The 138,341-nt window shown below is 40.4% G+C and overlaps 4 protein-coding genes and 1 long non-coding RNA gene across 11 annotated transcripts in view; 4 read left to right on the forward strand and 1 right to left on the reverse strand.

Moving 5' to 3' along the window:
- mxra5a (matrix-remodelling associated 5a) overlaps nt 1-12,280 on the forward strand; it is a 15,756-nt gene extending 3,476 nt beyond the window's left edge. For both annotated transcript variants that reach the window (XM_072700592.1, XM_072700593.1), the window contains exons 4-7: nt 1,337-1,727; nt 2,123-6,337; nt 7,679-8,579; nt 9,350-12,280. In XM_072700592.1, coding sequence (XP_072556693.1) covers nt 1,337-1,727; nt 2,123-6,337; nt 7,679-8,579; nt 9,350-11,264 — 7,422 coding nt within the window. In that variant the 3' untranslated portion in view covers nt 11,265-12,280. The remainder of the gene's footprint in view (nt 1-1,336; nt 1,728-2,122; nt 6,338-7,678; nt 8,580-9,349) is intronic.
- Nucleotides 12,281-46,393: 34,113 nt separating this feature from the next.
- On the reverse strand, nt 46,394-62,442 carry cd99 (CD99 molecule). 5 transcript variants are annotated; one of them, XM_023821601.2, is made up of 11 exons: nt 62,256-62,442; nt 58,008-58,040; nt 54,010-54,063; nt 53,874-53,906; nt 53,084-53,134; nt 52,893-52,982; nt 52,497-52,520; nt 52,359-52,382; nt 47,914-48,027; nt 47,729-47,782; nt 46,394-47,573 (listed from the first exon to the last, which is right to left on the reverse strand). In XM_023821601.2, the coding sequence occupies exons 1-11, from the start codon at nt 62,314-62,316 to the stop codon at nt 47,545-47,547; spliced, it is 567 nt and encodes a 188-aa protein (XP_023677369.1). In that variant the 5' UTR covers nt 62,317-62,442; the 3' UTR covers nt 46,394-47,544. The 5 variants fall into 5 exon arrangements, with proteins under 5 accessions (XP_023677369.1, XP_023677368.1, XP_072556280.1 ...); XM_023821600.2 differs by having other exon boundaries at nt 53,084-53,137; nt 62,256-62,439; XM_072700179.1 differs by lacking the exon at nt 53,874-53,906 and having other exon boundaries at nt 62,256-62,441.
- A 6,227-nt stretch (nt 62,443-68,669) lies between these two features.
- On the forward strand, nt 68,670-69,407 carry LOC111849074 (uncharacterized). Its single transcript, XR_002839452.2, has 3 exons — nt 68,670-69,043; nt 69,135-69,239; nt 69,332-69,407. It is a non-coding gene; the product is annotated as an uncharacterized lncRNA (long non-coding RNA).
- Nucleotides 69,408-72,657: 3,250 nt separating this feature from the next.
- On the forward strand, nt 72,658-116,608 carry dhrsx (dehydrogenase/reductase (SDR family) X-linked). Of its 2 annotated transcripts, none has more exons than XM_023821615.2 (7): nt 72,658-73,165; nt 93,157-93,264; nt 94,824-94,892; nt 104,875-104,976; nt 107,739-107,946; nt 113,533-113,740; nt 115,180-116,608. In XM_023821615.2, the coding sequence occupies exons 2-7, from the start codon at nt 93,210-93,212 to the stop codon at nt 115,375-115,377; spliced, it is 840 nt and encodes a 279-aa protein (XP_023677383.2). In that variant the 5' UTR covers nt 72,658-73,165; nt 93,157-93,209; the 3' UTR covers nt 115,378-116,608. The 2 variants fall into 2 exon arrangements, with proteins under 2 accessions (XP_023677383.2, XP_023677382.2); XM_023821614.2 differs by lacking the exon at nt 72,658-73,165 and adding an exon at nt 85,271-85,407.
- On the forward strand, nt 85,276-92,181 carry LOC111849072 (E3 SUMO-protein ligase ZBED1). Its single transcript, XM_023821613.2, has 2 exons — nt 85,276-85,407; nt 87,268-92,181. The coding sequence occupies exon 2, from the start codon at nt 87,305-87,307 to the stop codon at nt 89,345-89,347; it is 2,043 nt and encodes a 680-aa protein (XP_023677381.1). The 5' UTR covers nt 85,276-85,407; nt 87,268-87,304; the 3' UTR covers nt 89,348-92,181.
- Nucleotides 116,609-138,341: the final 21,733 nt, after the last annotated feature.

A 138,341-nucleotide genomic window follows, 5' to 3' on the forward strand; every position in this document is an offset into this window, starting at 1 on the left:
GGCAGTCCACATGCATGCAATCCCCGTACAGGCAGTCGCCATACATGCAGTCCCCATGCATGCAGTCTTCATACAGGCAGTCCACATGCATGCAGTCTCCATACATGCAGTCCCCATGCATGCAATCCCCATACATGCAGTCCCCATACAGGCAGTCCCTGTTTCATAAGTGTCACAAAGAAGTGCATGCATTCGTTAATACAAATCATTGTATTTAACCTGAATTTTTTATATAGTGTGCTTTTTGGCAGTCAGTTCCTAGGTACAAGTTGTCCATAAGTCAGCCGGTCTTAACCCAGCTACTGATTATAGTTGTTACATTTCATATCAAGAGTATAACACCAAGGCCCTTTTGGGGACAGTCTTGAAGCTACAGTCCTTAAACTGTGCTTCTCTTCCACTGTGGTGGCTATACTAACTAGATTTGCTGATCTGTTAAATACAGTTTTATGTATAATAACATATATTATATGACATGTTTTTCTATGATCCCTCTGAGTAATTTTATTATGTCATGTTTTTAAATTAAATTTAACCAAAGTAAATATTAGACTTTAAATGAAGAGAAAAAAAATTGACGACAAAATAAATATAAATTAATGTAGACAGCCTATGTCTATGCAAATTATATTCAGTAAAATGGCGTTCCTGTCTCTTATATGCTGCCAGTCACCACATTTGCATTTACATTTAAGGCTGCCCAGGCCACACAGTGGCTCAGTGTGTGCTGCTGTTGCTCTGCATCTGAAGGGTTAGGGGTTCCAATCCCACCTCTCATGGCATGAAGTTTTCTGTCAAACTTTCTGCCAAAGCATGAAATTAGGTTAATTTATATGTATGTGTGTATATATATATAAACATTCCATAGGCTTTGTGTCCTGCATGGACATTCTGTTCTGTGTCCACCCCTGCCTTGTGCCCTATGCTTGCTGCCTATGATAGGTTCCAGCCCCCTGCCCCCCCTTGATGCTGCAGGCCAGGCTGCCATAAGGGTTTGTTATTGGACGGATAAAAAGAAACAGTTGCAAGTTGGCAAAAACCATTACCTGGTAGAGAACTGTTATGATTACAAGAGTATTGTTTATTTGCACTGGAAAAGCTTCTTTCCGTAACAATTTTGATTGTTTTTGCAAATTTTACATGGATGAGGTACATGCTGAGCACTTAAGTTCTTTGATGGCTTTAGAAGAGGGGAAGTCAGTTTCAGCAGTTCTGAGGTTTTTTTTTCTTACTTTAAGGAAAAGAGCTGATGATCCAGAACAAGCATGGAACACTTAACTGTGAAGGAAAAAATGACTGAAATACTGCCATTCTGTTCCTGTCCATTATGTTCTAGGTCCTGAAGATGAGTTTCAACAAACTGAGAGTCATCAAAAGAAACACTTTTCTAGGGTTATCGAGCTTGATTCGAATACACTTAGATCACAACAAAATTGAATTCATCCACCCTGATGCCTTCCAAGGCCTGACAGCTCTTCGCCTGGTCAATCTGGAAGGGAACCACCTACAGCGGCTCCACCCTGCTACCTTTGCGACGTTCTCCCTCCTAGAGCACTTCCATATCTCCACCTTGAAGCATCTATACCTTTCAAACAACAGCCTTGCCACTTTGCCCAGGCAGATGCTGGAGAAGATGACACAGCTGGAGAGTCTGTTCCTGCATGGGAACCCGTGGGTCTGTGACTGCGGGTTAAAATGGTTCATTGACTGGAGCACACTTTCTTCAGGTAAAAAGACGGACATAATAAATAATTTGCAATAATCCCTTTAATTTTCAAACACTAATATCCAGAATGACCTAAAAGAGAAACAGAAAACTATGCAATAAAAATGTGCATATGTTTTTGATTTTCATATTCTGGCAGTTTGGGTTTAGTGTATTTTTATATGATCTTTAAATATGGGACACAATACTATAATATTTAATAAAGTAGGTCACAGCAAGAACCTTCCAGTTTTAAGGAAGTGCTTAACTGGAATTTCCTAAATATAAAATTGTGATTTATGCAAGTCACACTGGGGTGAAACATCTGTTAAAACAGGATAATAACAAAATGCCAGTTTATACTGACTCATTGAAAAATAGATTATTTTACATTAAATATTGTGCCTTACTTCGCAGATGTGCTGAAGTGCAAGAAAGATAAAGCTTATCCAAATGGTGAGCTGTGTCCAGCGTGTTCTTCACCAAAGCATTTGAGAAGTAAAGATATCATGGAACAAGAAGAATTCACTTGCGCAGGTCCAGTCATTAACTCACATCGAGTCAGTCCTATTCCCCAAGATGTGGAGGGTGAAATTCTCTCTTTGGAGCATTTTAAAGGAACTTTCGGAAATGTCACACTCAATCTGTCCGATGAGCATGGGAACAAAGTCGATCTTGACTGCATTATTAATGAACCTCAGGAGTCTACAAAAATCAGTTGGAACCACACAAACAGCCAACAGATTACTGCAAACGTGACCATCTTTGTGGATTTTGAATGTCCAATAGATCGGGCAAACTATGAGAAATTGTGGAAGCTCATCGCCTACTACAGTGAAGTTCCTGTACATCTACAGAGAGAAATCCTGCTCACCAAAGAGCCAAATTTAAGTTATAGATACAGACAGGATATGGAAAAAGATGCCTATTACTACACAGGGGTGAGAGCTGCCATTATGGCGCAGCCCTCATGGCTGATGCAGTCATTTGTCAGCCTACAGCTGAATAGACCTCATTCGACTGGAAAACATGTCAAGTTAATCTTCAGCACTCGCTTTTCACAAGCGGTCGAAACAGAAATGATCAGAAGGGAAGAAAGGACATGGGTTATGATAGAATCAAAAAATGACACCAGGACCATGCTCAGTGCTGTTGTTGGAGGTACAAGTGAAATGGATTGCAATGTACTCAGTTCTGGTCATCCAGATATTACTTGGATTCTTCCAGATGGCTCAAAAGTGGTTGCACCTTATACTAGTGCTAACAATAGGGTTTCTGTCTCCAGTACAGGAAGACTGATTATTAAATCAGTAGACCACTCAGATTCTGGTGTGTACTACTGCACTGCTCAGGTGAGGGGTGACCTTGATGTTCTTCCTTTTCGCCTTTCTGTTGATGATTCCTCAAGGCCTTCCCCAGGAAATGAAGAAAGCTCCAAAGTGACTAAATTAAGTGGGGAAACTCTCTCTCTGCCCTGTAGTGCTTCTGGTACCCCCAATGCAGAGTTAAACTGGATCCTTCCTGACAGCAGTGTGATTAACTTTAAAGGCAGCTCATCCAGGGCTTTTGTTTATGCAAATGGGACATTACTTATACCAGAGAGTCGTTTGACTGACAGTGGATATTACAAATGTGTGGCATTAAACTTGCATGGCATAGATTCTGTGGCAACAAATGTAAGTATTATACGGCGACAAGGGATAAAGCCTTTGAGGAGGATCCCCATGCGACCCCAGCCTGCCTCAGGTATTTCAACCAAAGTAAAAGCTTTGGTGGAAGAAGATGAGGAGTCGTCTGGGGATGGTGTTCCAGAAAGAGCATCTTCTGTTCATTCACATTTGCAAAATCAAAGGAGGGGTCAGAAGAGCAATGTTCAAGGGCATCCATCAAGAAATTCTTGGAGAAGACCAATTCCACGGAGAAAACCAAATGAGAAAGGTCCCCACATGGACAATGGAAAGAATACAGTAGACCCAAGAAGAAGAATTAATACATTAAATAAAAAAATAGACCCACAGCAATGGGCTAACATTTTAGCAAAAATCCGTGACAGAAATAATCCGGGGAGCGAGAAATTCAAGTCTGTTCCAACTAGTTTACCAACAACGACAGAGCAGATTATCAAAGTATCTGAACCTAATAATGACTCTGAAGGATCTTCCATTGGTTATACAAACTTACAGGAAGACAGAGATTTTATAGTCTCCACAATACAGCCTCCAACTGAAAATGTCAAGTACAACCTAATCACAAAAGCCTCAATAGCTGAAGACCAGAGCAGCCATATATATCAAATATCTGCCCCACAAACAAATGTTAACTCAGATGTTGTCACCACTAGTAGTTATATTTTACATTCCACATCTGATCCACAAGTACCCAATGATATTGTCACAAAAAATTATAACGAAGGGAAATACAACACAGATGTTATACATGTGACAGAACCTGTCCCAACATGGAAAATGCATAGTAGCACGCTGGCCAGTAGTTCATCTATGGCAGCTCCCAAAGATTTTATAAGATCTGGCAGCAATATTGAATCAGATGGAAGTAATGAACCTACTATGACACAAAGTTCAAAAGATGATGATGAACTGTATCATGGCCAAGATAAACAAGCAGAGATATTATCACCTAAAGATAATTCCAATGCCGTAACAAGTACAGATAATTATGTAAAAACAAATATATTAACATTCCCTACAACAGCTCTACCTGATTCCAAATTAAAGGATATGATCAACAAAAACAATAGTTCTCTTCAACTGCTAATACAAACTGCTGCCCCAAATAAAAAACAGACAAGGCAGAGGTCTCATTCCAACTTGGTCCCATCACGCACAAGAAACCCATTGAATTCAAGGAGGGTTGGTGGTCGGAAAAGACCCAACAGACTAAAATCAAGGCTAAATAAGTCTAACTCATCTCCACAGCTGCCCACTGCCAGAGTATGGTTAACCTCAGTATCTTTTCCAACAGTTATGGCCATTACTCCAACTCCCAGACCAGAAACACCAGACACCAAATCTACATTACTAAAAGCACCAATCATGGTTTCCATAACTGGCCATCAAGTGTCACCAAATAGAATGAGTCAGACTGAACAGACAGTCTCTTTAAATCATGACAGAATTAACGCAATATCAAAAACCTCAGCAGAGCACAATATCTTATCCAAAAGCCAGGCCATTAGTAAGTCAAGCACCGAACCTCAGTATAATTTCAGAAGTTCCACAATTACAGCAGTGACTCAAGAAGCTTCTATTAGTCTGGTAAATGGACCTAATGAACAGAATAAAAACAAAGAGGCCTCTGAAGCATCTCCGACTTCGTTGGCAGGCCCCACAGTCCTTACATTGGCAGCAGGTCAGGAAGATTTTACGAGCAATGGTCTTTCAGCACTTAATGCTTTTGAAGAGACTTACAGTAAAAAGCCAGCTGAAGACGCGCATTTGATGCCAAGCTCTAGCAATTCCACACAGAATTTCCATGTACAACCAGAAACTCCACCAAAACAAGGCCTCATCAAAACAAACGATAAGCATAAATACTTAAATTCTGGAGGAATGACAAATAATAATAAAGACATTGAAAAGATGCCATTCCTACCAGCTTCAATGTCCACATTATTCCCTCCCACAATAAGCACTATGGAGATATATAATACAGCTGTCTCTTCAGATTCACAAAGCCTCCACATTCCCACAATTTCAAACATTTTTGAAGAAAACCAAACACAGAAGGAAATTCGGCCAAACCAACAAAACCATGACCAAGTACTAACAAAAATCCAAACAATAGCTCAGTCAAGACCAATTATCACAAGACCAAAACCAAAAATAAATGGTGACGGTCCTACACCAACAAACCCACCAGCAAGAGAAAAGGATAAATTATTGCCCAAGAAAGACGTCATACCTAGAACAACTGCTACAGCTAATGAATTTAAGAGTGCAGCAACGTTTGCATCAGTAATCCAGGCGACTGAATCAAGTGTCACTGAGGCAACTACCATATCAAAAGTGACACATCCACCAGAAGTCATCTTTACAGCATCTTCTAAATCTAAGCTTCTACCAGATTCCCACTTAAACAGAATGAATAATGGATTATTTAATAGCTCAGGGAATGATGGTGTAAAGTATGTTTCTGACAGACACTATGGAACAACACTCAGCACAAACCCATATTATCTCTCAGGGATGCCTGATCTTAACAGGACACAGGGTAGGACCCAACTACTTAGTAACTCCAGATTAACTATTCCAAAATCAGGAATCCTGACAACCCCTGCCACTGTACTAACAACCAGAAAGACTATCACGACTGCTCCCACAAGTATCTCCAGGACAATAACATTACCGACAAGGATAACAGTTCAGCCGCATGTTGGTCTGGGTGGTGACACCAAACTTACAAACACTCCATCTATCCCATTTATGTACATAACTCAGCGTGTGTCCCAACACCCACATCAAGAACCTTCAAGGCCAGTCCAACGTGGAAAGCCAAGAATCACCACCACTAACCTCCCTATGGTATCTGTGCATGCTGAGGTGGATGCAGTCTTGCCCTGTGAAACCACTGGGGAGCCGAAACCTTTCCTCTCCTGGACTAAAGTCTCTACGGGTATGTGTGTTAACATTGCATCTTAGTGAACGTTGCATCTTAGTGAAGTTTTTCTCTACCCGGTCCTCGGTGACCCCCAGACGGTCCACATTTTTGCTCCTTCCCTGCTCCCAGTAGGTTGAAGGTGATTCCTCTTTAGCAGGAACAAAAATGTGGACTGTCTGAAGGGTCCGTTAGGACCGGATTGAGAAACACTGCTTTAGTGGATTACCCAAGGGATTGAACATTGGGGGGTTGAAAGTCTTCATCCATTAATCATGACGGTATAATTATTTGGGAGGGGGTTGTATTGCCACACCCCCCGCCCCCCATTTTTTACCCATGACGCCATTATTTATCATAAATATTACAGAAAGTCTGACTCTTTTTGCAATATTTTAGGTACTCCATTAATGCAAAAAGAAATTAAAGTAAATCACAGTATTGTGAATTTGATGTGATGTATCTGAGAAACATTAATTTATTATAAACAGAACCACATTTAAAGACTACTAAGTCCCATAACTGAAATGTTGAAAAAAAAAATTCCTCTTATTATTCATACAAATTGAAGCTGATTCATAATATGGGGGTAGACATTTATCATTGCAATGTTGATGTTATAATGTTAGAAAACTGATTAATCATAATTTCTCCTGGATGTGAAACTCAGTGTGACAGTAGCTGGAATTTGTAGGATTGTGGCCCCACACAGAGTTGGAAAAAAAACACTGGGCTGAAACTCTAAGATGAATGAATGAACCAAACAGAAGCCTTCAATGACAAACACATGCAGAGAGAGTACATACATGTCCCTGCTGTGCTGTGTGTCATTGAGCAGTTCTGCTAGATCACATCTGACACCATTAACTAAATAAAAATATCTCACGGCTGCCAACCCTTTTAAATATGTCACATATGGAACATTTCTATATCACTTGAAATGTACAAAAGGAAGAATAAGAAAAAGAAAAATATATAATGTGTGTCTATAATCTGGCGTAAGTTTTGTTTCCTTTGTTGAATTTCTGCAAATTAATGATTAGGAGTATTTGTCTAAATTAAATCTATTATAGTCTGTGTAAAAAGAAAAAAAGGTTTGATTGCTCAAATGATCCTTTAAAATGAATTAAGTAACAAGGGAAATTGTTATAACAGTCATCACATTGACTTTATTATTGTGATATAAGTGCTTGATTTTATTCATAATGAAAATATTTGAATACTAAGAGCTTTTCAATTTGGAAAGATCATTGTGGTGTAAAATTTACATTACACAATAAAGTTTATTGAAAATACTGATATTTAGTTAATTTTAAGTTTAAAAGTTCTGTTTGTGGTATGTTATTGATTTTTATACAGGGACCATGCTTGCACTGAACACCAGGATCCAGAGGTTCGAGGTGCATCCGAATGGGAGCCTCATCATCCGAAATACACAACTGCTGGACCGTGGTCAATACCTATGTACTGTACAGAATCAGTATGGAGTGGATAAGATGATGGTCACGCTGATTGTTCTGGCACAGAAGCCCCAGATGCTGCAGCCACATGACCGTGACGTGACGGCGTACCTCGGGGACAGCATCAAAATACCATGCCAGGCACACGGCTTCCCCACCCCCCGCATCTCCTGGATCATGCCCGACAGGGCCGCCCTACAATCGGCTGGCAGTGAAGATCAGAGGGTTGCGCTCCTGGGCAATGGCTCCCTTCACATTAGGTCTGTAAGCTTCACGGATCGCGGGATTTACAAATGCACAGCGGGCAACACGGCCGGCACAGATTCTCTCTCTGTGCGGCTGCAAGTCCTCGCCCTGCCTCCCGTCATCCAGCAGCAAAGTCGTGAGAACATCACGCTCACTGAAGGCAGGGCGGCCTATGTGCACTGCTCAGCAAAGGCGGCCCCCCCGCCCACCGTTCGCTGGCTCACGTTCAACGGCACACAGATCCGCCCCTCTCAGTTTCTCAGCGGCAACCTATTTGTGTTCCCGAATGGCACGCTGTACATCCAGAATCTCTCACCCCGGCACACCGGCAGCTACGAGTGCGTGGCCAGCAATGCCGTGGGCGTGTCCAGGAGGAGCGTGAGCCTGACAGTGACCAGGGTCTCCTCCACAGCCAAAATCACCTCTGCGTCTCCACTGAACAATGACGTCACATATGGAGGGAAGCTACGCCTCCACTGTACTGCTGCTGGAGATCCAGGTCCAAAAATCATATGGAGAACCCCATCCAAGAAGCTAGTTGATGAACATTATAGGTATGTGTTATATCTGCTGAACCCCTGCTTCATTTTTCTTCTCATGCAATTATTTTATTCATCATCAGAAATTAGTTCATTAGTGGTGAAATAGATATTTTACTCTGGGTATTATTAATCTACTTCTACTGTACCTTTGCTCAGCATTTTCATCATTAATTTAGGCTTGTCATGTTGTCTGAAAACATAATAGCAGTAATGTCATGTACAGGACATAGTAGGGGCATCAGATGCATGTTGTGAGAGACTCGCTCCAAGAAGGACAGTGAGCAGAGACGTGTGATAGAGGAATGGCAGGAAGAACAAGGGATTTTGGAGACGGGTGTAATGAAGGAAGCAGGATGGAATGAAGACAAGACAGCCATTTCAGCACTAACATATCGGAGGACAGAAACACCAGTGGGGGGTGGGTCACTGCAGGGTTACAGCTGAGTAGGGTCAGGCATTATGATCTGGGAATGTTTACCAGTGGGGGAGAAAGGAAACACTCATATATATGCTGGGGGGTGACAAAGGTCAGGTTGGCACTGCAAAGAAAATACATGCTAAATGTTAAAGTGGCCCTATCCTCCCACACCCAGTAATGCACTGCTTTGGGATGCTTTTTTTTAAATCTGTTGTTTACTTATTTAAATACATTCCTTATTTTTCATGTTCACTTTTTAAGTTTTGTTAGGAATAAACTATCAAAGATACTGCTACGAAAATGCATTATCAAAAGCCTGCAAGCATTTTAAACATTATACTAATCTTTTTATGCTTATCTCTAGTTTTGATCCTAGGATCAAAGTCTTCAATAACGGGACACTGACAGTCGAGGCAGTAACCGAAAAGGACGAGGGTGACTATTTGTGTGTTGCCAGAAACAAAATGGGACATGATTATGTGCTTCTCAAGGTTAGTGTAATGATGAAACCGGCTAAGATTGAGTACAAACAGCTGACCAATCAGAAGGTGTCATATGGCGGAGCCTTAAAGGTTGACTGCATCACATCCGGCCTTCCCAACCCGGAGATCAAGTGGAGTCTGCCAGATGGTACCATGGTAAACAGCATCATGCAGTCTGATGACAGTGGAATTCGCACCAGTAAGTATGTGGTCTTTGACAATGGGACCCTTTACTTTAACGATGCAGGAATGAAGGAGGAGGGAGATTATACCTGTTACGCTGAGAATCAGATTGGGAAGGATGAGATGAAAGTCCATGTTAAAGTGGTGACAGCAGCTCCCGTCATCAAAAACAAAACCTATAATACCGTAAGAGTTCCGTATGGCGAGTCAGTGTCTCTAAGCTGCAGTGCTAAAGGGGAACCGATTCCAACTGTTACGTGGTTTTCTCCCACAAACCGCGTTATCGCACATGTCTCAGAAAAGTACAAGGTGCATAATGACGGGACATTGGTGATCCAGAAAGCCCAGAGGTCTGACAATGGCAACTACACCTGTACGGCACGCAACACTGCAGGGCAGGATCGAAAGGTCAGCAGAGTAGAAGTGCTAGTCTCTCCGCCTACTATTAATGGCCTGAAGAATGTGGTGAACATAGTCCGCCAGACGGCCTTTAAGGATCGGCCTACACTGTTGGACTGCAGTGCAGAGGGCATGCCCGTGCCCAGGGTTTTGTGGATTTTGCCGGAGAATGTTGTCCTCCCCTCTCCATACTCTGGGAGTAGAATAACAGTCCATCGTAATGGAACTCTGGAGATCCGGTTCCTCAGGAAAACAGACTCGGTTGAGCTGATCTGTATTGCCCGTAACGAGGGAGGGGAGGCAAGGTTAGTGGTCCACCTGGATGTGAAAGAGGTTGTAGAGCTGCAGAAACCACAGCTGAAGAATCCTAGAGCTGAGACCATGTTGCTCATTATTGGGAAAGCCATGAGTCTCAACTGCACTTTTGAGGGTACTCCAACTCCAGAGATTACCTGGATTCTCCCCAATGGTTCCCCGCTTCAGCGTGGGACCCAGTCCTCCAGGTTGTTCCATTCAATAGATGGATCTCTGCACATCCAGAATCCCACGGTGTCGGAGGCTGGGACGTATCGTTGCATGGGCCGAAATCCAGCAGGATACAGTGAACGAACCATCACCCTGGAACTTGTGAGAAATCCAGAAATCAGCAACAAGTACAACACCATAATGAACACTGTCTATGGTGAGAACATTCTGCTTCATTGCCTTTCCAATGGTAACCCACCTCCTAAGCTGTCCTGGACCCTACCCAGTGGTGTGGTCTTAACCAGGCCACAGAGGATGGGCCGTTACATGGTTATGCAGAACGGAACCCTTATGGTACAGCAGGCCACTGTGTACGACAGGGGAACTTACACCTGTAGGTCAAGCAACGAGTATGGTGCTTCATTGCTTTCAGTACCCGTGATGGTGGTTGCCTACCCACCCCGCATCACCAGTGGGCCCAGCCCCGTTACCTATGCCCGGTTTGGTGTCGCAATTCAGCTCAACTGCATGACCATGGGAATCCCAAAAGCTGACGTGATCTGGGAGCTGCCCAATAAGACGCAGATAATGGCCAGCAGCCAGCCACGTCTTTTTGGGAACAAGTACCTGCACCCCCAGGGGTCGCTGATCATCCAAAACCCATCGAGGAGCGACATGGGCTCCTACAAATGTACCGCTAAAAATGTAGTGGGAAGTGACTCTAAAACAACCTACTTACAGGTGTTCTGATTAACAGACCTATTCAGGTGCCCATGAAACTGCAGATGTGCATGCAGTATATTCTGGTAAAGGAGACTTCTTGAAGACAAACATTAAAGTACATTATGAGCTAAAAGCCGAATCGTGTCAAAGCAATTATCTGCTCCATTAGGTTTTTTTTTCTTGGAAGACAATAAGATGGTGCATGAAAAATTGGCTGTTTATCTGGAGTATTTCAGGGATTAAAATAAAAACTGCTGTTGAGGTGTCCATCACCAGCCCTAAAACATAATTCAGTGTCAATTAGGAAAAGTTTATTATGGCATTTTAATGAAATGAAACTTTCTATGAATTTTTGTGAATAATATAAAGTAATTCAGAAATCTCTTCAAACAGTGGACTTACGGGCTAATGTGTATTGGCATTTTGTATTTATGTATTCAGATTTTTCTTTTTGTTTTGATTGATTGCCTTATTTCTGGTTATTTTATTATTTTTCAGAGGAAAATCAGCCCCATCATTTGCTTATATTTGTGTGCTACATCTAGGACTGTCCAAAAAGAGTATTTTTAAATGTAGAAATGATCAGCATGCCCTGTCCATCCATTTTGAATCCAATTTAGCAAGCTCTTTATAATTCATAGCACGGTCTATTCTGTTTTCCTCACTTTCACTTTCACAATTCATGAACGGCCATAAAACAGAAGATGTCCTTATAAACATGAAATAATAAAGTACAGAGCTTCACAGTCCCTTATTAATGTTAACTGACAATGAAAAACAGTTCTTGTTTTACAGAATAGAGTAGTAATGACATTGTACAGTAATTTATGTATGACTTTATGGTGGTTTTAGCACATAAAACAACTTAATATTCCTATCTTCAACATACTGTACTGTTTCTGTTTTTAAATTATTTGTCTTTGGAAGACTTTTGCATTTAAATATGTTTAAGGTAAGTGAAGATCATCTTGAAGTCCACTGTAAAGTAACCGTCATGTTTTATATATTTTAATTGTTTTTAATAAAGCAGAAAATGGTATGTACTCACTATGTATTTTTCATTATTGGGCTTATATCATTTTTGTCTGTAGTTCATGGATTGTGAATGGAAACCATTGAAAATGTTGGATCACTTAAATGAAAGAAATGAAAAGGACTTACTGTGATAAAATCCAAAGAGCAAAGCACAGCACTGAGAAGCATACGTAGTTTTCACTAATGGCATTGCCATTGTGTCAGGAAGGCTTATTCTGATTAAAAGCACCAATATTTCCTTGATACATGGGTGATGTGCAGCTTGTATATGGTGAGTTTTCAGTTTGAGTGAGTGTCTTCACATGAAACCAATTACTAGTCCATGGGCAGATTCATGCAGATAGGAGAGACATTTTAATCCACGGAGTGGTGGCTCTGAGGCGAGGGATCTGTACCAGCAACTGGAAGGTTGGTGGTTCAAATCCTGTGAATGTCCAGAGTGATTCTACTCTGTTGGGTCATGGAGTTAAGCCTGGGTATGATGTTAATCTACATCCAGCCCTATAAGGAGGCCCTCCAACTTACAGGGGAAAAACTTGGGGGTTGGTGGCAGGATTGGTGCTCCAGCCACCAGAAGGACACCTCCCACTGGCATTCACTCAGACTAGTATGGTGCTGAGGTATCACCTGCCACATGGCTGCACTCAGGTTCTCATCCCTGAGGTGGTTTGTCATGTGGTGGGTGTGGCAAAGCACTGTATCAGTGCGTGCTGCTTACCTCTCTCTCTTCTACAGATGCACATCTGTCCTTTAGTTATGGAACATTTCTAGAACATTTGAGCTGAGAGTCTAAATGATGACTTATGACCCGCCAGGAACATGAAGCGAATGAGTTTGCAAAAATGTTTCAGTGAGAATAAAAAATTCCACAAGAATTAGTGTTTGAAAGAATACCGTGATTTTGCAGGAAACCTTCTAATAAAATAGGGACTTGGAAGACACAGATGGAACTGTCAGTTTTAAACCTCATGTGGAACTTTCAGTCACCCAAGCAAAGCTTCCATCTGCATGTAATGATGTTCCTAAATCTCTCTGTTGAGATACGTCTCAATGGCACGGACTGATCACCGTGGGTTTGTTGGTTTATTTATTTGTTTTCCCTGTTCCTGCCAAAAAGTGGTTTGTTCCTATTCTGTCCTACACTCAGCTGACTAAAGCCCATGTGTGACGTCCGCCGCGCAGACGGACAGGGAAAAAGATGCGTGGAGCCGGTAATACGGGCAAACGGGGTTTATTGAGGACAGACGAGCAAACACGGCACACAACATCAACGACCGATCTGGGAAACAGAGGAAGACGCGGACTGATATACACAAGACTAGCCGAAATAACAGGACACAGGTGATCACAATCGGGAATTCACACGAGGTAAATGAGGGGGCGTGTCACACACGAGGATCGTACGAGTCGTGCGTGACACCATGTGGGTGCACTGATGCATACATTGGCCCAGCGATGGGAAGCTCACATGGAACGAGGTCAATATCTCAGACAAGTTATACGGCCTCGTACCGGTAATCCTGAGCTGCTGTGGAGCTTCCCTGTCAGAGGATGATGGAGCCCCAGCGCAAAGTGCAACATGGGTGCAATCTCCAGGCCTGAGGCAGCCCTGGGGACTCATATATTCTCCAGTACGGGACACTGAGGAACTCCGCACAGGCATATTTTAACTGCCATTACCTTATTTTCCCATGATTAATGCTCCATGGTTAAACAAGCAATATTGCACAGTTCAGCACAAAACAAATACTGGCTCAAGCTATTGATTACTCGCACTGTGAACATACATAATTTACAACTTTAATATTTAGGCGAAAGTCCATATTTCCACAATATTTTTGCACTATTAAAGTATCACCGATTAGACGTATAAAATAACATAAACTTGATTTTACAAATGTCTGTTCAGATAAGACTGTTATAATTGACTTCTTGTGAAGTGGTGCATTCATTTAAAACTGAGCTTCTTTAATAGTGTTATGATTTTGTGCTTTGATAAGCACATTAAGGCACCTTGAAAGGTACAGATGCAGAAGCGTGGTCTTTGTGTAGCCCAGAGCCAGCATGATTTCCACACTGCAGCCCCCCAGGATTACTTTGGAAGCCAGCTGTTCTGAGCTGTAGGAAGACAGTACAGCACCAATAAACTAAAATAGATAAATGGGACCATTGAGAAGTGTAACTGACATCAGGAGCGGGAATTCTTTTTGGCAGGAAAAAACAAAAACGTAAATTACGACCTCTGCACAGAAACATCTGTGAAGGGCCATAGCATCGGAAACAGGTTGAAGGGGGGTGTGGAGTCTATTCCAGGCTGCACAGGGGACAAAGCTGGGGACAGAATGCCAGCCCATCACAGGTCACCTAACCACACAATCATAGACTACAGGCAATTTAGAGATGCCAATTACAATTTACAATTTAGAGATACCAATTACAATTTACAATTTAGAGATGCCAAGTACAAAAACACTATTACAGAAGACAGTTGCAAAAAATGATTGGGGTTGAAAAGTTACCATCTGCATAAATATAGCTGCATTGACTGTAAAGCATCCTAAAGTATTGGCAGGTGATTCAATGTAGCTGATGTGTGTAGAAAAATGTCTAGAACACCAGTATCCTTCTCAATCATGAGTTTAGATGTGCGTGAAATTCAATCAAGATAAATCAACTCCAACTATAATGTCTTGTATTTCTTACTGAATAAATCATTGTACATCGAGTAAGTTTTTGCAGTCAAGCAGAAGGTTTCCAATAAGTGACATTAAAATGAGCTGGAAGTTGATATCAGAGAGCTGAGAATGACCATGTGCTGTTTCGATTTGTTCAAGCATTGTGTTAGCAGAACCTGGAGATAATAAACTGTAGTACTAGGTAGGCATTAAGCACTATCTATTAGCTGTCCAAAGGCCATGTCTGTATCCTATTAATGATAATGACAAGTAAATAGAGTTACCACTTAACTAATACAAAGTTTATTCAGGACATTTTAGTAGATTTTAATGAAGAGATAAATTTCTACTACTAAGGACACTGACATTAAACAATTTAACTATAAGCACAGACAGTGCTGAACCAATTTAGACCATTGTCAATAGCATTAATTGGAGAATTAATTTATTGTATCACAATTTCTGACTCATGTAGTCAATTTGTGTGATTATTAATACCAGCTCAGTGCTAGATATTAGTGGTATACTTTACTGTAAGGGCACAAGCAGTGTTCACTGGAAGGAGGTGGAGACAATACACTTTGAAAGGTTCTGGGAAATATTAGTGTCATATTATCTTATTCCAAGCCTCAGAAATATCTGGAGTGAGGGACGATTTCCCATTGGCTAAGCTGAATCACTCCTATTGGAGCAGAGTGTCTGACCTCTTTGCCGGAGCCTCTGCGGTGGGACCCAGACGTGTGTATTTCTCAGATTACTCCCAGAAAAAGATGGTAGATAAGCTGCTGTAAGGTGTAACAACGCTGAAGGCCAAAGCAATGTAAGCATACGGAGAGTCAAGGAAGTACAAAATTACTGTTATGTCCGCCATAAAATTCCAAGCATGTGGGCCTGGTACCCTGTACCATTGTCAGCGAAGACCTTTAACAAATCGAAATGTAGGCTGCTGATACTTTGTATCCAAAGCCATTGCCAAATATGCATAACAGATGCATGATCTGGTGCAAGGATGCCTGTTAACCCAAGATACTTTTGGCTAAAAGAGTGTGCGATCCGCAATGGCATGCACAGCCATCTTGTGGAAATCACTAGGTCTAATGCTCTCTCTGCATGCAATGGCCAAGGTGTATGAGGCCATTTTACAGGGGCAAGTGCATCCTATTGTGCAAATACTCTTCCCTCGTGTTCTTTCTATATTCCAAGACAACAATTCCCTCATAGCGATTCAAGTGGTTATATAAGCACCATAATGAAGTCAAATGACTTTCACTGCCTGTCCAGTCGCCAGATCAAAACATCTTTGAACATTTGTGAGAGGTTCTGGAGCGCAGAAGTATATCTGTAAAGTATATTTCCATCTTCTTTATCCCTCAAAGAACTTTTCTTCTGGATGAATATCCCATTAAAGACAGTTCTGACCCAGATCCAATTTCATATTGAATTTATAAAAAGGATTTAGTAAAGACTTTTATTTAACATTTTTCTGTGAACTCACAAAAGGGAGGCATCAAAACTCTAAGAGTACTGAATGGCCTGTTTAGCTTCCCAAGTGCAGTTATTCAAACAAAACTTTGGTAGCACGGGGAAGAACAGTAAGAAAATGCCTTGTGTTAATGCACAGTGGGTCACAGAGGAGGTGCTCCATCAGTTGAAGTTGCAGGGGATGAGAAACAGTCGAAAAATGAGTTTACTGCTGTAATTTATCACAGTTGCCAGGAAACCATTCCATAACAAGGCTTATGTCATCCTCCAGATTTTTTCCCCAAAACTGTTCTTGAGGAATAGTTAATATTACTCAATAGCCGTTAATTAAAAGCCAGGTCCAGGAATCAAATTGATATAAATCCTTTAAAGTGGCAATCCAATTTCCTTGACAAGTTATGCTGTCCTTGCGTATTTTCTTCATCTTTTTCCCTCCTTGCATGAACTGTGATTCATTAGCATAAGTCACATCATTGACATTTTTATGTTAGTTACTGGCTTGTCTTCTGTAACCTAAAGACAGAGTGATAGGTCTTGAAGAATTTTAGTCTGCTTGACCAGACGCACGAAATGAACGGGTCCATTTAGGATCTCCATACCGATGGTATCCTTATAAAATATGAATTGATTGACTTGATGATGGCAATGATTTAAGCATAAATCAGGAGGTGAAGTTGTTCTGAGCTGTCATAAATGTGTTCACAAGGCAAACTGCTTCATCACATGCTGTTTCCAAAAAATCACATGTTCCAGCAATGCAGTCAGGATGGTCACAACTCTAGAAAGTCAAAAATGAGAAGATTGGACACAGGTTAGAATTGACGTGCATTTGTCTAGGCTCTTTTCGTTTGCGGCTCCTCTCGTTGAACTGGTAGCTATTCTCTCTCTTGCTGAGCTCATAGTCCATGACCCCTAAGCTCTCTTTAATAGAATCCCACCCTGGAGTCAAGGCCCTTGCGAATCCTTCTCAGCTGCACAGATGAGGCAACTTTTACTGTTTTCCCACAGAATATGGCAACTCTGCCAAGTTAAATTATTTGACTGGCGTTGAATCAATGCAAAAATAATCTATTTTGCAGGGGTTTTTACTTCTGGGATTTTCTCAAATTCAGTATTACGTTATGCAATTGTATAACAAACTGGAAGCAACTTGTGGTAGTCAATACTAATTTTGTCACTGCTGTAATTACCCCCTGGTCAGGATGTGGAACAGATTAACACGACATGGACAGATAATCACAGTTTATTAAAGTACAGGGTTACAAATAAGGACAAAACCAGATTCAAAACCGCACACATGGAAATATCAAAGTAAAGAGAAGCATTTTCAGTGTATGAGAAAATGAATGAAAAGCAGTAACAGATAAAGGAGGCAAGGATCAAAATCGCAAGTGATAGCACAGGTATGGGCATCCGAAACCGGTCAGGGTTACTGAGGCCAAAACAGAACACAACACACCACTGTATACCTCTTGTGGGAACAGACTTGTACATCGCTTTTGACAAATCCGTCAACTAAAACTAAAACCCAGCGTTAACTGTCCCAAAATGGCCATACTCCCTTCTCACAGCCTGCATGAAACGATATTTTTTTTTTGCCATTTGGACCAGAACATAGGAATTCCTTAGTTTTTGTATATCCCATCTTACTCTCCTTTGAGAACAAGCACAGGGTCAGCCATTTTTACCCAGCCCCCCAGAACATTTTTCATGGATTAAGGTCTTTGCTCAAGAGCTCAAAGGTAATACAACTTTACTGCTATCATGGGATTTGATCCTACAGCCTTCTGGTTACAGTCAGAAAGGCTTAACCCACAGAGTCACGCACCAACCCAGTTATGGATTATGGCTTCAGAATGTTGTGGAATGAATTAAAGCATGCATTCTGCAATGTCCTATGCTGACTTTGTAGTATGCATCATACGTATCAACTTTTGGCAGTTTTCAGATAATGATTAACTGCACCTTCATAATGCCTTTACAATGCATTCATAGAACATTCATTGCACCTTCATATTGCATTCATAGAACATAAGAGGTAGGTAACTACCTTAACATGCTAACATACCTCAACATATTTAATATACATTAATAGCAAACATTATACGATAATAAAAAAAAACATTATAATTGTATAGTGTTTGTTATTAAAGTATATTACAGTTCTTAAGGTATGTTAGGGTGTTAAGGTATACTTGAATGCTGCTTATGAATGTTCTATGAATGCATTATGAAGGTGCACTGAATGTTCTATTAATCCATAATGAATGCATTATGAAGGTGCGGTTAATATAAAGCTTTACTCCATTTCATCTTGGAATAAATTTCTAAGTATCATGTTTTCCAATATATAAAGACATTAAAATGGCATGTTGGCTCAGTGGTTGGTACTGTGGCCTCAGACCTTCAGTGTCACAGGTTGGGTTGCAACACCACTGAATATAGAATTTGAATGTTCTTCCTGTAGTTATGTGAGATATTTCCAAACTTAATATTGAGTCAGAGTATTTAGTATTTATTTAATACTAAGGTGACACATTGTTTTTTTTCCCAAACAAACCCAAGAATTATGTTACAGCTAGACATGCATACATTTATATAGGTAAATATGCTGTATATAAAACAACAAATGAAATTTTCTGTGACCCTGCACTGGATCCACTTTGACAAATTCACTTCATCTAATAAATGAAAATAAAGGCAAATCAAAACTAAGCCTTTGCTGGAATGTACAGTATGGTTCTGCCATTTACAAAGTCTACTTTTCTTTGTTTCTATGTTGGTAGGTTGCTACATGAGGGACATAATACCTCCTGTAGATGAACTGTAGGTCCTGAATGCAGCTGAGAAATCAATCACCAGCCCTGCTAAGCAGCCTAACCCTCCCCTATGGACATGCACACACACACACACACACATACACTCGCACACACACATACCTCCATAGGATGTTGCTGTCCCTGGCCGGCGAGCAGCAGGGAGGTCTCAGCTCACTGTGTCAGGGAGTGTAAACACCACAGTGAATGTCTCTCCTCAGCCCTGTCAGCACTACCATTCTGTTTATTAATATAACTCCCGAATGGGAAGGTGGAGAGGACACAAGAAGGGCCTGCAAACAGCACAGATGCCTTGACTGCCCTGTGTGGTCCACTGCTTCTTCAGCTGCTGACCTGTTAGACACAGACACGCATTCAGGTCAAATATAACGAAGCAAAGGTCAGCCTTTGTTTGTTTTGTACTTAAATCACTGTTGCAGTAGTTCTGCAGTAGCTCATTTCCCACAGTTTTTGTAGAAGTGTAGAGTTATCTTGGTTGTTTATCATCACATATCAGGGTGCTTTACCTTGGTAGACTGAGATTAGGCAAAAACCACAATAAAACACAGCATGAACTGAACTAAATTTCCACCCAGAAACCTCGGGGTTACAAAATAATTTTAGTAACAGTGTGACCACACAAGATGGTTTCAATAGTGAAATTGTGTAGTGTGAAATTGGGCAGACGAAATGAAATAAACTTGCCAATTTTTCGTAAAATAAATTGTTCTGCTGGACTGAAAATCAATCTCTAATGCTCAAAGCTCTACTGTCAACATTCTGCTTTGTATGTCTATAGATAGCTGTTTAGTTTCCCTTGCTGCAGCTATTCACATTGGACTTAAATTACCAAAAGAAAACAAATATCCTTGTGGTAAAACTATGTATCTCAAAAGAAACAGATAATATATATATATATACACACACACACACACACAAACACACACTTGCATTATGGTATCCAGACGTGACAATAATGTAATTTTTTTATTGTAAATGGGAATTTGGTTGTAAGTTATGATGCCAATTCATGTGGCTGCATTAATTTGTCAGTAAGCATTGTGGTGCAGTGGCCTGCATTTTTGTTTCCTTTCACTGTTGAAAGGCGTGCAGTTATGCTAGCTGGTATCTATACATTGCCCACAGTCTGTATGATTATATGTACCCTGAAATGGACTGGCATCTCACCCAGGATGTGCCTCTGCACTGTGCCATATGCTACCGGGGAAAGGCTACCAGAAGAAACAACTGGTGGATGGATGCATATTAATATAAAATCTTATTGGCAAGTAACTGATGTGTCATAAACATCAGTTCACACATCATTAACACAAAACATAGATGCAAAATATAGTTCTCTAGGCAAAAACATTGTTATGATGTTGTGAGAAGGCTCTTTAAACATGAAAATGAACCTAATACTACTCTAAACTTCTCAATAAAACTTTATGATTGTTCTGTTTATTAGGAAATGCATGCAGTGTTAACACAATAATGTCGCAATAATATAAACTGGACATTAAAACTGATTTCAGTTAAACTTTTGTTTAATTTGAAGAAGCACATAAAGCACCTTTGCATATGTGATCTGAGAGTTTTTGTTGGATTCTTACATACAATACACTTGTTTTCACAGTTTGCAGAATCGATAATTCAATTCATTTTTATACAGGGTCTTTATATAGTGTGATACATTGCAACATTAAGAGAGAACAATACAAAAACAGGGAAAAGGGACCACAAAGAAATTAAATAAAGGAAGCCAGATGACAATGGAGGAGAGGAACCAAAAACTCCCAAGAAGGGAGAAACAAAACCTCTGGGGGTCCAAGGTCAACTGGCTGCCCCCCCCACCCCCAGCCTGGGCACCATCCAGACATGTAGGAAGGAAGGCAGAGAGCATGGGTGGTGAGAACATGCATAGACACATTAATGGACAAGCATAATAGATAAAACAATACCATGTACAGCAGCATCAGCAGTCATAGTTACGGTGGTTATGTGTTGAGTTGCAGATAAGGTAAAACTCAAGTAATAGGTCTTCAGTGGAGATTTAAAGATTAAGACCAATTTGGCATCACAAAAATAGGCTAGCAAACCATTCCACAATATATGGGCTCTGTAACAGAATGCCTTACCACCAAGTGTCACTTTATTAATATGTGGAATGACAAAGAAACATGTATTCTGTGATCTGAATGGACAATGCGGCTTGTAGACTTGAAGTAATTCTGTTAGATGCAGGTGCTAGAACATCAAGTGCCTTATAAGTAGTAGGGGAACTTTGACGTCAGTCCTGAACCTAACAGGGAGCCAGTGCAGGGAACAATGAGCAGAGCCTATGTGTTCAAACTCCCTGGTGATAATGTCACTGGTGTTGAGTGAGCACAGCGTACATGAGATGACCCAAAAAGGAGCCATTCTCCTGTTCAATATAGCACTGAGTTGGACTAGTCACTAGTCAGTGATGTCATATCTAGCCAGAGACATGAGAACTCCCAAGATCTTCTTAGCCGATGTGTCAGGACTAACAGTTAACACATGGCTGCTAGACTTAAAAACATCCTTTTGATCCTTGGAAACTAGTACCTATGGGTCTAGTAATTCAAATTATTTGCTAGTACAGCTGACCATATCTGTAAAAGAAATGGTCATTGGAAACGTTCCATTGATACTGGAATATGACACCATATGTAAGGCTCTGGAGAAATGTGTACCACGAGAAAGTGATGAGATTCCCATATTTAAGCATTTCATTTTTCGCCACTGTCCAGTATTCATCGAATCATCGGGTTTTAAACAACCTGTCTGTCTTATGTGTGGTATTATTATGATTCGATCTGCACATGTTCCTACACTTGGACTTCGAAATCAATGGATGAAAGCCTTTCTGTGCCCCCAGGCTCAAAGATCCAGATGGTGTGACGTGTTCCTGGTAATATACCGGAACTCTGGTGTTCATTTGTTCACAAATATAGCTTGCAATTGTGTTAATTCAAAGTATTTAGGTAGACATGAGTATATTAAACCATCTATGAAGACTATATACACAGATTTGTGCATAATATATGTGATAATCTTGGGATTTGTAACATTAACCCTCAGTATATTTACAATATTACAACCACATAAACCTCAACTGGAGACATGAAGCTTTTATTCAGAAAACATATAAAGGTGCCGGTAGTTATTTTCATTTGTTGTCTTACTGCATAACTATGCATCGAGACATTTAACATTTATTATATGCATATCACTGTATGATTACATATTAAAGTCCCAAGTGAATCTAAGAATCATTCTAAACCATTAAGGTTAATATCCATTACATGTGTCTTCCCCAGGTCACCTAAATTGTTCTGGTAACTACAGATCAGATCAGATCAGATAACTACAGATCAGAAAATGTTAAGGGAAATCTCTACAATACTGAACACATTTATACCAGGGCTGCCCAACCCTGCTCTAGGAGATCTACCGCCCTGCAGGGCTTAGGTGCAGCTCTACTTTAACACACCTGATGCAGATAATCAGGTCTTTCCATAGCATGTCAGAATAAAGGCCTATTTGTACTTCTGCATAGAATCAACACTGTCGGTAACCACATACCCACATACTGTACCCTAAACTGTAGCTTGATGCCTGTAGATACGTTTCTAAGATGGGGGCATAGGATACATATGGCACAGATTTTACACAGAAGTATAAATCACTCTTTAGAACTAGCTATGTTGAAGCTAAGCTGGCTCTAAAACCGAGATGCTGTTGAAGGTCCTGATTATCTGTATCAGGTGTGTTAAATTAGGACCACAGCTAAGCTCTGGAGGGTGGTAGATCTTCAGCAGCAGGGCTGGGCTGTCCTAATTTATGACAAAGCTGATACATTAATCTTAAAAGATAAGGATGTATCTTCTTAGTTGTGAGTCGTTTTCTGCATTTGTCTCAGTCGCCATCCAAATAACAGAGAAGCACTGTATGTGTATGTGTCCTCTCCTGGAGCCGACACCTTATCGTGGTGCAGGAGTTCGCGTGTTCCAGTGATCCCAGGAGCTAAGTTGCCCGGGGTTTATGCAGATGCTAACTCTAGGGACATGGAATGTCACCTCTTTGGCAGGGAAGGAGCCTGGAGTTGCTCACAGGGGGAGGCGCCAAGCAGGGGTGGGCATACTTATTGCCCCCTGGCTGGGCGCCTGTACATTGGGGTTTACCGCGGTGGACGAGAGGGTAGCCTCCCTTCACCTTCGGGTGGGGGGATGGGTCCTGACTGTTGTTTGCGCTTATGCACCAAACGGCAGTTCAGAATACCCACCCTTTCTGGAGTCCTTGGAAGGGGTGTTGGAGAGCGCTCCTCCCGGGGACTCTCTTGTTCTGCTGGGGGACTTCAGTGCTCACATGGGCAATGACAGTGAGGCCTGGAGGGGCGTGATTGGGAGGAATGGCCCCCCTGTTCTGAACCCGAGCAATGTTTTGTAATTGGACTTCTGTGCTCATCACAGATTGTCCATAATGAACACCATGTCCAAATGTCACATGGGCGTTACGGGCATGGCCTATTTGAGGGGTATGTTTTTTGTAGGCAGAGAGCTGCTGAGACGGGGAGGGCCTTTGCCTTGCGGTTGCGGGAATTACATCAACGCTTACAGCAACGGGACCCGGTCATGATGGGGAATGCAGATCAAGTGTTGAGGGACCAGTTTGTGACAGGGCTGCAGGATGCAGATTTAAGGCAGAATTTGAACCGCTTGATCCACCATAGGGAACTCAAGACGTTCAATCAGGTGCGAACTGAGGTCCTCTGGGCAGAGGAGGATCGTCAGGCAACGGTCTGGCAACCATCAGCTTGTGCAAAGGTTTCAGTTAACAGGGCTCCGGACGTGAGAGAAGATGATTGGAAGGCAAAGTTGCAGGAGGAACTGCTGCAGGAAGTTCATGGGCAGTTTGAAGAGCTGCAGAACAAGGAGATGTTAGAGCTGCGGGACCTAAGGGCTGGAGTGGGCTCCAGGAGGCAGGGGATTGAACCAATGCCCCAAGGGATTTTATCGGGACAACCAGTTGGTGTACAGGATCGTATTGGACATGCTCAACTCACGCAGGTGCTGGGCCCTCGAACAGCTGCCCAGAACCCTAGGACCCAGCCACCACGTCATCCTCGATTCCAATGGGATGAGCAGGGGCGCCCCATTTGTGGCCAACGGGACACGGGACGGGAGATCGGGATCAGCGCACACCGGAGGGCGGACAGCGGAGCACACCGGAAGGAGATCACGGACGCCGAGGACTGGGAGCGAGAGAACCCGGAAGAGACACCCAGGAGACACACGGGAGAGGGGTGCCTGAGAGAAAAACAGCGCTGGGACGGAAGGGACGCAGCGATCGCGTCTCGAGGTGCTTTTTCGGAAAGGGAGCCGCCTGGACGCCGGAGCGGGGGAGAGTAACTGGGCACTCCCCCCGCAGTGAGTTAAGTGGAAACCTTGTTTGCCTGGATAGATCCATACATTGGGTCGGCGCCCGGTCTGGGCTCCGTCTTAGGGTTACGTAGTAAAGGGGTGTTAGAGATTAGGATATCAATTCTCCCTGTAGTGGATACCGCGATATGGTGTTTTGTAGTGGGTGTGCACGGGTGTTTCGATTCGCGTGTGCGATTGTTATTGCGGTGCCCTGTGGGGGTGGTGAGTGTGTGGTAGCGTGCCTTTGCTGTGATAGTCTCGGTATCCCTATAAGGTGATTATGGGTCGTGCCTTGGCGGAATCTGTTTTTGCTCGGCCTGTTTGTGTGACGTGTGGTGCCCACAGACGCCCCTTTTAGGCTCAGGCGGACAGAACCGGGCTAGTGGGGACCATTTATTGCACGGACATCACCTGGCCCCGCTGATTCGATAGTGGATCCTGAACGGACTTTTATATGTAGTTTTATTATGTCCTTGTATGCCATTGGCTAGCCCTGGCATCTTTTTAAAAGTGTGTATTTTTATTTCCCAGTAAAATAAATTGGTAAAACATAAACCGTCAGGTGTTGGGGTGTGTGTGGAGCGACTCATACCAGCACAACCAGTCTGAACCAAATTGGAGGGTCCTGGTGCCCTATTGTAACATCAGGTGGCGTAGTCGAGGCTTTCAAGGGTTACTGGGGGCTTTGTGATTAGGCTACCCATTGGGTTAAAGCAGTGTTGCTTTATAACTGCCCCCATTTCCTTAAGCGTGGCATTTGGGCTGCGTGACGTAGCCGTGACACATACATAAGGGTGTCCATATGTGCACTTGGCAACAGGACACCCTAGGCCGTAGTTCAACAATTGACTTTGTGGTCATGTCATCGGATTTGCGGCCGCATGTATTGGACCCTTAAGTGAGGAGGGTGAGAAGCTCGGTCATTCAGGAGGGACTGCTCCTCCGCATGGAGAGGACCCGGATAAGGTGGCTCGGGAATCTGATCAGCATGCCCCCTGGACGCCTCCCTGGTGAGGTGTTCCGGGCATGTCTCACTGGGAGGAGGCCCCGGGGAAGACCCAGGACACACTGGAGAGACTATGTCTCTCGGCTGGCCTGGAAACGCTTTGAGATTCCCCCGGAGGAGCTGGATGAAGTGGCCGGGGAGAGAGAAGTCTGGGATTCCCTGCTTAGACTGCTGCCCCCGCGACCCAACCCGGAGAAGCGGTTGATGATGGATGGATGGATGGATGGATGTGGCTGAATTATGCAAGATAGAAAAGCCATTATTTTGACTTCTTCATGAACATCTGCTGGAGAAGACCAAAGTCCAAAGGAATGAAGCATTAATGACAAAACTGTTTGCTATGGGACGTTTTCCTCTGCCAAGAACGACTGCATCTGTGGTGCCGTAAGAAGCACAGCTTTTCCGTCGAGCATCCTTCTGATGATCACATAAAACAGGTGTGCTCCAGCAGGCAGGGCGGGCAGATCAAGGACCAAGATTCAATGCTCCGTTAGAAGAAATAGAAGAAATGTTATTTGCTTTCCATGCTTATATAACTCTTGTGGAAATTTTGTTTGTAATTATGTATGAAAAGTAAATGAAACCTGCTATTCTTGGTATATTGTATTTCATATTACCATATATACTTAAATGATTTCTGCGTAACAGTAATGGTTACTTGTAGTATTCCATCAGGGTTGGTGCCCTCTGATCCTTCCTCCTGTGTCCTTTACCCTTTGACCAGCAGCGACTGCTGGCCATGCTGCCTTTCCTCTACCCTTAGTTCCCAGTCTTCCCTAATGCGCTTCCCGTGTTCCCCACACAGCGTAGTAGGCTAAGCATGCAGTTCAGTCTGTAAACCCAGGGGTTGTGGGTTTGAGGCTGGTACATCCCACCCTCACCTGTTATGGATTTTGTTTGACTTGTTTCCTCCAGTGTTTTAGGTTTTGGTTTTCCTGGTGCTTATTTTCTGTCATAGTTCTCCCATGGTTCACTCTTTGTGTTAGGATTTGGTTTTTTGTACTTGTATTTTGTATCAGTCTTGTATTTCCAGTGTTTGATTAGTGTCTTCTAGTTTAACCTCCCTAGTTCTGTGATTTCTCCCTGTTCATTAGTTTCACCTGTTGCTTGTATTGTGTTCTGTTTTGATTGGTTGTTAGGTTAATACTTCTCTCCTGCATCCTTGTTAGCTCAGTCTGGTTTGTGTATTTAAGTTCTTGCCTTAATTCATTTCCCCAGTTGGTCATTGTGTATGGTCAGTTACTGTGAGTTTGGTATTCTGTTCCTGTGACTTTTTCGACTCCCCACTGGTGCTATCCTACAGTTTCTTGTAGTTAGTTTTTGTTTTCTCCATCTGCTCTTGACCCCTTGTGGTTCTTTACTCTGTGCTTTCTCCAGTGTTCAGTTCCCTAATATAGCCCTGTTGTCTTGTGAGCCACTGTCAGTGGATTGTCACCTTTTCCTGCCTGCACCATGCCATACTGTTGTGACAGTATACACAATTAATTATTTTATAGGATTAAAAGAGAAAGCTACAACATACATTTAATATTATGGAGATAGAGGGAGGCATGGTAGTGCAATGGTTAGTACTGTTGTCTCGCACGTCTGGGACCTGGGCTCAAGTTTCTGGCATGGCTCCATGTGTGGAGTTTGCGAGTTCTCCCCATATCATCATGGGGTTTCCACACAGTACTCCAGTTTCTGCCCTCAGTCCAAAAACATGCTAAAGTTAATTGGAATAATCAATTCACCCACAGGCATGCAGGTGTGAGTGAACTGTGTGTGAAAGTGCCTTGCGATGGGTTGGCGTAGAGTCCAGGACACCTACTGTACTTATAGCTTCCTTGCTGTCCTCTGAACGACAGAACCATCATTCTGAGAACTCTTTGGCAAAGAAATTGCTATTTACATTTAGTTGCTAGACTAAATGTAAATAGCATTTACATTTAGTTGCCAGATTTTAACTGTGAAGTACTCCACTGTGAAACATCTATAAATACCTCAAAGTTATTGGTGTTCTAGGGAGCCCAAAGGGCAATTTTGGATATGGTGATAAAATGCTATTGAGAAACATGACATACAGTACAGTATGCGTCAATTCCATGGATCATTTACATGACCTGTGTGATGTATTGAAAAACTACTGAACTTATTGAACTTATGTCTTATAAAGACAAAAATAAATCCATGTAGTTAAATGGAACATTCATAGGAGTCAGTTATCTATCCTACAATCTATTTTCCATAACCGCTTATCCCATGCAGCGTGACATAGCCCATGACACAAAGCGGCAGCCAGCCTGGATAGGAGGTCCATCCATCGCAGGGCTCACACTCCACAGTCAGACTTCACCTGCACCTTAAGTCTTAGAGCCATTGGAAAGCAACAACAGAAATACAGGAAGAATATTTTTTACATTCTTATTTATTTAGCAGGCACCTTCATCCAAAGCAGTATAAAGCAGGATCAGCCAATCCCTGGAGCAATCAGGCTTAAGGTCTTCGCTCTTCCTGGTGAACATCTATCATTATAACTAAATGTACTCAACATCTCTCAGGTGACGACGATATCTTGTAGATAGCAGTTTCCATTTTCCTTCAGTTTTTTTCCCTAAAAATTCTCTTGTTGTCTGGCCCCAGATATAACATTGTTATTTTCTTTAATTTTAGCATCTTTACAGGATTTTCATCTCCTGTGGTTTTGTGTTTGTTTAGCAAGTTTTGAGTGCTTATTTCTGCTCATTATGATAACAGTGCTATCTTTCTGCCTTATTAGCAATTTCAGGGATTAATATGTATTATTATTATTATCATGTTTTATAGTTTGTGCTGCTATATAATTACAGTTAAATGAATGAAATTAAAACCAGCATGAAAATTGCAAAACAATCCAAAAGTAAAGGTCTACCAAATTACCGCGTACATGTCAGTTAGACTTAACAAATGGAATGGAAAGTGCTGATACCCTGAATGACATTTCATAAAGTTATATATTTAAATAATTTAGAACATCAATCTTAGAAAACATTTAAATTGAAATCTGAAATAAAATAATTTAGATGAAACATAATCCTTAAGCACCATAGCAGAAAACCAACTGAATGGGAAGTGAAATGAGTAAAAGCTGGAGAAGCCAGGAATTTATTATGAGCAAACCAGTGTCATCAACCAAGAGGAACTGAAGAAACAATTCTAGCATTTTTGCCTGGTTTCAAAAACCCATGACAGCGTTAAATTCTCATTGGTCCTGAATGGGATGCATCACACAGCTTTTATTGTGCATGCAATTCGGCTTTTGTCCAATTAAAAGTAAATAATTTAAGTTGATTTAGTTCCAATGGCATGAGTATAATTAATATAACAGCATGCTGCTGGTCCTGATGAGCGTCACATTGCAATAACCCTGAGCAGGCCAGCTCAGACCTCCTATTCTCCAGCCAAGGGCTGTAAGACATATAGGGGTCCACTGAACTGAGCAATGGGCTAGTTTTACAACAGAATGTAGCCATGCGCTATTATCATTCAGTCTCTCATTCAATTAAGATCTGGAGATTTATGACTAGCCTATGATGCCATTACAGGGGAAGAGCTTGGGGGGGGGGGGGGGGGGTTACCATTTCATTGGGATAGGACCTGCTTCACCACCACTTCTGAAGCATATGCATCTGGAGTAAATGGCAGAATCAGATGAGGTTGGTTAAGCACAGGTGCGGGGATGAACAGAGTCTTGCCATTTACTCCACAATGCTAGATACTGGATCTGTCACCATAACAGGCTGTGTGCGTCTTTCCATGTAATCATTTTTGTAGGCATCTTTAGATATTCATGATAGCATCTACGCCCTAAACTTGAGAGACCAGAAGAGGATGTTGGGGTATTTGGAAAGGACCAGAACTATGGTTATTTTAAAATAACTTGTAAAATTCTGCAGGCTCAGCTGATCGCTGTTCTACAACCCCGTTTCCAAAAATGTCGGGATGCTTTGTAAAAAGTAAATAAAAACAGAATGCAATGATTTGAAATCATTTAAACTCATATTTAGTTGAGAATAGAACGAAGACAACATATCAAATGTCAAAACTGAAAAGTGTTATTGTTTTATGACAAATATATGATCAGTTTGAATTGGATGCCAGGAATAGGTTTCAAAAGATTTGGGACAGGGGCAAGTAAAAAAGCTGTATAATACTACAACAAAATACCTGTTTCAATATCTCTCAACTAGTTAGGTTAATCGGCAACAGGTCAGAAAAGAGGACTGGGTATAAAAAGAGCCTGCTGAAGAGGCAGGGTCTCTGGGCAGTGAAGATGGGGAGAGGTTCATCACTTTGTGAGAGATTGCATGGGCAAATAGTTCAACAATTTAAGAATAATTTTCCTCAATGTAATATTGCAAAGAATTTGGGAATTTCATGATCTACAGTACATAATATCATTAAATGAATAAGAAAATATGGAGAAATCTCTATATACCATGGACAAGGCTGAAAACCAATATTGGATAACTATGATCTTTTGGTCCTCAGGCGGCACTGCATTAAAAACAGACACAATTCTATTGAAATTACTGCATGGGCTCAGGAACACTTACAAGAACCATTGTCTGTGAAAACAGTTTGTCACTGTATCCACAAATGCAGGACAAACTGTACCATGCAAACAAGAAACCATATCTAACAGAGCATGTGAGCGGAGCGGAGCGGTGAGAATTTCCGCTCCTCGCTCACGAGGCTGTTGGCTCCGCCCGCTCCTCCGCTCTAATTCGCACTAAGCCGCTCCGCTCAACACCGCTCCTCGCTCCACTAAAATGTCCTCCCGCTCCAGTCAAATCGCTCCACGCTCGCTCCAATTTAAAAGAGGAACAAATAATCTGCATGCCTAACAAATGTCACCTTAAACCGAAGCCTTATGTCATAAAGAAATATGAGCAACGGCAACATATTGCCAGTCAGAACAGAAAATATTTATTTTTAAGCAACCAATCGGCAACAACGGACAGGTTTGGAAATGGCATTCCACACAAAAATAGGCTTAAAAATAAAGGAATCAGTGGGTTTAATAGCGTAAAGAATATACAGACACGTTTTAAATTCCTCAATTTTTTCTGTTGATGCAGCACGTCTCTAAAATAAAATTTTACGTTACGTGAAATTAAAAAAAAATCTTATTAGACCTACTTTGAATGACAAAACGAATTTATTTGATTACCAATATTTACTTTATAGTCTTTTATACTTTAATTTACTTTATAGACTTGATATGCTACAACCATATAAAACTTGCACGCGTTTTACTCTGGCTTCCGCTTGTTCGCGTAGCACACTCATGTTTCTGAGAAAAGTGATTCCAAAGTGAATCTTTACTCACTGAAACAGTTTCACCAAATTGTTGTTCTTGCTGTACATTCTTGTCATCTATACGTTTGATAAGAATAGTACACTTGTATGATTTATCAGTTTCCTTTGTGAAATACTTAGCGAATTCCATCTCGGCCAATTTGTGTAACAGTCTTCATAATTGTACAGATGAATTCTGGGTAGATTTGGGCACGCCTCAGAATTGTAGCGTGAGCGGTATCGGAGCGAAATTGGAGCGAGACAAAGCGACCGCTCCAGCTTTAATTAGAAAACCCGCTCCGCGCTCTGACCAAATTCCGCCCGCTCCGCTCCTCGCTCACGCTCCGCTCACATGCTCTGATATCTAACCATGATCCAGAAATGCCGCCGACTTCTCTGGGCCCGAGCTCATTTAAGATGGACTGTGGTACGTAATGTGGGAAAGTGTCCTGTGGTCTGACAAATCATCTGATTGTTTTTGGAAATCATGGGCACCGTGTCATCCAGGTCTTTTTCAGAGAAGACCTCAGCCAGGTTTCAACAAACGACATTTTGCGCATATTACAACAGCATGGCTCCATTTCAGAAGAGTCCAGGTGTTCGACTGGCCTGCCTGCAGTCCATACCTGTCACCCACTGAACACATTTCATGTATCATGAAATGAAAAATGCAACAAATTTCATAAAACAATAGCATTTCTCTGTTTCAACATTTCATATGTTGTCTTTGTACTATTTTCAATTAAATATGGGTTTATATGATTTGTAAATCATTGCATTTTATTTTTATTTACATAGTTTCCCAGTATTTTTGGAAAAAAGGTTAGAAGATGATAGAAGAAGCTGAATTGCTTCTTACAGAAGACAATGTGTATTTTGACAGTTATTAATGATACATTTGGATTTTATAGTATAATTGTGCAGAGTTCTCAGAAAAGTTTGGACTGGGATATATCTTCATCTGACTCCGCTGAATTGTGAGAGTATCTGACAGACCTCAGATTCAGTATACAGGAATAAGGCTTCCAGGTACTAGGAGGAAGAACCTCTCTACTCACTCACTACACCATCTGTTACTAAAATGAATGCAATTTCTGTATTCCTGCCTTATCAAAAGCATCATGAAAATGTATGAATATGACTTAAATATAGATGCCATGTTTAAATTTATTCACCTGAACATAAGTTCATATACCAACGATGGGTAAAAAATTGTCTAGGTTTATATGACTACACAGAAAGAAGCATTATCTTCATTTGTTTCTTGATTATTGCTTTTTTTCTACTAAGCCCCACTCATGACACAACGATAAAAATTATGTATATCGTGGCCATGTTTTAATACATCATGGGAACAAATGAATAAATCGTGGCCACAATTTAACTGAAACGAGGGAACAAATTAGTAAAATTTGGCCACAATTTAACTAAAAGAACGTAATGAGTTAGTAAAACATGTCCACGATTTAATATATTGTGGGACTGAATTAGTAAAACACGGCCACAACATGTGTATATAATTTTATCGTAAACAGGCTATGTAGTAAAATATGACCATATTTAAATATATTATGGGAAAGAATGAATAAAATTAATAAAACATTGCTACCATTTGTCTAAAACGAGAAAATGAATAAGTAAAATGTGGCCACAACGTAACTAAAGCGAGGGAACAAGTTAGTGAAACATCCCCACAATTTAATACATCGTGGGAACAACTTTGTAAATTGTGGCCAAAATATATATACATTTTATCGTTATGTCAGGAGCGAAGGTACACATATTTCTGTCTAGTTTCAGCTACTAGAATGAGGTACATGGAAAGCAACCTCTCAGTGTTCCACAGATGATGCATAGTGGAGATGTTCATACTGCAATAGGCAAACATTCATCATGCTCTCTATTATAATCCTAAATAGATGGACAGTTTTACAGTAGATTCTAATTATGAAAATATTAGAAACGGGGATAATTTTTCAGGACAGAGATCATTTTGCTTCCATATTGTCATGGTTATTATCAACCATTAAGCCCAAGCATACATACTCAAATAACTATAAACTAAACCAAACCAAAAAAATGTTGGAAAAGCAAACATGGAACCATTATCTGCCTTGTAAAAGTGTTTTTATTTTTAGTAATTTGAACAATGTCCTATGCAAAGTCACATTTCAGCAGGAAATTGTCTTTTATCCTCATATTGATCTCTACAATATTGCATAAACGACACAAGGACATAGCGAGAAACTGTTATGGCTCTTAATCCTTGTTTATGCTGGTAGGTGCTCACAGCCATATGACAGCAGTTATTTGTTCCCTGCCCCTGGGTAATAATTATTTACTGCTGAGCAGTAGAGAACACAGCAGACTGAATGAAATGCAAACTCCAGGTTTATCTGCGGGCCAACCAAGGCGTTATGAACCATGGGAGGAAAACGACACAACAAACAGAAGAATGCAAATAGCGCTTTATCGCTGTGACTTTGTACTCTCATCCACGCCACGCGCCTCTCACTCTCATCCACGCCGCGCCTCTCACTCTCATCCACGCCGCGCACCTCTCACTCTCATCCACGGTGGTTTAAGTGTGCTGGGAATCTGTGTAGGTGCGGGATATAATGGTGAATATGTCTTTGTTAGCTGCTGGAATGTTTGGGTTCATGATGTGCTAAAGTCAAATAAACATATTGTTGGAAGAGTAGAAGTTTATCTAGTAAGTAAAGCAAATGTGCAAACTCTTCTTATGTGTACAAGGACTTGAGGAGTCCCATTGAAATGTAAAGAACAGCATGGGTTTCCCCAGGTGAAAAAATTAAAAGCAGGGGGGTGTCTCCTGCTGTATATGAGAAAAGTTAAGCACTCTGCTCTGGTTTTGCGAAAATGACACAATAATTTTGTAATGAAAGAGATGCAAGTTTTCCCAGCATCATCCTCTAACTAACCATATAGTTGCTTAGCAAACATTTTTACTGAAAGGAACCTCTGCTAATTGGGATCATTTATAACAGCTGGATGTTTTACTGGACCACTTTGGGTTAAACAAATTACAGCAGCAGGACACCTTGTGGAAGGAATGTATAACTACTTAGAAGCCCATGTCCTTTCATGTGGGTTCCTGCTTCCTGCTAGGTTGGAATTTAATTATGTTATATCCAAGGAACCCAGATTTTACTGTACCGTTCATTAATAGAACATATATTGGAAGTTCTTGGTTGGCTTCAAGTGGGGGCACTTAAAGTATCATTACATTTAAAGGGTAATACTGCCTTTGCCTTTAAGTGCTCTCAGATGGAAGCAATTTGGTTTCATATGTGGTAGCAGACTGTAATTCCCATAACCCACGAGGTGGGAGACGATCACCACTGAGCAAAAATGACAACATGTAACACAAAATATTTAATATTCGGAAGGGTTGGTCCATTTCAATATAGAAGCAGAAATATAAGAAGTTCAGAAGGACCTTACAATGACTGAAGAGCACCCTTTGTTGTGTTTTGCCTTTGATCATACCTTGTTAGGTAATTTTGTTTGATATAAAAAGATGAATGATTGACTTCTCTATAGCAAAAGAGAACACGGGAGCAGCCATAGCAAAGATCGCATAGCATCCACCTGTAAATAATGAATAATGACATGCAAAATCTAACCACATGTGAAGGCCGGATCTTTCTGCAACATTTCAGTCTTCGACCTGGATAGAGAGTACCGAAGATGGGACCACGAGTTTTACAATCTTCCCTTTCCTTACACTGTGGTTCAATGCAGAAACTGACTTCACAGGGAACCCTACCAGCATTTTTGAGTAAAGGCAGTTAGAAGTAATAAAGCACTAAAAAACTGTAAAATGTTATTTACCATGATGGATGACCGAACATTAATATCAGTAAACTACTAAACTGTTATAGACCACGCGGTGCAAGTACAGTCATTCATTTGAACTATAAGAAGAAATAAAAGAAATCTAATAGCCTGCAAGCCACTCTTGTCAAGCGAGTTGGGGTCTGGATACATCAGGGGGTGCAGTATTAACACAAGTATCACTCTTAGCAAAATAAATTCTCCTGAAATTACCACTGGAGAAATAAACTAGCATGATGCAAAGTTTATAGGTTATTTAAGGCTGTATGAGAGAAGGAAAAAAAAAAAAAGGAACAAAGTTCTATGATTGGGTTTATTGCCCGTGGGAGTTATTCGCTTCTTATAATGAAATGACTTCCTTTGGCCTTTTATTGCTTTTAAAGTTAAAGCTGAAAGCTACTTTTGTTCGTTTGGTTGCTTCCAACCCCTTATTTCAGCCTCTGATATGTCCTGTCCCCCCATACAGATGGATCCACCCAAGCCCCCCGTGTGCCGCGCGTTCCTTCTTCTTCTTCGCTGAAGGCTACTACTGTGAGTTTTTCTCATTCTCCAGACAGGTTTCCCATCTGTGATAATTACGCAGAGAGTGAGGAGAAAGATGGAAGGATCATTTTCCCAGAGCCGCTCAGATTCTCCCACCCCTTTCTCTCTCGAGCCCCGCTAACCTTTTAGGTTAGTCTGCGCTATGTGTTTAGATTTTGCACAGGATACTGAGAGTCATGCGTCAGCCTGGAGGATTATTATTCAGTGAGGTCAGTGGAGAATTGATTCACACCTCCGCTGGTGAAAACACACGACTCACACATGAAACAGCCATTGTAATTCAGCAGGGAACTGCCTAGGATACCAGCAGTGTCCCCCTGCATAGCTGCAAATGCAGATGGCGATCAACAGTGGGTTTTCAAAATAGCACCTCATGGAGAAGCACATCAGTCAGTGGGAATTTGACAAAAGGCAATAATAATGATCTCCAGGCGTTACGCTGAACATAACTAGTTCCACCATTAGCTTCAGATCGTGGCATTTAAGTCGGTCTCTGCTCTGGTGTATAGTGATGCACAAAGTTCATCCTTAATGACAAGACTGACATTCACTGTGTCCGTTTCTCTTTTCAGTTTGATGGGCCGTTATAAACCCTTTACACCCTTTGTAACACCCTCAAGGTTGTCAATCTCCCTGATCTTCCAAGTCTGGTCTAGCTGGTCCACAGGTCCAATGCAAAATGAAAAACGTAGTCCATTCATTCCATTGTAGTATACAAAATCCCGTTTTTTGGTGGGGTGGGGGGTAGGGAGGTGACTGGCCATGGTTTGTCTATGAATTAAATTTCTGTGTTTGTAAGTTGAACTTTGCCCAGTGAAATTATGTTAAACTGGCCTGCAGCTCCAATACTAAGGGTTGGCATTGGATTTATTCTTTATAATGCAAGCATATGAGGTATTCATTTGTAATGCAGCAAAATTTTATAGAACATGTAACAGCTTTTAAATGAGAGAAAAATTTTGCAGAGGCCATTGGCTGTATACGGTCCCAGTTTACACTTCAGCAGTGATGTGATTTCAAAGCTGAAGGCCACAAACAGCCCTTCTGATGCAGCGAGGAGAAGCCCGCTTGTTATGGAGAAACACTGCCACCATGCTGCAACTGGGCTGCAAAACCAAACGCAGAGGCATACAGATATATTCCTGTGGGGGAGTCGCGGGAACGTGTGAGAGGGGAATTGGGGTGGGAAAGATGTATGATGAGCTGGTGTACTGGGGAGTTTACATGTTCATTAGGTAGGATCAGGAAAAGAAACTGGGATATGGGATGGATATTCCACTGACCAGTGTGATTAATAAGTGGAAATTACAGGTCCAGGGCTGGGATGAATGTAGACACCCAGGTTACAAAGTGTGAAACAAAAGAAAACAGTGATATATAGAAATTTACAGTTAGCAGGAGCAACCAATCAGTGTAGAAGAATTTCATCACCTGACTCCCCCTGCGTAGAACATGCCCCTCCCTCCCTGACAGTCCCTTGACAGGAATTACTCTGAAAAAAGGATGATTCACAAGTATGGATAGCATTTCATCCTATATTGTAATATGAAACATACAATGAGTCATGTGTGTCATAGTTTTAACCGTAATTTTAATTTATCCTCAGCGTAGGTGAACACCTGAGCAAATTATAATTCACTTGCAAGGGCCCTTTCACTCCTGTCCTTAAGGAATGAGCCCCCAGCCTGCTCTGATTAGTGTTTGTGGCATACCCTGAAGTGACAGAGGGTCCTCCATCACTGCTCAGCGTAGCCTGGCTGCCAGTACCTATGTCCTTGTCTTCTGTGGAGCAGGTAGAACAGTGGTGGTTTCCAAGGAAAACATCCCAGCAATGGTAAAAATACTCTGACAGCCAGTACAGCCCCCATCCCAGTAACCTGAAACCTTTTTGGAAACTCTATTCTATTCTATTCTATTCTAGATCTACATATGTCTGTGCCCCCTTTTTACCTGATTGTGTCCCACCTACACAGTCCCTGGAAGAGCACTCCAGAAAAAGAGATCTGTGCTGCAGCAACCACACTGTGACAAACCATCCCGGAGCAGCACATGTCTTACTATAATGGTGTAATGTTTTCATACAGACATCGGTATGGTGTCATTAATATCTGTGTCCCTTGTATAAACATCACTTCAGAGTTATTTGCTTCTAGAATAAGAAGTTGTGCCCTTGTTTGTTGATACAAACATTGGTTTCCACCAAACATATAGACTTTGTGTCTTCCCTTGCTCCCCTGTTCGAATCCTGCCTCCTCTGTTTTTGTAGATTTTGTTCCCTAGTGTTTCATTGTATGAGTTTTTATAGTTTCTGTGTCTTCTGATTTGTATTTGGTTTTGGTTAAATTCTTTGTGCCCATGCTTGTGTTTCTACCAGTCTGTTATTCCCCAGTGATAGTTTGTTTCCCTGTTTCCTTGGTTAGTTCCTAGTTTCCCTGTTCAGTTCCCTGAGTTAATTAGTTTCACCAGTTGCCCATTCTTGTGTCTGCCCTTGTGTGTTTTCCTGATTGCTCGTTGTCCTGCACCTTCCCCGATTAGTTAATTGTGTGTTTCACTCCTGCTAGTCATTACCCTGTTCAATTTTTGTATTTAAGTTCCTGTCTGAGTTTTAGTCCCTAGTGGTTCCTTGTTTGTGATGGTTTGTGTTTGTTGCCTACCTGGACCCTTTTGTAAATTTAGTCTTTGTTTATCCCCTTTAGTTTTTAACCCCTTGTGATCCTTTTGTTTGTTTTTTTTGTAGTGTTCTTAGTGTTTTCTGTTTTGTTTAATAAATCCCCATTTGTCCCGTGAGCTGCTAGTGGGTCGTCCACCTTTTCTGCCTGCATCATGCCTCGTCCCCGCTCCAAACCCGCCTGGATCCATGACAAAAACATTCTGAGGTTAACTGGAGTTACTGAATTATCTGTAAGTGCGAATGGTGTGTGAGTGAATGATGTGTGAGTGAATGGTGTGTGAGTGAATGATGTGTGAGTGTGCCCTGCCATGGGTTGGTGCCCCATCCTGGGTTGTTCCCTGCCTTGTGCCCGTAACCTCCGGGAGAGGCTCCGGACCACCTGTGACCCTGAATAGGACAAGTGGTTTCAGAAAATGGATGGATGCATGGATGTTCTGGGCAGAATATTGCCCAGAGCATCACACTGCCCCTGCCAGTTTGCTTTCATCCTGTAAAGCAGGGGTGTCAAACTCCTGTCCTGGGGGGCCAGAGCCCTGCACATTTTTAGGTTCCCCCTCATTTAACACACCTGATTCATCTCCTCGTGCTAATTACCACACAGCTCTTCAGCTGAATCATTTGTGGTGGAACTAAGCTACACAGGGCTCTGACCCCCCAGGACTTGAGTTCAAAACTACTGTAGAGCGTCCTGGTGTCTTTCCCCTGTAAAGAACATTCACACACCTGGCTGTCCATTGTAACGAGCTATTCAGTATTTCTCATTTCACTTGTCATTGGTTTTAATGTTATGACTGATTGGTGTATGTGGGTGTTTGTTTTGGTGGGAAGTGCCCTAAATCTGTACAGATATTCCAGACCCAGAGTGAGAATATCACACACTGTGGTTTTATGGACTGGTGTGACTCAGTGAACATCTGATACTAGATCAAATCAAATTCAGAAACCTCTAATGAAATAAAGCCTTTAATTTACTTAGCTATTTGAAAATAGTGTTGCCCAAATGACTGTTGGGTGTATTTGTGCGTTTGTGCCTCCTCTCCCGTTTTGCCTGACGCAGTGATTGGTATCTTCGCTGAAACCTCCTGGAGCTGAATGATGAAACACTGACTTGAAAGAATGACAGGAAAAAAAAACATGACATCTCCACACTAACCTGAAACGAAAATGACTGAGATATTAATTTTCAGAAACTAACAAGAATTACCTTCTCCAGACCACATTTTGTTACATATGACTTAGCCAGTACACTTTAAATTTTCAATTAAATAACAGTATAGTACCTAGGGATGAAGATACATTTTTTATTTCTGATATTTTCTGTTCAAAATTCATTAACACCAAGAAAAACTCATTCAAAATGAATGTATTTATTAATTAAACTTATTTGAAAAGTCCAGCACCATGAATTTGGTAAAAAATAAAGTGTCAGACAGTTTATTATTAAAGCAATACAGTATATTACTCATATATATTTTTTATTTAATTAAATGCATGTGGAATATGAAAAACTTGGATTTAAATCAAATGGAAAGCAAGCTTCCTTTAAAAACTGAATGGGGAAAAAAATGCTGAATAATTAAAAACTTAAGAAACTGACCATTTTGAATATGAAAGCTAAAGTAATGAAAACCCAATGCTCTGAAGTATCTGTGGGACTGATATACATCTCAGCTGACATATATACTCATCATGTCCTCCACTATACTGTCTAGGACCTAATTATTGATGGATCTACATGTTTCACTTGCGGGTATTTACAATCATTTTAGAAAGCAATGTAAAGGCAATTTCACTTAGACCACTGTGCATGTATAAATGATTACAAAGATGGATTACAGCTGCCTGACAACGAAATATTTCACATCATGCATGGATGTCAAAAACTAAAAAAATATGCTGGTCAAGATGTTTTTTTCTAACACTGTGTGTGTGTGTGTGTGTGTGTGTGTGTGTATATATATATATATATATATAGTCAGTGCTTTTTACTATTATATGCTATAAATATGTAAGATATATAAAATATATAAAAGTAACCCTGTACAGAGTAAGTAAAGAACTGCTGTGACCAACTTTCACCAGAAGAGGGCACACCTGTTCAGGGAAATAAACCATATGCAACACTGTAAAAGTAATACGAGGTAATCGCGATGAACCTAAATCTCATCCTGTCCATTACATTATGTTATTAACAAACAAGTAAAACACTTAGTAGGTGTGTTAATGAGAGCTCACTGATGATGACTTGGCCTCCATACATGTGAAATCTCCCATATACTTTGGTGAGTATACAGTGTGCGCATGCAGGTATGCTGCAATTCTCAGAGAAATCGTTATTGGAATCTACTTGATTATTTGATTGTTTAGTTTTTCTGGCCATTCGTTGGTAAATACTAGGGCTGCCTGCAGGGTTTGAATGGGTGGAAAAAACGGCTTCTGAGCGTGTTGAAATTAAAGTGGCAGGTTAGAGCATTTCACTGTCACACCCACTGCTTACAAGCTGCAGTTGAGTGAATCTGCAAGAGCCAACTGAGCAGGTAGCCGGCGCTCCTAATGTCTCCAGGGCCACATTTTAAAATCAGTTTCAGTCTTTTTTGCGTCATGAATTATGTGTAACAATATTTTTGGCTGAGTGTTAGCAGTCCGCTAATAACGAATAACGAAAGAGGCCGCTGCACTGGCACCTGTGTGCTCACTGTGTGATACTGCAGGAATATCTGACACTGCACCTCACTCTCTTCATTTGATGCACCCTGTCATGCATTAGCCACACAAATAGAGCACACATACTGTACACCATGTAGATACATTTGTAGCATTTTTAGTCTTTTAAAGCTAAATTTGAATTTCGCTTCTAACAAGTTTGACAAAGGCTTGTTTCTACCTTTGCCAGAGGTGGTGTGTGGCTCAGTGGATTAGCATGCAATACCTCTGATCAGAAGGTGGATGGTTCAAATCCCAGAGTTGGCAGAATAAGCTTAGAAGCTGTCTATTCTGCCTTTTATTTGCTCAAAGCAGCCCTGCAGGCAGCCCCAGTGTTTACCAAAAAATAACCTGAAAAACTAAACAGTCACATCACTGCGTCCCTGAGCAAGGCCCTTAACCCCCCAGCCACTTCAGGGAATGACTGACCCTGCTTCCTCAAAAAAAAACCCTTTTGGATGAAAACATTTGCTGAATACGTATAATATAAATGAGCAAAGTGCACATGCTGTACAGTATATATGATGCGGTGGCCAAGTGGTTAATGAGATGAACTGCTGACCTGTTATGATCTGCCTGCATGGGTTCAGATCCCATCCCTATGAAAGATTTGTGCTTGTTGTGAAAGCATGCATAATGAAATGACAAACAATGATCAGTATGCCCCCCCATGACATGTTTTGCAAAGCAATCTTTTTTTTGTAGGTTAGTATGATGTGCCTGTGATTGGAAGGTCACCAGTTCAAATCCTCTGGCAGACGGACCGATTTCACCATCAGACCCCTGAGCGAGGCTCTTAATCCCCATTTACTCCAGGGACTGACTGACCCTGGTTTCTCAATTATATGCCATGTTGGATAGAAGTGTCTGCAAAGTGCACGGGATATGCTCTGCACTCCCGTGACCCTGCTTGGGACAAAGGGGTATGGAGAATGGATGGAATATATGTTTCCAGGTGTCTTCCAGCTACTCCTGTTTGTTTATTTATTTTTTCAAATTTTCAGACATATGATTCAGGTTAATTTGTGTCTTGAAATAGCCTGCAGTATCTATATGTGTGTCCCCTGCTTTGTGACTTGGGTTTCTGTGTTTCCTGGAAACGAATAATAAGAATTAAACAATAGAGCCGCAGATGAACTGGGTGGGGGACGAAGTCCGAGTACTCATCAATGTTTTGGCAGATGCCGCTGCCTGTGTAGATCTGGAGCCAAAAAGCTACAAAAGAGACACTGGGTGAACAGAAAAACAATGCAGTGAACAAATGAGTAAATGAGACAGAATAACTAAAGGACAGAAATGACACCAATCACAAGAAAAAGCTAATCATATATAACATTGCGAAAGAAGATGATGCATGTACTAGCTTTATGTTGTACCGCTGTACCCGTGTCTGTGTTCTTTAACTACAGTGCAATAGTCCACACCTGGCTCCAGCTTCCTGAGATGAATCCAACCTTGATGAGAAGGGTCTGGCTGCAGAGCACTGGGCGACTCCCCTAGGGGGACCTCCGCTGTGGGGCCGGAAATCACATGATTTCCACGTCATACCTTGAGCTACATAAAGGTGGATTATCAAGGTGATTATCAAGTCCATTCCCGAAGTTGCACTATTATCCCCAAAATAACAAATATATATTTTAAAAATGATGATCAGGCTACTGATTAGGATAATGGGAAAGCCACTAAATAAAACAGAACACCGTCTGGATAAAGTGGAATGGGAGATTAGCAGCATGAATGTGCAGCTACACATCTGCACGTGATGCAACCATGTTAAAGTGGACTACAACCAATAAGGAATATTTCTGAGTTTGAAGGGGGGGGGCTACCCAGGGGTATAGTGAAGGGTAAATGCACCTAAACGCTGTTTACACACCTTTTTATGATCATTTACTCTCTTATCATAATGTAATTTTAAAAATTTGAGTCAAAAATATATTGCATTGTTCACTGCCTTACCCTACAACTGCATACCATACTCACCCTTTCAGCACACTGGCACACGCTCCCTCCCTCTCCCTCCCTCTTCCTCCCTCTTCATTCCTTAACAACATAGTCAGTACTTATGAGCAATCAAATCAATGACAGATCCTGCAGTGTGCTTGCCGGAGCAATGGACATCAGACATTTCACAAGAATTGCAAAGTCATCCAAGAAAATCACAGATAAAGTTTGAAAATGGTAAATAGGCCAGGTTTTTCTTTATTTTTTAGTTAACGGGGTAACATTAGTTATCATTGAGTACTGAAGCCTACAGGTTTATGCGATTTGCAACATTGCGAAACTAGTGAGCTGGCTAATAGACGTAACATTAAACAGGCAACCTATCTGAATCACTGCAAATGTATTTCTATTTGTGCTGGCTGGACACAAACTTCTGCATTTCCACACTGAATGCACTCATTGAGAAGGAGGCAAACAAACAGGAAGAGAAACAGGAAGAGCTGGAGGTCAGCAGCGCAGTGAAGGCACACAATGTGCCAGCTTACATGACGAAATTTTAATGTAGCCTTAAAACAGCTCCATCTGTACGTAAAAAACAACATGTGCTTCTATCAATATCCAAAACATTCAATATTCGTTGAATATTCAATTATAGCATTGGCCCAGTTTTAGATTAAAAAAGCAGTGTTTTCATTACAATCATTGCAGTGATGCCAAGTGTGCAAGTACAACTATAAAAGTAGGCAAAGGGAGTGTGACTGTGCAACTGCGTAGGATCATGCTACGGCTTGGTCAGCTAAAGGTGATTATGATTTGGTTTCAGTGGTAGTGCAGTCCAGCTTGGATCTTAGGTAGCTCATCCAGCTGTTATATTGGCATGTAAAGGTGTGTCCACAGACATGTATAGTTTACCCACCTTTTTTTGTTTTTAACCACTACACCGTTGGTCCTACCCAGTATTATAAAAGTCCTCCTAATAAAGTGGTAGTTATTGTAAATACTGCAGCAAAAACTTTTCCAGCAAGAGACAACATAATCCATCTATTCAGACTAAAGCAATGTTACTTAGCAAAGAGACTTTTAAGGAGTTAAGTCACAGGTATTGATTAACTGCCAATAAATTTTTCTTTTTCTCAAATGGGAGAGATTTAGACAGCCTAAGGCACATCACAGTATTATCCGTCTAACCTTTTGAAGTGCTGGTAAGATGTAATTTGTTGGTGTGGAATGTCTTTAATTATATGGTTAAAAAATAATGTGTAATTCATCCATACATCAGCCGTCTCTCTTCTGTTTACTTATCTAGTACAGGGTCTATATGACTTTTGCAATTGAAACTGTTGAAATTCAACCTTTAAGTGAAAATATTGCTTCTCCCACTTTCTGTCACTTTCTGCTACTAATCAACAGCTTTTAATAATTCTTTTGTTTTTCCTAAATCAACTGACAATGTGAATTATGCTTCTTATCTATAGACATGGGCATCATTTTAAGCCCTGATTATTTTACCCCGATGCTCCCTTAAAAAAATAAATAAAACTGTACCCCCAGGTAAACTTAGCCCGATTTTTTTTCCCCAATATCTAGAAACGCTCCTGTCTACAGCTGACACAGATGCTTCAAGGTCAGTTAGGATTAAGTCCCCAGAGGTGCCCTGGTGCTGAAAAAAAACACTTAACCAGCTCTGTGGTTGTAAAAGTGTAAAAACACTGTATGAAAATGTAAATCTAATCTTCCTGTGTGTCAGCTTGCAGGAGCCAGAACACAGTTACCCTGGCCTTCACCTGGTCAAACTAACAGGAAAAAGTGATCAAAAGCCATATGTCCAGTTTCATGAATCTTCATATTCAAGCATATTCAAGATATAATACACGGCACGACCACCCAAATAAGGTGTTCCTAGAGAGCATGATTAAATTAAAGGTGAAACACTGTAAAACGAAAAAAATTAAATAAAAATAGCACAAAATTTGACTAGTATAGCATCACACTTCCAGTTACCATAGTTTATTAGTCCAAATCGTACCGTGAGTCTGGACTGTTGTTTTTTTTCTTCTTTTTTTGTCTGATGGATTTAAAGATTCTATGCTGAGCAATACCAGTGGAGAACGAGTGAGAGATTGTGTGAATGAGACTTGGAAGCTGCACTGCTGCAGGGCTTAGGTCAGCACTTCTAATGGGATCCTGTGATTTGTTACTTTAATAAGGCTTGTTCTTCTTTGCAGGTGTCACTAGGTGTCCCACAGTTATTGGTTACATTCCTCAGATATGAATCCTACGATAGGTTTTCTCAAACTTTCCAACCACAGCGCCTGGCTGTTCATGATTCATCATGTTGGGATGGGGGGTTATGGTGCATTACACACTGAACCACATTTTCGTGTCACAGTTCCACAGCCCACTAGTGGCTATCCATCCATTTTCTATATCCATTAGTCCTATGCTAGGACACAGGGGTCTGGAAACTGTCCTAGAATTAGTTACTGGTATAAGGCAGGGAATCACCCAGGACAGGGTGGTGACCCACTGCAGAGCACACTCACACCATTGATGCACACATGCTTTTGGACTGCGGGGGGAAATCCCCACAAGAGGGAGGATATGCAAACTCCATACACGTGGAGCCAGGGTGGAAAATCAAAGCCCAGTCCCAGAGGTGTGAGCGCTACACCACCATGCTGGGCCGTGCACCAGTGCCTGAGGAATCTTGTCCTATGACATTAGTCATCACCCATTGGCCCATTACTCAGAAATTCAGGAGATTCTTGCACCACAGCCCAAACAAACAGCAGTTGTTAGGTGTTAGCACTCTGGCTGTGGTATCCACTGCTGTAAATATCACTGTAGTGAACCTCGCCAAGCACACACCAGCGCTTAGCAACAGTGACATCACTAACAAAGAATTCATTCAGTTCTCTGAAATCCTCGTGCCAGATTAACCTTCTTGTCTTTTGCAGTCACTTTGAAACATTAATATAAAGTACAGATTTTAACAGTGAAACCCACCCATCTTCCAACCACTTATCCTAGACAGGGTCACTGGAGTGGCCTGAATGTGGGTCCAAAACAGGACCTGGACAGGGTCACTGGAGTGGCCTGAATGTGGGTCCAAAACAGGACCTGGACAGGGTCACTGGAGTGGCCTGAATGTGGCCCAAAACAGGACCTGGACAGGGTCACTGGAGTGGCCTGAATGTGGCCCAAAACAGGATCTGGACAGGGTCACTGGAGTGGCCTCAATGTGGCCCAAAACAGGACCTGGACAGGGTCACTGGAGTGGCCTGAATGTGGCTCCAAAACAGGATCTGGACAGGGTCACTGGAGTGGCCTGAATGTGGCCCAAAACAGGACCTGGACAGGGTCACTGGAGTGGCCTGAATGTGGCCCAAAACAGGACCTGGACAGGGTCACTGGGGTGGCCTGAATGTGGCCCAAAACAGGGCACAGTTTTCATATGGCAATTGACCTCCCTAGTTCACTTAGCTGCTTCGACTACAGGAACCAGGCAACTTGGTTGAAACTTGGATAACAGCAGAGAACATGCAAACTGCACACACAGCAAGGGCAGGATTCACACCCCTGACCCCACAGGTACAAGTCAACAGGAATACAGGAACCCCGAGTCACTGTCATTGTTTAAAATAATTGAAAACACAGTTTAGGTTTGTAATAATCCTTTAATATTTTGGACTAAGTTGATGATTGCACAAATTGAAGTTACAATTTCAATACTGTAACACTGATACATGCCTGGTTTCATTCTTACACATGGTTCTACCCTGGAAAAGAACATGACCGTAAACAAACATTTATTTGGTCTGTAGAGAAGAGCTGAACAAACCACTGTGTCCACAATGTGAGGGGACAGAATATATTAGTAAACATGTACCAACCAATATTCATTTAGTATTAATTATATTGTCACTGCTTAAAATAGTTGTTTATTAGAATTTCATTATCCTTTAGTCTGTTTTTTGTTTTGGACAATAGAAGATATGTCTTATTGGAATGCCAAGTGTGATATCTACCACTATAACCTTTAAAGAAAATGCAGAATGTAAAATTTAGCATTTAAAAGGTAAATAAGATGATTATTCCAAACTGAAATATAAGCTCTATGCAGAAGATGAATAAATCTGACATAATTTCAGCTTTATACCTTTGCTGGTCTGTCTTTGGTTCTTGATTTAAATGTAAATGTTGTTAATAAAAATTCAGGCATTTTTTGCATCACACATACAAATCAATGAATTAGAATGATGCATTTTTTTCTGACACATAACTGTTATTATACATAGAGAATAAAAATATTTACAGCACACAGACTGCTAACCTAGGGTACCAAGATAAAGGCATGGGAGAAAAAAAATAATATGAATGTGCACGTTGTAATAGTGTAATGGTCACCATTTTAAAAACAAACCTGAAGTACATCATGAAAGTGCAATTATACAAAATATACATTTTTAAAATTATTATTAGCCTAACTTCATTTCCAAAGTATCATCATTGGACAACATACTTAAATTAATTTTGATGACCTTTCAGTTTGCAAATAAACATTCAAAACATTCCATAACTACTGCTTGTGTCAATTCTTTGAGGAAAAATAAGCACCTGTCTTTTTCCATAACAACTCTTAAAACACATGACAACTTTAAACAAACTAGTTGTTGTTTAGGACATTTAGAATCATATAGTCAAAAAACAAAACAATAACAAATAAAAAAATGACCTAGTATTTGGTTTCACTTCTAGAGCACGTGAAGTTTTGTATGTTGCTTCCAGTAGTCTTACCAGGAAAGAAATTAAGATATTCTGAGAAGATTGCTGAGAACTGTAATGACAAAAGGCAGGGGAGATATTTCCATAATGAATTTTATGGAAGCATCAAAACAGTTGTCAATACTACATAGAGAACATTAAGGCTAGTAATTTTGAGGCAGTTTCTGGGATTCTATGGAAATTTACACATGTAACATTATGACCTACCATTGCTTTCAGACTGATTCCCACGCTGGGTGTTAACACCCCTCTCTGGGTCACCTAGGGGGTGGGGTGGGGGGGAATTATCATTATTATTTCAGAAAGAAACCAGCAGCACATAAAAAAATATTTTTACATATGACTGCAGTGGCCCAAAATTCATGAGGAGGATGAATTCATAAGGAACTTACCACCTTGCATTTTGAAACAAAGTTTCTTTTTCTGATATGCAATGTAACCGGATGCTGCACCGATCAGTGCCACCCCGATTGCACTCACAATACCAGCAATTTGACCAGGTTTTTCTGAAAAAAAAAAAAAAAATACATAAATAGTTAAAAATTTTATCACAGCATTACAAGACACTCCACTAGGGGGCGCAAACTTTAAAAAATAATCTTGTTCAGCAGTCAGTTACAATAGTGAATAATATGGGAGAAAAAAAAGATCAAAAAGTGATCTGGGCTGAAAGAGGCCATAAAAACATGAAAATAAAAAATTCTGAAAGGCAGAAAACAACTACAATGAAAACAATGCTTATACATTGATGACTGAAGCAAAGCAGAGTAGCTAAATGAAAAAGACAAAGACTTCATGATTTTAAAATATTTTATTTCATCGTGGTGCTTTTAAACCAAGGGGAAAAAATCTAGGTGCTAGAATTTAAAAACCAGAAAAAAAAAGTTCTAAATCAAAGATGTCAGATTATGAAACACTTCAAAGAGAAACATGCAATCTTCATTCTCACACGCTCAATACCTCAATACTTTCTAGGGAGATACCAGGTAAAACATAAAGGGTGTGTTGGTGAACAGAGCACTGTCCAGTCCTGGTTTAAACCATACACATACAGTTGAGAGTACAATACATGATTACACATAAGTACTTGATTTTTAAGTACCGAACACCTTAATCTTTAAGACACTGAATAGTCATTTGAAAATTTATTAAAGGAGAAAAAAAAGTCTTAATTACAACATTGATATGAATGCAGGTAAATTTATAATAAAATGTGTCTATTAAAAGTGAAATTCCATAAACATATGTATTTTTGCAATACACACAAATTCTTGTTTACTTAATTGGATTTCCCTTAGAAATTCTAAATTTGTCAATTGTAAAATTACCCGTACTTAGATGTGGGTGGGATACCAGACAAATACTAACCCCAACATATAAACTACATTTTTGTGGTCTATTCTGTTATGGTCCTTGACTTCACATTAGGCCTCTCTATCAATATATAACATTAAGCCATCCAAGAGAGACAGGAATATTTATTTTTCCCTTTACCTGCAGAAAGGCTGTCACATTAACCCTCATATTAGGATTTTATCACTTGGCTTCCATGTGAAGAAACCCCAAGTTTAATGACTAGCAAATAAATTCCGAATTAAAAGAAAGTCCAGTAATAATATAGTTAGTCCCCTCCCCCAAATAAGTGACCTACTGTCAACAAATAACTCCAGACAATGCAGAACCAAAGACGACTGATATCACAAGATACAATCTTGATCACTGGCTCATATCAAGGAGTTCCTTGATTCGTTCTAACAAAGGCGCAACTGTTTGTTTAAAGTTGTCTATCCAAATAAGAAGGGACTCTGGCATGCTATGGCTTAGCTGCTTCAGGATCTGGTCCCACAGAAGTTCTAAATCTGCAATGAAAGAATTGCAGAAGTTTTAGAAGAGCGACCACCTGAGTGGTTGTAAACGCACAAGTGTAGTGCATTTTGCAACCCATTACCTAACAAATGTCTATGAAATATAATATTAAAATCCAACTCTGGTTATCAAAGTCAGCACAAGGGGTTTAGCCATCTAAGATGTGGAACTAAGGTATCAATTAGCCATTCATCTTTTTCTATATTTTATAAATATACACCTTTAGAACACAGAATTACATGTGTCACTTCCAGTTAAAAGGATCAGTTAAGCCATGTATCGTCGTGAAGGTTAAAGACTAAAAATCTGAGTATCAAATTAACTAAATTACTACAATACTTGTAATAATCCGAAATATCAGAGCACACATAAAAATCAACAGGAAAAGGTGTCTTTTTCCAGGCAGCGCTGTAACCTGTGAATATCATTAAAGAAAAACCTTCCTCCAGAACAATCAGAAAACTTCCCAATTACAAGGTTTCCTGGTTTCCATTAGGTCGGAAACAAAAATGTACTCTAACAAAGAATATCACATAAGCCATCTGTTTCCCTATAATAAAAAGAGCACAAAGCAGATTTTAAATCTGTCAATGCAGTCTGTCCATATTAAAAGAGAAAAACACATTGACAATTTACTATCTTGAGTTTAAAATGAAACATTAAATGATGCAATTAAGCATACTTAAACCAAAACAAGAATGATAAAAAATAAGTGAGAGAGAACATAAAGTTCTTTTCCCTCCTCAAGTGGGAACTTCAGCAGTGTGTGTGTATATGTGTGTGTCCCCACAATGTGATAAATACCCGTTTTTTTCCCTTAAACTCAATTTAATAAAAATCGGTGACTGCTATAAAAAAACTAAAAATGCAAAAACTCTTGTATTTTGTTTGGTTACTTATGGTTATGGTTAGGGCTGGGTAGGGGTTAAGGTTGTCATAGTTAGCGTTAGCATTTTTCCCATTGAAATGAATGAGCGGTCCCCATAAGGATATGTTTACCCTACACGTGCGTGTGTGTGTGTGTGTGTGTGTGTGTGTGTGTGAGCATGCATACATGACTAAGGGGGTGTTACTCAATACCAAGAATGCAAAGACCGTACTTATCGTCTCGGCAAGAGCAGTCCTGCCTCCCAAGAACAAACTTGGGGCGCAATGAATCATGGGATTGGTTTCGTTTGGTGAGGATGCAACCAAAGTACCCTTGATATTTGAGGTGGGGCAAGAACAATTTCCGTGGATTTATACCATCCTCTGTACTTTGGTTCTTAACATTAAAACTGGTCTTCAGCAATGGACGACAACGTAAAGCAGGTACGCGAGAACAAAAATACGATCCAGTACGTATATTGAGAAACACTCCAGTGCATGACCTAAAAGGAACAAATCTAGAGGATAACTAAGACAACTAGGCCTGCATTAGTATCGACATTGCAGTTGTCACATCACAAGGACTGCAACAGTCATCTGGGTCGAGATTAGTTCATGTCAAGATTAACTAGCATATAAAAAAGATTAAATAATACATATTAAAGAAAAAAAAAACAGTATAAAATTTAGCGGTGTTACTTTTGCATGAGCTCTGCATGCACTCTCTCAGCCAATTATAATCATTCTAGCCACTGCTGTTGAACTCACTCATTGACAGTGTGGTATTTTTTGTGAGAATTTTTACATACGCAAGCGGAGAGGGGAAGAACGAATAAGACATGATCAACAAAAGACATTTGCCTTCTTCTGTATGGAAATATTTTGCATTCCATAGAGATAACTGAGTAAAAGCAAGTAACTTGTTGGCACTGATTATCTTATGTTGGTTCTACTCTCGGCAACATCTTATTTGACAGACTATTGGTAGAGAAGTTCTATTTGGTTTTACTTTGTGTAATTTTTTAAATAATTTTTGCTCACAAAAATTGCAATTTTTCTGATATTATGCATGCCTAAAGGAACCATCTGAAAAAAACCATGCAAATTCCATAAGAAGATGCAATTATCCATTCAGCACACTATAAATACAATGCAATGTTATGATCATTGCAACAAGTGATCTGATTTGCATTAGAAAATTGTTACTGCAGGAATTCCGTTTTGCAAAAGACAACAGTTTACAATGTAGAATCAGTGGTCTACGTGTCAGTATTCCTAGTTTGCATTACATCCCAATGGGATTTTCGAAGCAGGATCGAAGTTTCTGATCCAAACACAGACACAGTTACCTTTGCTTGTTACGACTGAGGTGTTTGCTATTTATTTGTAATTGGCACATGTCCAGATCACAATAGTTTTAGTTCTTATAACATAAATCTTAGAAGTTCCATAAACCTAAAATAATAGTAAATAGCAACAGAATACCAGTGCAACTTCCTGCTACTCCCCCACTGCCTTCCCCCATAAAACAATTTTTATAATGCCCCCCAATCAGTGGTCTACGTGTCAGTATTCCCAGCTTGCACTACATGCCAATGGGATTTTCAGAGCAGGGTAGAGAGTTCTGAAGGGTCACTTATATACCACGCATTCTTAACACAGTGTGCGGTCACAACACAACAAACCGGTCAAAAAAGCCCAAGCCATCATTACTGCAGAAGAAGATCTGCATACTACATCACATTACATTTCTTTAGCAGACACTTCATGACAAAGGAGCACACTTTTTAAGCAAAAAAAAAGGAAGGGCCAGAGAATCCTTGGATTGGGGTTAAGGGCCTTGCTCAAGGGCTCAGAAGTGAAATCACTTTGCTGGCTCTGGGATTTGAACCAGCAACCTTCCGTTTCTCAGGCCCAGCATCCTAACACACTGGGCCCACAAACCATTTCAAAAGGTTGAAATAAACAAAAATATAACCAAACAAGCAAAAAAAAAAAACAGAACATGAAGGAAAGATTTTTTTCTGTTCACTTCAAAATGAAATATACAATTTTCCACTGATCCAAATCCAAAGAATTAAATAAATGGCATAACTATACTTACCCTGAGGCTGGGAAGCTCCACCCCCTAAAATAAGGGGAAAACAGGGAAGTCAAAACCACAAGGAATGACGGCAGTTTAGAGTCTATCAAGGCACAAAAGGGATGCCAAGCAAATCAAAGAAGCTGAAATGATATGTACCTCCGGAGGGGTCGGCAATACGACCTGGAAGCAAATTAGAGAAGACATGGAGCAAATGAGTACCAAGCACATACTAGCCATGCACAAAAACAGACCAAGAACTCAGCTCTACAGATGGTTCGTTTCAATTTCCAGAAATGCACATTTGTTTTTAATTCTGGGTTTTAAGCTTCTGGGCTTCTCAACTCCATTCAGATTCTCTTAGACCGGTGTTTCTGAATTCAGTCCTGAGGGACCCGCAGACAGTCCGCGTTTTTGCTCCCTTCCTGCTCCCGGTCACATGACCTATCTGGGAGTCCCCAAGGACCGCGTTGGGAAACACTGCCTTAGACCTACATTTCAGCTGCATCAGCATCATTCATTAAAACAGTGAAGCAAAGAGCAACAGGGCCTTACCTCCACCTTGACCTCCTTTGCCTGCATCAGGCTTATAGCCTTCATTTTGACTCAAATCAAACAGGTCATCATCCCCAAAGGTACCACCTCCTGTATATCACAAAGAAATTCACTGATCTCTGTTCAGCATAAGTAGAAAAAAAGTAGGTATTGCTGGGAAGGGAACAAGACGTTACACAACACTGTCTTACCAGTTCCTCCATCATTGGGACGGACTATTTTTGGTTTTTCAGTCTTTGGGTCTGCTGAAGAGAGAAATAAGAAGTGAATGACATATATCAAAAGCAGGAACTTTAGCCCTGGACTGTAGCCAGTAGCAAGACCTTCTTCAAGGTTTACTCACTCCCCTTACCATCCCTCCCCTAAACTGGTGTTTCTTGATCCTGGTCCTGACAACCATTCTGGTTCCTGTCCATCTGAAAACTACTTTTCATGTGACTTAAGAATAACTTTATCGGTATGAATGACCAGATCAAGAAACACAGGTTTGTTAATTGTATCTCTTTTAATTGACAACCAAAAAAGCATTGAATAAATAATTAGTACTGTCTAATTTCACAAGTTTCAAGAGTTTTATATTTTTTCTATTACAAATATGCATTTTTTTCTTTAGCCTGGACTTTTTCTTTCATGTAACATATTCCATAAATCACCTGAAATTATACAATGAATTAAGTAAATGTATTGAATGCATACAAGTCATTAAAATTGAACAGGTCACAATAAAAACTCTAAAAACTTGCACACAATATATATGTTTGCCGACACATTTAGAAACACAGTAGCAGTTAAAGAGGAAAAATTGAATATTTTGAACTATGGAATTGGGAAAGCAAGCAGAATGATCCCAGCATATTGAATCCATGAGAAAGACCCATTTTATGCAGCTTAGCAAAAACAATTCCAAGGCTGTGTCACACCAAAAGACAGACAGACATAAATACCCCCAACCAATTATACATGTGGGACCCACAACTTTACCAGGACCAAGTGCGTCACTTAGATCCAATTCATCTAAATTGAAAAAAATATCATAGTCAAGTTCAATCATATTCAGTGTGTTTAGCTTACAGGTGATAAGGGATTTTGAAGAAATGCTTTGGAATAAAACACTTACCTTCGGGAGTTTTTTTGGGGGGCTTGGCGGGAGGTTTTGGTGTAGGGGTGACATCTGTAGGAGAAGATTTTAAGAGAACATTTAACAAGTACATCAAAAGGTCAGAGACTTTGCCATTACTCAATTTTAAAATGTATATAGAAGAAATATACCCATGGAAAAAAATATCAATACCTGGCTTAATTGCTTTAACTCTCCTACCTATTGCAGAACCACCCAAAATTCCCTGCTTATTAACTTGTGAAGTGAGCATTCTGTTGCATTCCAAATTGTAATGGAATGTCAATTTCTGGCTAAGTGACATAAATGAGAACAGTTTTGTACTGCGCTGCTTGTCCTCTCCTTTCGTGTGCCACGCCCCCTCGTTAACCCCGTGTGGATTCCCCGTATTTACCAACTGTTTCTGATTGTTGTCATTAGTCCAATGTATTTAAGTCTGTGTTAGGTATGTTTTCCCCAGTCAGGTCACTGAAGTCTTACGTACGTCATTATGTTTTGCCTTGTGTATCCCTACAATAAATCCCTCGTTCCCTACTTCCTCGCTTCCCTGTTCCTGCTTCTCCGGTCGGCGTGCACAACAAGTTTAAGAAATTGATAAGGAATGTGGAAAAATTAATACTACATAATAAATCAGAAAATGAAAAATGACTGACATGTGTGAAAATGTGTCCAGAAATATACATGTCATATACTTGGAAACTGCAATTTTGTACTGGAGAGGAGGGTGAGACCGATAGTCGAATCTCGGATTCAGGAGGAACAATGCGGTTTTCGTCCTGGTCGTGGAACACTGGACCAGCTTTATACCCTTGCAGGGGTACTGGAGGGGGCCTGGGAGTTTGCCTATCCAGTCTACATGTGTTTTGTAGATTTGGAAAAGGCTTACGACCGGGTTCCCCGAGGTGCTCTGTGGGGGGTGCTTCGAGAGTATGGGGTCCGGGGTCCACTGTTGTGGGCGATCCGGTCCCTGTACGAACGGAGCAGAAGCTTGGTCCGCATTGCCGGCAATAAGTCGGACGAGTTCCAGGTGCGTGTTGGGCTCCGCCAGGGCTGCCCTTTGTCATCGGTCCTGTTTATCATATTTATGGACAGGATTTCTAGGCGCAGCCAAGGCGTTGAGGGTGTCCAGTTTGGTGACCTCAGGATTGCCTCGCTGCTTTTTGCAGACGATGTCGTCCTGTTGGCTTCATCTGCTGGGGATCTCCAGCAGGCACTGGGGCGGTTCGCAGCCGAGTGCGAAGCGGCTGGGATGAGGATTAGCACCTCCAAGTCCGAGACCATGGTTCTCAGCCGGAAACGGGTGGTTTGCCCTCTTCGGGTTGGGGAAGACGTACTGCCTCAAGTGGAGGAGTTTAAGTATCTCGGGGTCTTGTTCACGAGTGAGGGTAGGCGGGATCGGGAGTTGGATAGACGGATCGGAGCGGCGTCTGCAGTTCTGCAGGCGCTTAACCGGTCCGTCGTGGCTAAGAAAGAACTGAGCCAAAAAGCCAAACTCTCGATCTATTGGTCCATCTTTGTCCCTACCCTCACCTATGGTCATGAGCTATGGGTAATGACCGAAAGAACGAGATCGCGAATACAAGCGGCCGAAATGAGGTTTCTCCGCGGGGTGTCTGGGCTCTCCCTTAGGGATAGGGTGAGAAGTTCGGATATCCGGGAGGGCCTCGGAGTAGAACCGCTGCTTCTTCACGTCGAAAGGAGCCAGTTGAGGTGGTTTGGACATCTGGTGCGGATGCCTCCTGGGCGGGTACCCAGGGAGGTTTTCCATGCCTGTCCTACAGGGAGGAGGCCCCGAGGCAGGCCCAGGACTCGCTGGAGGGATTATATCTCTCGGCTGGCCTGGGAACGCCTCGGTGTCCCCCCCGAGGAGCTGGTGGGGTTAGCTGGGGAGAGGGAGGCCTGGGTGCCTCTACTGAAGCTGCTACCCCCGCGACCCGAACCCCGGACAAGCGGAAGATGATGGATGGATGGATGGATGGATGGATCAAAAATACTGTGTAGACATTGTTAATGTTGCAAATTAACATCATAGCTGGAAACAGCTGTTTTTTAATGGAATATCTACATATGTGTACAGAGGCCCATTTTCACCAACAATTAGTCCTGTGTTCCAGTGAAAAGTTGTTTTTGCTAATGCAAGTTTATCATTTAAAGGTTAATTGATCATTAGAAAACCCTTTTGCAATTATGTTAGCACAGATGAAAATTGTTATGCTGCTTAAAGAAACATGGCATGGTGGCACAGTGGTTAGCACTGCTGTCTCACAGTGAGAAGGTCCTGGGTTTGATCCTGAGGTCAGGTGTAGGTTCTTTCTGCGTGGAGTTTGCATGCTCTTCCTGTGTTTGTGGCGGTTTCTGCTGGGGGCTCTGTTTTCCTCCCACGGTCTAAAAGCGTGCAGGGCAGGTTGATTGGTGAGCCTGAATTGGCCGCGTGTGTTCCTGCCTGTGCCCCTTGTTCCCGGGATAGGCTCCAGTCCCCCCTGTGACCCCAGTTGGGATTAAGTGGTTACAGTGATCGAAGGATTAAAGAAGCAATAAAACTGGCGTTCATTGGACTAGTTGAGTATCTGGAGCATCAGCAAGCGTGGGTTCGATTACAAGCTCAAAAGGGTCAGAAACAAAGAACTTTCTTCTGAAACTCATCAGTCTATTCTTGTTCTGAGAAATGAAGGCTATTCCATGCGAGAAATTGCCAGGAAAATGAAGATCTCATGTAATGTTGTGTGCTACTCCCTTCACAGAGCAACACAAACTGGCTCTAACCACAGCAGAAAGAGGAGAGGGAGACCCCGGGGCACAACTGAGTGAGAGGGTAAATATATTAGAGTGTGCAGTTTGAGAAACAGACGCCTTATACTGTAGGTCTTCAACTGGCAGCTTCATGAAATAGTACCCGCAATAGACCAGTCTTAATGTCAACAGTGAAGAGGCAACTCCGGGATGCTGACCTTCTAGGCAGAATCGCAAAGAAAAAGCCGTATCTCAGAATGGCCAATAAATAGAAAACACTGAGATGGGCAAATGAACTCAGACACTGGACAGAAGAAGATTGAAAAAAATGCTATGGATAGACATATCTAAGTTTGAGGTGTTTGGATCACAAAGAACGTTCATGAGATGCAGATCAAATGAAAAGAAAATGGAGGAGGGTTTGACGACATCTGTCAAGCAGGGTGGAGGCGATGTGATGGTCTGGGGCTGCTTTGGTGATGGTAAAGTGGGAGATTTGTACAGGGTAAAGGGATCTTGAAGAAGGAAGGCTGTCACTCCATTTTGCAACACCATGCCGTACCATGTGGACGGCGCTTAATTGGAGCCAATTTTGTCCTACAGGACAAAATGACCCAAACAGAGCTCCAAACTATGCAAGGACTATTTAGGAGAGAAGCAGTCAGCTGGTATTCTGTGTATAATGGAGTGACCAGCACAGTCACCGGATGTCAACTCTGTTGAGCTGTTTTGGGAGCAGCTTGACCAAATGGTATGTAAGAAGTGCCCATCAAGACATTCCAACTTGTGGGAGATGCTCAATGAAGTCCGGGGTGAAATATCATCAGATTTAACTTTGATAAAAGCAAAGTTTGGAGAACACAATTATTATATTAATTTGAAAAATGATTGTTTCTAACTTTGTCAATGACTACTTCCTATTTACTGAGCTATATTTCCTATTCAAACTCATTTCATGTCTGTTTTCATGGAAAATAAGGAAATTTCTAAGTGACCCCAAACTTTTGAATGGGAGTGTAGTTATTGAATTTAGTTGAGTTGTCCAAAACAATGCAAATACTAAAAGGTAGATATTCAAACAAACTCAAATATGAAAGTGAAATAAATTATTCACCGTTTGTCCATACTATTCCTGTCAAAATCTGCACACATACCACATTAATTAAAAACAATGATCATGACAAGCCTCATGATAAGTACTAACCTGGGTGTTATTTACAAGCAACAATAAAGAGGAACCAAAGCAGGGAAACATTTCTAATACTTACCATCTTCACCGAAGGCATCCAAAAGATTCAATTCTATAAATAAAAAAATAATAATATAAAAGTACATGCTATCAAATTATTTCATGTGACAGAGGCCAGAGAAACATAAGTTACTTCCAAGTGTAAACGTATTTGTTACAATATATGATATACCAAAAAAGTATTGAAATTCAGTACAATTTTTGATACAGTATATAATGAAACTCAGTTTCAATTGCACTTGTTTTCAGTAAAGACTTTACAATCTTTTATAAATTTGTGTCACTTTAAAAAAAAAAACCTTCATATTGCATTGACAGTCAAAACAAATTACAGCATTAGCCATTGTAATCACGCTGTAATTGGATTAAGAGATTCATGAAAAGTAAGTAAATAAACGTTATTAAAAATCAGACGTTACTTTATTATTACGATGCGTAATAAAAAAGTGTTCATCACATTAACATGCCTTTTTTATCTTGTATCTCAAAGCACAAACAGTTCTAACAATTGCACGACTATGAAAGTTTGTATCAGAAAGATCATACTAATTAATACAAGGCCCATAAAGGTTAATATTTCAGTAATTCAGAAATAAGACACCTCTCTCAAAACACTATGCATTGCATTGCGTGTCGGTCCTTTACATGTTTAGCTAAATTTGTGTTTGCCCCCTTTGTTAGTATGCAGTGGTACAACTTGCACACAGACTTATGTGCCCCATGGTTTATCATCTTCATTTGGCACAAATCCTAAATATTTCCAGGCTCCACTCCATGTGCATTCTTTATCGATTAAGTGCAGTGGAAAAAGCTCTAACACATGAGACTGCGGTCAGGTCTAGGCATGCATATTGGTAGCCCACGAACCTCAGTGGTGAGAGGGAACTGGAAGTGCAGGCTGTAGAATCGATACCATGAAAAAAAAAAAAGTTTTGAAACTGTTTTGTACACGATAGAATCGGTATTTTCGATCATTTTAAACTTCCAGGCAGTCAGATCCAGAAGGGAGCCGATCCCTTCTAGGTTTTCCTTAATGTGTCTGTCCATAAAGTCTGGGCCTGATGTCACACAAATTATAGATTCAAAATTCTTCAGCTGAAAAGCTGCGGAGGGAACTGCCTCAGGCTGCCCCCAGGCGTCAAAGCTTGCCTCTGCCACAGTCTCCCTAGGAATGCATCGCTTAGCTAAGCAATTGTCTAAGAACTGCTATTGCCAAAAATGAGATAAGAATACAGCAATGTTTCTCAACCCATTTCTTGGGGAACCCCAAACCCTCCATATCTTTGCTCCCTCCCAGCTCCCAACGGAGCTATACCAGGTATTTTGTTTTCTTAATTGCCTGATTATTTGGTTCAGGTGGTTCAGAGAGATAGGAGGGAACAAAAATGTGGACTGTCTGGGAGTCTCCAAGGACTGGATTGAGAAATACTACAACAGGTCAGTCTAAACCAGGTTTAAGCTGTAGTGAACCCCTCTACTATCCTAGGCACAAAGTTAAAATTGGCATCCAGTTTCTGTCCCTCTTTGATTGTTCAGGCTGACATTTCTGCCCATTCAATGTCATTTTTCACTCAAAGCAACTACAAAAAGTACATAATCCATGGAACAAGGATTCAAGTGTCACCAGTTACTTGTCTCCGAGTCAAAAATCCACAGACAAATACGCAAAAGTAGGTTTTGCATATTTCACAAAATGGCGGGGAAATTTCAGAGGCGGAAGTGGGCGTGGCCAGCGCCATGTGGTGCAGCCCCCCCCCTGGCTGAACATGCTCCTGCCCATTCAGTGTCATTTTCCCCTCAAAGCCGCTTTAAAAAGTGCATAATCCTCTGATTTATGCTAACTGTACTGTGTTCGTATGAGTAATATTCATAAATTAGAGGTGCATTTAAAAATACAATATAAGAAAAATTTCCCAAACAAGACTTGTTATAAGTGTACTTTCTTTGGACTTTAAGTGTTTGGATCTGCGCACTTTATATAGCTGTACACAAAATAAAGTATTATCTTATTTCATCATTAATTACTGTTTGTTATGAAAATGAATGAGGAAACACAATTCAATGTTTCAATACAGTATGTCAGATGATCAGAAACATTTGTCCAAAGCCAATGCTGAGAAATATTTATAACTTTCCTACAAACTAAGCTCAGATTGCTGAATTTCATTTCCAGCTGATGGGCTATTTCAAGCCATGTGCTGAACATGTAATTGTACAAGTTTTATTTGCATGTATGTATGAGTTGTTCTTGTCCAACAAAGTTTGTCAGTGAAAATACCATGCCATACCTGAAATACCAAGCACTGACATACTGACATTAACATATGAAGTTAAGATGCAGCTCTCAAAATGAAGTAACCAGACAATTACCACAAATAAGTTTAAATTTGTCAGCTGATCAACAGACAGAAAAAGGAAACATGTTAATCTGGGTACCTCTACAACAATTTAAAATGCAAATTATGTTGTGTTACATTACTAGAGATGATAACAATGTCCATGTATTAGGTAAGGGCTAAAGGTAAGGATTTCACTAGCTTTTTATAAATGACTTAGCAAAACATGTAACTCCTGTTTTGCACATGATTATGTCCATGCCCTGCCACCACAATGACAATTAACACTTCATGCAAACATCATTGGAATTCGGTGGCATAACAACAGTGTTAGGAATTTTATATTTTAATTGTAAGCATATACAATGATCCATTAATATAATATTAATGCTGCATGTCTGTGTGTGTCTACAATGCTTTCAAGCCTTTACTAAGAAGTGAACTGAGAGCTGTCACACTGGCACTTCCAGACCAGTCTGACTGACACATCAGACCTCCAGAACCAATCCTTCCCCCCACTTCCGGGTTTTCTTTGCGATCATGAATAAGGGTTTAACCTCATCTTGTGGTTCTTGTCTGTTCCAACAACGGGGAAAAATAAGGAATCTACCTCAGTATACTTTTTTCTCCATTTTCACTGTAGCGTGGTTTATTACCATGTTAAGAAATTCGGATGGCCCTATTAAGTTTGAGCATAACGTATCACCTCACATTAAAAAAATACTTAATATACGTAGTCGTACAGAACAACTGCAGATACACTATCATGGTGGAACTATAGAAATTTCCACGTGTTCAAATACTTCTATTGACTTTTAACGCAGCATCAGGTTCTACCCCCCGCAAGGTACAGTGCTAGACAGCCACTTTACATTTGGTGGTTTCCTGCCACTGAGCGCTGAATCCATCCAGATTCCCCAGCCACGCAGCAGAAATTGCCGGTGTTCTGTCGAGTTGAGCTACCTATCGAGCCTTTCTGCGCATGTGCAGTTCCACCGTTTTAGGATTGGGGTTAGGTTTTAGGGGTTTGGGTTAGGGTTAGGGCTGTCGATTAGCACTACGGTAGCCTAACTCGACAAAGTAGCTCAACTCAACAGAACACCGGCATTGCCGGAGGGGGTTTAACCACACCTCACTGCACGATCATGCCCAGCGAAGTGCCGGAGGGGGTTTAAACCACACCTCACTGCACGGTCATGCCCAGCGATGACTCACAAACATCGCATGAGAGTTTGCAGAACTACGGTGAACCTCCCGGACGGGTGGAGTCCTCTTACGGCCTGGATTTAATTACTGAAACTTCTTCTTGGGCCTAAATGTTTCAATCTTTCCATGCACTAATTCCGTGTTTTTTTAATCATTATTCCATACCCTTAAGAAATCGACAAAAGCGATAAGCGGTGTCAGTCTGCATGTTTAGAATTAGTTTATGATTTTCGAAATACAATTAAATATTTGTCTCAGAGAATTAGGTTGGACAGCAGGAATATTTCGTATCCTATTTGAACATTAAAATACCATCTAAACCCCACTCTTCATAACAGTGGAGCCTTGAAAATTTCAGAGAAAGAAACTAATTGCAACAAATAGAAATAACTTCTGTCCCGTTCTTTGCTTTTTATTACAGCGCTTTATCATTTTTACTCCACATTTTTTCATATTTACTGCTTAGAAAATTGTATGCAACGATTCTAAGGTTGTATGTAAGGGACTATTCGCGATGACCATCTGCGCGAGCGAACCGCCCACATCCACGTTTGAAAACTCCGTAAACAGCAACAGGACATCATCACATACGTAAACCCACAAAACCTTTTATCACCTTTGCATACGTCTAGATTAGTTAGTTGGGGCAAATCCTGAGTACGAATCAGTATATTTTGGGCTGATTACATAAAAAGAGAAAATATTATCTAAACTCGAGTTCTTACCTTGTGCACTGGCTCTAAATGCAAAACCTGCAAGCAAAAAGATCCACACATATAACTTCATTGCGATCGGCCAAATAGTGAATAATCCTACCGCGAAAACTTTACTATGAAAACCTCAACCAACTTCACTTTAACTACATGTAGCGCTCGGGTGTGGCATTTATTTCCAAAACCAATGTCGAACTGACATCTGCGTGAGCCAATGGCGAAAAGGCGGGGACGGGAGTGGTACACATTGGTTGGTTAAAAATGTAAGGTCCGCCCCTGTTTGAAAGTACGATTTCGATTACTTAGCTTTGCTGTAGCTACTGTACAGTGTTTGACGTATTAGTTGTTACTGACTCGTTGTCGAGCCCCAAAGTTTGGTACATTGTGCCAGCCTGTGTTAAAATGGCGTCTTTTGCTGGCTTACTCAGCTTCTTGTATTTTACACGTTCACGTTTCATTGGTTTATTTTAACATAACGCACAATGTGAAAAGGGATTACTGCGAGCAACAGGCATTGCAATGTAATACTTCGCTTGCCGACTAAACTCCCGAAACGTGTTCATGTTATTAGAGAAACTGTTTGCAATAACAAATCCATTTATATGGGAAAAATACAACATTTAATATTCTGTTTTATACTCCATGCAATGTCTATCGCATGTATTCTTCATTTAGGCTAAAGAAGCAGACCTCATCGATATAGTACTCGTTTAAATAATTTTTCTTAATCTGGCACTTGTATGATACAATGCTAACTAGATTAGCTAGATAGTCCGGTGTTGTGACTGGGTAACTTCCTATACCTCAAGGGCAGTGACTCATTACAGTATGTGTGTCTGAAATTAGTATGCAAGTGAAATAGGCTAGTTTTAAATATCTTAAGACCAGGTAGAGACATTGAATCACTCTTTATCCCACTTCTGTACTGCTGTTCTCTCGTTGATGTCTTTTACAAATAATAGAAACACGGCAAATAAAGGATATATCTAGCTTAGTGCAGTTTCTGGTGGCATACACCGCAGGGCTGCCAATTCTCACGCGTCTGGCGAGACACTCATGCTTTCAGACTCACGTAAGAAATCTTACGGCCAATTTATATTATTCCATTATAAACCTAAAATTAGTTACATCAAAAGCGCTTGAGTAGTTTGCAGACTGCCGATTATTTAAAAGGTAGTAAAACTGTTAGATAGGGGAGACTGGGTATGGTTGTAACACATTTTGCTTTACCACCTATAACTCACTGAATTTTTGAGCTAGAGTTTTGAAAGTTTTATATAAAGTAGCCACAGTTTAAGTTATCATAACCTTAATATTTTAAACTAACCTTAATCATTCAAATTCAAAATGTTATTTGCTTTTACTTTGTCATTATGTCCTTTTTGACCAATCTTTTTATACAAGTATTAGATCAATATGTTAAGTCTGCATAGGAAAAACAATTATTATACCAGGAAACTCAAAATTGGAGTAAAATTGAACACTGCTATAGAATAGTGTACGATTATTAACTGTAAGTACTTTGTAGTTGTAGGCTTGGATTATTTTATTATATAGCCTTGTGTTTGTTTACTGATAGACAAAGACAATGAAAGGACAAATTAATCAATAATTTATTTATAACAGGATTATTTATTTATAAAATAACACACCACAGATCCTCAAGAAACACTAACAAAATCATAGTGACAGAAATTGACAGACCATTTTTATTTATAAGAAAATGCGTTTTAGATATTTTTGATAATTTTATCATTTCTAAATATGATCCAACGTACAACAAATGGAATTTTACGTTAGTATTTGACTGAGGTACTGAGCCGGTAAGTGGTCACGTGACAAAAGAACGAACGACTCGAAAGACTCCAGAGATGAACTAATCAATTCTGTTTCCGGCTCAGACTGCATAGGTTAAGCTTATGGGGCTGTCACGTGATGAACGAACGATTCAAACCCGAAGACTCGAGAGATGAACTAATCAATTCTGTTTCCGGCTCAGACTGCATACTAGGTTAAGCTTATGGGGCTGTCACGTGATGAACGAACGACTCGAAAAACCCGAAGACTGGAAACAGGTGAATCAATAATTACAATACACAAATCATAGGAAGTTGCGCAAATGCGCATCCGCGACTGAACGAATCACTCCCACGAGACGACTCATTCTTCCCGAGTCACATTAAAGATTCGTTCAAAATGAACGAATCGTTCAAGAACGACCCATCACTAATGTAAATGTGTGTGCAGACTTGTCTCCAATTGAAAGTCTAACTCCAGCCAGCTGACCAAACTTGGCAACCTTAACACTAGACAGAAGTCCTAGTACAAAGGTAGTCTGCAGACCTGCCAAGTCTCACGCATTTGGAATGATACTCCCGCAAACCCCTTCTTTTCTCTCGCATCCACGTTTAAGTTTAGCCATTTTAGGGCATTTCTCTACCACGGCTACATGGCACAGAGGAATTTTTGTCTTCAACCATTTAATAGGATGGAAGAAAATAGCCTGAAATCAACCAGTTTGAAAGAAAAAAAAATCAGAAATCTTGACAGGTCTGAGTCTGCTGTCGATACACCTAATGTACCGAACATTATGTATAGCCTAACTTCCTAATGATAAGAAAACAACAAACGAATTGTTACGATCCCTAGTCTAGGGTTAGGGATCAACAGAAAGGAAAGGGTAAGGGAATGACAAGACAAACGGTAAAAAAGAACACGAGAAAGGAAGGGATCTTTTTTTGGATTTCTATATCTATTCAAGGACACTTCACAAACACCTGGTGCAACAGGACTTCGGGAGTGACTAAGGCCAAAATAATAAACAAAACACATCTACCGAACACGACCCAAATCTAAACTAACCCTAAGGCTGAATTGCACCAACATGGTTTAACCTTTAAACTGGATTAAATCAAGATTTATCTACTAATCCTGTTTCACCAAAGTTTAAACCTAGTTTAAATTTAGTTTACAATTAATCTTGGTTAAATCTAAACCTTTGTTAATCTTAGTTTAATTTCCACTCAAACCTAGATTAAATTCAAGTCTGTTGCACCAGTGAATTTAAATCAAGTATAAAGCTGGATTATCAGTCATATTTAAACCACCCCTCGTGGAGGTTTATGTTTAGGTCTGTTTTAGTTTTATTGAAAACATGACTGCATTTCTTTGTTGGGTGGGATCAGAAGAATGAATCCCATGTAGGAAAATTCGAGACAGGATAAACCCAATTGATTTTTAAAGCGATAGTGAGTTGTTCATGCGGTATCGATTTACAAAAGAGTGCATTTACTTTTAAACTTTGCCCAAATTCTGTTATGGGTTTTAACTAATTAATAAAAAAATCACAAAAACACTTAAATGTAATGAAAATTAATTCAGCTTTAGCAATTTGATGATGCATGTACCTTAATTATTAAAAAGTATCGATATCGGTATCATTTCGGCGATACTTGCCCTGTATTTACTTGGTATCGGATCGATACCAAAATCTTGTAGTATCGCACACCACTATCGCGCAGCAGTCACTCCTGCGCGTCCAAAGAATCGCGCTTGCGCCATCATTTATTCACATTAGGCGAATACGTCATTTAGCGACTTTTAGCTTGCAGCCAATAGCGACTTTACTTACTGAAGAGTTGGCAACAGCGTGCCCTGTTCCCGCTCGTTTGGTAGCAGTTGACGCGCACTCCCAACTAGCTGGTAATATATATCTGGCTAGGAATAGATATATTTTTCATAAAATATGGCAACTGTAAAGTGAATCATTATTAATCAATTATTGCATTATTACAATTAATCCAAATTTTTCTTGAAAGGCTGTGTTTAGGTTTGTCACTTTAAGCAGAACAGGGGTGTAAGTGACATGGAAGGGAGCTGGGCTTACAATGAGCGGAGCAATATGAGAAGACAAGCACTGAAAAAGGTACAAAAACTTGTGTAATCGTTAGAAAATGACCAGGATAATGTGAATTTTGATAGACATGTGGAGGTTTCAGGTGGGTGTGAAGCGGTGCACACTGATAGTGAAGAAGAGAGTGCACTTAGTCTAACTATGGAGGCAGAACATAGGTTTGCTGATTCTGATGAGATGGACATGGATCACACAGATGCATGCAGTGAAAGCACTTCTGATTTAAAGGCTTCTCTTGCAGACTGGGCCATTGAGTTTAGCATTTCCTTGATGGCTTTATCTGCCCTGCTCTCCATCCTGAAACTTCACCATCCCTTTCTGCCCAAAGATGGAAGAACACTGCTCAGAACAAAAACAACATACAAAATTGAGACTTTAGCAGGTGGAATATTTCACTATTTTGGAATATTGAATGCTTTTCATATGATTCTGGATAATGTGTGGTCTGTTCTGCCAGATAGACACTCCTTTAAACTACAGCTGAATTTTGGCGGTCTTCCACTTTTTAAGAGCACTGGTATTCAGTTTTGGCCAATACTTGGCATGTTGCAGGAGTTCAGTTGAACCCAATGGTGATTGGCCTTTTTTGTGGCAATTCTAAACCTAATTCTTTGTCAGAATATTTGCAACATCTGGTGAATGACTTAAAAATGTTGAGCAGTGGATTTGTTTTGAATATCAGCTCTGTTGTGTGTGATGCCCCAGCCCGAGCCTTTATCAGAGCTGTTAAATCACATACTGCATACCATGGGTGCGACAAGTGCCATCAAAGTGGTGTTCGAATAGGTAGCTGGATGACATTCCCTGAGGTCAGTGCAAGGCGAAGAACAGACAAATGTTTTAGACAAGCCACTGATGAGGACCACCACCATGAACGCTCACCTTTCTCCAACCTTGATATTGACATGGTTGCCACCTTCCCTCATGATTACATGCACTTGGTTTGCTTGGGGGTAATGAGGCGTCTACTTGATTTGTGGTTGGGTCCTCCTGGCCCATTGTGTTGTCGTATGTCATCTAGCCAGGCTTCTTTGGTTTCAGAGAGACTACTTGCTTTAAAGGATTATATTCCATCAGTTTGCTAGAAGGCCACGTACACTGGCTGAGAGAAACAGATGGAAGGCAACTGAACTCCGCCAGTTTTTGTTGTGCACTGGTCCTGTTGTACTGAAGGATGTTTTGAAGCGTCAAATCTATGACAATTTCATGCTTTTGTCTGTTGGTGTGTACATTTTAGTGAGTTCTGAATACTGTTTTAGAATGGATGACTTTGCAAACTCTTTAATGGTTTAATTTGTTGAACACTTTGGCTGTCTTTATGGACAAGAATTTTTAGTTTACAGTATACATGGTCTTGTGCACCTTAGCAAGGATGTCAAATTGCATGGCAATCTGGATCTCATTTCAGGTTTTCCATATGAAAATTTCATGGGGCAACTTAAAAAAATGGTTAGGGGGCCATGCAAAGCCCTGACTCAAGTGATCCGCAGGTTGTCTGAAAAGGATGGTGTCGACTCTAGTCCTGATATTTGTTCTCAGACAGATAAAGCGTATACTGTAGATTGGAACATGAATATGGGCCAGTGCCACAGTCCATTAGTGGAGACGTACACCAATTAAAAGTGTTGGTATGGATGGTATAACTGTCAAACATTCAAGGAGAGATTCATGCATTAAAATTGGGAATGAAGTGGTTTTGGTAGAAAACTTTTTTATTGATAGAGGTATAGAATACATTGCAGGCAAAGAATACAGATGCAAGGAACCCTTCTTTGTATATCCAGTTGATTCCAGAGAGTTAGGAATATACAAAGTTTCTAACCTGTCTAAGAATGTGAAGTGCTTTCAGGTGGAGGAAGGTGTTCAAAAGTACATCAGATTGCCATACTATGATGACTTTGTTGTTGTGCCCCTGATACATTCAAATGAATGTCTGTACTGGAATTTCTGAATTGACGAACCCTCACCCCCACCCTCCAATTTGAATGGCATTGTTCTGTTGTGTATAAATTATTGCTCTTGTTGAGAGTGTAGTAGCACCTTTCTCACCAGATACAGTGTTTTAGTGTCTTCTCATATTGCTCCTGCGCTCTCCAGTTCTTTATAGATAAATTACAGTAAGGTGAAAATGACCAAAAGTCTTCATATTTTATACAGGCAATGTATCACATTGTAATTTTTGATAAGACAAATGAAGTGGAAGTGGAGCCATCGAAGTGGATAAACGGAGATCGATGCATGTGGCCACCAAACAAAGTGGATGTTGTAAAAGCAACAAAAAGCCAGGAGAACCGTGGAGCAGGATGGAAGCCATATAGGGTCTGAGTCATATTCACATCAAGTAAGTACAATTGTGTGGATTCTGGTACATGTTGAGACTAGTCTTTGGTGAATGTGTATATAGGCACAAGTAAACACAATCACATGTAAATACAGTATTTCTGTGGAAAGAATGTATGAGTCACATTATTGCAATGTATCCAGTTGTGTTTCAGCTAGGGTTGCACCGATACCATTATTGGGTATCGGGCCGATACTTCGCACCAATACCACTCAATGGTATTTCAATACATCATACTGGTCGCAGCCGGTGGATGACTTCAATGTCAAAGCAGGAGAATATTTTGTACTTTGTCTAATTTAAATGTGCCAACTGAGTAATGGTGCTACTCACTTTTGGCTCTGTTTAGAGCTGCCACGTCTAGTGGACATAGTCGGTGACGTCAACGTTAATAATTTGTCAACACCAATATTATATGCCTGTATTTATGTGCATTTAAAATTTTAATAACATGAAGTATTTAATTAGACCTAAGAACATTCTCTTCCCTGGTGAAGATGAAGATGAGGTGCCACGTGTCTTTTCAAAACCTGAAACACGGAAGAAGTAAGACGTTTGAATTGGTTATTTGGGTTTAATTGTCTGCTACTGGTATGTAAAGTGCTGATCCAGTGTTTGGTTTGCTATGTCATTGCAGACTAGCTGAACTGCCTGGTGCTCCAAAAATTCTGTATTCATTGGGCCTTGTTCCCCAAGAGAATAACACTAGAAAGAAAGCTGTGTTACCAACAGGAAAACCACGGTAAACCCTTACTGTTAATTTGAATTTGATAAGTTATTAATTTTATCTGAAAAAAATGTATTGCATTGATCTTTTATTCCTGTTTTCTGAAGAAATTATTCCACTTAGAAAAACACCAACAAAGGAATTTTGTTCAGCCAGAGGGACCGCGCCTCCCCCAGCCTCAGCCAGAGGGACCGCGCCTCCCCCAGCCTCAGCCAGAGGGACCGCGCCTCCCCCAGCCTCAGCCAGAGGGACCGCGCCTCCCACAGCCTCAGCCAGAGGGACCGCGCCTCCCCCAGCCTCAGCCAGAGGGACCGCGCCTCCCCCAGCCTCAGCCAGAGGGACCGCGCCTCCCCCAGCCTCAGCCAGAGGGACCGAGCTGATGTTGGTGTTTCAAGTCCCACCCCATAGTACCGAAGTACCAAAAAAGTACCCCAGCTGGTTTGGCACTTTTGGTACTGGTACTCGACCGGAAGTCAGTGGAAAAACGAAAGTACTGAAAGAACCATACCAAAAGTACCATATTTGGTGTGGTGGAAAAGTGCCCTCAATCTCATGGTTTACATCGTGACGGTGCTTGGGAACTGTTTGGTCGGAACAAAAGTTTACATGCTTGTGCTCTGTGGAACTCTCCGTAGTGGAGCATCTCTACATTCTGATTGGTTGCTGCCAAACCATGTCATAGCTCTTTACTGTAAAGTGGACCAGGCTTCAACTTTATTTTGTTGCCCTCACTGCCCAAATCGCGACATGCTGTGCCACTTCGCACTGCCTGTTGACACGCTCTCCCATACAGTATTAATGACTTCCGTTGGCTTTGACGCCCTCGCCGCCCATGGTGTGTACGCATGGGAAGACAGTGAGCTGTTCTCCAATTTAGTTTACACTTCCATTCTTCTAGGTTTACTTGTAATAATTTCAGTTGGGATGCTACCTATCATGACCTTCCTTTTCAGCAGTATTCATCACTGGCTAAGAGAGTTAGGCCTGTGTGCCTGTGATTGGAAAGTTGCTGGTTTAAACCCTGGCCTTGGCAGGATCACATCTACAGGCCCTAAATCCCCCCACCCCCAAAATAGTCGAGTGGCACTGGATAAATGGGTGATACTGTGGTTGGACCTCAGGCTTCACTCTCAACTGTGTGTGTGTGCGTGTGTGTAGGCGCGTGTGTTTGGTCCATATATACCTTACCTTGGGGACCAAATGTCTCCACAATGTTATGAATGTGATGACCAGTTTCCAGGGAAATTTCAAAATTTTCAAAAAATTCATCTCTGCAATCAAAAACCTAAAATTGCAAAAGCTCTTGTAATGCTTACGGTTAAGATTGGGACTGGGTAGAGGTTAAGGTTGTCATAGTTAGCATTAGCATTTTTCCCATAAAAATCAATGAGCGGTCCCCACAAAAATGATTACAGGTGTGTGTGAAAGGATAAGCAAGACGACATGTGAAAAAAGCATCCCAATATACTTGTGCAGAGGGAAAATAATGCATCATTTCATTGCCTGTTTTGGTTAAGGACTCCAGCACATCATCCAGTGTGTTCAGAAAATCATTGTCTATGACCTGCTCTCCCTGCAGGGCCCTTACAGTTCCGGGGTTAAAAAAAATCAAGCAGGATCGTTGCCAACCCCTCACACACTGCCCACTGTCCCTTTTGGGATGAGATTCCGCTCACTAAAGACACAATAGCAGCTTAATCCTTCAGAAATAGTTGAAACAAATGAAAGACCTCTCAATATACAAATGCACATAATTACTACCTCTAATATCCAGCACTATTCTTTTAAACATATTTGTCATTTAATGTTTTACGTCTGTTCCCTGTGAATTTTTTAATGTTTTACTTTTCTCTGATCTATACTCTGTTTTCTAGTACATACCTGTATTACTACAAGACAAATTCCTTGTGTGAATTTCAAGGCCAGTAAAGCACGTTTTGATTTTAATTCTGTGTATTCCTTCATTTTGCTTACTTTTTGTCCTGTCAGTAGTATTTGCACATTGATCGTCTTGCACTCCCACCTCTTTTTAATCCTATTGATGTTTTGAAAAATAGCCCTTGTTCTTCCACTTTTATTTTCTTCAGTTACTTTGTGGATGTTGTAAAATTGGTCTTCATTTTTCCTAGTTTCTTTCTGGAATCAGCGATTTAGTTGTTTTTAGAGATGCTTCACTTTCCTATTTTGTCTTCATTTCTTTTTGAAAATTCAACGGCCACTTTGATTTCTTTGGCTTCTCCACTTTAACCAATCATTTTTTCCCAGATTCCTCTTGGATGATTTCTTTGAATCTGGTTAATTTCCCACCTTCTTGTTTGCGAATAGATATATACAGAAATCAGTATAAGTAAACTATAAGTAAACTTATTCATGTCCTTTCTAAATATGAAAAGCACAACATATCTGTATTGTCGACCATTTCCTGGGTAGTAAATAGAGTGTCTTAGTCCAGTCTAACTTAATTTGCTAATGCTTATGGGGTCAACTTGTCAGTGATCCACTTCCATATACTAAAAACTACAAAATGGTTAGACTCTCTGATATATTTTATAAATGTGACATGGTGGACATGATCTAGCAAACTAGAAAGAACATGGATGGACAAAAGTAGATGGCATTAGGGGAAATATCAAAAACAGAGGAACAGAGGAACTGTTTAAATGCACCTTGACAATTCAAATAAAATGCATTTTAATAAGAAATTACAGATAGAAGTAGTAACTAATTGCTTTGAATTAAATGTATTTTTAATTTAACATGAGCGTGTATGTACTGTATCAGGGGAAAAAAATGCGATTAAATGTATTAAGTATCGTTAACAGATATTTACTGTAAAGTACAATTGTGGGTTAAAGAAACCCGCAAATTGCGCCATCTAGCGAACGCGAAAGATATCACGTTTGCCTAGATCAGACCACTTGTGGGGCATTCCTGTCGTTTTCGTCTGAGAGTAATCGTGCTACTATATAAAATGTTTCACTTTAAATAAATAATATGTTTTGTATATACATAGGCCCTATATACAGGTCACCAAGCCGAGACAAAAACCTTAAAAGTACTCACATTTAGCCTACCAAATGTTCAGAAGTTTCGGTTTCGTATAATATTGGTAACCGGTGGTTTATTTTCTGCCATGTTGTTAGCCTTATAGCCTAAATCTTATTACATTAGGGAAAAACAGCAATTCTTACTGTAAAATGAAGTGATTGTAAAATTACTCACAGCGAAATGACTCCAGCAGGTTTTAAAACACCACAATAACCTTTCCCCACCTGAAATTCAAACAATTTGAATAATAACGAATCCATTAAAACCAAGAAAGCTTCTGAATGAAGACAAAGCTGTATCGTTATTTTAATATTTTTCTCAGCAGTCAAGCTTCAAAGACAGGGGGCAGGAACTTTGCTATGCATCCTGACTTTGAAAAGCATTCGGCGCAAAGCCCGACATCCTCGCTGTCAGAGAGAAGCGGGCAAAGCAATGGTCGCTCCCTGCATGAATTATGAATTTTGTATATATGATGTATAAACAATGGGCGACCAAGGTAGCGTAGAGTTTAGACCTCGGGATGATTTCGAGAAGCCGAACCGTTTCTCCTTAACTCATCAACTTGGCACGAACCAATGCAGATCGCTAGGCTCCGGCTTTCTGCTGTGGGAGACACTCCGTGTCCATCATTGCGCTTTTAAGTGCGGTTGCAGATAGTGTCCTTCTGTTGCAGCCCACTGGTGACATGCAGTCTCTTATATCTCCGGTGACCAAAGCTATATTAGTAGCCTTGTTTATTTTCGCAATTCTTCTCATCCTCTATGTGATTTTATGGTATATATGTCGAGACGTGGATTGTGATCACGGAATCTGAATGGGAGAACTGGACGCCGATTAGACAACACAAACTGAAAAGCCTGATAGTATTTCTCGCGAAGTCAGGGTGACCCCTGGTAAGTACACCGGCATGTCTCTTCATCTGTTGCCGAATAACCACAGCAAAGAATGTCAAATGTGGCAAAAAATAATCATGTTCGTTTTGATCAAAGTGATCGAAAACGCGAAGATAGTGTATATCCGATGGGGGTCTTTGTTTGCATTAGGCGGTGTACCCAGCCCACGCGTAATCACAGTGCTTGCAACGAAATCGTGAAATATTGATTAGAAATATAGGACCACCTGCGCCGCTTTAAACGTCTGTTTTCAATAGAGTTACAAAGGGAACGTTGCATTTCTTCGACGTTTTTTCAACCATTTTCCCAATTACTGTCACAAAATCAACTGCGACCATCAAGCCACAGTCGTGCATAATTATAAAATTTCAAGTAGGCTAACTTGGGAATAAGTGGATACTTAATAGTTCTAACTTTAAAACAAAGATGATTTTAGGCTATTAAACAAAACATTATAAACACTGTGTCCATTCGTATGCAGAATAGGACATTTTGTGTACCCTGTTTAAAAACAATGTAACATTTATTCCAATATCTAAAACACATGAACTCAAGTTTACTGAAGCCACGATAGATGTCCGATACCAAAAAGGACTTAACATCCTTCAGGACTGCGTTTCGCATTTTACAAGGAGTTCAGCTCCTTGATCCCAAGTTTTCGTTGTTTCCTGGAGCCACACAGCACAAGGTGAATCACCACCTGAATCACTGCGTAGAGCATCTTCTGCACAACCTTAGTGCCACATTCGTTTTCTGTGAGAACGATGCTAATTAATTTTCATGCAGCATTTACAACACTTACAGGTATGTTTAGTAGCCTATAGTCTACTGTGTTGAATCACCGCATTTCTGAAAGGTCGTATTAAGTAAAAACTGAGCAGCGTTCCCCCTGTCACTGGATCGTTTGGCATGTCCTTGGTGTCTGTGACTCACTGGTTTAATACTTTTAGTACATGAACAGACTGTGCCATTTTATTTAATCGCTGTAAAGTCAGAAAGTTAAAAAAACATATGGTTAAATATTGTTTATGAAGTGCAAGCAGTCCGTACGAATGTCTGTAATTTAAGTGACTAATGCGAATTTTTTATAATCAAGAATGAAATTATAATAAAATAACTGTGAAGGACAATTGAAGGGCAAGATCGTTATTTTCATTACCAATAAAAGTGCAAATGTACCGTATTTCACTTCACACCAAAAAAAAAAACATTAGAAGTAACCAATTTAGAACGTTGTATCACCCGCCATGTGTAGTTTGGGTGTTATTTTCACTTGGTACGTTAATGTTTGGTAATAATAGCATTTATAGAAAGAAACTAAGTGCAATCACGTCCGATACTTTTTTCGACTCCGTTCAATTTGAACACATTAAACTTTCTAAAATAATTCTTGCGCCCTGCTTAAAATCTGAACAAATGCGTAAGCAATACATATTGTTTTAGAGGCACAATGGACACCTACTGTCGGATTATAGCAAGGCATAGATTAATGATTTTATGCTGTTGTTGACGTTTACACCTGCTAATAGTTAGGTTTCTGTATAGGATTAGGATCCCCTCCTGAAACTTACGCATAAAGTCTCGAACAACCTTCGCCAAAGAAAATGCGCACTACCTATTTAACTGGACCGGCTACCAACGTGACCGTAGCGCTTCGTGTAACCAATATGAATATTCATTTCACCTTGTATCTTAACTAACATTGCATAGGTCTGTTCTCTTGAAGCAGATTTTAACCTGAATTGCAATCCACAACACACTCATTGATTTGTTTTTATTTAATATTTAGTTGCATAATTATAATTAATGAACATGTATTCTAAGGTCATTATTTTATTGCACTTATTAGTGTAATCATGTTGAAATGACGAGTTTAAACCGCTCCCTTTGTGACCTATATCAATGTATAACTGACAGGAAGATAATTAGGATAATCTATTTCTATAGTTTGTTGAAAACATCTGCTACTACTTCAAATCTGCCACGCCTGCAGTATGTTTGTGTGTGTGTTACTGGGTTTGACCAGATCTTTAGTGACTTTCTTCATGGATGCTATTGGTGTCTAAGGGACTGTAAGTCATGCATTGTGCATAGCAGGTAACCTTTGGCCTACTCCAGCTAATGTCAGGTTAAAGCCGTATACACTCAGCTGGAAAACACAGGAGCGACACCTCCCTTAGATACAATGGGAAGTATTGTAGCAATGGAGAAAGAATCTAATATTACAATGGTAACCAAACAGTATGTGCAATGGCAAAGGAGGCTTGTTTTTTATTCACTTATAATATTTTATATAACTTTTCATTAAAAGGCATATCCCTGTCATGTCTTCGTTACCTATGCTGTACTGGAAGAGCATCTGTCTCCTTGATGAAATGAAAATGGGAGAATGACAACGGAACAAAAAGACAGATCAAGTGTTACTCAGCCTCTGTTTAATGTAAAGATCAGATTTGATAGGATTTTTTGGGATATTAATGTAATGCAGATTTGCTGCCACTGAACACGTTTGATGAACTGTCAACAGTCACCACCACCCCCCCCCCCCCACCTCTCACCCCTGTCCCCCACCCCACTGTGTCCTTCTGTCTTCCTTCAGCAAGCAGGAAAGGATTCAGGCCAAAATTCAGAACTGTGCACATATTACTCATGGATATATAGCAGTTAGCGGTGGTTTAAACAAAAATTCACCCTCATGGGTGCTTTTGTGCTTGCGTTGCCAGTGGGCCAGTGGTATATATGCTGCTGAAGGAAAATCTTGTTGGGGGGGGGGTGCTCATGGGCAAATGATGAGCATGCCCTGGACTCTAAAAGACAATTATAGAGAAGACATGGGAGGAGGCGGTAATTACTGATGCCAGGTCATCCTAAACGCATTCTGCTAATGAGGCCACGTGCCCTGATCCCGTGGATGAGGCCGATGAGATGGTGTCCTCAGTTTCTCGAGAAGGTTGTCCTTCTGCCCAAGTCTGTGTCAAGGTGACCCCGCTTGTCGCTGTAAGTGCAGATGGCTTGGGGCGTATGTGTTGTGCTATAGTAACGAGGCTGGGATGTAGTGCGTGCTCAACAGCTCACCATCTATATATATTAATGTTTAGGGGGAAAAAACTACACAAAAATTACTACAAAGCTTCTTCAAAATGTAATAATGGAGAGCAGCTGGATTCTGAAAATCAGCTGACTGGTCATTGATATTAGATTTTATGAGGAGCAATCCAGTAAACGCTCAGATTTTCAGTCCAAATTTCAAGCAGCTGCACAAATTAGATGTTATATAAACGGTTACTGGAAACCCAAACGTAATCTCAAGCTGTGAACTCTGAACAAACAACAAATCATGTGACTGCGTTCAAACTTTATCAGTTATGGTGATTTGCATGTCAAGCCCGTCCCCTAAGACGACGCTTGGCAGGATACTAGGTGAGTGGAGGAATGCGCGATAAACCGGGCCTCTGCGCTTCTGGACTCGCAGGACAGATGGTCGGGGTCTTGCTGTGCCAGTGCAGCTCTTGCACAGACACTGCCCAGAGTTGCCTGCATTCTCTGCAGTTGGTGACTTCAAAGACCTTGACATAAAAAAAAAACACTTATGGAATCCACAAATACCTTAATACCACATTAATAGCACAGATCATATTAAATAAAATTAAAGAGCAATCCAATGAATTTTAAACAAGGTTCACATTCATTGTGCATAGGCTTTTAAGGAAACATATATTCAGAAAAATGTCACTGAATATTCTACACATCAAAGTGATATTTGTGTTATTGTACAGACACGCGGTTACTGTCTACCCGTACAAGTAATACCAGAGAAAGACATCATTGATTTAGTTCAGGGTACTGGAAAACAGGCTATCCCCGGAAGCACAGGGCATAAGGCAGAGAATTCTAGATGGGATGCCAGTCCATCACAGGGCATACACACACCCAGAGAGAAATCAATTAGTCTAACCCCACGTCAAGTCAGTCAAGTGGGGCTTTATTGTCGCACCAACCATATTGAGTACACTGCATATAGTGACATAAAGTAATGTTGCCCATGGCACTGTACTACTTGTATACATAAAGTGCAGAGAGAGACAGGACAAGAAAAATGCAAAAAATGTCTCTGGACTGCAGGAGGAACCAAAGGAAATCCACAAAGATGGGGAGAAAGGGTTAGCTCTTCACACACTGATGAGGACATACTGTCAGAAAAAAGAGCAGCGATTTGTATCTTTGCTTGTCACTGGGGCTGTATCCTCAAGGGTCTGCTGCTTGTACCTTAGCTGTAGGAAAATGTACCTTTTAGTCTAATTTATGGTACAGAAATAGACTTTGAGAAATCCCCAAGGAACAAACAACATTAATGTACTCTCAATGATACAAAAATGATCCTGAGAGTCCAGGGGTAGGTTTCCCAAAGCCTTATTAATGCAACATCATTTGTAAGTTCTATCTTCTAACATAGAACTTATGAACGACGTAGCATTAAGAAGGATTCAGGAAACTCTCCCCATATCTGTGTCTTAAAGTTTCAGTTACCTACAGTTAAGGGTACAACTGGCAGACCCTTGAGGGTACAGCCCCAGTGACAAGCAAAGGTACAAACTGGTACTCAGGTGTCAGGATCAGTCTCTTCCCTATCCTGTCTTCCAGTTCCCAGCTTGACCAGTAGGTGTTGCTGTGTTTTATGAGCCTCACCCCTGTCTTGTTACCCCTAACCCCTAGTGTTTGGTTATTCATCAATAGCCCACACCTTGTTTCTTGTCTAGCCTCATCACCAATATATATATATATATATATGTGTGTGTGTGTGTGTGTGTGTGTTGGTTATTGTGGAGCTTATATGTGCCAGTGGTTCTGTGATTTTTTTATGGATGTTTTTGTTTGCCTGTTCCAGCCCTTGTTTATCCTTGTCTAACCTACCTGCTTTTGGTTTGACCCTGTTTGGTCCCTTTTGTTTCATGCATGTCTGAGTTCTGTTTGAATAAAGTTCCTGTTTGTTTGTAAGTCGTGCTGTGGCTCGTCCTTCCTTCATGCCCCACTGTGACAGTAGGAATGAAACCAATAACCCTGGAGGTGGGGGGCTATGCTACACCCCCTGAGGCACCAACACTGTGAGGCTTAACTGAACTACCTTTCATTTGTCCCTCTCTGGAAATGATCTTCAGGGATGACTTGAGAAGGATTCATAAGCTGAAGAGTTAGGCACTGGTGTCTGTCTAAGGGACTCGGGTTTCTGTCCACTCATGGCCAGTGACATTTGCAGTGCATTTGGAGAGCAGAGATATTTTGCCATGTACTCTGGTGAAAAAAAAATCAATGCTGCATTTTCGTAGAAGCCTCACTGGAATACAACTCTGTTTCCAAAAAAGATGGGATGCTGTGAAAAATGTAAATAAAAATAGAATGCAATGACTTAGCAAATTATATAAACCCACATTTAATTAAAAATACAACAAAGACAGCATATCAAATGTTGAAAGTGAGAAAATGTGTTTTATGCGAAATATATGCTCAATTTTAATTCGAGGCCAGTTACACATTTCAAAAAAGTTGGGACAGGGGCAAATAAAGACTGGAAAAGTTGTGTGATGCTAAAACAAAAACACCTAGTTGAACATCTCACAACTAACTAGGTTAGCTGGCAACAGGTCGGTAAGATGATTAGATATAAAAAGAGCCTCCCAGGGGCACAATCTCTGTGCAGTGAATATGGGGAGAGGTTCACCACTGTGCAGTGAAGATGGGGAGAGCTTCACCACTCTGTGCAGTGAATATGGGGAGAGGTTCACCACTATGCAGTGAAGATGGGGAGAGATTCATCACTGTGCAGTGAAGATGGGGAGAGCTTCACCACTATGCAGTGAAGATGGGGAGAGATTCATCACTGTGCAGTGAAGATGGGGAGAGCTTCACCACTCTGTGAAAGACTCTATGAGCAAATAGTGCAGTAATTTAAGAATAATTTTCCTGAAAGTAATATCGCAAAGAAATTCATCATCTACGGTACCTAATATATCATTTAAAAGAGAATTTTGAGGAATCTCTGTACACAAGGGACAAGGCCGAAAACCACTGATGGATAGCTGTGATCTTTGTGACCTCAGACAGCTCTGCTTTAAAAACAGACACAATTCTATAGTCAAAATTCCTGCATGGGCTCAGGAACACAAAAACTATAGTCTGTGTAAACAGTTTTCACTGCATCCACAAAGGCAGCATGAAACTGTACCATGCCAAGGAGAAACCATATCTAAACATAATCCAGAAACACCGCCGGCTCCTCTGAGCCCAAGTTCGTTTAAGATGGACTGAGGCAAAAGGGAAAACTGTCCTGTGGCCTAATGCATCAAAATTTCAGATTCTTTTTGGAAATCATGGACGTTGTGTCCTCCAGGCTAAAAAGGAGAGGGACCATCCAGCTTTCTATTAGTAGACATTTCAAAAGCCAGCATCCGTGATGGTGTGGGGGTGCATCAGTGCCCATGGCTTGGGTAGCTTGCACATCTGGGAAAGCACCATTAATGCTGTATGATATATACAGGTTTTGCATATGCTGCCAGGTAATGTCTTTTTCAGTGAAGGCTGCATATATTTCAGCAAGACAATGCCAAATCGCATTCTGAGCATATCACAGGATGGCTCTGTAGTAGAAGAGTGACCAGCCCTGTCACCCATTGAAAACGTTTAGTGCATCATGAAACGAAACATACAACAAAGGAGACGCTGAACTGTTGACAAGCTGAAATCTTATATCAGCCAAGAATGGGACAACATTTTACCTACAAAACTTCAGCAACTCATTTCCTCAGTTCCCAAATCTTTAGAGTGTTATTAGAAGAAGAGGTGATGCAATACAGTGGTAAACATGCCCCAACTTTTTTTAAACATTGTTGCTGTCAACAAATTCAAATTGAGCATACACAGCTCTGGAAAAAAATGAGTCCATTCCATATTGTAAAAAAATCTGTATTGTTTAATCCTGGTTTAATCCTGTTTCTGCTGGCAGATGGCTACACTGAGCAGCAGGTTGCTTCCAGGCTCAATGTTTCTAAGACCACAATTCTCAAGAACAATGTGAAGCAGGAGACACTGGTAACAACCAAAAACCAGCCAGGTAGAGGACAGAAGTGACTTTCTAATGCCAGAGATGACCGTTAACTTATCCAACAGTGCCTCATGGATCAGAGGATGACATCAAGTGACCCTCAAAAAGAATGGGAAACATAAAGTGGTGTGAAATGTACTGCTAGGACAAGTTTGTGTCAGGCTCCTAGAAGCAGGTCCGAAGTCCCATAATGCAAGGCAGAAGCCCTTCATCAATGAGAAGCAGGAAAGAGCCACGCTACAGGTTACAAAAAATGTATATTTTACACAGATGCACTCCCATAAATGAGAAATTAATGCAACAAAAAATTTAGCTCTGGTCTTTTTATTTTTTCCAGAGCTGTATTTGTGATAAAAACAATAAAATCTCAGTTTCAATATTTGATATGTTGGCTTTTGTTGTATTTTCAATTAAATGAAAAGAAATGGGTTTATATTCTGTTTTTACATTTTTACACGGCGTCCCAACTTTTTTGGAAATGGGTTTGTAAATAGAGGAGATAATGACATTGTAATGGAATCCGTCATACCTTGGACTGAACTGACAGAGTGGAGAAAAAGCAGCTGGCTTGATCTATGGCCCACCAAGGATTAAACTGGACACCACCATCCTGAAGGTTGTATACACAGCGCTGTCCCAAGGGGGTGCATGAGACACAGCTGAAAGAGAAAAAAGGCTCACTGACCATCCAGTTGTTTTTAAATAACTCATCAGCTGATGTCCTTAAACTAGTGGGATCACCATTCTAAGATATAGCAACTCACCTATATATACAGTACCTAAGTGGTTTCTCATCTGACATTCAAATGTGTACATTCATCCAAAAATTATGCTGGATTATACAATTGGATCATTTGACTTGAACTGTCAGATGATAAAAAACTATCCTTTGTTTTACTTCCCCCTGAAGTATAACTCTGCTGATATCAAGTTGTCATTTTTAACAACACGTGAGACATAAGACGATGTCCCCCACCCGATTTTATCCTTTTCCCAGGCATATTCCTGCATCAATGACTCACTATTCAAAAACCCTATGCAGGCGTTTATTGCTGCAGATTGCAAACCTTCACTTGTGTACGAGGATTTTTATGCTGTGTGATAAATCCAAGGTCATATGCGCGGTTGTGTGGCTTTGCTGTAATTTCCTTCATAATGGTTTCCAGCATTCTCATTAGCCACAGAATTACACAGGTTACAGGAATAATAATTATCTGAATCAATCACAGGATGACACAGTGACTTGGTGAATAGTACTGTTGTTGCACACCCCTAGGGTGGGGGGTTAAATCATGTGCCCACTGTGTGTGTGTGTGTGTGTGTATGTGTGTGTGTGTGTGTGTAATTTGCACGTTTTCCCCGTGTCCATCCAGTTAGACTAAGTGGTGTGTCTAAGCGTATGTCTGAAATCGCAAACTTACATAGTAGCTACTAAATTTTGTTAGAAGCCTACATGAGAACATAATAAATTTATAAACGAGAGGAGACCATTCAGCCCATCAAGCTCATTTGGGGAGAACTTAACTAATAGCTCAGAGTTGTTAAAATCTTATCTAGCTCTGATTTAAAGGACCCCAGGGTTTTAGCTTGCGCTACACTAACAAGAAGACTATTCCATACTCTAACTACTCCCTGTGTAAAGAAGTACTTTCTCAAATTCATTTTAAAATGTTCTCCCACTAATTTCCACTTATGGCCACTAATGGCCTACTACTTGACTCTTTATGCAGTACGTACTTAACTATGTGTTTGAGAACCGTATGTATGCATTCGCACACACTGTTGATGCCATCTTGCAAATTGCCTAACCTGGATGTTTACCAATGATGTTGATCTCTCAATGAAAAGAACTATCAATGAAAAAAATACTTATTTGTGTCAACTAATGTAACTGGACATTATTTTCTATGTACATTTATACAGAAATGACGCATCTTTAAAAACATTTCTGAGCAAACAACATTCTTTACTGCTCCAGTGACCTTGTGCGATAGCGTAGCATTGATTGGTTGCACACTTAGGAATTTTGCATAATGTAGTATGCTATCCGAGTACCAGTCGCCTACTGTGTCATCCATACTGAGGGTTCTGATATACTGCTCATGTCTCATATTGTATTTTGGCTCCTAGATAATAAACAAATATGCGATTTCAGACACACCCTAATGGCGCTTTTCCACTGGCATACAGGAACCGACTCATTCTGCGAAGAGAGACTAGTTACGGCGCAATTGCGGCTTGCTTTGGTTTTCCACTGCAGAAGGGTTGGCTTAGTTAAGGCACTGCCGGGTATGGAGAGCGACAGAGACGTAAAACATCATAATTTACTATGTGCATTTTTTTTAAGTCGTGTGCTAATTTCCACTATCATGTCTTTGAGAATCACTGTGTTATGATTAGAATCAAACGTGGGTGGAATTAGCATTTATTTGCGTAATCTGCATTATGAATTAGTTCCGTTCAGGTGTTATATAGTACTTTCTAAGTAGGAGATTGGAACTGTTCAAGTTACAAGTTATCTGGAATGTATTAATACATCGCGATGTGTGAAGCTATTAGTAATTAATCATATAGCCTATAGAATATGCCATTACTTTCCTTCAGATATTCCATATATATCGACGCAGATCACTGGCATCTCCATGCTTTCAACCAAACAGATGATGGTGATGCAACTAGCTCGGGTTGGTCACACTTTCTGGTAGAGCTGTGTCAGCACAGGTACAGGTTGAGTATGGCCCAGGTATGGCTTGCAGACTTTGCAATGGAAAACCATCAGTTTTGGTACGGCTCGGTTCCTGGTGACAGTGGAAAAGCACCATAAGTTTCCCACAGTCTATGATTGTGTGTGTGTGTCTGGGGGAGGCAGGGTAGTGCATTCCAAAATGTGATAAAGACCTGTTACTTTGACCTTGTGGGAACATTTTTCCCCACAAGAGGAAATTCAGTTTTATAAAAATCTTTTACTGCAAGTCTTGAGTTTTAAACTAAAAACTAAAAATTTTAAACTAAAAATGCAAAAACACTTGTATTTTATTTGTTTACTTGTAGTTAATGTTAGGGCTGGGAAGGGGTTAAGGTTGTCATTGGTTGGATGAGGATTTTTCCCATAGAAATGAATGGACAGTCCCCACAAAGATATGATTACATGTTGGACTGGCATCCCATTCAGGATGTCCCCCAGCTTTGTACCCAGTGCTGTCTAGGTCAGTCTTCATGTGGCCCCACAAATCTTGATTACAATAAGCACTTAGAAGATGGATGGATGAATCAATCACATGATTCTTACTGAAGATGATTCACAGAAAAGGTTAAGACTTCTGTAATGAAAGACCTTGCCTACTGTACTTATTGAGTATTTAATTTCTTTTGCAAAGAGATACTTGCTGTCTTTTTAACGTTACAGAAACTAAAATGGGATCTTAGCTTAGATACTAGTATATAGAATGTATTGCTAAAGAAAACCTCAAGTCATTAATTCTGTGAGCTAACAAAGAAAAGCAGAAATGATTGATGGCTCTAATCTATCACTATATGAAAACAAATAAATGCCACTAACAGTTGTGTCTCTGCTCAAGCTCACATTTTTCAGCTCTTTGGTCATGGGTCACATGTATCCTACATTAAAAGCATCCCAAAATGCCCACATGTGTCAGGCATTTTCCCTTCATTTTAGCTGCATAACAGATAACTATAGAATAGGGCATGTTATAAACAAGTGCTCAAAACCATTCATTCATACAAAACATATAATAATAATAATAATAATTTTTATTATTATTATTTACCTGCTTATATTTGTATGATAACAATATTCAGTAAACACAGAAGAATGTAAGGTCTAGTAAAATATTCTTTAGGATATGGCAGTACTGTACTCTGAAAGAAGAAATATAGGAATATTTCAATTCAGTAAAACTAAACTAAAAAGAAAAACTTTTGTCTTGTCAATGAGTGTGACTCATCTGATCCATTTAGTATGCTTTATCAGCTTTCACTGAAATACATCATAGTATTTTACTCCTATATCTTGGAGAACTTTCATTTTGTGAAAATTGCTTTATCCTATGATAACAGAAAATCCTTGTCTGCAAATTCTTTGCTGACAAATACCTGCCTTTGTTTGAATGCCTGAGCAAAGGGATCAGCCCCCATGCATGTACTTCATTAATCCCAATGAGTCATATGCTCCTGGTCTATCACAGGGGTTTACGCTTGGGAGAGCAAATTCACATTTGGGTTTAGGGTTTTCAAATAAATGATGGCGCAGTATTTCAATCATTACTTGTTTTGTGGTAAAATCTCAATCTTTCTAGACCATGATTTGCCTTTAATTCAGTTAAGTCAAGCTTTACCTTTTCCTGAAGTATATGTGCCTGGCTTCCAATACTGACAAGGTGCACAGGATTCTGATGACTCATTTTTGGAAAGGCTGTAAAAACCTGAGCCCTAGGCTGATTATGTCAAAGGACAATGATTGACAAAAACATCATTAATATGGCAGGATGAAATTATTATGGATCACAAAACAGCACTGAAACAACCAAATAGACTGTAATTAGTTGCTCCCCATTCATCTCCTTCCTCAGTCCACTGAAATGAACTGTTTAGCCATAAACGGCATTATGTAAACACTGGATGCATGATTTGGAAATTATATATTGTATTCACACACACACACACACACACACATTTTTAACCACTGTGCATCATGAAATCAAACAGTGGATCATCTAGACCGAGGTGGCCAGTCATTTCTGCAAAGGGCCAGTGTTATTGATAATAACAATCATAATAATAATGATGGTAATAATAATAATAATAGCAAATCCACAACAACAGCAACAATAATAATAATAATTATTATTATTATTTAAAAGAGGCTTGTGCTTGGCCGGAACCATTGTGAATGTCTCATAACACAGATTCAAAAGGCGGAACTTGTGTCAGGAGGTGCCAATTTCCACTCCGGACTTCAACGAAGCAGCGCCAGGAGGGGGACACGAAGTAGTGACGCGCCGGCGATAGCGAAAGCGCACGAAGAGCATGAGGCTCCTGAAGCTTATTTGGCCGGTGTTGAAGGTCTATTTAGTCGGCCTGAAAGTCCTGCTCTACCAGATTTTCAACAAACCTTTCACTTTACCAGGTTAGGACTAAGTACTATTTTTTAGCGCCGGGCTATGACATGCACCATAGAGTTGACGTGACAAGTACCTCGGTTATGTAGTGTCAGTGTCACTGTATATGGAAGCAGTTTTGTAAATAGCCCTATAATTTCAGCCAAGTGGTTTGTCAAAACTGTGTACTACTACGTTCCGTTTATCAACAGTATAGGCTATGAAAAGAAACGTTAACGTGACGCAATCGGGGGATGTGAAATAAGGTCTGGTCCAGTGAAATAATTGATACATGGTTTCAGCTTATTCTCCGTGTATACTCTCCAGCTGCCGTTTCCCCTCTCTCTGTTTAATTAGATGTTGCTAGCCAAATTGGGCAGCACAGGACTGCCGATTATGGGGCACTTAAGTAACTAACATGAAGGAAAAAAACGTGAAGGATGTGATTATGAACTGGCTAGATCCTTTTAATAAACTGAATGATCGACAAAAACTGCTTCCTTTTGTACATTTTAACAGATGCATCTACACCACGTAGTTTAATTTCTATCTAAAAACCCGTGGATTTGATGTACCGAGCATATATGTATGTTGCTGTTTAATTTTGCAAGAAAGTGTGGGACTTAACATGAAGATTCAGTAGCACCCACTATATCTCAGTACATCAGTTATCAAAAGTAACCGCGCTGAAGAACTTGATTTTTTTAAATATAAACCCAATAGCCAATGTTCTAAATTCTAAGATGAAAAGTATGCTTATATTTGTAGTAGTTGGGAAAAATGACTTTCGTGCAATCAGCATGTATTTCAGAAAACAACTTTTCTATTTTAAGTATATTCATGCATTAGTTTTGTGATGCCAATTTGTTAGATACCCTTATTTTAATCCAGATACTTGTCACATATTTGAGTAGTTTTGTTTTTTTGCTTTAGCTCTTGGTTTGTTCCTTTTTTGCAAGAAAGAACCCTTTCACCCAAATATTTTTCCAGCCATGTGAACCATGTGATCTATGTGCAGTATTTATGTTCCCCTTCTTTTTCTGTCAGTGCTCTGTTTGGTAATATATGTATAATTGGATAGAAATGTTAAGATTTCTATCTAGACTTGTGCTCAATAAAAATTTGGTTGTTGAAGTAGAGTTAGAGCAATGTGATTTAATCTTTATTAAGCAGAAAATATATTTCTGTTTTTCTAAATATTCATGTTTACAAAATGGGGGATTCTTTTTTCTGTCCAGAAAAATAATGCTTAGTATGTATCCATTTTCCCACAAAATGTCACTGGAAGACCATCGCTCTGTTTGAGGTTAGGCTGGATGTCTTTATGATGGGCTGTGATCAGTTTACAGTGGGATTTTGTCACCTTCCTCGTGACTAATAAGTTGTCATTCTTGATAAGCTTATAAGGTGGATGGGGAATGTAATAGGGAAATGTCTAGGGGGGGGGAAAGCTTCTTGATATTATGAAGCTAATATTAGATTGTGAAGCAGAGGATTCCACACATTTTCCAAATGTGAATTTCACAAAAATATTACCAAGCAATGTACTACCTGTCAGTTTTCTACTTGTGTGCTGTCATTTTTTATTAGCTTTTTAGTATCCTGCTGGTTCTAATGCAAGTCTTGCTTTATCTGTAATTCAGTAGAGCAGAAAATGAATAGAGCAGTTATGTATATATCAGTGAACTGCTGTTTTGTTTTTTATTACTACATTCTGTGAAATATTGTCTCAATCTAGTGTTATCCCATTAGTGCTAAAGTTTATGGTAAATAAGGTGGAAATGCTTACATTTTTGGATCAACATTGGAAAAGGCTTTTGAAAAACCTAGATAAATAAAAATTCTGCATGTTTGGTTTTAAAATTCACATTCTCTTTTGACTTTGGTAGGTACTCTGATTGAAGGTTCATAAAGTCATCAGAGATAATGGAGAGTAAGGGTACAGAGGGTTCCCCATCAGACCTCAATCTGGTCGCTCATCCTAGAGCCAAAAGCAAGGTTTGGAAGTACTTTGGGTTTGACACTGATGCTGATGGATGTATACTGCACTGGAAGAAAATATACTGCAGAATATGTATGGCCCAAATAGCATATTCAGGGAACACCTCTAATCTTTCATACCACTTGGAGAAAAATCACCCAGAAGAATTTTGTGAGTTTGTGAAGAGTAACACGGAACAGATGAGGGAAGCATTTGCTACAGCTTACTCCAAATTAAAACCTGAATCCTCACAGCAGTTTTCCCAAGAGTCGTTGTCTGTGAAGCAGACTTGTGGATATGAGAACAGAAAGCACAGTGACCTGATTTCTGCAATCATCAGCTTCATCTGTGAAGGCATGTACCCAGTGTCCATTGTAGAAGAGCCCTCGTTTATATCGCTTTTAAAAACCGCAGACCCGAGGTTTGTGCCCCCCAGCAAAATTGAACTGATGGCAAAGGCGATTCCTCAAAAGTACTACCTAGTTCGAGAAAGCATGTTCAAAGAGCTTGCTGAAGTGGTGTGGTGTGGCATCTCCACAGACCTGTGGAGAAGCCAAGCCCACAACAGAATATACATCTCCCTTTCTTCACACTATTTGAAAACCTGTGGGTCTAACAGCCTCACCCTGGCAATCAGGTGCTTGAAAACGTTCGAAGTGCCAGAGGACAACACAGCTGAAAATATCACCCGTGCGTTATATGAAGCCTTTGTAGAATGGGGAATTAACCCCAAAATCTATGGTGCAACTACCAATAGCTCCTCCGATATTGTGAAAGCATGTTCACTTCTCGATCTGTCTGTACAGATGCCTTGCTTTGGACATACAGTCAATGAAGGAATAAGACAAGCATTTGAGATGCCGAAGCTGAACATGTTTTTGGGCCGCTGTCGCAAGATGGTCGAGTACTTCCAGCAGTCCATGGTAGCCATGTACCTGTTGCGAGAGAAGCAGAAGCAACAAGCTTTAACTCAGTGTATGCTCATCAGTGACAGAGTCACCTCTTGGGTCAGTACCCTGGCTATGCTTCAACGGCTAAAAGAACAGCAGTTTGTTATTGCCTCAGTCCTCATGGAAGACAGTAACAATCACCATTTAATGTTGGAGGCCACGGAGTGGAGCATAGTGGAGGGCCTGGTTGATCTGCTGCTGCCTTTCCGATTGGTGGCCGACATGATGACCTCATGCCGGTACCCTACCATTAGCATGGTGAAACCAATCTTGCACATGTTGCTCAACACAACCCTTAAAGTGAAAGAAAGTGACCTCAAGGAGGTCGGCATGGTGAAGGAGGTGATTGCTAAAGTTCTGTCCACCACCTTTCAGCAGACACCTGAGATCGACATGTTTCTGAACGTTGCCACATTTTTAGATCCCAGGTACAAGAAGCTTCCATTTCTCTCCCCCTTTGAACGCTCACAAGTGGAAACCCGAGTGATCGAAGAGGGCAAAGCGCTCCTGGAGAAACGTAAGGAGGACTACTCTAAATCGGAGGAGTCATTGCAGTTCTCCGAAGAACCGCCGAGCAAGAGGCAGGTTATGGAAACCACACCTTCCACCAGTAATGCCAGCAACCTTTTGGCCGTCATCTTCTGCCAGCCGGGGAGCGATGAGAATCAAGAAGAGCAGCACGCCCAGGTCTTGGAGGAGCTAAGCAATTTCAAATCGCAGAAGGTACTGGGTCTTAACGAGGACCCTCTCCGTTGGTGGTCGGACCGCTTGGCTCTGTTTCCCACCCTCCCTAAAGTACTTCAGAAGTACTGGTGCATCTCTGCCACCAGTGTCCTGCCACACAGGCTCTTTAGCTCATCAGGCAGTGTTCTCGATGGGAAGCGGAACCGGCTGGCCCCAGCCCATGTTGACCAGCAGGTCTTCTTGTATGAGAACATGCGAAACTGCTTTGAAGCTGAGCCAACAGAGGAGGATGAGGGAGAATGGGGCGTAGAACAGGACCTGGTGCCTGGGGTAGGTGATGGGCTATCTGTGTAGGCCAAAGACATGGTTACTGTAAGGATGTCTCCATATGGCCAGGGACCAAAAGGGGTCGTCCAATTATAGACCTTTACAATTTACATATGACAGTTATGTCTTGGGTCCATACTCTGGCTATGCTTCAATACCTGAACAAACAGCAGTTCATTTATGGGTTCTTTTCATTTGCATTCTTTTAACAAAGATTGCGTAACCTTCCTATGGTGTTCGGGTCAGCACCGACTCGTTTGTAACTTTTAAACACATACATTTGTTTACTGCATCAAGGCTTTTTGACTTTGTCGCGAACCTCTATTTAAACAAAATAAAAATAAATAAATAAAATCACTAAATTATAAATGCTCTGGTCAACCATTATAACAGCTCTGGTGTTGGGGTCGACACCGACCCCTTTTTAAGTTTAAAATGCATTAAAGCCCCACATAAATTTGTGTACTGGAAAATCAGGAAAATCTATAAAAAAAAATAAAAAAAAATCACTAGGCAAGGCATGCCCAGACTTGTAAGGCAAGATAAGACCAATTCAGTATATTTATGTAATTCACTTGAGGTTTACTTTACCATTATTTTTTTATTGAAAATGAGAGGTATGCTGTCAAAAGAAAGGTCCAGAAAGAAACACCAAAAATATTAAAACCAATCTTTTCATGGATAAGGAAGCTTAACAAGGTAACCAAGAGGTAAGAAACAAATTGGGTGATAAATAATTGTTTTGAGGGTATTTTATGGCTGATTTAAGACACGGGTCGGCACCGACCCGTCTAACATAAGAGATGCGTACAGAAAGCTGACACAGGAGGAAGATTAAGCTTTCATACCAAATGTACCTACATTAAAAGGCATCTGCATTTTTAAAAAAAATGAACATCTGTCATTGCTCTGATTATAGTTCCATAGTATAGCAATTTTATTATCGCTGAGCACATGTGGTCTAATTTTCCTTGCTCTTTACTTGTAATAGAAAACGCACAAAAGTTTCAAACAATTTAATCCGTTTGGCGCATAGGAACAAATGTTTTATTCTGAATTCAAATGTAGGTCAATATTTAGCAACTCAACTTGAGTATTAGTTGTCTTAAAGGGTTTAATCACTTGAAATATTGACATTCATTACTTGTTTTCAGTTATGCATCGTGGCCTATGGTGAATATAGATGTGGTTGTAAGTGTCATGGATCAAGTTTTCTTATGTACATTTATTCTTACATAGTTCTTGAGTTGTGTAAATCCTGTGAAATGTTTGACATGGACATTTAGTAACTCTGTTTTTCCCAATAATTCCTCATGTATGTAAATACAATGTGCGTTTTATTACTGATATGTTTTATTTGGTTCAGCCGAACTGAATGTAAATACACTTGGTCATAGAGTACATTTTCAACAATGACTAGCAATTTTACCGTTATTTACCTTTGGTTTCTTTTAGGTTGCCATAGTTACCTTACTGGTAGGATGTAAATAAATGTTTTAAACATTTAACTTTAGTGTCGCTGTCATTTCAGCAGTTGATTATGATGTAGTGTACATAAACCATAAGGTTAATGCACTAAATTATAGCCTGCGATCAGGCTGACGTGCCTTGAATGTTAAATTTTAATCCGAATTGAAGTTGCTTCTTAAGGGAAACACTCACTGTGAATTTGCCCCAGTATTTTTAGCTGTTTTGAAAAATGTAATTTAATTGTCTTAGAAGTGAATGCAGATCTCAACCATTATCGTTATAATGAACTGTTATTTGTAATCAGACAGCATTTAATTGGAGGAGTGGGGTTGAGTTGCACTTTGAAATATCTATATCTTGCCATATAAAATGCTCCTAGTAAAATTTTACCCTCTATGAAAGGACGACTCGGGCATCAACAACTGTTTCTGAGACTTGCTGCTTGTTTTGTGACCCATAATCGTCAGTCACTTTTAAGTGCTAGTTTCTTGCACAGATGTCTGGGTATTTGATGTGTGTTGAATCCTGCTCATACCGAATCACCACATAATGTAGTTTAGCTAAATCATCCCCTGTGACTAAACAGTCTTTTAAGGTGCAGCAGCACCTGCATCTATAGAAAAGAGTATTCAATGCCAGTGGTCTGGATTTATGTCATTCAGCATATTATACTTCTTGCTTTTTCTTATATGACAAATGCTTTTTTTATGGGTCAGTGTCTTTTACTGCTATTTTGCATATGAATACTTTTAGGCACATTTTAATTTTAATTCCCTTTGCGTTCTGTTTCAGACAGTTCATTGTTAGATGAGACCCCTTCTTACATGCCTTAAAATAATCAGACTAGGCTGTAGGCTTGAAAAGTACCTAAGACTGTATGTGAATGTTTTTGCACCATATTAAAATTGGCCTCAAAACTTGGATTTAATGCTATATTACTACTAAACCTGTTAATTTATGAAGTTATTGACCTGTGATGTTTTATCCATTGTGTTTGTTGATTGTTATTTAACAAACAAGCATGTTTGGTTATAAACTATTTCACTCCTGTTTTATTTAATGATTTCATGTCATGTCTGATTTTACTTGCACAATATTTCTCCATTTCTTGCTTTTCCTATTGGTACTGCCTTTGCACTGGTTTTCCTTAAGTTCGGTTCAGCTGAGGACATGTTGGATTTAGTTCATCTGTAATAATCAGATTTCTCAGCCAGGACTGTGTCCTCTTAGTGAGCTTTTCATTATATCACTCTAAATCCATATAATCTCTGTGTGTATTTTACATGTAAAAATGTTGCCCCAGTGCCAGGCAAAATGAAGGTTATATGTCTTTGTTTTGATATGTTCTGAAACAGGAATAAAATCAGTGCAACTCTCTGCTTCATTATAAATGTTGTGGAAATTAATTTGTCTTGCATTTAGTAAAATTACTGTAACAACTGAAATTTATCATTTCATTCCTCCTGAAATTTGATGTTTAGTTGAGGAAGAAAAGAATGTGACTCATAAAGACCATTTTTTTTCTGGAGTGGGGTTGTGATATAGATGTGGGAGCGTCTCTCCAGTCATCACTAATTCATTTGCTTATATTACGTTTAAATCCCATTATAGTGGACTCGCTTATAATGCAATATCGTCTATAACAGACAAGGTCCGCTGGTCCCAGCCGTGCACCTTTAAGAACATGCAGAAAAAGCATCGGATATAGCGAACTCTCATATAACGGAATTTCGCTTATAACGGACAAACAATTTGGTCCCCAGGGCCGCTTTTAGCTGTAGTTTTGTTTGGAATATCCAGTGCAGATACGTAGTCGGGATTATTAATAGTCACGCATCTGCTCAGGTAAAGTTGGATTACTACATGTACAATATAATAATCTGTACCACAAGTGTGTCTGCTGAGGTGTGGCATGAGTAAATGGTGTCCTGTAGTTGTGTTCTGGGCATACAGCAACTCTGGATATAACGGACTGTTTTGCCAGGTCCCTTGAAGTCCGTTTTAACGGGATTTTACCGTATGTCCCAAGTAGCTGACTGTATCGGTCAAACTCCGAACTAGGACCTCATGACAGTAATGCAAAGTGTGATGGCTTAAATGTATGTGAATGGATTTGAAATCATAAGTATGACTTAATGGCAGGAATCAATAAGTTCTCCAAGATCAGCACTGATAATGTCATGTTGAGTAAATAAAATGAGGTCAAAAATTGACTGGAAGACTATCCTTTCATAAGTAGTCACCCCAGAGGGATGCTGGGGCCCAGCAAACAGGCAGTAGCTGAGCGCCAACGACATGTTTTTCTGTTGTCATTGGGATTAAAGGAGCAATGTTAGATGTCTCTGTTTCTCCTCTGCCTTGCACAGTTTTTCCCAAACAAAATGGAAGGGTTGCCATAGTGACGGGGGGTGCCAAAGGAATGGGATATGAGACGGCGAGATGTCTGACGAGCCTCGGAATGCATGTCGTAATAGGTATGGTATACACCCGCTCACTGCGACTGCCTTCTGCCGCTGACCTGCTGAGATTTCGGTCGCTTTTACAGATTTCTTTGTTTGTTCATCTATAACTAAAGCAGACTTTGTCATTTTAAATATGTGATCTTTCTCTTGAATCTTCAAAATCATCTGACTTTCCCATCTCCCTTGGGGGAAAACACAATAGCAGGTATAAATATTTAAATTTGAGTTCCTGACCGCATATTACAAAAAAAAATTCTAGGGGGTAGTTAGTGACAAAATTCCTGAAGTTGGTTTCCCCTGATGAGTCGTTGGAAGACTCAAAGTCCATTTTATTAATCATAGTCTCACTGCTACTGAAAGCGACAGGAGGCTTCAACAACAATTCTGTCTCCAGAAATCAGGCATGTTTTTTCCATTAATTTTTATTAGAGGAGCTCCAATTAACCAATTCTATAAAAGTATTTAAATGTTCTTTGTTAATTTTTTTGTGGGCTTTCATAATGCTGATCATTATTGCATCCAGGTCATTGCCCCAAAGTTTGGATCTAGTCATTCTGTCCTCAGTAGTTTAAATGTCATGTGACGTTAAGCCCCCACAATAGAATAATCCGTCCAAGTCTCACAGAATTTCTTTAACGAGAATCTAATCGGGCAACGTGACCAGGATCTAAAAATGTCAGCTGAGGATTTTACTGTGCGGCAGACGTACTTTGCAGAATTCCCGTTAAATCGTTTTATTTACTAGCCAATAAGGGTTCCATTCATATTTATGACCCACTGAAATTTTCTCTCAAAAAATTTTGAGCCCATTGTCCTTTGATGTTTACAAAGCATCTGTTAAAGTGTGTGTGATGCTTTATTGTTTTTTTTTCTCATTTTACTTTTTATTTTTTAACCTTCAGGCTGTTGTGACCCCCATCTCCACATTAGCATGCTGGTGTATTGAGGCCTTTCTAATCTAGTCAGATGTCCTCCATCTTCAGGACCTTTGCACTGCTGTGGTGCTTTTCATAGAAAATGCAGCGCAAAAGGCCACCAGTCAGACGGATCTGTTAGTGAAGGGAAACTCAGCGGGCTGTGTCCTCTTTAAACTGCTTTCCTGTTTGACATTAGCTTTGAACGCGGTGTGTGAGAATGCCCGTGTGCCTTTTCCAACACCATAAATCTTTCGTATGACAGCTATGAACATTAACACTATTTGAATGCTTTTGAAATGTATATTGAATCTTTGAAACCTGTGAAGGGTTTCATTCAGTTCTGGAAATACGCTGAAGCGTACAATCATTTGTTATTAACTCTGCCATTCAAACCTAGTTCAAATAATGACTTAATAAGCCTATATACCTACTCAGAGTTGAATATTAATAGTGGGCAAATCATTTCCTAGGGGCACGTTTAAGCTATTGGTGCAGTTTCCTGTATTTTTCTGCATTTTCAGCTCTGACTGGTACCTCCTGCCGAAGTGGCTCTTTACGATATGAGAGGGCTCCCTGTCTGTAGCTTTTCTTGCTGTCAGAAGGATTTTCGGCTGCCTGCGCATTGCTCTGCTGTAAACCTCGTCTTTCCTCTAGCTGGGAACTCAGAAGAAGAGGGTCTGGCAGCTGTGAAGAAAATCCAAGAGGAGGATGATGAGAGGAAAGGTAATTTTAGAGACTGGGGTAATGAGGTAGACATTTCACCAGTTTGTTTATTCATTTTTTTTATTATTTTTTTTCTTTGGATCCTTTATTTCTTCATTCTACCTTGAACCCTATAAGTCAGTGTTTCTCATCTGGTCCTTAGGGACCCCCTGACAGATCCTGTTTTTGCTCCTTATTTGGACTGTCTGGCAGGGGGCAGGGAGGGAGCAAAAACGTGTCCTGTCTGTGGGTCCTGGCGGTTGAGAAACACTCATCTAATCCATTTTGTCTTTTCCATGTATTTGATTCTAAGGGACAGAGTCTTCAGGATCTGATACGTGTATCTTAATTTTATAAATTGGCAACTCTAATTATCTACCGTTAAAAAATTTAGTGAGGTTACTTTGACTGTCTTCTGACAAAGTTACAACTTCAACAGTCATTTAAAACCTGTTTAAAATGATGACTTTTAAGTTGTGACGCCTATGGAGAACTGTGATTCTTGTCATTGAAACCACTTGCAAGCAGGTATTTTCTGTCTTTTGGCACAAAGGCCTTTTGAACTGAATTTATTTTAAAATGTGAATTTGCTGTTAGTGAAAAGACCTTCACATTGAATGTCCCATGATTTTTATAACTTCAGTTAAAATCTAAAATTATGGTCTAATTCAAAGAACACCCATTTCTCTAGAAAGAAAACTGACTTTTCTTTTGAACATGGTGAACAGGCCATAGTTATGGTGACCAGATAATCTGTCAGGAAAGAAACACTTTGAGATATTTCAGGTTTACAAACTACTTGGAAATTGAAAGGCTCCTGTGCTTGACTAAACAGTTATGTTCTTCTGTCTTGACTGGCTCATTTCCTTGATTGAAAGACTCATCCAGCTGTTTCACATTAACATTCGTGGCACATGCATGACTATAGGAACCTGACCAAGCAGCCCACAGCAAGATCTCAGTGTTTAAGTGAAATGGTAGTTTACGAATCCTGTCCCAACTTAGTGTCCTCCCTGACAGGGATTATCTGGTCACCTAAGCCATAGTCAGCAGAGTGAGGGTCAGGGTGCAGAGGTCTGACCTTTGTTTGCATCTCCCAACAAAAGCAGACGTTTGAAGACTTTAGGCAGAGTGAGAACTTCTAAGTCTCTTTCTAAGTCCTTTTTGTTCATATCAGACTGCGAAATGACAGTAACTCTTCGTGTTTTGTGGAACTTATCCTGAATTTCACTGGACTTCTACATTCTATCAATCTTATTATATCAAAAAGTTTTATTTTAAAGCAGTCAAACACACAATTGTGGTGTATTGTGGTACTGAATAATACAAATTAAACATTATAATACTGTATATGAAGACCTTTATGTCAAAGATTTTATGAGGTTAAGAAAAGAGGCTTGATGTGGCCCCAGAACTGGCTTCCTTGCCATGTATATAGTATTCATATGCTGCATGCACAGCACCTTCTGTTTCTTTATGAGGTGTCCAGGTTCTGTTCCTTTACGAGGTGTCCAGGTTCTGTTCCTTTACGAGGTGTCCAGGTTCTGTTCCTTTATGAGGTGTCCAGGTTCTGTTCCTTTATGAGGTGTCCAGGTTCTGTTCCTTTACAAGGTGTCCAGGGCCTAACTGCACTTGGCGACAGAAAGCCGCTGTCCTTTTCTATTACGTATTATCTTGAAATCACTTCATCAGGGACTAATAACGACTGATTGAATGAGGCCAACACATCAAGATAAATAAAAACACGCTGTCAAAACATTTGCGCTGTAAAAAGTGTTGCAGACAACCTTTGCTCTAGGCCTGTGCTTCTGCACATGTATTTACTGAATGTTCCCTGAGTAGAACATTCCTCATGCATTAAATATGTTTAATATACTTATCTCCCCATGGTCGGTTACTTAGTATCTTCTGCATACTCTTTGGTGTGAGATAAGAAGAAGAAAGAAGAATAGATGTAAGGTAGGCTAAGATTCTGTATAAATAAAACATTTGTCTGTTATTTCTTGTGGCAACAGCATAATTGTTTTAGGTCTGCCGCCCTCCTGTCAACTCAACCTATTGAAATTCATATATTCATGGCAAAGTATATTGCTTCTATATTTTAGTATCAACAGCTGTTACATGAGGCTACTATTGTGGTACGATTCGAAGATCGTAGGTCAGCTATAGCTCAGCCTGCGTTGGTCGAAAGTGAATATGCTTGATTTAAAATGCCATAGGTGGAAACCCCCCCCCCCCCCCCGTTCCACACCGTTAACCTCGTACTCTCTGTACCCTGCGAAGTAACTCATTACGAGACAAGAATGTGTGAAACCAATGAGCCCGGTAATAAACCTCGGTCTCGCTGGCGGGAGGAAGCACAGGCCGCTCGTAATCTCTCCGGCGCTACGCCCACTGACAGAAGCTGTGAAATGATTTCCTCCTAATAAGACGTCAGCCTAGGAGTGGGCCAGCTTTAGCCAGCTGACTCTTGTGCATTAATTGGTCAGTGGAAAAAGCACTGGCCGCAATGTTCTGGCCGAGTCATTTCACTGCTGAGTCTTGTACTGCAACCTTTCTGTCTCCAACCTTTTTTGCATCACGGACCGGTTTCATGTAACACAATTTACCAGGGACCGTCCATCACGTGTGCATAATAAAGCATACTTAATACGACTTGTCATTACGCAGAATCTATGGCAGCCCTGAGCTTGTTTCCCTGCATAGTGACGGTCCCATCTACAGGTGATGGGAGACAATGACACCTGAAGTGTGTTCCTTATGCTCAGTCTACTATGTTATTTCATTTTGGTTGCTGTCACTGCAGAAAACACCGCTCACAAAGATAGGACGTTGGAAATTGAAGCAGGGTTTTCTGGGGTTTTGTGGCGATCTCAAGAAATTCCACCTTGATTTTAATCCTGAAGGTCAGCAGAGTTGGAGTTCTGTCAAACGTGCTTTTAAAGCCGCCATCATTTGTAATCTCAAGCAGTTGATCTTCTTCCAGCACTGACAAAGTCATTTCACCTGGCATGTTCACAAATAGGTCACGGATCCATTCCTTCGCGGTTCTTGGGTCTTTTGTGGTTGGGAAGTAACATTCAAACTTTTTTAAAAACAAAGATAGGTGATCATCCGCCAGCTGGGAGAATGAAGGTCCAGGCTCCGCCTCTTCCAAGATCCCTGCTAATGTTTGAAACTTGTCAGATATCTCTGTTCACTCACCGTCTCCACAGTTCCAGTCTGGCTTTGACAGTTGTTTTTCCCTGAAGTGACAGATTTCTGTTCGTTTGGACAGGGTGAATTTGTCACACAAGTAAACGAGTTTTGCAGTCCATTCTGTGTTTCTGAAATGTGCAGCCAACAGTGACACTCTGCCGGTGATCTACCTTTAGAAACCATCTAACTTCTGTGTATAAGATGCAAAGCTGATGTTTGAGCTGTTCAAACAGCTGTGAGTCAAGGGCTTGTACTTGTATTTTAATGTGGTTAATGGCTTTAATGACATCATTCAGTGAAACCAGAAAGTTATGCTACTGTATGCTCTTTATTCCAGTTAATTTGAACTGTATATTAACACTGTTTACCCACAAAAACCATTAATCTTGTGACTGTCTTACAGTACATGCTAACCTTCTTCAGATGGTCTGGAAAGGAAGCAAAAACAGAAGCGACCACACATTTGCCCAGTTCTGTCAAAATCATCTGCCTTGAAATGACAACTACAGATAACTGTGGTATCATTAGGCTCAAGATTTTTCCATCGGACAGCTATGGGCCAAGCTTTCCTTAATCCGGGATCTATAGGGAACCTTTGACAAAAGCAAGACCATGTTAAAATTACTTCTGGCATGTGGATGAATGGTGTAGTTAGCACATTAAGCTAGCACGCAAATACGTTCCAGCTGACAGTTTTATATAAGTAAACTGTACAGTGAATGAGGTCACTTAAGTTCATTTTCGGGATAGTCTAAAGTTAGCGTTCATGTTCACTATGTTACAGTAAAATACAATAAAATTGCCACTTATTTGTGAAACGTTATCCCATGATGCCTGTTTTCATGGTTTGCCTGTTGTGTGCAGCATTTGAGGCTATAGTCTGCTGCATCTTTCCAAGGTCTTTACTACCAGTGAGTAGCGAGTTCACTGCCCCAGTATGGCGATGGCACAGGCGCACGTTCAGCCAGTAATGCGTTACCTACCTTTTAAAATATATGATATATGAGATGTAAAAGGCCCAGACGAAATGATGGGGTGATGATCTGGTCATTTTTCAAAATAAAACACCCTGCAGGCTCCAACAGTCCATAAAATGGAAATAAAATTAAAAGTTATTCATTCTTTCTGTGCAGCCTGGTACCAAATGATCCATGGCCCGGTGGCTGAGGATTATTGTTATGCCGGACGACATTTGTTTTTAATCTCTCTGTTTGGTCTTCCAGGAAAGCAAAGCCCCAAACTCCACCATAAGACCACAAGCCCATAAGCATCCAGGCGATCTAGTTTCTTCTAATAGAAATGGCTAATAGTAGGTGGCTTAGTGTAGGATCGCGCTCTTGAATTTGAAATGTAATCTCTGTACCGAATGAGGTTCTTATTGGAATTATATTCCTATGTCTGTATTTATGTAAAGAACTGTGTAATTTGGTCTTTTACCGTATGCCTGTTCGCAGCATACAGTACTAATGCTATGTGCCATTAGGTTTGTTTTTGTAAAGCCTTGAAGACTACAAGTAAGGATTCCCCAGAAGACACAACATTTCACCCGTTGCAATTAAGTATATAGAAAAAATGGTCTTTAAGCAGTGCACAAGGGGGAAGCTGTTGGATTAATTAAACATTACAGTGATGCTCTGATTATCTGATGAAGTGTGAAAAACCCAAGAGTCTAACACAATATTCTCTGCTTCACTGCCCATAAATGCCTTTAATTCCGTATAGAATTGGCGCAATGTTCAGCTCCGTAGGAGATATAATTACATTCATGAGCAGATCACCTTAGAATAGAGGAGGAACCCAGACCTCTTCTGTATCTCATCCGGTCAGTTCCAGTAGGAGTTAGTGTGTGGCTCAGCAGGTTAGGACTCTGTACTTTTGATCAGTAGGTCGCTGGTTCAAATCTCACGGTTTACGGAGTGATGTCACTGTTGGACCCCTAAGAAGGCCTTTAAACCCCAGTTTCTCCAGGTACTGTCTGACCCTGCTTTCTATACATCAGCTAAAGAAGTAAATTATTTCATTGGTTTAACATTTCACCGTGTTTGAAATGGTTAAACATTTAAAATGGATTGCAGCATGTGGTTGGCATTATTGTCACCCCCTATTGATTTCTGCGTTGTAACTACGGCTGGCAATAAATCTTAGCATAGCTGCTTGAAATCTTGAGATTTATTGCCTACTATGCTTTTAGTTGTTTTTGCAGAACATCAATTTGTCCTCCAATCGAGGGAGGGGCACTCTTGCTGGCAGGCACTTAGCGGGATTTCAAGGTTAATTAGGAAGTACAGGTAATATCAGGCTGTGTCCCCCTTGTACAGTGTATCAACCCAACGTTGCTGTCCACGCTTCAGGTGGTAGGACAGCTGCAGGGGTTTTTTTACCACTGGTGCCCTGGCTGTCATTGCTAACTCTTAACTGCCTTCACTGGCACTGAAACAAACCTCTGGGGTTCACTTTGAAGCTAGACAAGTAGAGTGAAATACTTAAACATCTCCAGGGCTCTCTCCAAAATAAGACTTGTTAAAATGCATTGTAATCTGCCTTCAGGTGCTCTACCAAATAGTGTGTGCAGAATTTCAGACATCCACTGCCACCGGAAGATGGGTGCAGTGCTCAATGTGAAGTCTTACTCATCAGTCATAAATATTTATTCAGCTGATTGCAGATATTTTCATAACCTGAAAATGCAAGAGGACTCACCTGCAACTCTGTTTAGGTGCTACCTTCAGAGTTAGCTGTTGTGTGGCCTATTTGGAATTGAAAAATCGGGGTGTTCTTGAGAATGGCTCCTAAAATGTGATCTGATCATTATCTAAATTAAAGTCGTTGCCTTGACACTGTTTACCTCGTATAACTATTAAGTGGCATCCTTGTTGCTCTCTATATATTTTTGTTGGTATTTGTGAATATGTACTCTGGTAAGTGAATGCATTTCATGGTATTCTTGAGAATGGCTCCTAAAATGTGATCTGATCATTATCTAAATTAAAGTCGTTGCCTTGACACTGTTTACCTCGTATAACTATTAAGTGGCATCCTTGTTGCTCTCTATATATTTTTGTTGGTATTTGTGAATATGTACTCTGGTAAGTGAATGCATTTCATGGTATTCTGATAGCCAGGTGTAGCATAATAATGTAGTTCATTGACCTGTTTGTGCTGAGAGATTGTATCCTGTTCGAGCCTGTTCTCGTTATGCTTCCTCTTAAACTGACTTTAGGTTAAATCTGAGTGCAGAAGCTGAATCTGTAGACAGAGAATCTGTAAAAGCACCAGGGTTTCTGCCATGAAACAAACGTTTGAATGCATCTACCTGATATGGCACCGTTTGTTGCATCCTACTGCGCCAAGGAGACAATGTGTCAAATCCCCTCCACGTCACCTTGCCAAGACCACAGTGCCGTTAAGCACACTGATCGCGTTCCTGCTTTCAAATGACAGCTTCCTCTGGCTTACTCAAGGTAAAACAACTGAAAAGCAAGACCGGCAAAAACTAACTCTATATTTTTGCTTCTACATTGTTGACGTTTTACTATATGTTCGCTTATATAAATGTAGGCAATACTTTGTTCAACTGTCAATGGGATGTCAAGTTTGTAACTAGTTTTTTTATCTTTATCTTTACAACTCATTGATTTTTGATTTATTGATGTATTTCTTAGTTAGGACTGAATGTTGAGTGCATTACACGAATTGTTAAAAACCCCCATGAATTTTAAGATGGTTTAAATGGCTTTTAATACTTAAGGTTTGCATGCTGTCGTGATGCCCAGCGATGAAAGCAGCCTGTGGTTTGACATCTGCTCCTCTGAGCGTAACTGCCTCCTGCAGCGGATTTTCTCACTGAGCCGTCACCCCCCAACTAGAAGCTCCTTGTCCCACTCACCTTCATGGATTAAAGCTGAAATGACACTTATTTTTAAAGGTGACATTTGCTGTGCCTCGTTTTCAGGATGGCCTTTTCAGAAAAATCCTCTGACTCGCCAGAATTTGCTAATCGCTAATTCCAGTTTAAATGTGTAAATGGGAAAACTGAAAGGCAGACTTATCACAGCATCAGCAAGACGATGATGCTGATGTTCAGTACCATCTCTGCGAGTAGCAGCAGCATTACAGATCCGTAACAATTTATTACTGTTTATATATCAAACTTGGAGACATTTTACATCATGGAATCATGAATAAGGAGCCCTTGTAATTGATTTAGCAGATTTTTTTGGAGTGAATGAAGGTCATTCTATACCTGACACCTGAGGTCTGGTTTCACACTAACCAAAAGCTTTCAGTGATTTTAATTCAGGAGATAACCTTCCCCAGTTATTTAAAGCGTATAAAACCTTTCTGATTGCTGTTTTTCCCAGTTATAATTTGTCATTATAATAATGCTTCTTTTCATTACTTCATGATTAATTATCTAATTTGGAAGTAAACATTTTGGGTTTTTTCTGATGATTTTGCTCTGGTTCACTATTATTTGAGATTTTTTCTCATCTAAGCATGGGAATTTTACATTACAATCTACTATTCAGCACTCAGTGTGTGAAACATAAAAGTATGAATGGATTAAGGATGTATGATGTAGTATTTAGCCTGTGTCATTTTTGTGGAATAATAATAGAATGCTTTATTCTTTCTGTGGGAAACTGTTTTTCCCTGTTCCGTCCTGCTCTCCGTGAGGCACACCAACTCGTATTCAAGTGAAAGCAAGCTTCGGCGGTCACAGTGCAGGGTCATCCAGTGTTCAGCACCCCTGGTGCTGGAGGTTAAGGGCCTTGCTCAGAGACCCAACAGTGGCATCAGTCTGCCAGCCATGGCATTTGAACCGGTGACCTTCTGACCCCTAGTACAAGGTCCTCACCTGCAGAGCTGCATGCACTTTATCACAAGGGGGTTTTAAGTATGTTGTTTTTCAGTTAGTCTTTGGTTTGTTGTTCTTCCAACCCGCAATGATTATTTTTAATTGTTTAAATATAATAGTGAAGTTTGTGCTTTAGTAATGATACAGCAGGAAGGAAGCAGACAGCAGATGGGCTCTAAACTCCAGGTGTTGAGCTTGATCACGGTGCATTTTAAGAAGGCTTTTCTTGGAGAGAATCCTGGACCACAGAGATGGTGTCTCTAGGTCCAAATGAAGATCAGAACAATGCCTGGAACGCACCACATGAGCACCATATGCAGATCCTCGATTCCTGCACACGGCATTTAATCCGAGGAGACTGACAAACAGGATGTGTTCAGTCACGATCTTGCTGCGTTTGGTTCTTCGATGATGGCCGTGTTGTCCCTGTCCTGGTTGGCTGCCAGCCTCCCCCACCTCCCTAAGCCCAGCTGGTACCTAGTGTCTGTCCCCAAGCTTCCCAGGTGGCTGGAAATGCGAAGGCTCAGGAGAAGCTGGCTGAGAGGCAGAGCCGGCTGTAGGGGACCTGCCCGTCCCCCAAAGGCACCATCGGGCCTCTGTACACTGCAAAGTTTGCAGCGTGTTCCGCACATGACGCTAAACACTGCTGCTTCTGCAGTGAAGGATCGTAACACGACTGGCTGCGCTTTCTCGAACCCTGGCTCTGGATAATCGCGGATGCCCTCAGCTGTGATGTGTCCTTGACAGGATTACTCTTTAACGTGGCATTCTGTCCTATGTGTGCGAGTGGTCACCTCTGCATACATTGTGGGTTCTCTGTCACTATCAGTGGTCAGCCACGATTATTTTAGTCACCACTTAGAAGAGATGTATGCAGTGAAGGTGTGTTACTGTGCCTTTAAGAAGAAATCTTTCGCTATGCTGTCAAACTAAAGCAACTGTATTACCTTGTAGAAGATGGAGAAGGGAGATGGGTGTGTGCTTTATGGAATGTCGCTAGCCATTCCAATCCAGCTTCTGAAGTAATCCCTGTACAAATGTGTTGATAATATTTGAAGCCATGTATGCAGAGGGATAGAAAATTCAGCAATGATGCAGCAAATAGGTTTGCACCCCCTCCCCCCAAGAAGCCTATTTATTTGAATTCTTTTTTTTTTGTCAAAGACTGAAAGAAGTGCTTTGACTTCAGCTGCTAAGAATTAGCATCCTAATAGAATTGGGTGATTGATGGATCAAATTAGAGCAAACGTATTAACATCAGAGTACGCACCAGCAATTTATTTGTCTGGGTGACGGCCTTGTTTTCTCATACTGAGTCATTGTGAGGATCCTGAGAGCCTGCAGGACCTTAAATTCAGCAGATTAATCGATCTGAACTAAAGGTTTAATGTCCCTGCCAATCTCTCAGCAATTATCAGAACACAATTGTAATCTTGCTTTTTATACAGGAAGCATTATATAGCGTGTGTGCTTGCATGTGTATATGTATGTATGTGTGTGTGTGTGTGTGTGTGTGTGTGTGAGAGAGAGAGCGGGGGGGGGGACAAGTATATATTACATTGTATATATCAATTATATATTACAACTTCATTTATTAATAGAAAAAACAGCTGCATAATATATTACATATGAAATATGTATGAATGCAATCAAAAAACTAAAATTCCCAAAAATCTTGTATTTTGTTTGGTTACTTTTGGTTAAGGTTAGGGCTGGGTAGGGGCTACAGTTATGTCTGTAGAAATTAATGGAGAGTCCCCACAATGACAGAGATATATGAACTTTGTGTGCGTCTCTTCCTTTAACTCTGGTCATCCCATAATTATAAGCATGCATATCTCTGGTATCCCATAATTGTAAGCATGCATATCTTTATTCAGTATAGACATGCCTAAAGATCTATGTAAAAAATTGTGCTAAAGCATCTCTGTATTGTTTTGTTCACAGTGGAGTTCCAGCACCTCAACCTGGCATCTCTGAAATCCGTCCGCCAGTTTGTCCAGGCTTATAAGAACCGAGCACTTCCACTGCACGTCCTGGTCAACAATGGTAATTACTATTATTTTGTAAATAATAATAAATTAAAAAAAACATACATTTACTTGCTTGGCCAATGGTTTGTGTAAACAATTTACAATCCGTGTTACTTTATATGGCTTGCTGTTGTGCTGGAGGGATTTAGATGAAGAAACATGTGAATTACAGGAACAAGTAGTCTTCAGATTATAAATGTGTTTAATCACTGTGGTATGTGCTGAACCATTGAAAGTTATGGTTTGATTCATTAGTTAATTAAAAACCATATTCATTTAAAAAAGTGCGTGTACATATACACTTTTTTTAAATGCACACACTCACAGAAACTAAACAAGTTGCCACACTCACACAGTGCAGGCAATTTAGAGATAGTGGTTATATTAACTGCATGTCTCTGGACTGCAGGAGGAAATCAAAGTATGAGACCATACAACACAAGGGAAGCACGCAAACTCCTCACACACCGAACAGACGTGCGATTCAAACCCCCAACACTGCAGGTGTGAGTCAGCAGTACTACCCATTGAACCACCAGTGTGCCCAAAATAATCCCCTATCAGAATAATTTAGTCATAATTTAATATTAACGTCAGTCATTTTTTTTTGATGAGGGTAATTCCCATGTGTAAGCGAAACTGCTGTATGTTTTCCATATTTTAGAAGCTGTGCTTATTTTATTTGATCTGAGAATAAGATACTCCACATTACGGAAGCAGTGAAGCAATTCATCCCTGTTTTGCGCTGATAGATAGGTAAATAATGCATATCATCATTTGCTCGTTTGTTAGCGAATATCTTGTTCCAATGATTGAGCCAGGAAAACAAGAATGGTGTGTGCGTTTGTTCCGCATTGGTGAAAGGCCCATTACGCGGAGGTGTCATTGACTGACCTTGTGAAGGCCCTACTGCATTTCTAACTATGCTGGCTAAATTCTGCAGTGCAAAATAGAGCAACTGAATATGCCTGTAGCAGAGAATAACAAATACAGCAGTATTTAGTCTCTCCATTTCTTATGTCTGTCTAAGGTGATATGTCAAAGCTTTTAAAGAGCCGTATTTATCAACAGCTACTCTATGACACCAATAACAAAAAAGAATTATTCTAGATACAGGCATTAATATATTATTAGTATTATTCCATGTGGATAAATGATTGTTTGTTTATTTTTGATGATGGTTTCATAAGTGTTTGAATTATTTTACATCCTTAGGCCAGAATTGCCAAAATCCCCCAGCAATTTCATTCGATTTTAATTAAGGACAATTGATTATGAATAAAAGCATTTTTCATTTAGCAATAGAAAAACAGCTGCATAATCCTGATTATACACCTGTTTGTTATTTGCCAGAACTATATTATGAACAGAGCAGAGATTAATGATGTTCTTTGGCATCAGTGGGCAAGCTTGTGTGAATGGAACTCATCCAATATGAAAATGTTGTCTCCAGAACCCTTTTTAAGTGGCTAAAAGTTCTGATAAGTGATAATATCAAGCAGTATGATTTAATATGGTTAATATAGTTAAGCAGTGCTTCACTGATATGGTTATTTCAATTTCTCAAACTCAAACATCAGATATACACAAAATTATACAAATATAAAACAGGCGACATAAGTAACCTTATAACCTTATAAGTAAATAGCATGAATGCTTATAATGTGGCGATTTTTAAACAAGAACATTTAAAGTTTATTCTCTGTTGTACATGGCAAAAGCACCTTCCAAATGAACTGTGTTCATGCTAGGGGTTGGTTTCCCCTGTCAGACATGATCCATGAGTCATTGTGAAAAAGATGCAGTCATAGATGTAATGTTTGGATATGCTTTGATTCAACAATGGTTCGATATGTTTCCATTCATTATGAATCAGTTCAATTAATGTTGTATAGGATGCGATTTAGATCAAGTTAGTCGTCAGTGTACTGTAATGCCCTACTTTTGAAGCAAAAACAGCTGTAGTTCAAATCAGGTCACAATGTTAATTTTCCATAAGATCCTAACAAAATATTTCAATAACATGAGGTAATATGACACAACAAGTCTATAGTTTTTTGACAGCTTTATCAGTTTATCAGTTTTTTGGCCTATTTCTTCTAAATTTAAGCTAGGTTTGCGGTTTTTGAATTGATTCAGCTGTATTGTTGACAGCTAAACCAGATTATTAATTCAAAATTACAGCCTTACTGTTAAACCTAAAATTCTAAATATTCCAGAATTTATGTCGGGTATCAGGAATAAAACAAAATAAGACTTCTGTGTTCATTCATAGCCGCTTATGAGTTACAGCAGGGGTGGCCAATCTTATCCGCAAATGGCCGCTGTGTATGCGGGTTTTCACTGCGACTCCCTTATTAGAATTAAAGGACTGACTGGCTGAAGAGTCCTCACACCTGGGTTTGAACAGCTGACCTAAAGGTTACCCCAAAAACCTGCACACACACCGGCCCTTTGTGGATAAGATTGGCCACCCCTGAGTTACAGGGTCACAGTGAGCCTGGCACGCAGGGCACAAGGTGGGGACACCCAGAACTGCAGTCCACTCCATTGTAGGGCACATAATGACACACAAAAGGAACTATTCTGACCATTTATGTCTTTGTTGGGGTTTTTTCTCCCCAATAAGAGGCAAGCGTAAGATGGCTATCTAGGATGCTGCAAGGTTTTAAAACTCTTTGCCTTTGCAAGTATGGCATCTGCAGTCCTTGTGTAAGTATGGCAGCTCAGAGGGATTCAGGCAAAGGCGCTTCACTCTCGCCTCTCTCGCTCTCACAGCAGGCGTTATGCTGGTTCCCGAGACAAAGACTCAAGACGGCTTTGAGCTTCACTTTGGCCTCAACTACTTGGGCCACTTCCTGCTGACTAACCTCCTTCTGGACACCCTGAAGCAGTCGGGAAGGCAGGACTCTTTCGCCCGAATCGTAACCGTCTCCTCGGCTACGCACTATGTGGCGGATCTTGACCTTGAGGATCTCCAGAGCAGGTAAACATTCAATTTAATCTCTGCAGTAAGGAGCCCCAGACATCTTAAGGGAGACGATATCTCCTGTTTTTTGGAAGATATTTTTCTCCATTGAAGTATCTAAACACCCTGCAGGACTAACTCTGTGACATCACAGAATCCATTAAAAATATTGATTTTCAAATTATGATACTCAGGGGAGGGCGTTTCTGAGCAGCCTTGTTTAAAATTAAATTCATACTCTTTGTGTTTTGCTTTTTTATTTTATTTTTTAAAACAAAATCTCAGTACAAGTAGTGATTACATGCGACTCCCACTTGATTGTGTGTCTGCTCCATCTACATTGGCGAGGGGGGGGGGGGGGCAAATGTTATTCTAACAGGAAATGTTGACTGAAACCCCCGTTATTCAATATACTAATGAGATGGTATGTTTAGTGTTCGAAAAACCTCTTGAAATCAGATACAGCCAAATAAAGCTATGCACAGTATTTTTCATATTGTATAGGATTCAGTATTTTCAGTAAGATTGTATAAAACTACCCACACAAGCACTTAATATAATACAAACTAAATGAATAAATATCTATACATCAACATCCGTTTTTCATTTCAGTTTAGCTAACAAAGTATCATTCTTTGTTCCCTGTTAAATTGCACCTCTCCCCTGAAAACCATAGAACACTATAAAAATTAAGCCCTTTTTAAAAATAATTTGTAGCTCAGGGCTGTTTTTGTGTGAAATTAGTAGAATTTTATTTAATATGCCCTAAAAAAAATCAGGTAATTCTGAAAAAAGGCACACTGTGTAAATGGGAACTCCAAACCGCATCCATTCTAAATAGTGAAATTGTCTCCCCTCAATGCAATCGTCCCAAAACTTTTTTTTGGTACAGTAGCACTCGAATGTCAGCTCCTCTCTTGTTCATGTGTTTTTTTTTTGTAGATCGTTGCCTGAAGCAGGCCGCTCTTCAAGGTTATTATGATGGTGGGGGGGTGGGGGGTTCAGATGAGTAATCTATGGAGGAGGGAATCTCCCACCCCTCCCACCACAGAAAAATTCTGCCTCCAAATATGTTTTTGTGTTCTTTATGTTGGTTGGTCTAATTATTTTTACAATAACCGTTGCCGAGTTACTTTTTAATTACTAAACGAACTAAACGTCATCTTAGTATGAAATGTTTATACATTTTTTTTTTCTTCGCAAGTCACTTGTATTTTTTCTTGTCTTTGAAAGGAGTTATTAATTATTTGACTCTCCCCTACGTATCAGGATTACAGGAATTTCCAATGCACTTGTGAAATCATGATTTTGTACAATTTTTTTCTATTATGCAAGCACTGGATCAGCCGAAAATGTCACAAAGATTGTCCAACACTGGTTACCCCATCACTAACGGGACGATTCCCCAAGTAATCCTCCGCAAACAAGCCACACTAGGATTCTAAATGCAGGATAAAATTTATTCACTAGGGAAGAAATCAAATTAAACTGAGACAAAGAAAATCCGACGACTCGCGTCTTCTCAGCCCTTTATGTGAAATGGTGTTCTCTATAGGCCTCTGAGTGACGCGCGGAGCTGAAACACCCTCCACCAAAAATACGGCAGGGTTAGCAGAATCAAATCTGCTAATTAGATGTTTCATGAAGTGCCGAGTCTTAAATCTAAACGATGTGGATGTTAATTAGCTGTAATTATGCTGCCTTGTGCTGTGCATTGCCCGATGCTTTCTGACAGCTTAGCAAGAGAGCACCTGTTAGCAGTCGGTCGATTCCACCCCCCGCCCCCACGGCCGCATCATCAGCATGCGTACGTCCACCAGTAGAAATTGGTCTTGGACTAGAGCGTCTATGGTTCGGATTCGTAATTTTAAAGCGAGACACAACACTTTTTTTTCCTCCCCCCACAACAATGTAGGGCTGGGCAATGTAAACGATATATCGATTCATCGCAATACAGAATGTAAACGATATGAAAATGGGAAATTCAACATTGCTTGATAACTCACATCAAGGTGGTGGTGTGGCAGTAGTTTGGTAATTTACACTAGGACATGCAAACGACTGACACTGTGTACTGTAAACTCAGCCAAAAGTTTGTGCCAACTAAAACTAGTACTGCTAATTTAGTTCCCCCAGTGAAGCATTGCCATAGAGAAGAACATAAAGAATGCGAATTCTGACAGTCACATCAGTGTTTTCACTTTCAACCTGAAGAATTATGAGACAAATTGCGTCCCATACTGGTTCAAAATGGGACATGGCCCCCTGTCCATCAGTGTGGGATGGATGGCAACTGCACTGGCAATGTGTAAACCGTCCCCTGGAATGAGCAGTGAGGTAGTCAGCTGTGTGTGTGTGTGTGTTTATTTACTAAACTTACATTTAAGTTTGCAGTCCATTCACTTTGATGCTGTTTGTCGTGTTCTGAATCTGTTTAAGGGGAATCCCAAGGAAATTTAAAGCAACAATGGAGCCTTGAAGAGATGAAATAATGACTTGAATTATATCGTGGTAATTAATATCGACTGATATAAAATTATTGCGATAAAAATATTTTACCACATCATCCAGCCCTACCTATCATCTTGAAATAATGATAAAATAAAATAAAAATTAAAAATAAGATATTCACTTCATTGTATTGACTGTATAGTGTTCTTTTATTTTATCTTGTCTCTGAAAAGACAGCCCTAGAGTGCAACTCAGGTCAGGCCAGGTTGGGGAGCGTGCGTTGATGCAGCGCGTTGCCACACCCACCACACAGCAAAACTCCCGGCCAGCGACCCCCCCAGGCAGATACATGGTCCAGTCCCCCCCTCCAGATATGACCATCCATCTGCCACAGCCAGGTGTTATATGGGCGTCCCCTTGACCTGGTCCAGCCGCTTGGGTCCCCAGCAATGAGGATCCCGCGAGCCGGATCACCCTCAGGGAAACGCACCACATGGCCTTAGTGCCGTAGTGCAACTCTACCTTAGAAATCATTTCAGAACGGACATGATGTCAATTTCTCTTCTGTTCTGAGTAGAGTCCCCACCACTCCTACTGTATATTACAGTGAAAATTCTAGGGGGTCTCGTTCCCATCACTACTGGAAGGGTTAGGCTTCTGTGCCCGTGAGTGGAAGATCGCTCTTCAGAATAGTCACATTGCTGACTTCACGCTTACCTGTGTGTGTCTTAGTGCATACTCACACCTGGCCCAGTTGCTTTATACTATGACCGAGCATAATTGTTCCCACTCCCCCGCTGGTCTGCGCTCATATTGCGCTTAATCTTCCAGGCGCAAACACGCTTTCGTCATCACCATACGACTTTTTGTGTTGAAGAAAATGTTGGAAAAAAACTGCTGTCACACGACACAATGGTGTTTGATTAATGTCCTTATTTTGTGGCTTTTCTGCGGTCATTTTGGTTGCGATGACACATAGTCCCCTAACAGATTTATCAAGTCCCCAATGCAGCTATTTTTATTCGATCGTGCCGCATGTATAAGCAGTCCCATATTTGACCAAATATCTCAGTTTTTGAGTATTGCATCCAGTTGTTTAAGGATCGTCTCATCAGCCCTTTGCCCCCATGTCTGTTAAACGGCCAGCTGCGTGACTGATGTCATGTCTGAGTTAGGGGTTGCACGGACTAGTCGATAAGTCAGCTTTGCTCCTCTGCGATGACGCTTTAAGCTTGACTTCGACTAATCGCTGATCATGTGATTATGACATTAAACACATGAACACCTCACAGAATACCAAAGAAGTATAAAGAGTGCAGCAAAAACTTGGGCCCTATTCTTTAAGAGTCAAATGTGCTCAGGCACGATATGGATGGTGTAGTGTGAGTATACCCTTAAAGGAGCATAAGGTGGGATATACGTAAAGGAAAGATTTCCTGTGTACACTACAGGCCAGTCCTGGGTTCGGTCCTGGGTCCCGGGTCCTGGTCCCGTTCGCACGCTCTCCCCGTGTTCGCATGGGTTTTCGCCGGGGGCTCCGGTTTCCTCCCACGGTCCAAAAGTGTGCAGGGCAGGTTTATTGGTGTGCCTAAGTCGGCCCTGTAGTTGTCTGAGTGTGAGTGCGCGTGCATCACGCGGTGTGTTGGCAGCCGCCCAGGGTTGGTTCCTGCCTGCACCCATTGTTCCCGGGATAGTCTCTGGTTCCCCCCGTGACCCCAGTTGGGATTAAGCGGTTTCGGAAATTGGATGGATGGATGGATGGATGGACTACAGGCCAGAAGTTTGGTCCCAGCCTTGGATTAAAAAAAATAATAAATGATACACTGCTTTCACTTTGTGTTGAAATTCTATTTGCTAATGTCAGAACTTCACTTGCTCTTGGCCTTACGTGATTGTGTCTAAATAAACAAAATGATAGTCACTCGTCTGCCTGGTCCCAGATCAGTTTGTGAGAGGCTTAATGCACTATCTGCTCCTCATTTCAATCTCCTGTTGTACTGTATCACAACTGATACATCAGAATTTTTGAGAAATATTTCTTGTTTTGATGTTTATAATGGCTTGAAAGGTACAGCTAACAATTGATCAGAGGGCTCAGATCAATATTTTGAGTAAAGAAGAATTCTCTCATCGCCTAACAGCCAAAAAGTTAAATGTCTCAAAGCATGGAGTGATCTACTGTTTACAGAGAAAAAGTCAGACAGGAAGCATTAGTGACCAGAAGCGGTCTGGAGTAAGGAACGTGACATCAAAAGCACGCACTTGTGATGTGCAAAAGAAATCAGAAGGTGACTGCAGAGGGCTGAGGGTTGTGATTAATGTGAACAGAGGGAAACCTGTTTCTCTTATTACAGTCAAGCAAAGACTGAGAGCAGCTGGACGGCAAGGTCGAGTTGCTCCCAGAAAACCTTTCCTTCATGGTGTTAATAAAAAAAAGAGAAAATAGGCTAAATAACATAAACACTGGAGTATTCAGGACGGGCAGCAGGTCTTATGGACGGATGAAAGTCCATTCATGGGATGAGTTGACCAACAAGTTCAAAGTGAGCGTCTATAAATGAGACAGAATTGTTTGCACGCTTGAAAAGGTGCTGGGAGGGTTTGGGCACAAGTTATTTCCTGAAATTGCTGAAAAGGATTCTGAATCTGTGCTGCTGTGATAAAGGCAAGGGGTGGTTATTTTGATGAAACTTGTGCTTAGCTACTCGTTTTCATTAAATTGCACGTACAAGGTGCTGTAAATTGCTACAATACATTTAAAAACCAGTCAGTTGTTATATTTTTTGGGGAATCGTCCCGTTAGTGATGGGGTAACCAGTGTTGTAATGCCCATAAGAATTTCTAATATTCTCTTGTAATAAGTTTGAAAAACAGTGTGTTGGGTTTTTTTTTTTTTATTGGAGGGTGGGCCCAACCTTCTAGTCTGTAGTGCACCTCTACATGCACAGATGGCAAATAAAGCATCATTTCATAACCATATGACCTCCTTGGCAGGTTGTAACCTTGTTTACCAAACATGTTTCATACAGACCTGTTGTTGCTACTTTTTCTAAAGCTCTTTTCAGAAGGTATCCTCTTTGTCTGCATTGTACCACAATGCATTTATAACTTAAAATAGTGATTCAATTCACCTTTGTCTGATTTCTGTCTCAGGTCCTGCTACTGTGCCCATGGCGCTTATTCTCAGAGCAAACTGGCACTGGTCCTGTTCACGTACCGCCTGCAGGAGGAGCTCACTTCCCAGGGCTTCCCAGTGACAGCCAACGCTGTGGACCCAGGCATGGTGGACACTGACCTCTACCAGAACCTGTGCGGTCCCACTCAGCTGCTCAAAAGGCCTGTGGCCAGGCTTTTCTTCAGGGTGAGGACGGCCGTCTCTAGGGTGAACAGCGACCCGCAACACCATGGTTTGGTGAAGGCAGAGGCGGGTAGCTCAGCTTTGTGATGTTTTATGAGTGTTTCATGCAGCATGTATGGAGACAGCAGATACTAAAGACCATCGAAGGGCGATTTTCCAAGCTTTGTATTCATATGAACCAAATTTTAATCTCTGAAATCTGGATTCAATTTCCTGTGCAGCCATACACTGCATAAATATTCAGAAGGTTTCCTGGCACTTATATTTCAGTGAGATGAATTGTCTTCATTATGGTTGTTTTTTTACAGGTATTTATAGTAAAATATTCTTTTATGCTGTCAAAAGATAGATTATAGCTTAAAGTTTTGTGGAAGAGATGAAAATTGAGGAAGGACTTGCAGATACTAATGTATCGACATGAAATACTGTTACATTTATTTTGGAAGTAGTTCAAAAAACAGTCTGCATACACATATTCTCGAATACCATCTTGGCTCCAATAAAGCCATTAAGAGCCAAACTGGAGTTTGTATTTCCCATCTGGACAGAGAGCTGGGCGAACTGGTAGATTCATGTATTAGTAATTAAGTGGGCTGTTACACAGTGTCAGGGAAGAGCAACTCCAGTAATTTCTACCACAATAGATGCAAAATGAGTCCTGAGCGATTTAATCTAACACAAAACTCACAAAACGCACTCTGGCTATTCCCCCCACAGCAGTGTTTATTCAGGCCTTTTTGCATTAGCTTCACTATACGTCTGCTGTCTTTGAAAAACAGGAAGCAGGTGTAAATAATAATCGACTTGATGCTGCTTGCTAGAGGCTCCAACATATTGGTCCCAGTTTTGTTTGTGTACTCGGGCCGTGGCACAGTGGAAGGCGGTTTGGCACAGCTGCTTCCACACTGCTGTTTATTTCCGGCTGTTTGACTACATTTATTTATTTAGCAGCCACTTTAATCCAAAGTGACGTGAAATTGAGAACACAGGGACTGCCGGTCCCTGGAGCAGTGGGGTTAAGGGCCTTGCTCAAGGGTCCAGCAGAGAGACCATTCTGTCAGCCGTAGGATTTGAACCGGCGCCCTTCCAATCGCAGAACAGCTTCCTAATCCGCCGTACACTGCCCATGCAAACGTCTGTCAGAAGTAGGGTGTGATCCCATGCTATTCAATGGCCAGAATCCCCATTAGTTTGGAAGGTTGTTCACCTTGACTACCCCAGACCACTCACTTTGATTACCCAAAAGATTCTAAACTCCATGTTTCCTCAAAGGCAAAAATCAGGAGGGAGTGATTTTATTAATCATTGTATGGTTCTCATCCACCATTCAGAGCTCAGGCCTATTAAACACGATGTTTGCTACATAGCTCACTGAGGAAAACTGCAATGGCTTTTGAATTTGACATTTTTTACTGGACGTATTTGTCTTTTCCCTTGCCCAGACCCCAGCTGAGGGAGCCTCCACGGCCATATACGCCGCTGTCGCCCCCGAGATGGAGGGGGTGGGCAGCTGCTACTTGTACAATGGACAGAGGACACGCTCTTCAGATGCCTCCTATGATGAGGACCTGCAGGTCCAGTTGTGGAGGCTGAGTCGTGCTCTCGTGGGCCTCCCAGTCGAAGGGAAGAGAGCAAACTGAGCAAACCTCCCCCCCCCCCCGAGCTCTGCTGTATCCCCTCGGAGAGAGCCTGCTTTTTATCCGCCAACACAAAAGAGGAGCCCCTGCCTATTTTCCCCTCCAAAGCTTTCAACTGGAAAGAAAATAACAGCCTGGTGAGGGAACTCTTTAGCGGTCTGAATTCTGCCAAATCTGCCATATTGGAGCATCCGCAAGCATTCACCATCCTCCAAACATGGTGCAATTAGTCTGCCGGAGATCTACAGGTAGACATGGAACACTGGTACTTTGGACCCCCATTTAAACCCCATTTTAACCCCATTTTCTTTAACGCCCCCCATAACCATTTCAATTCCCTCAACTGGTAAAACTTAAAGAACTAACCCATGTAACAGAAGGTTGTATTTATTGATTTATAATCCTTGTCCTTATCACTTGTGCACTGTCATAAAGTGCTCATGGCTGCCACCAGACCTAAGAGTCTCCTTTGTCCGTTGGCAATCAACGTATGTTGACTGTCCCCTCTGCCTGTTCATGGGTGATGTTTTTATGAATGAAACCCTGCGCATTCATAGTTACTGTAATGCCCAGCTGTGGTTTGCGTATTCATGTGCTCTGTGGCGACATTACTTATGTTCTATCTGTGTAAGGTCTTGCTTGTACTCCAGCACGCTTTGTCTGCATCAGCTGCCTCCGAGATGCATTTTACGCAAGTCATCTGATGACATCAATGGATTGCTTCAACCCGTTTTTACTGTGGCGAGGAATAAAGCTAACAATAATTAGCAGATGCTAAGCTCTATGGGGCTACCTCGCAAGTCCTGCTTTGTCCTTGAATCAGGTGCAAGAGTTCCAATAACATTGAGAAGTATATATCTTGTGTAATTTTTGTGTCGCTCTTGACAGAAATTTTCCCGCGGACGCTAAGCTTGTTTGTTGTTTTGATGTCTGAAATATCATTGTGGATGCTACCTTTTGTTTGATGTGTATCCAGAACAATCCTTGTGAATATGTCCAGGCAATATGCAAAGTCAAATTCTTTACCAGTACCACTGCATCTGTTTGTTCAGTAAGATGGTCAGAAGACAAAATGGCACTTCAGCATCAGCTTTCTGTTCTGTGTTTCAATGTTTTTGGTTGATTATGATGCACTTTGATCATGGCACATTTCTTACGTGATTCAAGTCCAGAAATTGATTAAAGATCCGTATTTCCCAGTGCTAGAGATCAAAATAAAGACTTTACTATGGGCCGTCTGTGTGTTTTGGTATAGCAGAAGCAGCCAATGTGACCCAAAACAAGGCTTGTTGGAAATGGCCATTTAATTAGAACAAACATGAAGGATAGGGAAAATATTGACTGTGAGACGTAAAACCATGGCCACTGTGAGTTACCTTGCATATCTCAGCACAGTCCTATCACACACAATGCAATTCAAAGCAAATATTTGACTGCCATGTCATTAGGTACTGCTGTAGTATATACTGCTCAAATATGCCTGGGACAGTGTGATGGCAGTTAGGAGAGTGTTCTATCCTCCGATACAGATGAAATAACCTGCAATAAAGCTGAAGTGATTTGCGTCTGCAGTTCTTCCTTGCCTTTGGATTAGCATGTCCTTTAAAAGCTTTTTGAGGCCAAATAACCTTCTGCACAGTTCTCTTGAAAGGTCCTTTCATTTGATCCTCAGGTTAAAAATACAATCACCTGGATTTATCACAGAAGCTGGAGTTCAGTAGCTGGGCAAGTTCCCCTGTTTTCCTCGCCGTTACGCTCAGCTGCTATTTCAGGTGTTAGTGTGGTGTTGATGTCATGAGAGACCCTCAGTCCAGCAGCCCCGAGGAGTGAGTTTAAGTCCCAGTCTTTAATAACTGAATTAACGGCAACTAATCTCGCACCACAAGATCACATTCATTCACCTCATATGTTGAACTTTCCTGGGTTCTTACAGGGCAAATTACCAATAAAGAAAAGCTGTGAGCAGAGAATAATTGGCCAACAGTCAGCTAGTGACTGACAAACACCTGGGGCTTCGGCTTCCCACAAGCAAAGTCATTTCCTTCCCTGAAAATGTTTACATTGATTTAAAAAGAACAACAGTGAATGTACTTCAAAAAAAAAAAACAATCATCATCGATAATTTTGAGACACCCATCACCTATATGTATACCGTACCTACCAGAAGATCAGCAGTTCGATTTCTGTGCACATTTGTTATTGCAGATTTGTTACAAATATTAAATTCAAAATGTTAGGATAAAACCATGCATATACATTCCATACCCAAAAGAGAAGGAAAATTGGTACTTAAAGCAGTCATTATACTGCACTATCCATACCTTCATAATGTATTATTAGGCATTACTACAGTATTATAAAAACGGTCCTAACTATTTATAAAAAGGCATTATAGTCATCTGTATTATGCATAATGAATGCTTTATGAAGCTCTCGTCTATTAAGCACTATAGATACCTTTATAATGCAGCACAAAGCATCCTTAATTCAAATTTTGAACATTATAATGTGTTATTAATGACTCCTTACCAGAAAATGTTATTATGAAACACCAGACATGGTTTTCAGCAGAAATGTTTTAGAGGATAGTATTGCTATAAAAGAATATTTTATAATTTCATAAACTGACCATAGGCCTTGAAGGGAAATCCCCACGCGTTAAGCTTCCATCTGGCAACAGTTTTCCTTTTTTCCCTCAAGTTTCTTGTGTTCTTAATAAATAATAAAAATAGATCTATGGTCAATAGCATTTTTTCATGCTATTCAATAAAGATACTGAAACATCTGAAAATGTTCACATGTTCAGTCCATTTTCAGTAAAGGCTCGGATGGCCAAAGGCTTACAGTATAAAAACAGTCTTGCAGCAATGTGTCACATTTGAAGTGCAGCTGTTCTTTCACAACAAAAGACACATGTTTGAATTACTTGTTTACCACTTCTTTGCCACGTGAAATGCACTTTCTTTTAAGTGAACCAGTACTCAGATATGAATCATTTTAGCATGTATCATTAAGGAAGTTAAGCCACGGTTTGTGAGATTTTACTGTAAACATGGAGCAAGTTCAGTAATCCAATTCTGAGTGTGATGTACTGCAGTACAGAGTCTCCATAATCCCATAATCCCATTATATGTATCTTTTATTGCCCGCAGCTCCTGGACAATTGAAGGAAACAGATATGAGTTCTTAGTGCAGACTTGGGTGCAATGTTGAATTAATGAATGTTAATTTTGGACCTAGTATTATCTAGGAAGCTGTCTTCAGTATATTTATGGTAATTATGTTCACAATACAAATGTACATGTGCATAATTTTACAGCATCAAGCTCCACTCTGTGCAGCACATGCCTAATTCCAGAAATTTCTATGTTGATTGCATCCACAGTTTCCTCTTTTTGTTGCCAACAGCAAGGGATAAAATACCTTTGAACTCAAAGTTCCAATTCTGAGATACTACTGAAGAAGTGCTTCAATTCACCCAGTACCTACTGCTGATATAAAGCATTTTTTCAGCATTTGAGGATGTTTTTCTTCCTGCTTTAACCAAGAATTGATTAAATATTGCGAATAAATTCTGCGGTCTCCACAATGATGTTTGCTTTTCTGCATTTGTCCTGAGAATACTTTTCTGTGCTTATTTGCCACAGCACAATTTTCTTAAGAACATTATTGTTGTTTGTAGTGAAGTGCAATTCATTACAAGGCAATATTAAGAAATTGATTGCAGTCATAGAAATTGGTTAATTTTTAATAAGCAATCAGCAGTCTGCATAGCGTACAGGTCATGTACTGCATACAACACTTGGGAACCTATCGGAGGGGTTGGTGTACAGCCGAGGCGGGAATCCAGACCGTCACAGGGCGCACACACTCACAATCATGCTCTACGGCCAATTAAAAGACACCAATTATCGTAAATACTGTACATGTCACTGGGCTGTGGTTGGAAACTGGATTAGCCAGAAAATTACAGGATGGGAAGAGCATGCAAACTCTACATAAACTGTAAGAGTGGAGGCATTATTATTATTATTATTATTATTATTGCTATTATAACTGGCTGCATTTTGGCTCAGTCGCTAGCAGAACTGTCTCACACAAGGTTTGGGTTTGAATGCCACATCGTCTGCGAGTGGAGGTGCTTGTTCCTCTCTCATACATCTTCTTCCTGCACTATAAACACTACTGTGTGTGTATAACTTGCCCACTGTATGTGTGTTTTTCTCCAGTGGTTCACTGACATCCTTATTCAAGGTGTCCAACAAATTACAATTAAATCCAAGCATGCGCATTGAAAATAATATGAGACTAGTCGCGAAGAAAGGAGTCTTGTGCTTCTTTTTGTCCCGTATTTCATCGATAGGCATATAAATGAAGTCTGCAGTTCATCCTGGGGACGTCAGTGTCTTTGGGAAATGCCCAAGTCTGTGTGCTCACTTGAGGGATTCTGTGTCCTCAGTGAACCTCCTGCAAAGGTGACTGCTTCCATTTATGTTGTTACGCAATGTGCTTCAGTGAAAATGAAAATAGCTTCATATCCTCCACTGCAGACTAATTATGTCCCTTTTTTTAATGAACCTCTATAAAAAATAAAAATTATATATATATATATATCTTGAAAATTGAAACAATAATAGCAAACAAGGGTAAATGAAACACTTGCATCAAGTAATTTTGAGGGAAGTGACTCAAAAAACCTGGAAAAAAACATTCCATAAAATATTCCTATTTTCATTCAGAATAATGGAATAACTTCCCCTAATAATTGTCTTGGAAATACTCTTTACTGTTATTATTGATGTTGACTGCTGGAAACCATATAGACCCCCAGAATGTACTGACTTAAATCCAGATTTTCAGGCTTCCCTTTGCTGTGTTCACTGTTGTGACAGCTTTTCTTACATTTCCATTAAAATGGCTCCTTCATTTCCACAATTACAGCTAAAATTCAGCTATAAATTAATTTTACTTATTGCATTTATTTGGCAGATGTTTTTGTCCAAAGCAATGTACAAGTACGGATCACCGTCCCTGGAACAAATGGGAGTAAGGCCCTTGCTGAAGGGCACAACAATGATATGATTACTCTGCCAGCCATGGGATTTGAGCCCACGACCTTCCGGACATTGAACTACACCCCACAAGACTGGAACAAAAATTGTCCTTGGACTATATTAAACCAACTAGTTTTATTTAGCTGTTCCTGTCTTTTATTATTGCAATATTCTGTTTTGCATGTGTGTGTAAGTAGAACCTTACTGTTCACTACACTACAACTATTCTGAAGACTATTGAACTGTACTTAATTACTTACGTTGAGCTGTCTTAGAAATATTAAATATACTTGCTTTTGTTTATCATTATTCATGTTTACTGCTTAATATTAACTCTTTTATGTCGATCATTTGTTTTAATTTGAAGTGCTTTGGTCTATATCTTTACCTGGTTAAACAAGGGCTTTGGAGCACCTGAATAGATATACAGCAGCTATTATTGACTGCTGGATCAGTTCATCTAGGTTAACGTAGCAGCAGGAATGTGCCAGTGACTCTGATGAGAGTTCCACAGCTCACTACAGCCCATCACCATGCGACTCTCTGAGCCACCGTATGTCTCATACAGCTGAGGGCCCGAGGGCTTGAGGAATTCCTGCTTTCAAAACACCAGCCTCAAGGGCTTTCGTTTGAAAACCCTCAAATGGTTTGTGTTTAAATTTTTCTTTTTTTTTCCCTGATGTCCCGGAGGGCTGCACTACAGCTATATGAGTAATGAGCAAAGTGCTGGAGCCCATTCCCATGCATTATAGTTATGGCCCTTCAGACAGCTTTGCCCTGTCCATTTCAACCACCGGGAGAGCAGTGGAACAAAAGAGCTCCTTCCAACAGGGTAGACCAAGAGGCCAATCTGCTCAGAAGCAGGCCTGCCCACAGCATGGAGAGACATTACAAGCATGTTTTAGGTGTTAGAAATTTAATGCATCATTTTATCTCTTTATTCTCTTTGAAATTACTTATAATGAGCCCATTTGTGTGCATTGTGTAATTTGTTGAGATCACACAGAACAGAAGGACAGTAGATACTGAAGTCGAGCATTAGAAGCCATTTAGATTGTTCCCTGTCACCATTTTATTGTTTTACCCTTCATAAGTAACAGCTGTGACTGATCTCCCTAAACCATGTGGAAAAACACAGTCCCCCTATCTCATCTGAGTTATGATCCAATCATTGGGAAGATGTTTAATGTTTAATGTCTCAAATGAAATATGGGATACATTTTGCTGAAAGTAGATTCTAATACTCTGCTGTGTAATACAATTTTCTTTGAAATTGCTACAGAAACAGTACCTCGGATACTGAGGTACCTCAGTATTTTTCTCGTGGATGTCATAAAGTGAAATGTTTTTTTTCTCTTTCTAAATTGCCCTTGTGCACAGTTGTAGATCTGTATTATAAATTATAAACTTTCAGTGGATGTGTACCTATTTATTTTGTCCTTTTACCCATTTTTGTGTCATTTTACCCTGATCTCAGTCTTTACAAAAAAAGTTTGCAACGATATGTAATAAAACTCCAAAGCACATGTAATATATATACATTCAGTTAATAATTCAGTTTTGCACGGAGTGTACGTGCATTTTTTTTCCATCCTGAAGTCCCTTGCATGATGTTTTTTTAATCTAATTTTGATTCCCTGGAATAAAATATAACTTCCATGTTTCTGGGAAGTCTCATATTTCATATAATAAAAACATAAAAGCTAAGCTGTTTTATAAGTGCCAATCGAGGTATTTAGCTGAAGCGCTTCCTTCCGCAGTTCTGCCACGTGCGTGACGCTCGCCCGTGTGAGTGATACACTCCTTTAGGGAAGCCCCACCCCTCTCCATCTCAGCCCGCCTGTCCTTTATCAGCGGGATCGAAATGCCACCTGGATTTCTCCGCTTATCTCCCAGGTTCCCTGACAGTTTGCACCTCCCACTCGACGAGGCGAGTGCCATCGGCAATGGACGGCGGCGATGGCAACGATTAAGACCCAGATGGAAACGCCGGTCTGTGCCTGATGCACCCAGGCAGGAGGTTAATTGGACACATAATCAGCCGGGTCTGGTGCGCGCGACAATCAATAAACCGCATTATGTGCGTTTCAGGGAGATCAATGACTCCAATTGCAGCTGATTTCGTTAGTGGGAATACCATACGTTATCAAACCTGTGACCTGATGAATTTTGTGAACTTAATTGAAGCTATTGACAGAAGGCAGGGAATAAAATAATGCGAACATCATATCTTCTTTTTGTAGAGTTTAGAAGTGTTTAGTATATTTGTGCTCTGTATCCAATACAGGTGTGAAAGGCAAGTATAAATCTGGGATATGACTAAGACTAAGATGAAAGCCGTGACCAAACATCCTCTCCCACACAGGGACCCAGGAAAGATTCCAAATAAGTTCCCTGCAACCTGAGATTGTATCTTTGGCACCTTCCAGATTCCTGCAGCAGTATGTATTTCTAATTAAATGACTGTATTTGATACAGTGAACAATGCAGGGTGAGAAAGTGAGTTTTGAGGGTGACATCTCCTTTGGGTACATGTGTGTAAGAGTGTCAATCATGTGACATTTTATGATGCACAGAAAAAATGCACAACACACATCCTTCACAGTAGTTGATTGATGCCCTAGATGTAAAAATTTTAAAGCAAACTCAATAAATTAAAGGACACGGCTGAAATAATATATGACATTTTGTTCATTATGAATTGCAATCTATTTCTTCCCAGGTTAGACTGTGTTAATCCTATTAAGGTAGTTGTTATGCTTGAATCGTAAGAGCATTAATAGGTGCATCCCTGGGGCTGAATAACTGTGTCACTCCACTTCTGTGTCTGGAGTTTTATGTTCACCCCATGGGCTTCCTACTACACTCTGGTTATCTCGCACAGTCTGAAGAAAGGATTCGTTTCTCTCTTTCTTGTTGTTGTTCTTGTTGATGTGTGTGTGTGTGTGTGTGTGTGGATGGCATGCTGTCATCTGCTGGTGTAAAGTCGCAGTGGATGAGAGGTTAGGGTGCTGGACCACAAACGCACTTGGGTTTCCTCCTTCGTGACACAGCGTTACTCTTTAAGGAGCCTTTGTGTGGCTCCATAGGATTAGAGCATCTGGGTCGCAGGTTCCTGGTTCAAATCCTGATTCAGGGAGAATGATTATGTCACTACTGTGCCCTTCAGCAAGGTCCTTTCCCGGGGGGTGGCGCTAGCATTTTGCTAAGTCGGTGCCCACTCAGAAGATGCGGCTTTGGGCAACTGCTCATCTTGCCACTTGCCAGGACCCGCCAGGGCTCTCAGCTGTGCATGCGCATGTGTCTCATTGGAGAGCAAGATGGGATATGTGGAAATGAAAGAATTTCTGTGCATTGCAGATATAACATCATTATCCAGTCCAAGGTGTTTGCCTGGTGCCCTCTGCTTCCTAACCAGGAACCTACACTGTATAATTGGTTGGAAGATTAGGACAAAAGTGTCTGCTAGATGAATGTAAGTTTGGTTCATCTTTTCTTCCTTTTGTAACGGTAGTATTTTATTCAACAACGCAATTTTAACAAACAGTAATGCCTTTCACATATTTTAATGAGATGCTTTATAAAAATACCCACTTCAGTATAATTTCTTTTTATTGTGTTTCCAAAATCTAATTTATACTGTCTTTTTTGGTAAATTATCATTTACTGGATTACGATATTTGGAAATTGGATTACGAATTTGCAAATTTAGTGCTTATTCTTTTTTGAGAAAAGGTCCACCTTATCTCACGCTCTACATAATCAGTCTAAGCATTTTGTAACAGTACACATCACTCTCCTTCTCAAGCTAATGCTACTTCAAAACCCATCAGTTCTAAGTATCAGTGAAGATGAGTCTCTGGGAGTTTAACACGCAATCGTGAACTTTATCAACCACCACTCATCACTGGTAGCCTGCTCAGTGACACTGATATCATTAATTGCACCTGAACTTCAAATTGCTATGTTATGAGCTTGGAAGCACTATACAAGTCTGCAAGATAATGACTGTGTTGTGAGTCATCTTTCATAGAGAAGATGTATCTTAGAGAAGATCTCGCTGTGTATGGTTTGGAGTTTAAAATGATTGCGTGGATATTACCTAACAACCAAAGAAACCAATATGATTCTGACCTCTGAACTCCCAAAAGCATATGTAGGAATTGTTCTGGACAAGAAAGAAATGGGACTGTGTGATTTTTGAAATGGGATGGGATGGGGCAGGATGGGATAGGACAGGATGGGATGGGATGGAATAGGGAATTTGCATGGGATTAGGGGTAAACAGACTTACCAAGGAGTACCAAAAACAAATGGAAGCTTTGGAATCAGGATTAAGAATCTATGAATTAAAAAAGGCGTCAGATCACAGCTGGGTAACTCTGGCCAGACACAAGGAAGAGGAATCCAGATGTTTTTGAGATCACTGAGGGAAGGGAAAGCAAAACCTTTTATAAGGAATAAGGGAAATCAACGGCTGCACTCATTCCCTGACCTTGCTCTCAAATGATCAGTATGCAGGGAAACACTATAGACAGGACACCAGACTATCACAGGCTGCACACACACTACCGGCAAGTCAGAGACACCAGCTCACCTTGGTGTATGTTCTAGACTGCAGGCGAAACCACAGTAGCTGCCCACCGAAAACAGCAAAAACATACAAACTCCACACAGTCTTCACAGCCACCAGATCTGTGGGTGTGTATTTGATGAAACGCTCATCCCCCCCCCATCCCAAGACGAAGGGCCAGGCCCCCTCGCCTCGCATTCACTAACGTTTGTCTGAGCACAATATTTACTGAGATTATTTGGGGAATGCATCTTGCTTAACAGAACAACAGCAATTCGGCAGCTCAGATTTGTGCTCGAAACACCTGCTGCCCCGGCGGCTTCCAATTCATGTCATTTCAGCTGTACAACCGTAACCAAGCATAGTCATCCTTTCAGGGCAAAGGCAGAGCTTCCTATTGCTGTCAGACCTTGGCCATCTCTTCCCCCTTTATTATAGGCTACAGGCTCAGCCTTGACTGATCCTCTGTGTAGCTCCGGGGAGCCAGACCCCACAGAAATCAAATGGTACTTAAAACTTTTGTTCTCCTTTAAATACATACTATCCTTGGAGTATTAATAACTTGTTTACATTTGGAAGTGATACACAATTAATCAGCAAATGATAAATCCTTTATCCTTTATATGAACCTGAATGAGACTGAACCTGTTTTTATCAATCAGTTCATTTACAAACATGCTGTGTATTATTTCATGATAATTGCCATGTTTGTTACACTGGATTACACAATTAGTTAAATGATACCGTAGCTAGTTAACATTAATGTGTATATTATTATAATAATTATTGTTATTATTATACTTTCATTTCACGGTCCTTAAGCCAGTCTTTACAAAGTATCCAGGCCTCAACCAGAGACCTAAGTAGTACTTTACATGACAATTTTTCTCTGAATGAATGAGATTCCTAAGTGCACGGTTTGTTGTTGCTGTTTAGCACACGGCTTCCCGGGGAGAAGCTCCAGGTTGTCATTGAATCCCTTCCTTAGAGCTCTAGTAACAACTGACAGCATTTTTGTTTTTGTGGCCCACATCTGATTTATTTCTATCGCCAGATCTCTGTATTTGCCAACCTTCTCGGTTTCTTTTGTCAGAGGATTAGTGTCATCTGGGATTCTATCATAAATTATGAGGCATGTTTTGGCCTCCTTGTCATGACCACTATGTCAGGTCGGTTCCGTAATACAGCTATTATTATTATTATTATTATTATTATTATTATTATTATTATTATTAGTAGTAGTAGTAGTAGTAGTAGTAGTAATAATAATAATAATAATAATAATAATAATAAAAATAATAATAATACAATACACGTGAACTGTAATTCCATAAGGATGCTATAAGAGGGATCTTCCTGGAATTCAAACAGTCTTTTTTTATTCACAAGGTAACCGAACCTATTTATTTACTGACCAGACTTTGAGATTTAAACTGCATCCCGCCCATCCACTTCATAATGGCTGCCATTAGCTTCTGTCTCATATTGCAACTTTCACACTCTGTTTAGTGGGCAGATAGAGCAGTGACAGAATGCCTGCATCTTCTGAAGCCGTTACAGTCCAGGGTCTGTGTGTTAGAGAAATGATGCTGATGGGTACGTCCTGAAAAAATATCACTTCACACACTTCAGCAGAGAGCCTAACAGGATTAGGAAGGACTAAGGGATTCTGCAGGAGGAAGTAGCAGCCGGAGGAGTGGAGTCACAGAACGTGGGGGAGCTCCTTGTGGAGAACCTCTTTTAGCAGCCATTTACAGTCAGTCAACAACAAGACTGACCTTCAGCATCTAGGAAAGTCAGGGCAAGGTTGCAGACAGCTTGAATTTATTGAAAACGACCAACTCTGTTTAATAAATAAATGTATTGGACTGCTTCAAATTTTTATAAATGCCTTCTGATTATTTTTCATCATTAAACACAAGAAATGGGAAGATAAGTCAATAAATAATATGTCCTTGGAACAAGAAAGAGGTAAAACTGTTTTGTTCATGATTGAATGCACTTAGAAGCGATTTTTGAAATGAGTTTTTCTCCTATAAAAAAAGCAAACAGCACCACTGACAGGCTCTGCTTTAAACATTATTAGCCAGTGAATTGTAGCGGATACTGTATACTCTAATTGTGAGTACTCTGTGAGTACACCCTCCAGCAAGAAAAACAAAATCTGCCCATGTAGAAGGAAAATTGAATAATCCATAATGAATGATCAAATGAACTTGTTTTATGTTCTGAGGTTAGATACAGGGCACATTAAAGAAAGTGTGGTTTCCGCTTCAGCCAGGCCTGTCTTTTGCATTGTAGTAGGGATCTGAGTCTTCATTTTACTGTAGATGTATCTCAGTATGCTATGGAAGCAATATTCAGTCTGCTGTTTTGCTATTCAAGTTCTTAACCTGACATCTATCCAAAGTGATTTGGTGACTTAGAACTTGGTAAGTTCTGCCCCCGCAGCGGGATGGTTGAGGAAGCCTTTCAAGTTAAACGTCTTCTTCAAAGGCACAGTCACGATTCTCCCTCCCAGGACAGGAACTGACAGCCTTTGAGTTACCCTCTGCCGACCTTCACCAGTTCACAACTGCTGGGCCGGTTCCTATGAAGAAAGCCAGCAAAGCCATGTAACCAAGGGCTTTAACAGCAATAATGTATGAAGTATCACACCATGTAACCAAGGGCTTTAACAGCAATAACGTATGAAGTATCACGCCATACAACCACATTTACGGCATTTGGCAGATGCACTTAGCCAGAGCGACTTACATAAGGGCTTAGGAGACTTCATCAATGAATAACTAGAGCTTCACAGCAATAACACCTTAAATATCATGCTATACGACCATGTGCTGCAATATCAGCAATAATGAACGAAGTATCACACCATACAACCAAGAGCTTCAACAGTAATATGGTCTGAAGTATCACACCATGCAACCATCCACTGCAAAAACAGCAATAACACACAAAGTATCATACTATGCAACCAAGAGCTTCAACAGCAATAACGCATGAAGAATCACGCCATGCAACCAAAAGCTTCAACGGTAATATGGTCTGAAGTATCACACCATACAAACATGCACTGCAAAAACAGCAATAACACACAAAGTATCATACTATGCAACCAAGGGCTTCAACAGCAATAACGCATAAAGAATCACGCCATGCAATCAAGAGCTTCAACAGCAATGACACATTAAATACTGCTCCCTGCAACCATGCGCTGCAACACCAGCAATAACGCATGAAGTATCACATCATGCAACCCAGAGCTTCAGCAGGAATAACAAAATAATTTCCCTTCCTTAAAGAAGACTCTACTACTGGGCCTAGCAATCATTGCAAATTATTTTGGAAAAAAAATCAAATATACCACCATCGAGTGGTTTGAAGAGATGAAACAGCCTCAGAAATAGCTCACACTCCTATAGTAAAACCCCCCAAACATCAAAGCTGGAGTTTTATAGATCACTGTCCTTAGAGATGATAAGGGAATATTTTCTGAAATTTGTTATCCTCTCTGCATCCAGGTCTGTTGCCAATATACTTATCAGTTCATATAATCATACTTAGCTCTTTTGCCTTAGGGTCCTGACATCAAGCTGGTGTTGATTTATTACTAATTTTCCCCTTATTATTGTCCCAAAGTTATACTCCATCACATTCTGACAAGGTGGACAATACATTATTTTTAGACCATATTTTCATCTCATGGATTGACATTTTTTGATTTTGTGTATAAGATGAATATGATTTCACGCAGAGATCATGTGGAAATTTACACTATTAAATTGTTAAATTGTACTAAATAGCATAGGATTTCAGAGTATTTTCAAGGAATTCACCACTTTTGAAACAAGCATGTGGTGATATTTAAACTTTGGTAATTAAGATTTTTATATCAGATGTATTTTAAAAACGAAATGGTTCATCTTTTTAAAACCAGTCTTGTGTGCTAATTTGTTCTGAGTTATAATTAGTCCGATAGTGAGGTGAGATTAATTATAATGACCTGGTATTAACTGGTGAGGCAGTAATGAAATGATATGCATTTTGGTTGTCAGTTAAGGAAAGATACTGTATCTTCTGTACAAGCAACGTTATACTCAGACTGGCAACATAAACAACATGCTGTAAAAATGAGGTCATATCCTGCTGTTGGCGAGGAGGTCACTGCCTCGAAGCATGCAGAGATGGGAAGAGCTTTTCCCGCAAACATAAACTGAAATTCCTCAGCAACCTCAGGTCTGTCTTCATCTCAAAGGTTCAGACTCTGCCTCTGGCTACCTACCACTTCAAGCACGGAAACTGGGTGGGGAAACATATGGTAAATAATTCCTCTGCTATGATTTGTAGAGGGCAGAGATGAGTAGGGTGTCCTAGCTGCGTTTCTGCCTTTAGCGGCTGTACAGAAAGCTGAGTTGTACCCAGGGAGGAAAAAAAGAAAATCTTCTCTGATTAACTACTCTCTGTTCTTCTGTCATTCTGAGTACATGATAGGTCCCAGTGCTCCCCGCAGCTTGTCCAGTGCTTCACAGACATATAATAGTCTCATCATAATAACAGACAGACCCCATTTCTTGAATCGGTGCCTACTGGGTCCTGGTGTAGAACGCTAAGTATTTATTCCACAGGGAATTTAGGCATGTGCCAATATGAGGTGTCTTGGTTAATACTGCTGCCCTGTTGTGAGAATCATGCCGCATCCCACACTTCCCATTAGTATGGAAATTAGTAGCAGAAAAACTTCAGTAAAGATTGAAAAGGGATATTTGTGGGATAATGTTTTTAATCTCTCTCTTGCGCTCTCTCTCTCTCTCTCTCTCGCTTGCTCTCTCTCTGTTTAAGGAGCTCCAGCAAACAAGGTATCTTACTCTGCTCTTATGATATGGGAAATAGTATGATCCAGCAATGAAGGATAATCGTTCTACGGCCCTGGAGGAGTGGCCTTCATATTATATAGGCTCTTTGTAGATGATGCTCTTTACAGAGTGAGGCTACACACTCAGTGGACCATATTCTGTTATAAATTAGTTATTTTAGCAGCCTAACAGTATAATGCAGGTTTTGTTTTGTTCTTTAATTGTTTCTAATTGAATTGCATTCCACAAAGATGTTAAAGGCACAAGCAAAACTTTTAAAGCAATAATTTGTCATTTATCTAAATGTTTCCAACCCAACTGATTTGAATGGATGTGCAATAAGAAGATGCAAATGACTGACTGTTAGGGCTGGGTGTGATGAGTAGGTTTTGTACTTGTGCTATACTGTCACTTCTGGCCTCTCTAGCTAAGAGTGCTTTCTGATCTTTTGGTCATAGTGAAGCATCAGCACCTCAGCCATTACCTCCAGCAGCACAGGGTTCAAAGGTAGCACACCATCCCTTACTGCTCCCCCTACTGTCCCACTGGCATCACTGCAGGCAGCACTTACCATCCTGGCAGAGGCTAAAATGATGGTGTGATCAAAGTAAGTGCTTATTATGGAGAAGTCACACTATTAAGTAAATATGTAATACATGGGTGGCTTATAATAAATATTTAAATTTCACCAAGTATTTATTATTATGAAATGTTACTGGAAGCAGAATTGAAAAATCCCAGGCATAAATCACCTCAGTGGTGCAATTTTCCCCTCAGATGGATGCTGAAAAAGAGATGACTCCCAATTTAATGTTTCCCTGGTAATTTAGCTCTGGATGCAATACAGGTTACATTTAATGTTGTTCTATATTAAACAGCATGTATAAAGAAATATCTGACAGAACATGCCCCATATGTTAGACAAAGAGTGGGCAGGTCTTGGACCCTTGGGCCAGAAAGTGAGCCGTTTTTATCTCCTGCTGAGTTCTTAATTACCCTTTATTGAGCTGTTACCTGAAGTTGGGTTAGATGAAACTTATGACTGGGGAGCAGATGTAAACAATAAGGTAAACTTTATTGTGATACATGCAATTTTGGAAATCCCTCAGCTAACACTAACTAAACTAAAACAAAAACTTGTATCCCCAACAAATATGTCTGGTTTAACTGTGGATTCACTGAGCCAATTGCTAATCAAGGCTAATTATTCAAAAGCTCAGTGGGAAGAACATTTATGCGCCACTTGGCCTGGAACTGAGCACCCCAGCTTTAGATACACCAACATCCAAATGAGGTTTAATCTCAGGATGGCAATATTTTCTTGTGACATTCATTGGTTTGTCTAACTCTAATTGTTGTAATATTATACTAATTAATGTTATTCAGACACATTTGACCTGGTATTACTGGAGGGTGGTATTGCGTTTTAGCTCATTAGCCATGTATAATGCTATATATAATAACACTAATCATTGTGGAGGGCAAGGAGGCACAGAAGGTGAGAGTGCAGGCTCATACCCCTTTGGGGGAGAGGTTTATTTGGAGAATAACAGGGGATACACAGCAGGGTTACTCTGATGACATAGCTGTGGTTGCCCAATTCTTGGGGAAGCACGTCATCCCCCAAACTTGCAGTCATTGGTTCCTCAGCATGGATGGGGGTCAGGAAATGACAGTCCATTCAGGGCAACCATCCACCAAGCTGTCTGTTCACAAGGGCCAGGGAAGGCGTATCATCTTCCAGTTGGCACTCCTTGCGGTTGTGAGGAAACCATGGTTACCACTGGCCAGCATGGTGCTGATCACCCCCGGTAGGTATGCGGCAAATTACCCGAAGACTGTTGCGACACATATGCAAAAAAAATTAAATGTTCAACAGAAAGGAAATGAAACCGATACAGTTGGCAGTAGGACAGATGTAGTCGTAAAGTATATACAAACACATTCACTTCCATGCTAGTTGCATGTTAGTTTAAGCTAATTTAATTATTTAATTTTTCATTTACCTGTTTAAAAAAATAATAAATACATGCAAAAACATAATTAAATATGCCTGCTACACCGTACAGTTCACTTAATGTATTAAGTGTAATTCAACAAGTATAACGAATTAATAATGAGGTTCATTATGTAGCAGTTTGACATTTGCTCATGTTGACATGCAGCTACTAACATTCATGTAAACCTTCATTAGCATTTCTGTCATGCTTATACCTGCAGTTCATATCGCTGAAGGGGACATTTTAATCTGTGCTAGATGTATTTTTTGTATTCAATAAAACAGATCCATGACTACTATTAACTTGTTTATTTATTGCTCTGAGATACATTTTTAAAGATGGCATCACGGTAAGGTGCATGGTTCCCTGTCCATGTAAGCTACCAACTAGCTAGCGCAAGCTAATGGACTGGTAACAATAGTAGCTGAATATCAAAAGAGTTCAATGACAGTCTGACTTGGTTCTGTTTTCTGACGTCCTTATAAGGCATGTCCCCTAATTGAAGGCATGCAGACGTGATTCATACTACTGCTTTGCCAGGTTGGGTTTTGCACAGGTTAAATGAGCCATGTTTTTTCATACATGGGGTAGGAAATGAGCTTGCAGCATGGACTGGAGACCTGCCTGTGATGAGCACTGGGGTATTGAGTCTTTCCCAGTGATGCATGGTGTGCAGACATACCCTCACGAGTTCCCTTCAAAGTGAAGATTTAATGGACCATCTACTGTAATAGTAATGCTGCCTTCATTCTTCCAATGCGTTTTCAATAATCTGTATTTCATGTTCATGTCATGCAAGGTCACTCAGGGTGGGGGTCAATAGCTGGGTGCATGACATTTAATCATTCAGTACTCCTGCATGACACATTATTGGCTTCCAAATGAGAGAGTGTATGCTGAAGTTTAGGCATGATGAAGGAGACATTGAAATGATGCACTGGTAACACTTTATTATAATGTTCAGTTATACCACATATACAAGCCTTTAGTTAAACATTGTCTAATCATTTACAAATTCTTAAGACATTTATAAGCATGCAGTTAAGGGCTAACTACTCATCTGCAAAACCTTAAACATTTTTAAATAATTAAAAGGGGAAATTAAATCATGGTAACAATTCATGATACATTATAAAGGTCGCTGTAAGAATTAATAAAGCATTACAGCATCTTCTATTAACAGTCATAAGGTATTATAGTGTTGATTATAATACTTCATTAAGCTCCAGTGAAGCAGTACAAAGCATCCTTAATTCTTATACCAAACATTATAATGCATAATAAAGGTATTGATGGTGCATTATAGATGACAGCTTCATTGAAGCTTATGAAGTTTATAATCAACACTAATATTCCAGAAAAGAAATAAATCTCATATATTCACACTTTTCAATGTTTATGCAATACAAAAGTAAAATAAAATTTACAATAAATCTCGAGCTTCACCCTCCTCAGAGTATGTGCAATATAAAAAAAGCAAAATGAAACATACAATAAAATTATAAAGCAATGCCACTCTAAGATAAATAACAACATCAGAACACCACTAACCCTTTGTCAGCAAATGAATAAAATGAGTTACATATGTTATTACTCACTTTACACACACAGATCAATCTGCAAAATACGTTAGCAATTCCTGGAAATAAAACATCTACCCACACAGGTAGAAACACATTAATGGTCTTAGCAGCATATATCAGTAAAGAAAAAATATTAGGTTTTAAACCAGGGGCCTGTACTATGAAGCGGGGTTACTGTCTTATCGGGGTAACTTGTCAGATTTAAGGTAGTCTGGGCAAAATGTAATGTAGTACAGGACACAGGGGTGGCCAATCTTATCCACAAAGGGCCGGTGTGTGTGCAGGTTTTTGGGGTAACCTTTAGGTCATCTGTTCAAACCCAGGTGTGAGGACTCTTCAGCCAATCAGTCCTATAATTAGTAATCTAATTAGGGAGTTGCAGTGAAAACCCGCAGACACACTGGCCCTTTGCAGATAAGATTGGCCGCTCCTGCTTTACCCCTTTTTACCAATTAATGCTCCGTAAAATACAATGGGGAAAACCGACATGCAAGTTAGCAAGGAACTCTTGCAATGACCGTGCAATGACCGACACAAACATGCTAACCCGCAGGAACATCTTTGGTACAAACATACCCATGTAACCCAGGAATTATTCTGAGCACTTCTGCATAAAAATAATATATGGATAAGTTACATGTTACACCGAACCTCGCACCTTTCAACGCAGCCTAAAATGGTGCTAACATGGCAGTGCGTTCACAGTGCGTTACGGTGATGACGTCACCGCATGGGGAGAGTGTCACACGGCTACCAGAAGCTGCAGCTCTACTGCTCATATGCATAATAAGCCATGAATAAATCACATGGTTTCATAGATAATAAAACACTAATATTAGCGTTAGCTAGCTTTTTTTAAGGATTTGTAAATGATTTTTTCGTCATTTACTACAGGCTTAGTAATCATTTAGCAATGATTTGTTTATGATCATTTCCACTTTTAATCTTTCAAATGTTTTATTGAGGTGTTGTAAATGATTCGTTAATGTTTAACTAAAGGCTTATATGGTATAACTGAACCTTGTTACCGATCCATTGTGCTCACAGAGATCCTGTCCTTCTCCATTGGGGAAACTGATGTTGAGGTTTTTTTCTTACTTATACGGCATCTATTCTGTCTTGTAGACTGCAGATAGCCAATACATTTAGATGCAGAAGGCCCAACAGCTTACTGTTTAGATACGATGCGATGTAGCTACAGTATTGCTTAACCTGTTGCTTCACAAGTGGTATTTCACTCGACCTGTTATTCGTTGGCTGGCAATTGTATGTGTGTGTGTTTGTGTGTGCATTCTTTGAATATGTGAATGTCCACACTTCCACTCTGCATTAACAAAGCACTCTGTTACCTATTATACTTGATTGTATTTATTCCAGTACGCAGTGAGTAACTGTTAGAATGTTATGAAAGTGGTGACAGTACCTAAGCAGGAAATATTAACTGCAGCAAATGAGTCATTGCACAAATTTTTCTTCTTGTCATTATTACAAGACCATTACTGCCCATCTTCCTCTCTAGATTTTGTCAGTGTTTACACACCCCTAAAAATGGAAAAAAGAAAATGTATTGGAATCAAGTTCATAAAAACAACAGAAATTAGGTGAATATTTTAGCATGGCATGACTCGTTAATATTGAAGCAAAGTTCAGCTGAATTAATGCAAAATTAAATTCACCCTGCAGGATTAAAAAAAAATGCATAAATGGATTTTCTATTTCCTGAAAGGGTAAGCGATAAATCATGTTTGCCAGCTTCATTCAGTCAAACTGAGAGTTAAAATGCAGCCAGTCTCATGGAGACATAGAAAATAAAGTAAGAAAGTATGTACACTAATCAGTATACTAACTTTAGAATTTGAAGCGCTGGCCCAGGATCTATTTAGGTATTCATATGCATCACTATAGTCATGGGAATAATAACTGTCAGAGCCATTATGATCCAGTGAAAAGGCCCTTTTCTGACTGTTCACTGCAAGTGGAATTTTCTAGTTTGTCCTTGCCCCATATAATGGATGCATTTAACTCAGTGGAGCATTTTAGTGGCAATATTTTTTTATACCTAACGATTGTATGTTTGATTACCTTTCACTCTATAGCAATGAAAAATTTCACCTATATGCTAACATATTCTACAGAATTTTTTCACAAATACAATGTGAGAAATTCACCATAAAATGGTGAAAGTTAAAATACACTGTGTGCAGAATTATTAGGCAAGTACTATTCCTGGACATAATTTATAGCTAAAGTTGGACAGATTTATAAAAATGAATTCAGAATTTGCTGACTTCTTCTTATGCCAGTGTTTGAAGAAGGTATCTTCTAGACATTGGCAGTAGATCTTGTGGTTAATTTTTACACCATCTGCAAGTCAGAAAGGTCTGACAAGTTCATCACTGATAATTGCAGCCCACGTCATCTCTCCTCCACCACCTTGTTGGTACTTGAAGAGGATTTCCATCCAATGGCCAATCCATCTGCTCCATGAAGAGTCACTATCATCTCATCTATCATAAAAACCTTTGTACCATCAGTCTTGAGAATGTGTCTATGCTCATTTTTAATGTTATACCTTGCATGGCTTATTTAGTGGAGGTTACATTTCAGTGTTTATGACCTTAGGAATGGCATTCAGCACCTAGAACGTCTGGAGATTCTGTTCAGATTGAAGTTTTGAAAAATGATGGCATTTGATGCTCAAGAGTTTCTGGGAGTCTCCCCTTTAATTTGACACATAACTTTGGCAGTTTATGTGTGTAATCTTCTCTATATATATTCTTCTTCAGTCCTCTTTGGCTGTTGGCAAAAAAAAAAAAATCGCTTGATTGTACAGTGATCACGTTTCAAAAATCTGCCAGTTTCGATCATTTTGCATCCCTCTGACTGCCACTTTACTATTTTTTTTTCCTGCTCTCCATAAGGTCATCTTTGCCCCATTTTAATAGTAATAATAAATTGCTTAATAATTCTGCACAGGAAAGTGTATATCAGGGGTGGCCAATCTTATCCGCAAAGGGCCGGTGTGTATGCGGGTTTTTGCTGCAACTCCCTAATTAGATTACTAATTAGAGGACTGATTGGCTGAAGAGTCCTCACACCTGGGTTTGAACAGCTGACCTACAGGTTATCCCAAAAACCTGCACACACACCGGGCCTTTGTGGATAAGATTGGCCACCCCTGGTGTATATATTTCCTATTTTTATCAAAACAGAAAGTACTCAGACAAGTTTAATTCGATTCCGGACTCTGGATCGAATCCTAAAAAGTTCGAGTTCTGAACAAATTTTTCCCATAAGAAATAATGGAAAACCAATTAATTGGTTCCCGGCCCCCCAAAATTACACCTAAATGTGTTTTTTTTTTTTAAAAACACAAAATGAACAGGATAAAACAAGAGGAGCATTTTTTTCTTAATGGCTTCCAAAACGATAAAGATCTTGTCCCAACATTACCCCTGTCCTGCCCCGATCGTCCGCTCCTTCTGTGTGCCACGCCCCCTTGTTAATCTCGTGTGGGATCCCATGTGATCAGCTGTTTCTGGTTGTTGTCATTAGTCTTCTGTATTAAGTCCGCGTTTCATTTTGTTTCCCCAATCCGGTCATTGGGTGTGTTCGACTTGCTTACAGCGCTGGCTTAAAGCAACGCATTCTGATCCAGATGCAATGTGTCATGTGAGCACGGACCGGGGAAGCAGGCGAGGACCACGAGGAATCAGGAACAAGGTTTTTAATTGACGTATGATACAGCAGACAGGACAGAAACGTCATAACACTACAATGACAGGACTCAAACTCTGACGCGGACTTAAATACACCTAACTAACGAAGACAACTCAAAACAGCTGATAAACACTGGGAATCCACACAGGGTTAACGAAGGGGTGTGGCACACAGGGGGAACGGACAATCGGGGCGTGACACAATGCATTACAGTTAGATGAATTGCGACCTCTCACCCGGCTGCACAAACTGGAACCGCCTCCATGATGACACACCTTTGCCCTTATTGGCTGAAGAGTTTAGTTACACGCATGATGTTTGTATCCCAGGCAGTTCCGATGCGTAATCTGCTATTTCTTCCGAATATCACATAAAGCAGTGAGAACTGGTTTTCAGTTAATTTACCTGGTAAAATAAAATTTAAATAAATGACATAAATGCTCTAATAGTACACGTAAATTAGTGGTTTATTTATTGTTAGTTACTGTAATGTTGCGCTGCTTTATTTGGTTAATCGTCCAGTCTGTGAAGAAGGCATTCAAGTAAGAATTGCATTGTAGTCTGTACATGACAATAAAAACTTTGAATCCGGTCCATTGTTTATTTTTATTATTACTCTGTATTTGTTAATTTGTTCGTGAATAGCAAACTTTTAGGTTGTGACATTTGTACAACTATTACATAACTTTTTGGTGAGCAATGGCTAACAAAATGATATAAAGTACAGTGTATTACCTGATACAGTATTTTCAATAAAATAGCATTATCACCAACAAGCGCTACTACTACAGCAAATACGAGGCTGACACTGAAGTTACCTTTTGTTTCTGCTCAGAGACATGCCGTGTGACTCATTTCCTGGCGCGTACAATTTATATTAGGTCAGCGTTCACGGTTCGACTTTGTCACGTTCGGGCTCGGGCGAGCAGGGAAATAGGCGATCGGAGCCAGGAAGTCAGGGAAACTGGGTTTAATTGCACGAACGGACTGACAGGTACGGACATCGACGGACAATACAATTACAAGTCTGGGGAAGACTGACTCAGACGAGGACTAAATACACAAGACAAGCTAGACTTAACAGGACACAGGCGATCACAATTAGGGCTGAACACGAGGTAACGAGGTGGGCGTGGCACACATCGGGAGCGGACGGAGCGGGGCGTGACAGACTTCTGATA

This window comes from Paramormyrops kingsleyae, chromosome 16 (assembly GCF_048594095.1).
Source record: "Paramormyrops kingsleyae isolate MSU_618 chromosome 16, PKINGS_0.4, whole genome shotgun sequence".
NCBI classification, from domain to species: Eukaryota; Metazoa; Chordata; class Actinopteri; order Osteoglossiformes; family Mormyridae; genus Paramormyrops; species Paramormyrops kingsleyae.

Excerpts from the sequence above, each read along its gene's own strand:
- cd99 (XM_023821600.2), bottom strand. The coding sequence starts at position 62,316 with ATGAAGTTATATGTGTGGATCTTTTTGCTTGCAGGTTTTGCATTTAGA. Across the intron at positions 52,983-53,083 it reads TCCCAATGATGGAGGAACTG|GAGGTGGTACCTTTGGGGAT; the intron begins GTAAGACAGTGT and ends TGTGATATACAG. Across the intron at positions 48,028-52,358 it reads TGGAGCTTCCCAGCCTCAGG|AAAAACCTGGTCAAATTGCT; the intron begins GTAAGTATAGTT and ends TTTTTTTTTCAG.
- dhrsx (XM_023821614.2), top strand. The coding sequence starts at position 85,308 with ATGAGGCTCCTGAAGCTTATTTGGCCGGTGTTGAAGGTCTATTTAGTC. Across the intron at positions 94,893-104,874 it reads GGAGGATGATGAGAGGAAAG|TGGAGTTCCAGCACCTCAAC; the intron begins GTAATTTTAGAG and ends TTTTGTTCACAG. Across the intron at positions 104,977-107,738 it reads GCACGTCCTGGTCAACAATG|CAGGCGTTATGCTGGTTCCC; the intron begins GTAATTACTATT and ends TCGCTCTCACAG.
- LOC111849072 (XM_023821613.2), top strand. The coding sequence starts at position 87,305 with ATGGAGAGTAAGGGTACAGAGGGTTCCCCATCAGACCTCAATCTGGTC.